Source organism: Oncorhynchus tshawytscha, linkage group LG02, assembly GCF_018296145.1.
Source record: "Oncorhynchus tshawytscha isolate Ot180627B linkage group LG02, Otsh_v2.0, whole genome shotgun sequence".
In the NCBI taxonomy this organism is placed as follows: domain Eukaryota; kingdom Metazoa; phylum Chordata; class Actinopteri; order Salmoniformes; family Salmonidae; genus Oncorhynchus; species Oncorhynchus tshawytscha.
Window position 1 is genome coordinate 31,374,288 of NC_056430.1, and position 129,280 is coordinate 31,503,567.

Genomic DNA, 129,280 nt, shown 5'->3' on the forward strand with positions numbered 1-129,280 from the left:
CTCATCTCACTTCCCCAAAGACCTTATCATGACCTGATACAGCTCAACTATTTAAAACTAAGAAAGTGGTCATAGGGTGGAGCAGCATTTTGATATAAACAGGATCCTAAGAGAGGAGATACTGTAGCTAACTAACCAGAGATCAACAACAGACATGTTGGCCAGGGGCCATCTCAATAGTCTGAACAGGCTTTCATACAACTTATGTTGGTCTCCTGGGAGTTCAAATTACCTGCACAAAGCCATAACAGAATCATAGCTATGATTTAAGGAGTTACCGGACCCTAAGGATGAAGTTAAACCCTGAGGGTCCATACATACAACATATTCAGTAGAAAGAAAAATGTGTGTTGGCTGATGTACATGAGATGGCATGGTAGTTCCTCTCTGCCACCTAGTGTTCTCTTGAGTTATTACATGAAAACGCAACACCAATGTATACTGGACAAAAATATAAACGCAACATGCAACAATTTCAAGTTCATAGAAGGAAATCAGTCAATGTAAACAAATTCATTAAGCGCTAATCTATGGATTTCACGACTGGGCAGGGGCATAGCCATGGGCACCCATTTGGGAGCAAGATCCACTCACTGGGAAGCCAGACCCAGCCAATCAGAATGAGTTTTACAGCACAAAAGGACTTTATTACAGACAGAAATACTCTTCAGCACCCCTCCCCCTCCTCAGACGATCCCGCAGGTGAAGAAGCAGGATGTGGAGTTCCTGGGCTGGCGTGGTTACACGTGGTCTGCAGTTGTGAGGCCAGTTGGATGTACTGTCAAATTCTCTAAAATTACGTTGGAGGTGGCTTATAGTAGAAAAATGAACAAATAGACATTCCTTCAGTCAGCATGCCAATTGCATGCTCCCTCAAAACTGTGGCATTGTTGTGTTGTGTGACAAAACTGCACATTTTAGAGTGGCCTTTTATTTCCCCCAGCACAAGTTGCACCTGTGTAATTAATGATCATGATGTTTCATCAGCTTCTTGATATGCCACTCCTGTTATCTTGGCAAAGTAAAAATGCTCACTAACAGGGATGTAAACAAATTTGTGCACAAAATGTGAGCGAAATAAGCTTTTTGTGCATATGGAACATTTCTGGGATCTTTTATTTCAGCTCATGAAACATGGGACCAACACTTTACATGTAAGCGTTCATATTTTTGTTCAGTATGAAAACATGACTTTTTTAATGTATCCACATGAATCCAAGTTTCAGTCTTTCCTGTTTGTTTTTATCTCTTTTTGTTGGGAGATTATATCTTTCCATTCCTGAGGCAAAGAACAGTTTATTTAAAATCAGTACAAAACAGCACAGAGAATTCCAAATCATACACAAAAGTAACACTATAAAAACAACACAGTATGTTCACATGAGTCTGGGATATGAATTTAAAGGTGGTTACTATTTAGCACTTTGTGACAAATGCATGTGAAATGCACTATACAAATCCAATTTGATTGGTTGATTCATTGATTTGATTGATTGGTTAGTTGATATCAGCCATCAGAGTGAGTTTGCAGTCCCTTGGTATTATGGTATGGCTTACATTACAACACCTTATCCTGGTTCATTTTTCACTGCCACTGGGCAGACAAACAACATCCAAAACAATATCCATCAACAACTACATATCTTTATCCAGCACACCCACAGAGAAAACCTTAGCAAATATATTCAAACGGTAGAAAAATAGAGACACCACAGAGTAAGAGTCACAGGTGCTGTTGGTCTCATAGCTCAACCTTGTCTGTCTGTGAGTCCGAGGCTGATTTGGGGTCAGTTTTAGAGTCCTTGGAAACCTTTTTGACAGGGGCTTTCTCTGCTTTCATTGTAGCTGGCTTCTGCTCTTTTTTGTCTGTCGCTTTAGGTTTCATTTTGCTTGCTGCATGTTTGACGTTTGTTTTTGCTGCTGGTTTAGCCTTGGCTTTGTCCCCTGCTTTAGCCGCTGTTTTAGTCGTCGCTTTGGCCTTTGATGCGTCGGCTGCTTTGGCTTTCGTTTTGACCGCCTCTTTCAACATAGGTTTTTCACCCTCTTTAGCAATTTGTTTTTCTGCCCGATTCTCTGTCGGCTTCTCATCCTTTTTATCTTCTGGGTTTTCAATGACTGTTTCTCCTGGTTCCTCAGGCTTCTTCTCTGCTGGTTCCTCAGGCTTCTTCTCTGCTGGTTCCTCAGGCTTCTTCTCTGCTGGTTTGTCATCTGGTTTGTCTACCTGCATCTGTACTGGGGGTGCAGCTTGACCAAGAAGCACAGCCTGGTCAGGAAGTGTGAGCTGTGGCTCTGAGCTCTCTGTCTTTGTCTCTGTGAACTCTGCGTCCGTAGGAGTGGAGAACATCTTCAGCATCTCTTGAGCTTGGATCCGCTCCTGGAGACACACACACACACACACAAATTAGCTAAGACTGAAGCAAGAGAAACTGATGAAATGTAGATGAATCAATAAGTGGAAAGCATTGCTCTCTCCCTCTCTCAGATTACAAAACAATATATAGCATGATAGAAACAAAGACTATACTTAACTCCAGATGGATTGACTAATAGATATGTTACCTTCTCCTCGTGTTTGGGGTCAAGGGTGAACCACAGGGCCACAGCACACCTCTGTCCCTTAGTGACCGCTCTCACGCCGTGAGGATTCTCCTCCCCAGCCCCAAAACCAACCACACGACCACACTGAGGACGCACCTCCGCCTGGGCAACACAGGGCAGTGACATCAGTCATCATACGGTCAATTAACTTACACCTTAGAGTAAATCAACTGTTTTTACTCTGCATCCCTCAATCCTTCATCATTGATTGAAACTTACTGTGACAGTTTTGGCATCCAGTTCAGTGAAAATGAAATCTCCTCCTTCAAAGTCATCATTTAAATAGAGGATGGCACTAAAACACAACCAGAACAAGAGAAGGGTCTTAAAGACAGTGGTGCATGATGAGACTTGCTGCTGATACCTATGTTATAAGCATATGCAGTGTGTGTGTGTGTGTGTGTGTGTGTGTGTGTGTGTGTGTGTGTGTGTGTGTGTGTGTGTGTGTGTGTGTGTGTGTGTGTGTGTGTGTGTGTGTGTGTGTGTACCTGTAGTCTCTGTGTGTGTATGCGGGTGGTTCTTTGATGCACTTGTTGAGCTCAGAGACCAGAAGGCAGTTGTCTGCATGAACCGGGTGACTCAGGTCGTCACGGTCATCCTGCTTCTCTGTACAGACAGAGGAATGGAAACATATGTTACTGTATGTATATATACTCATACAGACAGGTGGTTAATGTGGGGTTAAATGCCCCATCTTGGATTCGATATACACAACAATACTGTCCCCTGGGGGCCGTCGTAGTGGAGTTTCTCACCGTCGATGGCGGAGCGGCAGACCAGGTGGGAGTAGGAGAAGTAGAGAGGAGAGTCCAGACGGAAGTACGACTCCAGGACCCTACGTACCTTCTCACTCATGTCGAAAAACAGACGGGCACTCTTCAGGGGCACAGTTCCCTCCTGTCCAAACTGTAGAACAGGACAATATCATCAGAAATAGGTGCTTTCTTATAGACAACTCACTGGTAACTGTACATGGATGCCATTAGGCTGAGGCTTTAGAAAGGTTGGAGATAAAGCTGAGGCTAAGAGATGAAACTAGTTGGGGGTTGGGTTTGGGTGAAGTTGGCCATGCTGGTTTAGAGTCAATGTTGGCAGTGCTGGGCTGGTGGTGTTTTGGTTATGGTTGGGTTATCAGGGCTTTAGTGTGTAGGGTCAGTGATGTACCTTAATAGCCTTGAGGACTGTGATTCCTTGGAAGCTCTCGCTGGGGGAGTGTGGGGAGGGAAGGCCTCGGTACCCATCACCTTTCAGCGCAGCCGCCTGACAGACAAACACACACACAGCATCAGCACACACAATGACAGAAGCATGCACACAGTTTTAACACACAGACCATCAGAAGCTCACGCTCCAACACACAGTCAACATACACACACACAATAACACACAGACAGATAGTCCTGACCTGGACTCCCACTCACATTAGAGAGGCGGGTGAGCTCTCTGCACTCGCCCTCCGAGATAAATCCATCCAGTAGAACCCTCTGAGACCCATTCAGCTGCTTAGACGACATGGTAAACTTGATGTCATCAAACAACAGAGGACCACCTGGAAGGGAGACAGGGGGAATGAATATAGAGTGTACAGTCAGAGTGTGCTAGACAGTCCACTGACATTCCCAAACTTCATACTGTGAACCTCCAAAAAACTATGGACAAAGAATGCTATCAGGAAATCTTACCTTCTCGTACGATCTTGGCAATATCAGTCGACTCCTTATTCTTCTCCTCCACCATAGTTTCAATCTCCTTCATCAGATTCCCAATCTCCTCAGTGATCCTTGCTGCAGTCTCCCTGTCTGCCCTGCAGAGGGCGCCAAAGAAGAGGTTACAAGATAAAACATTTTTTTATTTTTTTTATTTAACATTTAACTAGGCAAGTCAGTTAAGAACAAATTCTTATTTTACAATGACGTCCTAACCCGGCCAAACCCTCCCCTAACCCGGACGATGCTGGGTCAGTTGTGCGCCGCCCTATGGGATTCCCGATCACGGCCGGTTGTGATACAGCCCGGGACCAAACCAGGGTCTGTAGTGACGCCTCTAGCACTGAGATGCAGTGCCTTAGACCGCTGCGCCACTCGGGAGCCCAAACATAATGGGGAGCAGATCCTAGTCTGATATTGAGAGCATGCATGTACTAGTGGAGGCTAGTGCACAGGATAATTGTAATGACTTGAATGGAATGAATGGAACAGCATGTTTGATACATTTCCATTCATTACATTCCAGCCATTAAAATGAGCCATTCTTCCAATTTCTCCCTCCAGCAGCCTCTTCTAGTCTGTAAGTGTGTGTTTCTCTTACTTCTGCTTCTCTCTCAGTTTGAGGGGCATAATGTCTGCAGGGGTCCAGGAATCCTGCAAAGGAAGGGGAAGGATGTGAGATCACACATGCTAAAACCCACCTGACAGCAGTCCCCTATCAGGGTGATGTCTTGCTGGTAGAAACAGTGAGACACAAGAGAAGATAAGAGACATGGTAACCTACTGGATCAACAAAGGTGATTCCAAACACTTCAAAAGCAAAGTAAAGCAGCTCCTTCTCCAACAGGGACTGCTGAATGTGCTGTTTTACCACCTGGGAGGGAGAAGAGATGGAGAGAAGTGGGTTGGAGGCATGAGGGATAGGTAGGAAGGTGCAGGTTTTGTTTGTGTGTGTGTGTGTGTGTGTGTGTGTGTGTGTGTGTGTGTGTGTGTGTGTGTGTGTGTGTGTGTGTGTGTGTGTGTGTGTGTGTGTGTGTGTGTGTGTGTGTGTGTGTGTGTGTGTGTGTGTGTGTGTGTGTGTGTGTGTGTGTGTGTGTGTCTAGCAGGTATGGCTGCAGCCTTGTCCTCTCCCAGCACAGCGGAGTAGTAGGCCAGGTTCTGATTCATTACCTCCTCTTCTGGGTGGAACAGCAGGTAGGTCTTAGCACACTCTATGGCCTGCTCATACTTTTCACCTGATGGGGGGATGAGAGAAAGAGAGACATCAATCAGACAGACGAGCAGACTGCCAGGCAGAGGACACATTGATTTGTGAAAGCAAATCACCCTGATTCTAAAAAGGCATGTAGGTGCAGAGTGAATAGGGACTGAGACTCACTGTTGTAGTAGGAGAACTGTAGGTAGTTGAAGTGGGAAGGGAGGAAATCCTCAAATGGCTTGTCCTTTCCTGCGGTGGAGGCTAGCTCCACAGAACAGCTCTGCTTACAGTTCAGAATCTGCATGTAGTGGTCTGACAGTGACATGGGCAGACACAAGAGTACAAGGTTGAAGCTTTTATCCAAAATGTTAGCATGGGGTTCTTTTGGGATTTAGTCTGTCTTAACACCTGTCATGGACTGGAAGAGGTCAGCACTGTACTCCATGTAGTTGTATCCGTCGTAGTCGTAAGCTCCTTCGCAGAGCGCCCGGCACTCCTGGTCCGCGCTGAAGTAGTCTTCCACCGCTGCCTCAAAGTGGTCGATGGCCAGACCGAACGAGTCTGAGCTGTAGTACCGCTTCCCTGCAAGGAACTCTGCCTGGGAGATAGAGTAAAGAGCAAAGTAGGGAGTCAGCAGCCCAGCCACATTCTAATTCAACCCGTTGACCCTACCCAACCTGGTGCCAATAAGGTCCCTTGCCCCTTCCCCTGTCCCATTTGCTTGGCAGTTCCAAGTAGGCAAATTGTTAAGTGGTTACAGTCTGACTATGTGAAGTTCCAAATGTTGTAAATGGTATATAGCTGGTCCATTGTTCCTGGGATAACTGATACATTGTCACTAGAATAACTGGTGCATAGTTACCGTTATAACAGGTGCATTGTCACTGGGATAATGGGTGCATTACTGGGGATTAGTGGTGTCAGTCTCACCATGTGAGGCCAGGCCTCCAGGTCTTTAAAGTCTTCCTCCTGTACTCCAGACATCATCCTGTAGTAGTCCAGGTTCTGCCTCATCTCCATGTGGTCTGGGTTGGCCAGGAAAAATGTGTTGGCCGCTGCCACAGCCTTATCCAGCTTATTGATCTACATAGGGAAGAGAGATATTTAGTGAACAAATCATTAATACAGCATACTGTATCTGTATAAACCTTATACACATTGTGACTCCAAAGGCTTCCCTAAATGCTCCACGTCTCAGAAGTATTTTACAAGACCCCCTGGAATGGTGTAAGAAATGTGTGAGCTGCAATCACCAACATGCTGTTTTCGGAAACTAGTCAATCTCCTATTTAATATAGTAAGTAGTCTTCAATCAGGGGCCATATGTCTCTTTTATAGTTGTTGGTTTAACTTAAAGGCCCAGTTCAGTCAAAAAATAATAATAATTCTGGGAGTTTCCATAGAATGCCAGCAAAAAAAGCCTCCATTTACATGTTGCTTATGAGTGCATTTCACACTACTTTTGGATTCTAATTGTAATTTAAGGCTTATATGAATGTCCTGCTTAACATAATGTTTGTGTCATCACAAATTAACTGCATTATACATACAAACATAATCAACTTTGTCTTCAACCAGTAAAATGGCTCTTCGATTGCTTTTGCTACAGCCAATGACATTAGCAGTCTAGCTAACAATTGCTGCGTCCAAAATAGGTCATTTTAGCGACTGCAAATATAATCAAATATAATCTTAGCGACTGCAATAATACCAACATGTAAGCATATAAGAATGCAAAAGGTGTTTTTGTTTAGAAGTAATAATTATGTTAACGTACGCTATATTAAATGGTGGCAGATGGGATGGCAGTCTTTCTGCATCCTTGATTTGCACACACCCATACCTGACAAAGTCAGTAAGTGGTGTACAGAAACAAACTACTATAACAGCGAGACCCCACTCAGAACACTCACAGTCATAATTATTCCTTGAGAAATTGCTCTTTGCTAAGAAGCTATTTTTTTTTCTTTTTTACCATTTTAATGGATAACATTCACAGTAAGGTATTTAATTGTTATCCAGAAATTATTTAATATGGAGTTAAAAAACGACTGCATTGGAGCCAATATGTAAGCCATAAGGCCTACATATTTTTTCCCATATCTATTGAAATTTGTAAACAGGCTATGAATATGACCTTTGACATTCAGGAACATCTTATAGGCTACATGTATTTACTTAATTTATAGGGCCAACTACTCTTATTACAACGTAATAACAATTTTATAAACAGACAACACAAATAAATATATACATGTGTCACGTTCGTCATAATGATCGGACCAAGGTGCAGCGTGGTAAGCGTACATTCTTCTTTATTATAAGAACGAACACTGAACAAACGAACAAAATAACTAAACGAACTGTGAAGCTAATATGAGTAGTGCAGACAGGCAACTAAACATAGAACAAGAACCCACAAACACAAAAGGGAAAATGGCCACCTAAATATAATCCCCAATCAGAGACAACGATTTACAGCTGCCTCTGATTGGGAACCATATCAGGCCACCATAGACATAAATACCTAGACCTACAAAACCCTAGACAATTCCAAAACTAGCATACCCACCCTCATCACACCCTGACCTAACCAAAATATAAAGAAAAAAGAGATATTAAAGGTCAGAGCGTGACAACATGACTATTCTGTCAAAAATGGAATAAATTCTTGAATGGCACAGTAGCATGCATGAGATCTACGGCGCATGTTGATGACAAGCCCCAAAATCGAGAAGAATCCAGTGTAGGACGTAAATTGTCTACACAGCTAGACTCCACCTAGAGACGTGGCACCGGCTTGGCTTGGGGGGGGACAGAGCACTTATTGTGAAGGACTTGCTTCTTAGTGTTAGTTTAAATGAAATTGGACAAAATAAAAAGTGACATTGCTCTTATATTGACATGCAAGTGTGGTTGATAAATGTGCATGGTAGACCACTTCAAAAAGTGCAATAAGATGACGCAGGCGAATCTTATCCACAACATTGAATAGGCTACTACTGGCTGTATTTGTTTCAAGCCTATGCAATGTCTGAACATTTATTATGCAAAGAACCTATATTGTCGACTCTTTTCACGATGAAAGATATGAACATTTATTATGCATAGGACCCATTTGATCGACAATTTTTACCTTGAAGTATGCGACTTGCAGATAATTGTAAGGGGTTCTCTTCTTAAACTCGAGGTCCACATCTTCAGTGATTTTATGGATAGTTGGTGGTCCAATTTTATCACTTTCACATGTATTTACACAATCAGCCCTTTTCATAATTTTTTGAAAAAAACCAAGATCTTCCACAGAGCCAGCGCCTGGTATTGTCACAACTATGCTGGATAAAGGCTCTCCGAAAGCGCTCTGGTTTGCACAAATTATCCTGCAATGCGCCTTCACCCTGCGTATCGCAGCCTTGTTCCGAAGCGCCCGCTCCATGTTCAGGATGACCGTCATCCAGTCACCCTTATAGTATGCTTCTACCGCTGTGTCGAACAGCAGATCATACGGCTCGAGAATAACATTACTACTGAGCTGCACATCTGAAAGGCCATAAGAGATGAGGCAAACGACTAAAATCGCTAAACCCAACCGGCACTCCATTCTGGAAAATGGGGCCTCTACGTGGGATGGTAAGCTGGAAAAGAGCACTCGTCGGTAGAGAGGGGAACTGGAAGTTTATCCGGGGCTGCAAACTTCTGTCGGGGGTGGAGTTAACGCAGAGCCGCTGAGCTGAACAGCCCAGGGCGCACAGCGCCCCTGTCCATTCTGCCGCAGCAGCTGCAAGACAACATCCAGGTCCAGTAGAAAAATAATAAATTGCTCATATCCAATTGCTTGACTTCACTATTACAGTGTGATAACAACGCAGAAGAAAAATAGGCACAAAGTCTCACAACAATTTTGGTGTAGGTCACGGTTTCCCAAATGGCAGCCAATTATTATATCTATTTTTTATTTAACCTTTATTTAACTAGGCAAGCCAGTTAAGAACACATTCTTATTTACAATGACGGCCCACACCGGCCAAACCTGGACGACGCTGGGCCAATTGTGCGCCGCCCTGTGGGACTCCCAATCACTGCCGGTTGTGATACAGCCTGTATTTGGCCCAAAACATTTTCATTGTTGGATATACAACACTGTAAAAACACCAGGAATTCAGCTTCAAGTGATTTTAATTTTGGAAATCTGTTCCCACACATAGTTCTAATAGAGAGACATGTGATCATATACAAATGTAAGCAGGGTTTGAAATTATTATGTTTTATTCAAATATTATATCTGTTGGCTTTAAATGGCAGAATATCTCATGTCAAAATGAATATTCTGCCATGGCTGAATTTCTGTAATTCAATGCTTCCCATGTCTCCCCCTTCTGGCTTTTGGGATAAAATTCATAGTGCAGTTACAAAATTCATATGGCAAGGTAAGCAATCCCAGATAAAATTAACAAAAAGGTAGGAAAGGGGAAGATAAAGAAGCTGAGGAAGTTCTTCACCCTACTCTGCTGATGATAATTTTTCTCTGCTCATACAAGAGTAATACAAGAGTAAATTATTTAAATTCTGATTTATCAGGGGGTGCTGCAGCAACCTCAGCACCCCTACTTCCCACAGCTATTACTATCCGTCCCAAACCTTAAATACGTAGTATTTCGAGGCACTATAGCATTTCACCTCATTCTAAATTGGTTTAAACACAATTATTCCGCCCCCTGGTTGACTAAAGAGATAAATATGGTGTCTCCTATTGCCATGGAAGAGGTTGTCTTCACGGATATATTTTAGAAAGGCTGTAACGTAACAAAATGTGGAAAAAGTCAAGGCGTCTGAATACTTTCCGCATGCACTGTACGCATGTATGAGCCATATACCCACTTTTTGTCAGTGGGCATTGCATATACTCACTTCTTAATCCCTATTGATGCATATCAAAGTAGTGTAGTGTCGGTATAAGACTTATCAATTCTGTAGTACAATAGAGAAATCATACACAAAGTAGCCTACACAATCGCAAAGCACGTGAAATATATTGTGTTGTTATCTACCCTTACCAACTGGGGTGGCCCATCAGGAAGTCCAGGATCCAGTTGCAGAGGGAGGTGTTTAGTCCCAGGTTCCTTAGCTTATTGATGAGCTTTGAGGGCACTATGGTGTTGAATGTTGAGCTGTAGTCAGTGAATAGCATTCTCACATAGGTGTTCCTTTTGTCCAGGTGGGAAGGGCAGTGTGGAGTGCAATAGACATTGCATCATCTGTGGATCTGCTGGGGTGGTATGCAAATTGGAGTGGGTCTAGGGTTTCTGGGATAATGATGTTGATCTGAGCCATGACCAGCCTTTTAAAGCACTTCATGGCTACAGACGTGAGTGCTACGGGTCGATAGTCATTTAGGCAGGTTACCTTAGTGTTCTTGGGCACAGGCACTATAGTGGTCTGCTTAAAACATGTTGGTATTACAGACTTGGACAGGAAGAGGTTGAAAATGTCAGTGAAGACACTTGCCAGTTTGTCAGCTCATGCTCGCAGTACACATCCTGGTGATCCGTCTGGCCCTGCGGCCTTGTGAATGTTGACCTGTTTAACTTCTTATGTCTGGGGGTCAGTATTGAGTAGCTTGGATGAATAAGGTGCCCAGAGTAAACTGACTGCTACTCAGGTCCAGATATGCATGTTATTAGTAGATTTGGATAGAACACACTCTGGAGTTTCTAAAACGGTTTGAATGATGTCTGCTAGTATAACAGAACTAGGTTTTCAAGTCTTTGCCTATCCAAGATACAGTGTTTAATTTGGTCCGATTGCACTTCCTAAGGCTTCCACTAGATGTCAACAGTCTTTAGAACCTTGTTTCAGGCTTCTACTGTGAAGAGGAAGCGAATAAGAGCTGTTTGACTAAGGGGTCTGGCAGAATGCCATGAGATAAATTGCGCGTGCGGCCGTGAGAGCGAGCTGCATTCCCTTTCATTACTAAAGACAAAGGAATTGTCCAGTTGGAACATTATTGAATATTTATGATAAAAACAGCCTAAAGATTGATTCTATACATCGTTTGACATGTTTCTATGAACTGTAATAGAACTTTTTGACTTTTTGTCTGGACCTAGTGCTCGCACCTTGTGAATTTGGATTTGTGAACTAAATGCGTAAACAAAAAGGAGGTATTTGGACATAAATTATGGACTTTATCAAACAAAATAAACATTTATTTTGGAACTGGGATTCCTGGGATTGCATTCCGATGAAGATCATCAAAGGTAAGTGAAGATTTATAATGCTATTTCTGACTTCTGTTGACTCCACAACATGGCTGGTATCTGTATAGCTTGTTTTGGTCTCTGAGCACTGTACTCAGATTATTCCATGGTGTGCTTTTGCTCTAAAGCTTTTTTGAAATCTGACACAGCGGTTGCATTAAGGAGAAGTATATCTTTAATTTCATGCATAACACTTGTATTTTCATGAACATTTATGATGAGAATTTCTGTAAATTGATGTGACTGCAAAATCACCGGATGTTTTGGAAGTGAAACATTACTGAACGTAACGAGCCAATGTAAACTGAGATTTTTGGATATAAATATGAACTTTATCGAACAAAACATACATGTATTGTGTAACATTGTTGTGTAACATGAAGTCCTATCTGATGAAGATCATCAAAGGTTAGTGATTCATTTTGTCTCTATTTCTGCTTTTTGTGACTCTTCTCTTTGGCTGGAAAAATGGCTGTGTTTTTATGTGACAAGGCACTGACCTAACATATTCACGTGGTATGCTTTCGTCGTAAATCCTTTTTGAATTCGAACACTGTGGTGGGATTAACAACAGGTTTATCTTTAAAATGGTGTATAATACTTGTATGTTTGAGGAATTAAAATTCTGTTGTTTGAATTTGGCGCCCTGCACTTTCACTGGCTGTTGTCAAATCGATCCCATTAACAGGATTTCAGCCGTAAGAAGTTTTAAAGGACTTACTCACATTGGCTGCGGAGAGTGTGATCACACAGTCTTCCAGGAACAGCTGGTGCTCTCATGCATGTTTCAGTGTTATTTGTTCTCGAAGTGAGCATAGAAGTAGTTTAGCTCGTCTGGTAGGCTTGTGCCACTGAGCAGCTCTCAGCTGTGCTTCCCTTTGTAGTCTAATGGTTTGCAAGCTGTGCGTCAGAGACGGTATTGTACGATTCGATCCTGTATTGATGCTTTGCCTGTTTGATGGTTCGTTGGAGGGCATAGCGGGATTTCTTATAAGCTTCTTGGTTAGAGTCCTGCTTCTTGAAACTGGCAACTCTAGCCTTTAGCTTAGTGCGGATGTTGCCTGTAATCCATGGATTCTGGTTGAGCTATGGTCACTGTGGGGACAACGTCATCGATGCACTTATTGATGAAGCCAATGATTGATGTGATGTACTCTTCAAAGCCATCGGAGGAATCCCGGAACATATTCCAGTCTGTGCTAGCAAAACAGTCCTGTAGCTTAGCATCTGCTTCATCTGACCACTTTTTTATGGATCTAGTCACTGGTGCTTCCTGCTTTAATTTTTGCTTTAATCAGGAATCAGGAGGATAGAATTATGGTCAGATTTGCCAAATGGAGGGCGAGGGAGAGCTTTGTATGAGTCTCTGTGTGTGGAGTAAAGGTGGTCCAGATTTTTTTTGCCTCTGGTTGCACATTTAACATGCTGATAGCTCACAGTAGAATGACATCGGTAGAACTATTACTTCCCATTGCAAAAAAAACATTTCACATTTAGCACACAAAGTAACCCGTGACAGGCAACTGCCTGTAAACACTCAGTCCAGTTCCAAGTGAATGATGGCAGGCCCGTGTGGTAAATTGCTTGTTTGTATAAAGAACTACTGTTGCTCTGATTGGCTATAGCACATCGGTCTGTGTAGATTCCAGTCTTGAACAAGACAGAGGTTTTTATTTGGTTTTATTTGCTGCAGTGTCTATTACATTATCCAAATGGACGGCCGCTTTCCCATTCTATAATGCTATAGAATTTTCACAAATGTCTTAGTATACGTAATTCCCTAACGTTCTAAGAATTTATGAAAAAGTTAAATTGGCCATATCTAAGTGGTCGCTTGTCAAATCTTTTTTTTCTTCTTCTAAGTGTCCTCCATTAAGGGCCCTACCATTAAGTCAAAATGTGATTGGTTGATTCCATTGTCACTCCAAAATGTTTGCCCTAATAAAGTTGAATGGCAGATGCCTTTATCTAGCTTTTGATGGTTGACTTAGTTAGATAGACCAGGAAAGATAAATCCTAATTGGAACTTTTTTTCTCTTCCGTGTTAACCCGTTCCTTTCCAACAAAAACTGAATAGATTAAATCGGAACATCTTGGGGGAAAAAATTACTTTTCGGAATGTCTAAAGAATCCATATGTTGTTCTGAAATATGAACACAGATATACTGGACATTTTGAACATTATTTTGGTGGTGATTTGACAAAATTACAATCATGGTCTTGAAATGGACTTGCATTTTTCTGGTCTTGGTCTTGACTCAGACTCAGACCCCTTGTCCGCCTCCCAGGTCTCGGTCTGTACTCGGTCTCATCCATCCCTCCGGTCTTGGTCTTGACTCAGACTCAGACCCCTTGTCCGCCTCACAGGTCTCGGTCTGTACTCGGTCTCATCCATCCCTCCGGTCTTGGTCTTGACTCAGTCTCAGACCCCTTGTCTGCCTCCCGGTCTCGGTCTGTACTCGGTCTCATCCATCCCTCCGGTCTTGGTCTTGACTCAGACTCAATTTGCTCCGGTCTTGGATCGGCCTCGTTTTAGTTGGTCTCGAACACAACACACAACAGGGAGATTTACAGTTGAAGTCGGAGGTTTACATACACCTTAGCCAAGTACATTTAAAGTCAGTTTTTCACCATTCCTGACATTTAATCCTAGTAAAAATGACCTCTCTTTGGTCAGTTAGGATCACCACTTTATTTTAAGAATGTCACTGTGCACAACTGTCACTGTGCACAATATTGTCATCCAAATAAGCAGCTGTGTACTCACTGTGCAGCCGTAAGATGCGGGCCATGAGTCGCTGAAAGGTCACTGGTGCCCCGTGGAGCCAGAAAGGAAGAACCCGGTAGCGGTATAGCCCCACCCTCGGGGTGGAAATGGCCGTCTTCTCCCGGGAGGCCGCTGCCAACGGCACCTGCCAGTACCCCTTCATCAGGTCCAACGTGCTGACGTATCTCGCCCTACCCAAGCGGTCGATCAGTTCGTCCACCCGGGGTATGGGATAGGCGTCGAACTTAATGACCTCGTTCAGGCCCCGGAAGTCATTGCAGAAGCGGACGGTTCCGTCCGGTTTCAGACCAGCACTATAGGGCTAGACCACTCACTGTGGGATTCCTCCAGTATCCCCATCTCTAGCATTGTCATCACTTCCCGCTGGACCGCCACCCTCCGGGCTTCTGGTATCCGGTATGACCATTTACGTACTTTTTCTCCCGGACGTGTGTGGATAGGATGTTCCACAAGATCCGTGCGCCTCGGCACCTCTGAGAACACGGCCGTATTCTGCAGGACCAACTCTCTGAGCTCTTGACGTTGGGTCGGGCTGAGGTCTTCCCCCATTGCAACTTCGACCGAGGGCAGGCTCTGCTGTGGCCGGGTCCACTTTACGCACAGCGCCTCTCGTGCATGCCATTTCTTCAACAAGTTCACATTGTAAAGCTGGAGGAGTTTTCTCCATCCCGTTTGGCGGACCTTGTAATTGACGTCGCCTACCCGCGCAACAATGTCGTATGGCCCATGCCACGTAGCCAGGAATTTACTCTCCATTGTAAGGATCAGCACCAAGACCTTCTCACCTGGGTGGAACTCTCACGGTTGGGCCCTCCAGTTGTGGACACACTCCTGGGCGCGTTGCGCCTGGGCCATGTGCTCCCTCACCATTGGCCAAATTGCCGTCATCCTCTCCCTCATCTCCTCCACATGTTCTACAACACTGCGAAGGGGGGGTTTGGCTGCTCTTCCCAGACCTCTTTGGCTAGGTCCAGCAGTCTGCGGGGCCGACGGCCATACAGGAGCTCAAAGGGGGAGAACCTAGTGGAGGCTTGGGGTACCTCGTGCACTGAGAACATCAGGTGGGGCAGCAGCTGGTCCCAGTTCCTCCCGTCTCTCTCGATGACCTTCTTCAGCATCTGCTTTAGGTTCTTATTCAAGCGTTCAACTAGCCCGTCCATTTGTGGATGGTACACACTTGTCCTCACCTGTTTTATTCGTAATAGATTGCAGACATCTTTCATCATACGAGACATGAATGCGGTGCCCTTGTCGGTCAGAATTTCCCGCGGAATACACATCCAGCTAAATAAATGGAAGAGCTCCTGTGCGATACCTTTTGCTGCCACCATGCATAACGGGATTACCTTAGGATACCGGGTGGCGTAATCCACGATTACCAGGATGTATTGGTGTCCCCTCGCAGTCTTCACCAATGGACCCACCAGATCCATTGCCACCCGCTCAAATGGCACTCCTATAATGGGCAAGGGAACCAAAGGGTTTCTATAATGTACCCTCAGAGCTGTGATCTGGCACTCCGGGCAACTACAGCAGTAGTCCTCCACTGCGCTCTTGACTCCGGGCCAGTGGAACCGGTTCCCGATCCGCTCCCTGGTTTTCTCCATCCCCAGGTGTGCCCCAAGCAGGTGGGTGTGGGCAAGGTGCAACACAGTCCTTACATACTGGCTGGGTATGAGTAACAAGTCTTTTGTCTCCCCATTGTGCTTTACTACCTGATAAAATAAATTATGTTTGATGGTGAAGTGGGGGTAGCGACACTCACTTACCTCAGGTAACAGCATTCCATCCACCACGATCACCTGGCCCCTAGCGTTCTGGAGATTGGGGTCTTCTAACTGGGTCATCCCGAACTGACCCGTGAGGATTACCGTTTCGGGAGGTCCGTCAGGGTCCTCCACCTCCATAAAGGGGAGCCTGAGGTCTTCCTCGCACAGTGGCTCGTTTGCCAGAGCAGGGTCGTCTCCCTCCTCCAGGTCAAACTCAGGCCCAGTGGACACCTCTCGAAGCGGGGTATGGGTTGTGCAGGCCACCATCCTTTTTCCTTTTCTTCCTAGCTCACGTGCGTACCTCCCCAGGTCCCTCCTCCACAGTGCCTGGAAGAGAGGGCAATCTCGACCGAGGAGAAGGGACACGTGCAGGTTAGGAACAGCCACCACGTGCATCTGGCACTCCCCATTGGGGTGGTTATCCTCACCGGCACAGTTGGGTACCTCTTCGTGTCCCCATGTACACAGGACACTCACCTCCTCGTCCCTCAGTTCATCCTTCCCCTCTTGTGTGAGCCACTGCGGGTGGGCCAGGGTCACCATATTGCCGGAGTCCAGCAGAGCGCTGGTGTCAATGCCATTGATTCGTACAGGAACCATCGGAGAGGCTGTCTCGGTGTGCGCCCAACAGGAGGTGACAACTTACCATCCGGGTTACCCCGGAGCTGGGGGATGCGGAGGGCATGACCCCCTTCCAGCCGGGACAATTCCGTGCAAGGTGTCCCGGCTCACTGCACTCATAGCAGCGTCTCTGATATAGGGCCAGCAGCGGTCGACATAGTCAGTTTGGGTCACCCTCCTGCTTCACGGCCTCAGCTGGTTCCATCTGGGCCCCCTTCAGCCCCTCGCCTCTCTTTGTGTTGTTCGTTCCCCTCGCCCCATCCCCTCTCTCCGCCCGGGCCCCTCTCAGCAGGTCCAGGGTGTTCTGGTGAGTTTCCACAGCAGTCAGCCATTCCTCAGGGCTCTGGGGGTTCTGCATGCTCAACGTCTTCTTCATCTCGTATGGCAGGGCCCGAAGGTATCGATGCAGGACGAGCTTGTCGATCATCGGGAGGGACGGTACTTCCGTCAGTAGCCAGCCCTTGGTCAGGCGCACCAGGTCGCTCATCTGAGCACGGGGGAAAAGGCCCCGTCGTGGACCAGTTGTGCACGGCATGCGAGGCTGAATCCATAATGGCTCAGGATCTCACATTTGAGTCCTTCACAATTCATGGCCTGATCAGCATTTAAGTCAAAGTAGGCCTTCTGGGACTTCCCGGAGAGGTAGGGTGCCAACAGGCTGGCCCACTTGGGCTTGGGCCATCCTTCCCTCTGAGGCGTCCTCTCGAAGGTGCACAAATACGTCTCCACGTCATCTTCCTCCCTTAGCCAGGAACTGATTCGGGTCAGACTCCTAAGCCATCCCAGCCTTCAACTGGGCAATCTCTGCTACCAGTCTGGTTTTGTTGGTGCTGCTCCTCCAGTGCTTGCTCCTGGAGAGCCTGTTGCTTCTGCTGGCTGAGGATAAACTGAGCCACCAGCTCCTCCTTGGTAATCTCCGTATTCTCGACCCCATGGCACCCAAAGCTGCTGAGTTGCCAGCATTCTCCACCACATGTGGTAAACCGTGGGATGTTGGGTTGAGCGTGCAGAGATTAACACAGAGACAGGGAGGTTTTAGTCCGCAAACACAACTTTAGTAGGCCGTAAAATAGACATAACAAAGAAAATCAGGTAGGTTTGGCTTAGTCCTTCTTCTCAGCTTTGGCTCTGTGTCAGTCTCTCCCGGGTTCTCTCTCACTGTGTGCCACAGTGTTCCTTTTATGTGGCCTCCCTGGCTGGTTGGCACTTTCCCCTAATTACCTCCACTTGGAGCTATCCGTGTAAGGGTGCCCAGCTCATGTACTCCCAGCAGAGGGAGCCAACGTCGCATCACATACCTCCCCTCTATTACCACCCCTGGGGTAGACCTCCTGGGATACCACAATATATATATATATATATATATATATATATATATATATATATATATATATATATATATATATATATATATATATGTGAACTAGGCCTTTATTATACTGGTCTAAGTAAAACTACTTTAAACTTCTACTTAAGTAGTTTTTGGGGTGTATCTGTTCTTTACTATTTATATTTCTGTCTAATTTTACTCCACTACATTCCTAAAGAAAATATGTACTTTTTACTCCCATACATTTTCCTTGACACCAAAAAGTACATGTTATATTTCATGCTCAAGCAGGACAGAATTATCGTCCAATTCATGCACCTATCAATATAACGCATTGTCATTCCTACTGCCTATGATCTGGCGGATTCACTAAACACAAATACTACATTTCTAAATTATTTTGGAGTGTTGGAGTGTGCCCCAGTCTGTCCATGAAAAAATAATGAACATTGTGCCATCTGGTTTTGCTTAATATAAGGAATTTGATGTAAAGCATTTACTTTTACTCAAGTATGATAGTTGAATACTTTTTTGTTTTAAAAAAAACGTTTGTTTTGTACTTAAGTACATTTAAAACAAAATACTTTTAGACTTTTACTCAAGTAGTATTTTACTGGGGGATTTTTTTACCTTTACTTGAGTCATTTTCTATTAATTTAAAAGTACAGTGTATTTACTTTTACTCAAGTATAAAAATTGAGTACATTTCACACCACTGCTCCAGTCGTTGTGTTTTTTTCCAACAGTATTAGTGAACTAGGCCTTTATTACTCCAGAAGACAGCACAGTCTGAGCGAAGAACCTTTCCTCAGAAGTTCCTTGAGTTTTCAAAAAGGCACTTGAAAGACAGAGCATAAGGCAAAGTATTCTGTGGTCTGATGAGACAAAAATGGAACTCTTTGGCCTGAATGCAAAGCGCTATGTCTGGAGAAACCAGGCACAGCTCATCACCGGTCTACCACCATCCCTACCGTGAAGCATGATGGTGGCATCATCATGCTATGTGGATGCTTTTTAGCAGCAGGGACTGGGAGACTGGTAAGGATAGAGGAACAATGAATGGAGCCAAATACAGGCAAATCCTTGATGAGAATCTGCTTCAGAGTGCAAACGACCTTATAGTGGGTTGAAGATTTTACTTCCAACAGGACAATGACTGCAAGCATACAGCCAAAGCAACACTGGAATGGCTTGGGAACAAGAATGTGAAAGTCCTTGAGTGGCCCAGCCAAAGTCCAGTCTTGAATCCCATTGAAAATCTGTGGAAAGATTTCACTGCCACTCCCCATCTAATTTAACAGAGCTTGAGAAAATCTGCAGGGAAGAATGGGAGAAAATCCCCAAATCAGTGCAAAGCTGATAGATATACCCAAGACGACTCAAAGCTGTAATTGCGGCCAAAGGTGTTTCTAAATAGTATTGACTCAGGGTGTGAAAATTAATTTGCAAACATTTCTAAAAACATGTTTTTCACTTTATCATTATGGGTAATGTACATTTTGAATTCAGTCTGTAACACAAAATGTGGAATAAGTCAAGGTGTATGAATGTTTTCTGAAGTCACAAGAGAGGAGGTAGGCCCACCTCTTTTTGTTTCACTTTTCTTGACATAACAATTGTATTATTACAAAGTCCTGTGTGATCAATATGATAAATTCTCTGGATTTTTATTTGTGTCAGTCTACAGATACATGTGGTATAAACTGTAAATTGACATGAATATTGTACCTGTAACCTTCCCTGTGAGGTTGACCATGCAGTTGGGTTGGAACAGTGAGGAGGCATAAGAAGATGTCTTTTTTTCTTGACAAAGTTGGGCTTCTTATTTGCAGGTGAATAATTAATTTAGCCGGTGACTGTACAGTCCTTTACATAAACAAACAAACAAACGACTGTCACGAACGTCGTCAGGGAAATGACCGGACCAAGGTGCAGCGCGGTGAGCGTACATTTCTCTTTATTTTAAATGTCGCCAACAAAACAAGAAACAACAAAAACGAACGTGAAGCTTACTAAGGCTATACAGGCCACTAACAAAGTCAACTACCCACAACTACAACTACCCACAACTACCCGCTGACAAGGTACAAATCTGTCGTTCTGCCCCTGAACAGGCAGTTAACCCACTGTTCCTAGGCCGTCATTGAAAATAAGATGCGGGACGCAGACCCTGCTCCACCCCTGGCCTCCCCCACTTTGGTGGCACCTCTGGTGAGAGGATCCTCGTCGCCGACCCCGGACTGGGGACCATCACCGGAGGCTTCGACCATCGCTGGAGGCTCCGGACTGGGGTACCTCGCCGCCGGGCTCGGACTGGGGACCCTCGCCACCGGAGGCCCCGGACTGGGGACCGTCGCCGGAGACTCCGGACTGGGGACCGTCGCCTGAGGCTCCGGACTGGAGACCGATACTCTCCAGCCTTTTCCCAGGGTCCCTTGCCTTCCAAGATCTCCTCCCATGTCCATTCCTCCAGAAAACGCTGTTCCTCCCGGCCATGCCGCTTGGTCCGTTTGTGGTGGGTAGTTCTGTCATGAACATCGTCAGGGAAATGACCGGACCAAGGTGCAGCTTAGTGAGCGTACATTTCTCTTTATTTTAAATGTCACCAACAAAACTACGAACAATAAAAACGACCGTGAAGCTTACTAGGGCTATACAGGCCACTAACAAAGACAATTACCCACAACTAAGGTGGAAAAACAGGCTGCCTAAGTATGATTCCCAATCAGAGACAACGATAGACAGCTGCCTCTGATTGGGAACCACACTCGGCCAAACACACAGAAATACAAAATATAGAATGCCCACCCCACATCACACCCTGACCTAACCAAATAGAGAAATAAAACGGCTCTCTAAGGTCAGGGCGTGACAACGACAATTAACAAAAGTAGGCCTAATAAACTCAAATGAAAACCCAGACTCAATAATTGCCTGTTCATCTGTCTCATCTCGTCTAACAAACAAAGCAATGACAAGATTCTTGTAGCAATACCCATAATGCATCACAAACCCTACCAATTACCAAATTGACAATACAACTTCAATAAAGGTATGAAAAGGTATACAAACACATTGAGGTAATATATTCCACATGAAAATAAATGTGATACTCAACCTGTAAATCATGTCTGGACATTCATAATTGCAAGTCCTTACAACAAGTGATGGAGGACATAAGGTCAATCCTCAACCCCCCAGAAATCTGTCATTCTGCCCCTATAAATAAGAATTTGTTCTTAACTGACTTGTCTAGTTAAATAAAATATTGTCTTTTCACAAAGCTGAAGCAACCAGAGGAGCATATACAACTGTGAATGTGTATATGGCAGGCCCCTCATATAATTATGTTCCGGCCAGACCATCTGCTCCAGAAAAAGTCATCCCACAGCTGGTTCGACAACAGCTCCCATCTATTTTTGTGCAGTGTGACTGACCTCACCTAGACTTTCGACACTTGTTATTACCCACAACCAAAATAAATGTTGGTGTCCATGACCTGGACCAGAATCTGTCACAATACACCTATGGGTTTAAATCATTTGGAATGTTTTGAATTTGTTGATAAGGTGACACCCATATTGTGCCATACTCGTCTGTATAGCCATATAAAACTTTTTTTTTAAGGAAAAATAACAAAAACTAGCACAACCTCGTCAAGAGCCAAAGCTCCCTTATAGCCTATAGACCTATTGTCCCAAATGACTAATAGGCCTATATGTTCAGTTAGGCTAGATGTGGCCTTCTTGCAATAGGCTGAGAAATTAGGCCTGTCAGAATGTACCATCCCTAATATTTGACATTTCCATTTTAAAGTAGATTTCTACTACATGTGCATTGAAACCTAGGAGAGAAGAGCATGCACTCTGCGGTTATAAACAGCAAATATTTTTTTCCTGTCTGGGAACAGTCCACACTCATGACCACACTCATGTCAGGTCCTCATTCTGTATTTTTATTGGTTGTTTACTTTGCAGGATTTCGGTCTCACATATTATATATTTCACAGCAATTGAATTGCATAAGATCTTTCTCCACGTTCCTTCCAAAATAGCGTATGTATGTAACAATTGTGTTACACAAGTTACACCTTCCCCTGTGTTCTAAGCCCTACAATAAAAGTCTCCCTTTCACTCAATAATGACAATAAACATCCGCCAGCATGGCAATTAATTATATCTAGCGTTTAATGTGATATTTAAATTATTGTTATTATTATAATTGTTCAACAATTATACTGAAATAACGTTTTGCAATCATATTCAGACTGGCAACTAAATGGCCTACTATTGTAGGTAGGTGGAGACGCAAGACCTTAAAACAACCCCCTGCTGGCCAGTCAAACTTTCACACAGCACAGCGGTTACAAAACCTATTACTGAGCTCCAGTTGCAACTGGTTATTTCTGAGAGCATTTTGCTACATTGTACACCAAATTAGCTACAGTAAAGAAAATGGACAGGACAGTTAGCCTCCCGAATCAACCAGACAAAACAACCACAGGTAAGACTTCCTGCTGTTTAGCATTGATAACTGTTTTTAATTGTTCTCAATCAATGTCCTGTATAGGGTGTGAATGGAATGTTAACTTAAGTATAATTTGATTCATTGTTGTAATTTAAAACTCTTGTAGGCTTTTAGCTCGACTATTCGTTCTAACGTTACTCTAGCTGGTCACATTCAAAGGGAATTTTTATTTAACACTAACTTTTTTTACATTACAGTTTCACATTTTACAATAGGATATTCCACCGTCATACACCTCATTCGGTGTCAGCAATTTTGCCTACGTTTTAGCAGCTGGCTTTTGCTAAACGTGAACAGAAAGTGTTTGCTTACAGGTCAGGAAGCAAGGCACAAGTCACTCAAATCATGAGATGTGGAGCCAGTTATGTATTATAGTCAGTCTGGCTGAGATTATTTGGGGAGGGGAGGCCAGACATTTAAGACTACAGGCCTACGTAAATGGGTGTTGCAATCAGTAAATCCATGTAGACTAGCAGAAAGCTTCACAAAAATGTCTAGCTTTGTCAACTTTCCTCAGTTTGTGTTATGCAAGTTTCAAGTGTCCCTGTGTGTTTGCAGTGCAGTTGGTGGAGAGCAGCAGCAACCCCAATGGGCTGGAACTAGTCAGCTCCTACCAGACCAACAGGGTGGGAGACCCCATGGATCTGGTTGCTCTGGCAACACAAGTACAGAGGGTAATTAAATGAATGGCATTGCAATGATCCTAATGGAATAAAGATAAGGATGATCATAGTAAGCAGACTCATGTACAGTAGCTTGCGACAGTATTCACTCCCCTTGGCATTTTTCCTATTTTGTTGCCTTAAAATATATATTTTTTTGCGGGGGGGGGGTTGTATCATTTGATTTACACAACACGCCTACCCCCCCAAAAGTCAATACTTTGTAGAGCCAACTTTTGCAGTATTTACAGCTGCAAGTCTCTTGGGGTATGTCTCTAAGCTTGGCACATCTAGCCACTGGTATTTTTGCCCATTCTTCGAGGCAAAACTGCTCCAACTCCAAGTTGGATGGGTTCCGCTGGTGTACAGCAATCTTTAAGTCATACCACAGATTCTCAATTGGATTGATGTCTGGGCTTTGACTAGGCCATTCCAAAACATTTAAATGTTTCCCCTTAAACCACTTAAGTGCTGCTTTAGCAGTATGCTTAGGGTCATTGTCCTGCTGGAAGGTGAACCACCATCCCAGTCTCAAATCTCTGGAAGACTGAAACAGGTGTTCCTCAAGAATTTCTCTGTATTTAGCGCCATTCATCATTCCTTCAATTCTGACCAGTTTCCCAGTCCGTGCTGATGGAAAACATCCCCGCAGCATGATGCTGCCACCACCATGCTTCACTGTTGGTATGATTTTCTCGTGTGATGAGGTGTTGGGTTTGCGCCAGACTGAGTTTTCCTTGATGGCCAAAAAGCTCAAATGTAGTCTCATCTGACCAGAGTACCTTCTTCCATATGTTTGGGGAGTCTCCCACATGCCCTTTGGCGAACAAACGTTTTGCTTATTGGGCTCCATATGTTTGCTTTATTTTTTTCTTTAAGCAATGGCTTTTTTTCTGGCCACTTAAGTAAAGCCCAGCTCTGTGGAGTGTACGACTTAATGGTCCTATGGAGAGATAGTCAAATCTCTGAGGTGGAGCTTTGCAGCTCCTTCAGGGTTGTCTTTGGTCTCTTTGTTTCCTCTGATTAATGCCCTCCTTGCCTGGACTGTGAGTTTTGGACGGCCCTATCTTGGCAGGTTTGTTGTGGTGCCATGTTCTTTCCCTTTTTTTAATAATGGATTTAAAGGTGCTCTGTGGTAGGTTCGAAGCTTCAGATTATTTTTTTTAGAACCCATCCCTGATCTGTACTTCTCCACAACTTTGTCCCTGACCTGTTTGGAGAGCTCCTTGGTCTTCATGGTACTGCTAGCTTGGTGGTGTTGCAGACTCTGGGGCCTTTCAGAACAGGTGTGTATGTGTATATATAGATCACTGAGATCATGTGACAGATCATATGACACTTAGATTGCACACAGGTGGACTTTATTTAACTAATTATGTGACTTCTGAAGGTAATTGGTTGCACCAGATCTTATTTAGGGGCTTCATAGCAAAGGGGGTGAATACCTATGACTTTTAAAAAAACATGTTCATTTTTTCACATCACCAATTTGGACTATTTTGTGTGTCCATTACATGAAATCCACATAAAAATCCATTTAAATTACAGGTTGTAATGCAACAAAATAGGAAAAACGCCAAGGTGGATGAATACTTTTGCAAGGCACTGTACAAACCCCTGGTGTTGCCAGTACCATTCCCCTGCCAACTGAGCTATTCTGAACCTTAACTTTGGTTTGACGTGGCCCCATAAAGAATGTATCATAATGATGAAGACATTCTGTTTGAGATTAACCTTGTTTGGTTCCTAGGGAGATGACTTTGTCAGAGCCAACGCCTGCAACAGACTGACAGTCATTGCTGATCAAATTAGATACCTGCAGGAACAAGCCAGAAAGGTGATGGCTTATATTTGAGTTTATGTAACCAATCTATGTCATTCATATAGGGAAAGAATTAAGTAGCATTAGTGATGCCAGTTGGTTTGATCTGAATGTTTTTGTTCTCTGGTGTAGGTTTTAGAGGATGCCAAGAAGGACGCTGAGCTGCACCACGCTGCATGTAATGTAGTCAAGAAGCCAGGGAACATGTATTACCTGTACGAGCGGCCCTCCGGACAGAAATACTTCTCTATCCTCTCGCCTCAGGTAAGTACATCACACCTGGGCGGCTTTCAGCAGGGCACAATACTTTGGAGCGTTCAGATATTACCCTACTCCTAAAGATCACGTCACATTTCCATCTGCAACACTTCTAAAATTTCAATCACCCGGGAAAGTCCCCAGCACATACAGCAGCTGAAAGACTGAGTAACTGTTACAGAACGTCTACCACCATGTGGTGCATAATGATATGAGTTGGGACATTTAGATGCTCAGTCTGCATGTGACCCTGAAGGGAGTTGATAATGTTCTCTTTAGCCGGTTAGAGGTGGTGCTGACTGACCACTTGGGTCTTTGTGTGCACACGCATTGGCCACAGCATGGTTGTGTAAGCACAGTAGCACACACAGAACATTTAATGGATATAGGAAGATTAACATAGTCCCACTTTAATTTGAATATAGGAACGAAACAGCCCATTGGGTGTCTGCCAAACCCATAACCCTTTTAGCAAAAGATGGTGCTAATATTTACTCTACTGGTTACTCAATAACTGGTGTAGGTCCACTAAAATTTCTACTATCTCTTCAGAAAAGCTGACCCACCACTACACTTTTTTGGCTTCTTTTATGAAATTGCGTAATGGCCTCTCACCCATCTCTCATTTGAAGGACTGGGGTGCCGGCTGCCCTCACAAGCCTTGTGGTGCGTTCAAGCTTCAATACGACATGTCCTGGACCCCTATAGATGACGTGGCGAAGAAGGACGCTGAAATCGCCATCATGGACAAAATCCTGAGCCAGCAGACAACCCTGCCTCCTTGCTTAGAGCCCAACTTTGAGAACATCTCAAAGTAGAGCTGCAACCTGGAACAGGACTGTCTTAAAGAGGCCGCATTGAGTGGCATTAAATGGTCTTAATGGACATACAGGGACAGATTTAATAACTTGAGAAACATAAGCTAACTTGGGGGAGGCAAATGTGTATTGTAAAACACAATTCATTTAGTTCTTATTCATCTGGCACAAACCTTTAGGCAAGCTCAGTAAATCTGGTCCCATTAGGGTTTTAATGTGAACCTTTAGTCATACAGAACTGTTTTGTGTCAAAGACAGTTGAGTATGGTCTTCAAACTGCCCAAATGGGAAATACCCCATGTACATTAGCATTAGGAACCAATTCAAGGTTCAAAATACTTTCCAGTTTTGCACCAAAGGTCTTTCAAGGAATGCATTTGATTTACTTCCTTAAATTAAAGCATATTCCTTTTCACACAATGGAAAATTCTTGTTCTGCTATATCACTCCAATGACCATCTCTAATAGATTTGTGTCCATGTCTTAATTCTATTTTCATGGGGGAACAGGCAACCTGTCCTGTAATTGGGAGAGAATGCATCTTCTGTTTTTGGGACCTGCAAAATGATTGTACAGCTGTAATCAAATATTTAAGTATGGAATGTTTGTGTTAAGCATGAGAGGTTAACAAGCAGAACTCAGTCACACATTGACTTTATTTACAAGTTAAATTAAAATGTTTTCAAAAATCCATGATTCAAATTATCAGTTTACTGAGTGCAGCTTCAAAACATGTCATAAGTAAATGTATCACGCAACATTTCAAAAACAGACAAAAGGAAGCACTGAAATCAGACAAGTGTTAAAAGGGCATTATTTCATAAAAACAAGCCATCTCTTTTATGGAGCCCACCACTTTCAGAATCAGACATCACCATTGACTTGCTGTGTGCTGTGAATCTCTTTGGTAATGTCCTCTAGATAAGAGTTAATATAAGGCAGAAGCTTCCAGTTGTCTGTAGCAATATGAACCTGGACGGCATCCTCCTCCGTGATAACCTTCAGCAGCACGTGAGACTGGGGTGGGAGGAAGAAGAGCACTTTACACCTGCCTTTATCCAAGTCTGAGACCAGATATCTCTGAAAGTACTTCCTCACCAGCTCACCCACAGCCGAATCCTCCAACTGATCACAGAACAGGCTAGTTGCAGTGTTGGTCAAATCCCCCTCAGACTGCCCTGAGCATATTTCACCCCAGATCCCCTCAAACACCCTCTGCTTCTTTTCCCTGGCCCACCCTAGGGGTGTGAGGAGGGGCAGAAACACCTCAGGGAAGGCCACATGTAGGTCTGCCAGCGGGGAGTGCCAGGAGAGGCCATCCTCCGTGGTGAAGATGGCGCTAGCTCTCAGGGTGGTGTGGTACGGCTGCTTGGGCTTCAGCCTCAGCCTCACTGTAGGGGGCTTCCTGGTCCTGAACAGGCAAGGCACGCTGATGTCACTCACTTCCTCATAGTGGCCGTCTGTGAGATCAAAGTGCAAGCGGATGCTGAAGAGCTTGTCGAAATGGGGGTCGTGAACTCCAGTGTGTGTGAGGTGGTATTGGAGGGTGATTTCAGAGGCGAAGCTGGAACTCTGGAACTGGGCTCTGTAGTCCTCTATCCCACCCTGTCCTGGGGAACTCTCAGTCTCACAGGCTGGTTCACTGTCTGGTTTATGCTCTGGTCTGCATTCATCTGGTTCATGTTTGTCCAGTTTGACCAGCCTCAGCAGCGGTCGCTCTGTCTGGTGCACGGTCAGACCGCTGGTCAGTTCCTCGTTCTCGCCCATGATGGCAGACAGCGAGCGCACTTTGGCCTGCCGCCCCCTTTCTGTTCCCCTCTGTGCCAACACCCCAGCCAGCTTCTCCTGGGAAAGAGTGGTGAGGAGGGTGTAGTACAAGCGGGCGTGGTCCTGGATGTCTGTTTCACCATAATGGCAGGTGAGGTGCTGTAGGAGATCAGCCAGCGGTGTGAGAAGGGAGTCTAAGCTGGGGTGCAGGAGCAGGCGTCGACACACCCCCAGCACGCTGTTCCCCAGACGCCAGTCCCCGCTCACACACAGCGCAGATGAAGAGGAAGTGATGACGCACAGCAGAAAGTTGAGAGTGGCCCTCTGGAGGACTTCCCCTTCCTCTGCCACGCGGGCCAGGATCCTGAGGTGCCAGCGGAGGTCTTGCAAGGTGAGCTGGGATAGCGGGGCCTCTGTGATGGTTCTTTGCAGGGCTCTAAGCAGTGCCACAGCCCAGCCTGACTCCTCCAGCCGGTCCTGGGTCCGGTCAGCCAGGTTGATGAGGTGAGGGGCCAGCCGAGTGCGTCTGAGGTACAGGTCACACAGCCTCTGAGACAGGTCCTCAGAGTAGCGCTCCACGTGGCAGAAGTGAAGGAGGAAGAGGAAGGAAGCCCTGAAGAAGGTCACCACCATCTCCCTACTGGCCTGGTTCTCCACGATACGGAGAAGGGAGCTTAGGTGATCATACAGGTAGGCCAGGCCTCTCCCCCCCTGTCCCTCCCTGTCTTCTTCTCCTTCCTCCAGGTAGACCAGAGAGAGTAGGTTCAGTCTAGCCAGCATGCTGACACTATCATTGAACACTGTGGGCACTAGGGCTGTGGCCAGCCGAGGGGTCAAGAGCACGGGCAGGCTCTCGTCGCCACTACTGATAGGTCGGTTCTCTGGGAAGTGCAGGATGCAGTCCATGTAGAAGAGCTTCTCAGGTGTGCTCAGTAGGGGGTGTTGGGACAGGCCGACGAGACGCTTTAGAAGGAAGGCTTCATCCTCTGCGCTGAACAGGCTGTCTGTGAAAGCAGCCTTCATCAGCAGAGTGGTATGAAGAAGACACACCTGCAACAACAAGAGAGATTAAACAATGCGGTCACAAATCTTAAGATTTTACAGCTAGGTTTGATAATGTTCTACCACAGCACAAGCATGGTTAGATCTGTGGATAATCTGCTATTTCTTCCATAACTCATCCTAGACAAGTAGACCGCTACTAACCTTGCATGTGCCCAATAGACGCAGCAGCTGTGCCCTGAATATCGTTGGGGAGACTGCGGGCACCATGGCAAGCACCTCCACCAGCCGTCGCAGCAGGGCAGCCTGGGATAGGGATGTGAGGAGGTAGGACTCCTCTAAGAGGGAGGAGAGTAGCGATCTCAGCTCTTTACAGTCTAGGCCCGTCTGCAGGGACGGAACTTTTCCCATGGTACCCAGAGTGAGGGGCGAGAAGAGGGCCAAGTCTGAGTGTGACTCAGAGTTCGGGTGTGCGGAGTCTGCACCCTCCCCCCACACAAACCCCTCGTTGCTCCCCAGTGCAGTCTTCAGGTCTCCAGCCCCGGCCCCTTTCTGCTGGGTGAGCAGATACACAGCATTCCTCAGAGCCAGGGCATGGAGCCCCGTGTAGGCCTGGTGAAGCCTGGAGTTTTCCTGCTGCCTCAGGCTGCTCAGGAGCTCCAAGCGTTGGGATAGTAGGCCCGGGAGGCAAGCCTCTAGCTCCCTAAGGCAGTCGCAGGCTGTTGTCCTCAATGGGTGTAATGCAGCCCCAGCCTGTGCGTCATTGGTGTCCTGGGCCATCTGTAAGAGAAGGTCCAGGAAGTCTTGGGAGGCGCTGGTGTGTGAACTAACACAGCAGGAGCAGAGGAGCACGGAGGTGAGGGCCAGGAGAAGGTGGCAGCGGAGCGGGAGGGATTTGGGGGAGCACTGGGCAAACACAGACATGAGCTCCAGGGCGGTCTCCTCGCCCACAAAGACAGAGGGGCACAGCAGAGTAGGGTGCTCAAGTAGTGGGGACAACAGCAGGACCTGAGGCAGGCGGAACAGAGGACATAATGCAGTTTAATATGGTTTAACTTTTAAAAACTTTAATAATGAAAGTGCCATCCTCCATAGCAAATGCTCTGGAACTTCCTGTGGATACATACATAGGAAGGGACTCGGGAGGCTTCAATACAATAATTGTGCCCTGAAAACGTAATGTACCTTGATGTGGTCACTGGCCCTGTCATCTCGCAGCTCGTGCAGGACCTCAGCGAGGAAGATGTCCGATGTCGTGCTGTACAAGAACTGGGACGGGCTGCTCAAGAATGCGGAGATCCTCTCGGGCCAGTTCGCTGACATGGTTGAACCGAATATAGCCTACAGGTAAAAAATGACTTACCTTTATTGCACAAGGTCTCTGTTTAGTTAAGGTTGGTAGCCTACGACCAGAGGTACGACTACAACTGTGATTACGGTCTGCGAAATCAGGCAAAGTTTTTCTCGACCTGCAAAACAATGTGTTGTGATGTCTTCAAAGCGATTGTCATCCGTATTTCACAGCATACCTTTTTTATGTGAAATCACACCACACCGTCGGTTGTTATTATCACATAGCTAGTTTCTTACGTACTCATCTGCTTATGTTCACCACACCCGCACTAACGATCATCACACTTTTAGAGATGTTTCACTTCCTTGTCTTAGTAGTCATGTGATCAGATATCACATGGCGCTAAGTGTGCTTCAAAATAAAGGTAGCCATTTGTATGGCAACGGCCCTTGAGCGAGGTAATTCGTTTTAGCGTGAATATTGAGGGCTTCATTATAAAGTTAACTGGGTGGGGATTCCTATGGGTTGTTATCGTTCCGCCAATGATAAGAGCATTGTCTTCTTCAAATTTGGTTTCCTACGGTTTGTAAATGGCATCAACCAGTGGGTCTTGTGACGGGTATACAGAGATTACTAGTTTACAGAGTGCAGTGATGTGTCCTATAAGGAGCATTGGTGGCCGAATGGTAAAGAACATTTAACCGCTCGAGAGCACCCTTACCTGCTGAACTATAAATTACGTCTGTGTAATCTAGCATGGGTAGGATGGTCATCTGAATCAGGGTTAATTTAGCAGCTGGGGTGAAAGAGGAGCAATTACGATATATTTATTTATCCAACCTTTATTTAACTAGGCAAGTCCGTTAAGAACAAATTCTTATTTACAATGACGGCCTGGCAAAAGGCCTCCAGTGGGGACAGGGCCTGGGATTTAATAAAAATTAATAAATACATTATAAATATAGGATGACACAACACTACATAAGACAACAACGCATGACAACACAGCATGGTAGCAACATGGCAGCAGCATAAAACATGATACAAACATTATTGGGCACAGCCAACAGCACAAAGGTCAAGAAGGTAGAGACAACAATACATCACACAAAGCAGCCACAACTGTCTGCAAGAGTGTTCATGATTGAGTCCTTGAATGAAGTGAGATAAAACTGTCCAGCTTGAGAATTTGTTGCAGCTCTCTCCAGTTGCAGTTGCAGCGAACTGAAAAGAGGAGCGACCCAGGGATTTGTGTGCTTTGGGGACCCCCAACAGAATGTGACTGGCAGAACGGGTGGAGGACGAGGGCTGCAGAAGACATCCCAGCCAGGGGGGAGTGAGGCCTAAAATAGAGGAAACCAAGTCTAGATTAAACCTTAGCCTGCAGCTTTGGTATGTGCTGAGAGAAGGACAGTGTACTGTCTAGCCATACTCCCAAGTACCTGTATGAGGTGACTACCTCAAGCTCTAAACCCTCAGGTAGTAATCACACCTGTGGGGAGAGGGGCATTCTTCTTACCAAACCACATTACCTTTGTTTTGGAGGTGTTCAGAACAAGGTTAAGGGCAGAGAAAGCTTGTTGGACACTAAGAAAGCTTTGTTGTAGAGCGTTTTAACACAAAATCCAGGGAGGGGCCAGCTGAGTATAAGACTATCATCTGCATATAAATGGATGAGACAGCTTCCTACTGCCTTAGCTATGTTGTTGATGTAAATTGAGAAGAGTGTGGGCCTAGGATCAAGTCTTGGCATAATGCCCTTGGTGACAGGCAGTGGCTGAGACAACAGATGTTCTGATTTGATACACTGCAATCTTTGGTAGAGGTAGTTAGCAAACCAGGCCAAAGACTCCTCAGAGACACCAAAACTCCTTAGCCGGCCCACAAGAATGGAATGGTCTACCGTATCAAAAGCTTTGCCAAGTCAATAAAAATAGCAGCACAAACATTGCTTAGAATCAATGGCAATGGTGATATCATTGAGGCCCTTTAAGGTTGCCGTGACACATCCATAACCTGAGCAGAAACCAGATTGCATACCAGAGAGAATACTATAGACATCAAGAAAGCCAGTCAGTTGATTATTGACAAGTTTTTCCAACACTTTTGATAAACAGGACAAAATAGAAATAGGCCTATAACAGTTAGGATCAGCTTGATTTCCCACTTAAATAAAGGATGCACCATGGCTGCCTTTCAAGCAATGGGAACCTCCCCAGACAGGAGAGACAGGTTAAAAAGGTCAGAGGCTTGGCGATGATAGGGGCAGCAACCTTAAAGAAGAAAGGTTCTAAACCAGCTGACCCAGATGTTTTTGGGGGGTTTAAGGTGTTCCTTTAGTACCTCGGACTCAGTGACTGCCTGCAGGGAAAAAGAAGGAAGAGCATCGGGACTAGTCGTTTTAGAAGGGGTGGGAGATGAGGAAATGATGGATGGGCAAGGAGGCATGGCTGAGTCAAATTGGAATCCTGACTTAATGAAGTGGTGATTAAACAGCTCAACCATGTGCTCCTTAGCAACCACATCATCAACATTAAGGGACATGGGCAGCTGTGAGAAGGAGGAGTTAATTCTCCACCTTTAACTGTTTTCCATAACCTTTGGGTTAGACCCACGTAGAGAGAACTGCTCCTTAAAGTAATTCACTTTGGCCTTCCGGATAGCCTGAGTGCACTTATATCTCATTTGCCTGAACGAGAGCCAGTCAGCAAGAGTGTGCGTGTGCAGAGCCTGTTGCCATATGGAATTCGACGTGGAGTAACTGCCAGATCCTTTTTTTTATTTTCATATTTGTTAACAATACCACTGAAATTATTTTAAAAATGAAGTTCCAAGCGTCTTCGACAGAGAGGATCAAGCTGATTCTATATCAATTTACAGAGTCCAGGTCATGAAGGAAGGCTTGCTCATTAAAATGTTTTAGCAAGAGTCTATGATAAATCAGGACAGGTCGTTTAACTGAGCAGCCATTACGAACACCGGCTGTAAAACAGTGATCACTAAGGTCATTACAGAAAACACCAAAATGATACCTATCAGGATTATTTGTGAGGATAACATCAAGAAGAGTAGCCTTTTCTGGATGTTTGGAGTCATACCTTGTGGGATTGGTAATAATTTATTACCATTATTTTATTTGACTAGGCATGTCAGTTAAGAACAAATTCTTATTTTCAATGACAGCCTAGGAACAGTGGGTTAACTGCCTTGTTCAGGGGCAGAACAACAGATGTTTACCTTGTCAGCTCAGGGACTCGATCGAGCAACCTTTCGGTTACTGGCCCAACACTCTAACCACTAGTCTACCCGCCGCCACAATAGTTAAAAGACACACATTTGGTTCAGGACATTACTATTTTTATTTTACTACTTTTTATTATTTCTAGTTTTACTATATAAATATATATTGCACTGTTGAGGAGAGATTGCAAGTAAGCATTGCACTGTACTGTTTACACCCTTTTGTAGGCCTCCCGAGTGGCACAGTGGTCTAAGGCGTCACTACAGACCCGGGTTCGATTCCAGACTGTAGCACAACTGGCTGTGACGGGGAGTCACAGTGCGGCGCACAATTGGCTCAGCGTCGTCTGAGTTAGGGGAGGGTTTGGCCTGGTAGGCAGTCATTGTAAATAAGAATTTGTTCTTAACTGACTTGTTTGGTTAAATAAATTGTCCTGTGCATGTGACCAATAAACTTTGATTTGAGGACTCCAGCACTGCAGATGGCAGTAAAACCACCAATATTAGCTTTTACGTATTAAAAAAAAAACGTATTTACCCGAAGGAGGAATAAAGCTAACTACTATAAAATGGCGATAGAGGGAAAGTGCAGGGTAACATCAGCTCTACTTACTTTCTGCATACATTTTTTGTTGTTGCTTATATCCCCATGTTTCTATTCCAGGTAATTTGCTCTAAAAGTAATACATACCTGAAGAGCATAGATCTGTGCTGGGAATGATCTTATTATGCCCAACAGGTAAAATAGTAAACCTTGAAAGAGAATAAAGAAAATTAAACTTGATTGCAAACAAAATATATATATTGCTTGTTTGTTTTTTGCTTAAGAAACTTTGAGATTTCTATTATGAAAAGTGCTATAGAAGTTAATTATTAGAATATTGTTTATTGTTATATATTTTTTACTGTGATACCTCAGCCACACCTGTTGAGTGTGGCTGGTGGCCCCACTGCCCTGAGAAAAGCCCTGACTACTGGAGATTAGGTTTTCGGGACTGTCATGGCAGCTGTCACTCTAAGTGTGTCAGCTTGTCACATGTAACTGCGTGACTGGACCCTCCTGCGTAAACTTCTGCTTTATCCAGAACTCTGAGTCATACCTTGACAGTAAGTTCCCTCTTCTTCATGGAGAACTTCTTGTGAACTGTTCTGCAGAAAAAGCCCAGATGGAGTTCATGGCTTTGCAGGCCCAGAACAAGCTTGCTCCTCATGTCACCATAGAGGACATGAAGCATTGCCTTACCTCACAGGTGAGAGGAGCCTTCATTGAGAGCTGAGTCTCTATAGCATTTCATAATCCCAATGTAAATTGTGTGAGTATCAGTTATCAGGTGTAGTTTATTGGAAGGTGGAGGCAGTAAGACAGCTGACTCGATGTAGAATCATGTAGATTTTTAGCATTTCTGCCATCCAGAAAGAGTGGGCGCTCCACACCACGCGACTGGGGTCAAGAACTGTGATTTGCTTTCCTCTCCGGAGCAGGGTGCTGTTGAAAGGAGTGAGGCATTAAGTGTTGAGAAGGACCAACTGAAGTTGAAGATTCCTGGTGTCTGTGACTCCCGCCATTTGGTGCAACGCAGACCCGGTGAAGAGTGTGGTGAAACAGGTGCTGTGAAACACAGAAAACACTGTGTCTGTACTTCTGAGTTTTGATGCAGTCTTTACCAGATAAAGTAAAGTTAGGATGTGTCAATTATCCCGTGAGAGCTTTTGTTCCGAATCCATGATGGTATTTTAGGTGTCAAGCTTATGCTCATGTGGCAGCAGTGTGTAGGAGGGAGATTCATAGATGTGAGAAGTGTGCAGGAGGACATGAGACAAAGTAATGTGTAGTATCGGTGGAAAAAGTTGTGTGTGTAAACTGTAGAGGTAACCATGGTGCTGGAGATCAGAGGTGGGTGAGATAAAGGCAGGTTGAGGTTGCCAGGACCAGAGTAGAACAGAAGGTGTCGTATGCTTAGGCAGTGAAGAGAGTAGTAGAGGAAGATGGGTCCAGGGAGTGGGATCCTAAGAGGATCCCTGTGAGTAGGCCAAGGCCAATAGAGAGTGATGGGAATAACATCTGCTTCAGTAAGGTTGTTTTTTGGCATTCATGGCCATGGTTGTCAATTGAGCTTCAGGAATGGAACGTAAATCACAGATGATATATGTGGTGGCAAATGCAGAGAAGCACTTGGGTGTATGAGATTTTGCTGCAGAAGTTACAAGATGTTTTGAACGAAAGTGTCCCGTCCTCCCAGGCTGCTGCCCTGTAGTAGGATCAGATAGGAACAAAGTAGTGGAATAGTGGTGAGGTTAATGGGTGCAGGGTTAGTAGGTAGAGCATTTTTATTTCATACAGTGTAATAACTGCATCCTGCGGAATAGTAGGCTGATATACAGCCAATGCAGTAGGGGGCGGCATGTACCTATAACATTTGTTTGCGGACCGCCATAATACCAAAGAAGATATGCGTGTGTTTTTATATATACATGCAATGACATTTGGAATGTCTATTCTTTTGTAAGTGTAATGTTTACAGTGCATTGTTTGTCTATTTCACTTGCTTTGGCAATGTAAACATGTGTTTCTCATGCCAATAAACCCCTTAAATTGAATTGAGAAGGTGACTGTAGTAGTCATCCTCTCCAAGAGAGGCGCTCTTGAGCTGTAAACGTTACAGTGCAGTGGGTTCATTCTCCCCCTATAGCAGTTAGAAGTTTGGAAGGTTTTTTACTTGCCAAAATGGCACTGGCAGACGACGGTAGTTACGAGTCAGTGATCTGTGTAAAGCCAGAGGTTCATGTGTACAAGATCCCACCCCGTGCCACTAACCGTGGATATCGGTGAGTTCTTTTATGGACCCCACTTTGTTGATGAACTTTCTTCTAACTACTCGTTATTAGCTAGCTTGCTAATGCGTTAGCAAATCAACATGAACAAGTGGAAACTGGATGATCCAGGAAGACAAGGTTGTTGCTAGCTAATGTTAATTTGAAAGTATTCAATTATTGAATGCATAAAATGGAGAGTAGATGAATATTGTTTCAGGGATAAAGTTTTGTATTAATTTAGTTTGCTACCTATGCAGCAAGTTAACTTTCAATATGCTGTGAGGTGGCACCTTTGTTTGGCTAGCTAACTTGCTAGCTTCTAAATAATGCTAGCCAGGTGAGTTAAGTTACCAATTAACTTTAACGAGTTAGTTAGCTATAAACCTGTAACGAGTAGTTAGACTGATATGGTTCGCTCATAGTTAACAAGTTCAAGTAGGCAAGTCTGCTTTATTTTGGAGTGTGTGCAATGCTAAATAAATCGGGACTCCCTAAAACATGCCACTTAGGTACAAGTGACTTTTCGTAAAAGGTTAGGAAAGAATTTTCGCTAACCCATATCCTTAATAGAGTACCACAATATGAGTCATAATACCCATGAAACCTAGCGGTCACACAGGGAAATGGTTCCAATATTTTTTCAACCATTAGTTTTTCCCATATGGGGATTTTAGGAACTTAAAATAAGGGCTGTGTTTTGTGTAGGCTTACCCTGGAGTGTAGTTTTGATAACTGTAAATATCTTTAGCGTGGCACCCCTTATTATCAGCATATTCAACAGTGTTTAAGAAATATTACCTTCTGTCTTGTGATCAAGCCATCAATGTTTTGTCATTATTGGTGTTGTAGAAATGTTAGCTAACGGGTTAGCAATTTGCATGTTTGACATTTCAGTGGAAATACTGAGCAAAAAAATGACCTCTTATCAGCATACGGTCCCCAGTTATTGGCCACCTTACTATTTTGCTCAATTACAAATAAATACCCACATAATTTAGTTTAAAAAACACCATCCTCGTATCCGAAGTGTTTACTAGATATTTGACTAGTTGGCTAGCCTTCCAGTAAAAAAAACAGACTTGCCTGTTAACTTTTCATTGCGTAGCCCGGTGTGCCCTCCTGTAGACACTTAAATGGTTCTTCACCAACATCTTCAGTGTCGTAACCAAATAATGTCTCTTTGTTTTACAGATTAATCTTATGTTTTGAGAAGGTAGATAACAGTTTATTACTAACATGAGTGAATCATTTAGGTAAAACATTGGATATAAAATGGTGTGGTCTGTCGCGCAGTCACATTTTACAATATACAGCATGTCCCACAAAATGTGTAATTTAATTGAGTTTTCAAAAAAGTAACTTAAACTGCAACAAATTGGTGGTCAGCTAGCTAGAAGGGTGTCTTTAGTTGCAAAACATACTGGTATTTTCCAAGCAGTTTTAAATGTTGAGCTACAAGTGATTTAATCCTCCAACCGCTAGTGTGTCTGAAGTTAGGGGGCGTCCAATGTTGGGGGAAAATTAGCTAGGACAAGGTGACTAAACAATATATTTGCCTGTATTTACCCCCCAAAAATAAATGATCATTAACTACGAATGCCAAATCAAGGCGAATATAATAATCTCTGGATTAACTAAATGTAGTAATTAATACATTGTTTAAATGTCTTTTGAATGGACAATTCTATGAACTGTCTTGTGCAAGTTTTAAATTGACAATACCTGTTAGCAAAGGTGTCAGGTAGAGATGACGTGTAGAAGCTTGCAGGGATTTGTAGTGTTGCATGATCTACTTTGATGTTAGTTACAAGGATGCCAACTAGTCACCTTTTGATGAAATTTGCCATTTTGAATCCAAAATAGGTGACCTACGTGATTTGTGTAGATCCGATGAGAAGTTTGGTGGTGGGGGGGGGGGCTTTGGATGACTACTGGCTGTATGCGAACGAGTGATGCGCGTTTGGACCAATACTGGCTGTATCCAAGGTTCACACAACAGAATACAGCACGAGACTGAAGAGAAGAGACAACCAATTTGATAGTTACATCATCAGTGCACGCTCTGGAAAGACAGCGGGGGAGTGGAAAGGAAGTTTGCCAGATAACTTACAGCAGCACGTCCCCTGAACGATAACGAAGAGGTAGGTGGACAAATGACTCAGTCTATTTTGCTAGCACAGACTGGAATGTGTTCTGGGATTCATCCAATGAAATTGAGTATACCACCTCAGTCACTGGCTTCATCAATAAGTGCATCGATGACTTCGTCCCCAAAGTGAACGTACGTGCATTTCCCAACCAGAAGCCATGGATTACAGGCAACATCCGCACCAAGCTAAAGGCTAGAGCTGCCGCTTTCAAGGAGCGGGACACTAATCCAGACGCTTATAAGAAATTCCGCTATGTCCTCAGACAAACAGGAAAATCGTCAATACAGGACTAAGCTTGAATCCTACTACACCGGCTCTGATGCTCATCTGATGTGGCAGGGCTTGAAAAATATTACGGACTACAAATGGAAAGCCAGCTGCGAGCTGCCCAGTGATGCGAGCCTACAGATGGAGGTAAATGCCTTTTTATGCTCGCTTCGAGGCAAGCAACACTGAAGCATGTATGAGATCACCAGCTCTTCTGGGCGACTGTGTGATCACGGTCTCCGTAGCTGATGTGAGTCAGACCTTTAAACAGGTCAACATTCACAAAGCTGCGGAGCCAGATGTATTACCAAGACATGTACTCTAAGCATGCTCGGACCAACTGGCAAGTGTCTTCACTGACATTTTCAACCTCTCCCTGACCGAGTCTAATACCTAATTCGCATACCGCCCCAACACATCCACAGATGACGCAGTCTCAATCGCACTACACACTGCCCTTTCCCACCTGGACAAAAGGAGCACTTGTGAGAATGCTGTTAATTGACTACAGCTCAGCGTTCAACACCATAGTGCCCACAAAGCTCATTACTAAGCTAAGGACCCAGGGACTTAACACCACACCCTACAACTGGATCCTGGAGTTACTGACCGGCCGCCCCCGGGTGGTAAAGGTAGGTAACAACACAGGAGGTCGGAGACCTGGCAGTGTGGTGCCAGGACATCTCCCTCAATGTGAGCAAGACGAAAAGGAGCTGATCATGGACTATAGGAAAAGGAGGGCCGAACAGGCCCCCCATTAACATTGAAAGGGCTGAAGTGGTGCTATCATGGTCTAAACAACAAGACAGTTGTGAAGAGGACACGACAACAGCTTTTCCCCCTCAGGAGACTGAAAAGATTTGGCACTGGTCCCTAGATCCTCAAGTTATACAGCTGCACCATCGAGAACATCCTAACCGGTTGCATCACCGCCTGGTATGGCAACTGCTCAGCTTCCAACCATAAGGCACTACAGAGGGTAGTGTGTACAGCCCAGTACATCAGTGGGGCCAAGCTTCCTGACATCCAGGACCTATATACAAGGCGGTGTCAAAGGAAGGCCCCAAAAGTTGTCAGACTCAAGTCAACCGTCATACTGTTCTCTCTGCTACCACACGGCAAGCGGTACTGGAGCGCCATGTCTAGGACCAAAAGGCTCCTTAACATCTATGGGATCAGTGTCGTCATCCCTGCGCGGGACGGTTGAGCTAACGTAGGCTAATGTGATTAGCGTGAGGTAACTAAACAAAACATCCCAGGACATAAACATATCTAAAGGCTAAGGCAGAAAGTTTAACAACAATTTAAGCTGGCTGCATTGTTCAGTAGCTATTACAGTGAAAGAATGCAATGCAATTGTTTGAGGAGAGTGCATAATTATGAACTTAAATGTATTTAAAAACCAATTAGGCACATTTGGGCAGTCTTGATACATTTTGAACAGATATGCAATGGTTCATTGGATCATTCTAAAACTTTGCACATATACTGCCGCAATCTAGTGGCCTAAATGTGTATCAATGTAAATAATCCGGGTGGCCATTTGAGTAATTGTTCAGCAGTTTTATGGACTGGGGGTAGAAGCTGTTAAGGGCTTGTAAGTATTTCACAGTGAGGTCTACACCTGTTGTATTTGGCGCATGTGACATAAGATTTGAAACATTTTGGGGGTTTACAGTTGGGACAATTAATGGACAGTTGGGTGAAACTCTCAACATTGAAATTAATAAAAGGTGACTGTACTCTAGAGAATATAGATCTAGCTATAATGGTATTACATACCTTACATAAGAACAAATTGCTTTTCACAAGAAACACTTTCCCACCTTCCTATAATGTTGCATGACTGTACCAACAGTAACAACCACTTACCAACCATGACTGACTGTCTGCATGTTTGAGCCTCTGTAGAATGTCCCGTGCTCCCAGCTAACATTTCCTGTCACATTATTTGAGAGCAGATTTGTTTGAGGTTCCTTAAGCATGCCACTTCGATACAGCTACGACTTTTTCATATCAGTTTAGTATACTTAATGTTGCAGGTAAAGTTAATTAGGTTAAGGAGTTGCCCTATTTCCCAGGGCAAATGACCTCAAGTTCAGCCTGCGTTGGTGGACTCCATTGGGCAGGTGATTTTAGATTTATTTTCTCCTGATATCAACTAATATACAAAGAATTCCAGAAGGTTAGTCATTTTGTCAGTTTTGGAAAAAGTACCTAATTGTCATACATGAGTAAAAGTAAAGATGCCTTAATAGAAAATGACTCAAGTAAAAGTCACACAGTAAAATACTACTTGAGTAAAGGTCTAAAAGTATTTGGTTGTAAATATACTAAGTATCTAAAAGTACAAGTATAAATCTTTCAATTTCCTTATGTTAAGCAAACCAGGCGGCCACATTTTAGTTTTGTTATTAATTTACGTATTGCCAGGGGCATGATCCAACTCTGACATTCATTTACAAATGCAGCATGCGTTTCGTAAGTCCGCCAGATCAGAGGCAGTAGGGATGACCAGGGATGTTGTCTTTAAGTGTGTGAATTATAGAATTTCTGTCCTGCTAAGCATTCAAAATGTAATGAGTACTTTTTGGTTTTGGTGTCAGGGATAATGTATGGCGTAAAAAGTACATTTTCTTTGGGAATGTAGTGAAGTAAAAGTTGTCAAAAATAGTAGTAGTAGTAAAGTACAGATACCCCCAAAAACGACTTAAGTAGTACTTTACACCACTGCTTTTTGGTTCCTCACCTGTGTGTAGGTGAAAAGGGTACTTAACATTTTCGTCCAAGTGATCATAATCGAGAAACCAAAAAATACTCCTGACTTCACCTTCATGTCAATCCCTGCATCCCATGCTCTTTAGAAAGAGCAAGCTACTGATGTTCTTTATGTAGCCTAAGACTCCCATTCTGTTGCATGGTTTGAGATTGCAATTATTGCATTACACAGTTTGATGGGTTTTAGTAAGCCCAAAAGCTCTGTAGCAAAGCAGTCATGACATGCAGGAAGGGTGCTTCACTTTGTTTTTGCAGAGCTGCTGACTGGAAGCTGGATGAGCCAGCATGGACTGGCAGGATGAAAATTATCTCCATAGGAAAGCTTGCCTATATCAAGCTAGAGGACAAAAACTCAGGTAACTACATCTGTCAGACTGTCATGGCTACAGCTGTTGCGCTCATGTCTGTCACGTTGTCTGCTTCATATATGCATGCACACAGTTGAAGTCGGAAGTTTACATGCACCTTGGCCAAATACATTTAAACTCAGTTTCACAATTTGACATTTATTCCTAGTAAAAATGTCCTGCCTTAGTAGGTCAGTTAGGATCACAACTTCATTTAAAGAATGTGAAATGTCAGAAAAATTGAGTAATTTATTTCAGCTTTTATTTATTTAATCACATTCTCAGTGGGTCAGAAGTTTACATACTCAATTAGTATTTGGTAGCATTGCCTTTAAATTGTTATACTTGGGGTCAAACGTTTCGGGTAGCCTTCCACAAGCTTCTCACAATAAGTTGGGTGAATTTTGGCCCATTCCTGCTGACAGAGCTGGTGTAACTTAGTCTGGTTTGTAGGCCTCCTTGCTCGCACACGCTTTTTCAGTTCTGCCCACAAATGTTCTATTGGATTGAGGTCAGGGCTTTGTGATGGCCACTCCAATACCTTGATTTTGTTATCCTTAAGCCATTTTGCCACAACTTTGAAAGTATACTGGAGTCATTGTCCATTTGGAAGACCCATTTGCGACCAAGCTTTAACTTCCTGACGGATGTTTTTTTATTTTTTATTATTTTATTTTTTTCACCTTTATTTAACCAGGTAGGCTAGTTGAGAACAAGTTCTCATTTGCAACTGCGACCTGGCCAAGATAAAGCATAGCAGTGTGAGCAGACAACAGAGTTACACATGGAATAAACAATTAACAAGTCAATAACACAGTAGAAAACAAAGGGGGAGTCTATATACAATGTGTGCAAAAGGCATGAGGAGGTAGGCGAATAATTACAATTTTGCAGATTAACACTGGAGTGATAAATGATCAGATGGTCATGTACAGGTAGAGATATTGGTGTGCAAAATAGCAGAAAAGTAAATAAATAAAAACAGTATGGGGATGAGGTAGGTGAAAATGGGTGGGCTATTTACCAATAGACTATGTGCAGCTGCAGCGATCGGTTAGCTGCTCAGATAGCTGATGTTTGAAGTTGGTGAGGGAGATAAGTCTCCAACTTCAGCGATTTTTGCAATTCATTCCAGTCACAGGCAGCAGAGTACTGGAACGAAAGGCGGCCAAATGAGGTGTTGGCTTTAGGGATGATCAGTGAGATACACCTGCTGGAGCGCGTGCTACGGATGGGTGTTGCCATCGTGACCAGTGAACTGAGATAAGGCGGAGCTTTACCTAGCATGGACTTGTAGATGACCTGGAGCCAGTGGGTCTGGCGACGAATATGTAGCGAGGGCCAGCCGACCAGAGCATACAAGTCGCAGTGGTGGGTGGTACAAGGTGCTTTAGTGACAAAACGGATGGCACTGTGATAAACTGCATCCAGTTTGCTGAGTAGAGTGTTGGAAGCCATTTTGTAGATGACATCGCCGAAGTCGAGGATCGGTAGGATAGTCAGTTTTACTAGGGTAAGCTTGGCGGCGTGAGTGAAGGAGGCTTTGTTGCGGAATAGAAAGCCGATTCTTGATTTGATTTTCGATTGGAGATGTTTGAATGAGTCTGGAAGGAGAGTTTGCAGTCTAGCCAGACACCTAGGTACTTATAGATGTCCACATATTCAAGGTCGGAACCATCCAGGGTGGTGATGCTAGTCGGGCATGCGGGTGCAGGCAGCGATCGGTTGAAAAGCATGCATTTGGTTTTACTAGCGTTTAAGAGCAGTTGGAGGCCACGGAAGGAGTGTTGTATGGCATTGAAGCTTGTTTGGAGGTTAGATAGCACAGTGTCCAATGACGGGCCGAAAGTATATAGAATGGTGTCGTCTGCGTAGAGGTGGATCAGGGAATCGCCCGCAGCAAGAGCAACATCATTGATATATACAGAGAAAAGAGTCGGCCCGAGAATTGAACCCTGTGGCACCCCCATAGAGACTGCCAGAGGACCGGACAGCATGCCCTCCGATTTGACACACTGAACTCTGTCTGCAAAGTAATTGGTGAACCAGGCAAGGCAGTCATCCGAAAAACCGAGGCTACTGAGTCTGCCGATAAGAATATGGTGATTGACAGAGTTGAAAGCCTTGGCAAGGTCGATGAAGACGGCTGCACAGTACTGTCTTTTATCGATGGCGGTTATGATATGATTTAGTACCTTGAGCGTGGCTGAGGTGCACCCGTGACCGGCTCGGAAACCAGATTGCACAGCGGAGAAGGTACGGTGTGATTCGAGATGGTCAGTGACCTGTTTGTTGACTTGGCTTTCGAAGACCTTAGATAGGCAGGGCAGGATGGATATAGGTCTGTAACAGTTTGGGTCCAGGGTGTCTCCCCCTTTGAAGAGGGGGATGACTGCGGCAGCTTTCCAATCCTTGGGGATCTCAGACGATATGAAAGAGAGGTTGAACAGGCTGGTAATAGGGGTTGCGACAATGGCGGCGGATAGTTTCAGAAATAGGGGGTCCAGATTGTCAAGCCCAGCTGATTTGTACGGGTCCAGGTTTTGCAGCTCTTTCAGAACATCTGCTATCTGGATTTGGGTAAAGGAGAACCTGGAGAGGCTTGGGCGAGGAGCTGCCGGGGGCGGAGCTGTTGGCCGAGGTTGGAGTAGCCAGGCGGAAGGCATGGCCAGCTGTTGAGAAATGCTTATTGAAGTTTTCGATAATCATGGATTTATCGGTGGTGACCGTGTTACCTAGCCTCAGTGCAGTGGGCAGCTGGGAGGAGGTGCTCTTGTTCTCCATGGACTTCAGTGTCCCAGAACTTTTTGGAGTTGGAGCTACAGGATGCAAACTTCTGCCTGAAGAAGCTGGCCTTAGCTTTCCTGACTGACTGCGTGTATTGGTTCCGGACTTCCCTGAACAGTTGCATATCACGGGGACTATTCGATGCTATTGCAGTCCGCCACAGGATGTTTTTGTGCTGGTCGAGGGCAGTCAGGTCTGGGGTGAACCAAGGACTGTATCTGTTCTTAGTTCTGCATTTTTTGAACAGAGCATGCTTATCTAAAATGGTGAGGAAGTTACTTTTAAAGAATGACCAGGCATCCCCAACTGATGGGATGAGGTCAATGTCCTTCCAGGATACCCGGGCCAGGTCGATTAGAAAGGCCTGCTCACAGAAGTGTTTTAGGGAGCGTTTGACAGTGATGAGGGGTGGTCGTTTGACTGCGGCTCCGTAGCGGATACAGGCAATGAGGCAGTGATCGCTGAGATCCTGGTTGAAGACAGCGGAGGTGTATTTGGAGGGCCAGTTGGTCGGGATGACGTCTATGAGGGTGCCCTTTTTTACAGAGTTAGGGTTGTACCTGGTGGGTTCCTTGATGATTTGTGTGAGATTGAGGGCATCTAGCTTAGATTGTAGGACTGGCGGGGTGTTAAGCATATCCCAGTTTAGGTCACCTAACAGAACAAACTCTGAGGCTAGATGGGGGGCGATCAATTCACAAATGGTGTCCAGGGCACAGCTGGGAGCTGAGGGGGGTCGGTAGCAGGCGGCAACAGTGAGAGACTTATTTCTGGAGAGAGTAATTTTCAAAATTAGTAGTTCGAACTGTTTGGGTATGGACCTGGAAAGTATGACATTACTTTGCAGGCTCTCTCTGCAGTAGACTGCAACTCCTCCCCCTTTGGCAGTTCTATCTTGACGGAAGATGTTATAGTTGGGTATGGAAATCTGAATTTTTGGTGGCCTTCCTGAGCCAGGATTCAGACACAGCAAGGACATCAGGGTTAGCAGAGTGTGCTAGAGCAGTGAGTAAAACAAACTTAGGGAGGAGGCTTCTGATGTTGCCATGCATGAAACCAAGGCTTTTCGATCACAGAAGTCAACAAATGAGGGTGCCTGGGGACATGCAGGGCCTGGGTTTACCTCCACATCACCCGCGGAACAGAGAAGGAGTAGTATGAGGGTGCGGCTAAAGGCTATCAAAACTGGTCGCCTAGAGTGTTGGGGACAGAGAATAAGAGGAGCAGGTTTCTGGGCATGGTAGAATATATTCAGGGCATAATGCGCAGACAGGGGTATGGTGGGGTGCGGGTACAGCGGAGGTAAGCCCAGGCACTGGGTGATGATGAGAGGGTTGTATCTCTGGACATGCTGGTTGTAATGGGTGAGGTCACCGCATGTGTGGGAGGTGGGACAAAGGAGTTATCAGGGGTATGAAGAGTAGAACTAGGGGCTCCATTGTGAACTAAAACAATGATAACTAACCTGAACAACAGTATACAAGGCATATTGACATTTGAGAGAGACATACAGCGAGGCATACAGTAATCACAGGTGTTGAATTGGGAAAGCTAGCTAAAACAGTAGGTGAGACAACAGCTAATCAGCTAGCACAACAACAGCAGGTAGAATGGCGTTGACTAGGCAATGGGGCCGACAGATAAAACATAAACAAGCAGAATGGAGTACCGCGATTAATGGACAGTCCAGCGTGCATCAGCTATGTAGCCAAGTGATCAGTGTCCAGGGGGCAGCGGTGGATGGGGCAGGGAAGCTGGACTGGCGAGTGTTATCCAGGTTGAAAAAAAAAATAACAATGACTAAATAGCTTGTAGCTAGTTAGCTGGTTAGCTTCTGGGGGTTCTTGAGTGTGTTTTAAAAATAATAGCGATTCCGTATCACATTGGGCGAGGCAGGTTTCCGGAAAGGTATAAACAAATTAAAAATCAAAAAGAGAGAAAGTAAATATGGGTCCAGTGAGTGTTTGGGACGCGGCGATTCAGACGGTTAGCAGGCCTGTGCTAACAAGCTAACAGTTCGTAGGCCCGGGCTAAACAAGGTAGCAGTTAGCGGACCGGAGCTAGACAAGCTAGCAGTTAGCAGGCCGAATTAGCAAGCAGGGAGATAGCGAGGGCTAGAGAGTTAGCCTTTGGGGGACGTCGCGATGGGGTGAGTCTGTTAATTCCTCTTCATGCGGTGACATCGATAGACCGGTCGTGGGCCCGGGTATAGTAGCCCAGGAGTATGCTACGGTGGTAGCACAGGTGCGCTGGCCGGGCTAGCTTCACGCTAAGTGTGTGGAAACGCTAGCCAGGAGTAATCATCCGGGGTTGCGGTTTAGCTAGATAGCTAGTTGTGAAGATCCAGCTGAAAAATGTTCCGTTTGCGGTGGGAATCCGGGGATGAATCCGGGGATGAAAAATAAATAGGTCCGTTATGCTCTGGTTAGAGTCGCGTTGTTCGAACTGGCGAGAGCTTTCCGGGCTAAAGGTTAGCTGATGACCGCTAGCATAGCTGGTGGTTAGCTGGCTAGCTTCAGTTGAGGGGTTCCGGTTCCGAAGTAAATATAAATACTTTAGGAAAAATAGCTACATTGGGTGAGGCGGGTTGCAGGAGAGTATTTGGAAGCTTAGGTTTAGCAAAATGTTTTTAAAGAGATATGCGAAGAAAAATATGTAAAAAAAGAAACGATATATACAAGGGACACGACGCGACAGGACGACTTACTGCTACGCCATCTTGGAGCCATCTTGGAGTTTTGAGATGTTGCTTCAAAATATCCACGTAATTTTCCCTCCTTATGATGCCATCTATTTTGTGAAGTGCAGCACAGCACCCCCACAACATGATGTTGCCACCCCCGTGCTTCACGGTTGGAATGGTGTTCTTCGGCTTGCAAGCATCCCCTTTTTCCTCCAAACATAGCGATGGTCATTAAGGCCAAACAGTTAGATTTCTGTTTTATCAGACCAGAGGACATTTCTCCAAAAAGTACGATATTTGTCCCCATGTGCAGTTGCCAACCATAGTCTGGCTTTTTTTAATGGTGGTTTTGGAGCAGTGGTTTCTTACTTGCTGAGCGTCCATTCAGGTTATGTCGATATAGGATTAATTTTACTGTGGATATAGATACTTTTGTACCAGTTTCCTCCGGTATCTTCACAAGGTCCTTTGCTGCTGCTCTGGAATTGATTTGCACTTTTCGCACCAAAGTACGTTCATCTCTTAGGAGACAGAACGCATCTCTTTCCTGAGCAGTATGACGGCTACGTGGTCCCATGGTGTTTATACTTGCGTACTATTGTTTGTACAGATGAACATGGTACCTTCAGGCGTTTGGAAATTGCTCCCAAGGATGAACCAGACTTGTGGAGGTCTAAAAAAAAAAAAAAAAAGAGTGAGTTTTTTGCTGATTTCTTTTGGTTTTCCCATGATGTCAAGCAAAGAGGCACAGAGTTTGAAGGTAGGCCTTGAAATGCATCCATAGGTACACCTCCAAATGACTCAAATTATGTCAATTAGCGTAACAGAAGCTTCTAAAGACATTACACCCTTTTCTGGAATTTTCCAAGTTGTTTAAAGGCAGTCAATTTAGTGTATATGAACTTCTGACCCACTGGAATTGTGATACAGTGAAATAATCTGTCTATAAACAATTGTTAGCAAAATGACTTGTCATGCACAAAGATGTCCTAACCGACTTGCCAAAACTATAGTTTGTTAACAAGAAGTTTGTGGAGTGGTTGAAAAACGAGTTTTAATGACTCCAACCTAAGTGTATGTAAACTTCCGACTTCAACTGTATATAGATATGTATCTCATGATTTCCAGCTTTTAGTCTAACTGAATTCTGTATTTCTTAGGAGAGTTGTTTGCCCAAGCCCCAGTGGAGCAGTATCCTGGATGTGTGGTGGAGGCAGTCACAGATTCCAGCAGATACTTTGTGGTTCGGATAGAGGACGGCAATGGTAAGATGCCATCACAATCAGAAAGACACCAGCAGAAATGCATCACCATGCAACCTGATATGCTGAAAAAATATATATATTTTGGGCAAAAAAATCCATTGTAGTTTGAAAGGTTAATTGCAATACAGTATTCTAGCTAGTACATCGGTCTTCTCATGCACTTTTTTTAAAGGACGACATGCATTTATCGGCCTGGGGTTTGCTGATCGTGGGGACTCCTTTGACTTCAATGTAGCTCTTCAAGATCACTTCAAGTGAGTCAACCTCTCATGTCGATCCTCTCTTTGGTTTTGGCATCAACATCCATTTTTACATTGGAACATTACGTACAATCTAACAAATCTGCCCCTTTTTCTACAGGTGGGTAAAACAGGAAGGTGAGCTGGCGAAAGAGGAAGCATCTCAGAGCACAGCACCCAAACTGGACCTTGGCTTTAAAGACGGACAGACTATCAAGATCAGCATTGGGGTGAGCATAAATGGTGGAATGAGGAAAAACAAAAATGGGATGAAGAAAAGGTGATACGGACATGCTAAGAAGAGAGGGATTTTCTTTGTCTTAGAACATAAAGAAGAAGGATCCAGGTGCCAAGTCTAGGCCCATGGGCAGTGGCCTTCTCCTTCCTCCACCAATGGCTAAGGGTGCAGTCCTTGTATCCCCTCCTGGAGGCCAGCAATCACCTCCACCTACGCAGTCTAACACAGGTAACCTCATTAGGCTATAGAGCTCAATGACCCAATGTTCCATTTACCACTGCTCAAGCACATGTTAACATGGATAATTCTAAATCTACTTTTTGTTTTTATCCCACCCCCTCCAGCCTCTCTTTTAGATTTTGGAGGCCCGGTCCCTGCCGCCCTACCCACTGCAGACCTGTGGGGAGACTTCACAGCAGCTGGTGCCAGGTCAGTCTTAGAGCTAATGGTTTAGACCAGAGATGGGCAACTTTGATGGGCGTGGAGGCCACACAAATCAGAACTCATGATGGGCCGCAGTTGTTCGCAATTCTGCGTACACAAACAGCTAATTTCCTGTAATTATACACATTTTGCCATAGGGTGGTGGGAAATGTTTGCAGTTTTTAGTATTATATCTGAGTGAGACAAACAAAATCAATGGGGTTTCCCCCCGATGGTAATTTGACTATGATAACAAGTTTAGATAGCTGGCTGCAAAATTCACTCAGCAATCGGACTTTGTTTTTAGCTGACATGGGCTAATTGACTGACTCATAACAAAAGAAACTGCTGATGCACAACCAAATTTCGAAATCGCACTTTGTGTATTCTACTATTCTGTTACCCTTTTTGTATTTATTTAACTAGGCAAGTACGTTAAGAACAAATTCTTATTTACAAATGACGGCCTACCCTGACCTCCCCTAACCCGGATGATGCTGGGCCAATTGTGCTCCCGAGTGACGCAGCGGTCTAAGGTACTGCATCTAAGCGCTAGAGGCGTAACTGTAGACCCTGGTTCGCAGCCCGGAATCTAACCAGGGTCTACAGTTACGCCTCTAGCGCTTAGATGCAGTACCTTAGACCGCTGCGTCACTCGGGAGCCATAAATTACTTGGGAGCCACCATTACTGTACTATTGTGTATTCTACTATTCTAACTGGCAACAGTAAGTTAAGACCCCGACTGAGGAAGTTGGCAGGCCTTATGCATGGTGTTGTGGCAAGGGAAACTGACTAGAGATCACAGGGTTACTAGCTCAAATCCCTGATGAGTTTAACTCTCTCATCCCATTGGGTGAAGCTTTTAAACAGTTTGATGGGGGGGGCCATATATCAACATTTTGTCATCCATTCATGTTGTTAACCTCCTCACATTCACACATCATCCTCTCCCTCACCACAGCTCCAGTCAAGACACTGCTAAAGGATGGGTGCAGTTTTAGCTGTGAGATGGACTACACACACAGGCTCCTAACATTCCCTGGACAGAATGATTGTGAGAAATTAAATGTGGGGAGCTCAGTCAACTGACAGGTTGCTTGGCACAAATGATGCTCTACGTTACATACTCATTGTTTGCCTACACAAATGTATAGATTCAAACTGTCACAAGTCAGTGATTGACCAGCACGTCCTTTTTAGATAAAGACAATATTACTATTTTTAGATACTTTAACTATGCAGTCAGAAGTGACCCTTCATGTTGTTGCTGATCAAGTATGTATTCTTTTTCTGTCACTCTGACCACCTGAAAATTATGCATTCCATGTTAATGACACCTTCAGGTGGTCTACTCATCTCTATGTCCCTCCCTCAATTTCTCTCCATTTTACACAAATCTGGATGTCAACCTTTCTCCTCATAACTGTCATCTGACCCTTCACCTTACACTACTCCTCGCTACAGCCCAGTACCATCATCTCGTTGAGTCATCCAACATGATTAGGTGTAAAGTTTAGTATTTCTATGCCTTATTTGTTGTTGAATAGGGTGAATATTTTGTTTTTATGTTCAAGTGTAACTTGTCACTCTTATGAAGGACAGGTGTATGTCTGTCATTTTACAAGGTTGGGAGTTGTCTACTTCAATGTTGCTTTCCAACCTCTTTCAAACTGTACTCTTGGCTTAAGAGAACGTATAGTATCTGTTCATATCAGTCTATCTTGGGCAGCCAGATCAAACCAATGTCTAGTTTGGATTTTGGTTAATATGTGGTGGTAGGTTGGAGAAAGGCAACATTGACAATTATTTTATTTGTTTACATAGCATATCATGTATCTTTAGCTACCTTTCCTGTTCCTTTTTGTTGAGTGGCCTTTGTCAACCCATACTTTACCCTAATAGTGCCTTTCAGCGATCGGACAGTTGGATGTTTGAGCAAATATTTGTCACAAATTAAAGCCAAAAGTGCCTTTTACGCAAATCAAAATCACCTGTATAAAATGTAAAGCAACACTATTGTAAATAAACCATTTGTTGTTCATTTTTTCCTTTTCTGTTTTCATTGTCAGGTTGACTTCCCACTATACAGGTAAGGAAACAGTGGTAAGCGTGTTTAACAGGTAGTTATTTTGACTTTAGGCTAGGTCTGTCTCCTTTGTTTCCTCTCCATGACTAGTGTTTGTTTGGTGAAGTATGACTGACACAAGCCTCTCCGCAAACGTTTTGCTTCAGTGTACAAGAGAAGGAAATATGCCAGTGAACGTCATCTGACACCAGAATTCAGGAATTCATTGTTTTATTAAGGTGTTAAGACTGCTTGGACTGAAACTGTCACTGGTAACTGGAGAAGGTGCCAGGGTGAGTAGTGGGTATTAAAATATATATATTAGATTAAATGTACCATATTCTAAGCATTTACTTTTTAGATAAAGTTGTTAGCCTAATAATGACGGCAACATGTGGCACATACAACAGTACTTTTCTACAAAACATTGGGCTATCGCTCTTAATATTTGCTTGGCCCTAGAAGACATTGCTCATGATTTACTGGACTTAATAGACTTTCATGCTTATGGTACAGTACAGTGCCGATCTCGGGTATCAAGTCCCTCCCCGGAAAGGGTTTGGGGGAGAGCTGGAAGCAAATCGACGTCAGCAGCATATTGCTGCAAGTTGGCTAACTAGTCTAGTAAAACATCTAAAATCCGAAACGGTAGTCCAAGTATCCTGCTCTCGAATACGAATGGAGTTGACAACTATGCACTCAACCCTTATTCATTCTAGGTAAGGTAATGGCACTCGTTTTAATGGGCTGTGATTTTGGAAAGGAAGTGGTGAATGTCCTTCGCAGAGTATCGGCTACTCTGTTTATTACGGGAAACGAAAGGAAATACTATCTATTTTCACTGGATGTCAGCGTTTAATTGGGACCATCTTCTATAAATACAGAGAAGCGCTAAGGCGGCATATGGCCTCCATGAAGGCAGGCAGATGCAACCGTATTGGTGATGCGATTTTAATGCACGACATGTTTACGTACCCGTCGTGCACGCAGGATCATCACATTTGTCACTGAAATTGTGTTTTGGAAATTCATGTATTCTGCAACAATGTTGCCGGTTAACAAGCAATAGGCGTGTTTTGCGAATGCGATGATTAACGCCAGCCTACTGATGTTACACTCTGGGTGACCTAACTTCTCGCTTTGCAACATTGTTTCCAAGTTTTTTTTAACGTTGACTGGGCGCGTCAGTGGGGTGGGGGCATTGTTGTGGTTGGTCACGGAAGTCTGGGTTTCATCAAATCAAAAGTTTATTGGTCGTGTACACAGATTTGCAGGTGCTGCGAAATGCTTGTGTTTTCTAGCTCCAACAGTGCAGTAATATCTACCAATACACACAATCCCATTAAGAAATATTAACGTCATAGTCAACATAGCTACAAGAACTAACGCAAAAATCATGCAGTACACTCAGCGTGACAATAACTTAATAAAACCAGAAGTTTACCTTGACTTGGAAGAGTTCCCGTGTTGGATGGCCATAGCCAGCTTGCTAACATAGCATCCCTCTGTGACAAAACTGCATATTTTAGTGGCCTTTTATCAACCCCAGCACAAGGTGCACCTGTTTAATGATCTATGCCACACCCGTCAGGTGGATGGATCATCTTGGCAAAATAGAAATTCTCACTAACAGGGATGTAAACAAATTTGTGCACGAAATTTGCTTATAGTGCGCATAGAAAATTTCTTCAATCTGTGACCAACACTTTACATGTTGCTTTTATATTTTTGTTCAGGGATATAATGCTGTGTATAGACAGTATATTAATATATAGGGGTGTACAGCAGTAGTTATAGGATGAGCCATCACTACAACATATACATATAAAGTGGGTAAAACAGTTTATATATTTTTTTTAATTGGGGTGGATCAGCTTAGTATAGCGGAAAGATTGTTGCTTCCATCAGTGTAATTGTCTTTTTTTTGGTAAATATATACGTACAAACATATGCATACGTAAACATTTATACATATACATACAGTGGGGAGAACAAGTAGTTGAGACACTGCTGATTTTGCAGGTTTTCCTACTTAAAAAGCATGTAGAGGTATTTTATCAGAGGTACACTTCAACTGTGAGAGACAGAATCTAAAACAAAAATCCAGAAAATCACATTCTATGATTTAAGTAATTAATTAGCATTTTATTGCATGACATAAGTATTTGTGTGTGGTACAGAAACCTTTGTTTGCAATTACAGAGATCATACGTTTCCTGTAGTTCTTGACCAGGTTTGAACACACTGCAGCAGGGATTTTGGCCCACTCCTCCATACAGACCTTCTCCAGATCCTTCAGGTTTCGGGGCTGTCGCTGGGCAATACGGACTTTCAGCTCCCTCCAAAGATTTTCTTTTGGGTTCAGGTCTGGAGACTGGCTAGGCCACTCCAGGACCTCCTTAAGTTGCCCTGGCTGTGTGTTTTGGGTCGTTGTCATGCTGGAAGACCCAGCCACGACCCATCTTCAATGCTCTTACTGAGGGAAGGAGGGTGTTGGCCAAGATCTTGCGATACATGGCCCCATCCATCCTCCCCTAAATACGGTGCAGTCGTCCTGTCCCCTTTGCAGAAATGTTCTTTGAGACTGTGGTCCCAGCTCTCTTCAGGTCATTGACCAGGTCCTGCCGTGTAGTCCTGGGCTGATCCCTCATCTTCCTCATGATCATTGATGCCCCACGAGGTGAGATCTTGCATGGAGCCCCAGACTGAGGGTGATTGACCGTCATCTTGAACTTCTTCCATTTTCTAATAATTGTGCCAACAGTTGTTGCCTTCTCACCAAGCTGCTTGCCTATTGTCCTGTAGCCCATCCCAGCCTTGTGCAGATCTACAATTTTATCCCTGATGTCCTTAAACAGCTCTTTGGTCTTGGCCATTGTGGAGAGGTTGGAGTCTGTTTGATTGAGTGTGTGGACAGGTGTCTTTTATACAGGTAACGAGTTCAAACAGGTGCTGTTAATACAGCTAATGAGTGGAGAACAGGAGGGCTTCTTAAAGAAAAACTAACAGGTCTGTGAGAGCTGGAATTCTTACTGGTTGGTAGGTGATCAAATACTTATGTCATGCAATAAAATGCTAATTAATTACTTAAAAATCATACAATGTGATTTTCTGGATTTTTGTTTTAGATCCCGTCTCTCACAGTTGAAGTGTACCTATGATAACAATGACAGACCTCTACATGCTTTGTAAGTAGGAAAACCTTCAAAATCGGCAGTGTATCAAATACTTGTTTTCCCCACTGTACATACATACCTATATACAGTGGGGCAAAAAGTATTTAGTATGTAATATTCCCCAAAAGACTATCTTAATTTATATATTCACAATAATAATAGTTAGTATTAGTCGTTTGTAATTCTGCCTGACCACAATTTATTTATCCTTTATAGCAGAACAGCTTACATTTGTAGAATGCAAAGACTACTCTTGCTCGCTCTAGTTTAGATATCACTGTACAGTATTACATAGACATTCCAGGGGTTACAGCAGAGAGTTTGGCTATAACTGACAAATGAATGAATCCTTATAGCCTACGGGTAGCCTAGACATGCTTTACCAGAGGACAGAAAACAGACCCACACCCAGATTCATTACACAGGTTAAACCTGTCTGAGCTATAATAGGCTAGGCCTAGTTTGCTAACTTGCTTATTATTACAGTACTGGTAATTGCATGGTAATAGGATCACTTAGGGCCTGGAGTTTTTACTCTCATGACCTGACCAGGAAAAATTGTGGGGCCTTTGTTGTAGACCTTAAGATATGCTTTATGATTAACCTAAGGTTATGTTTCCAAGTTAACTTATTCACAAAGATTCAAATGCTGATCTTGCATGCTCAAAAAAGTATCTATTACCCTTGCTTCTATGCAATGCAGCTCTGCCAGGACACCACAAGAGGGCCCTTAACCCAAAACAAACCCTAAAAACTGAATGTTGGGCTGTAATATTTAACATTGTCCGAATTTACAGTAGTTATGTGGAGAATAAAATGTCTCAATATTTTATGCACACCTTTCAAAATGACAACATGCTGAAGGTTGTGGAGGTGTGGTCAAGGCTGAGCTTTGTGAATAGAGGGGTCTGTTATTGACATTCTGAGTCCCTCTCTTTTGTAGTCATGTCTGTTACCATGGTAATTCAAGCATTGAAGTGGTGTGGCAGGCACAGTGATCAAGCTGGGCCCCCAGATACTGAAAAGGGGAACACATTTGTTCTGCTTTTCCTTCCTTGTTGTTCATGTGTTGTAACATTATAAACAGTGACCGACATGTAGTCACTGTCACCAAATATCCCATTTACAGAGGGGTGTAGGGATCATGGATGCCCCTTAACGTGGCCACCCTCATCATTATTCATACTGTGTAGCCTCACAACACTTCCTTGTCTAATTCTATATGACAGAAGAAAGTACTGTATGTCACTAATAGGCCTGATGAAAGGACACACAGACTTCTTAAAGGTCCAATACAGCTGTTTTTATCTCAATATCAAATAATTTCTGTTTAACAAGTATGTACCCTACTGTGATTGTGTCTTTTTGACCAATTTAATTTAAAACAAAAATAGCTTCTTTAAAAATCCCAGTAAGTTTCTGAGGAGTATTTATGTCTGGGAATAAAGCCCTTTTGTGGGGAAAGACTCATTCTGATTGGCCCAGTGGGGAGCCAGGCCCAGGCCCAGCCAATCAGAATTATTTTTCTTTTTTGTGAAGCTATTGTGTCTTTTTGACCATTTTAATTGGCTTCACCCCTGCACAGTCATGTGAAATCCATAGATTAGGGTCTAATGAATTTATTTCAGTTGACTGATTTCCTTATATGAACTGTAACTCAGTAAAATCTTTAATTGTTGCATTTATATTTTTGTACTGTATAGTTATTGGCAGAGAAGTCTCTTTCTTATTGATCTATTAACTAATTCACCCCCTGCTGATGTCACCAGGCAGGCCAGAACTCCATTCCACCAAAACTTCTCAAACAGCTTTTACACCAAGGGCATTATAATCAATTTCACAGTATTATTCCAACCTCATAGTTTTGAAATATATCACGTTTTTGTCTGCACTGGGCCTTGAAAAACCCGTACAAAGCACATCCTGCAGGCACTGTGAAATTTGTGCGGCCTACAAATTTCCTCAACATTTTGTTGATAACCACTAACATTTGCAGCAGATTTGTTTTATCCAATAACAATTTATTTAGTTAGCCCTACACTCAACTGCAAAAAAATATCTAATTAAACTGCATGGGTGGCCAGGCAAAGAATGCAAACGGAAGCGCTCCTCGGGAGGGAGGGAGGGTTTAAAGTCTGCTAATCCCCCTGTCCTCAATCTTTCCGACAGTTCTGGAGAGAAGGACCGAGCAGGGCAGTCACCTGTGGGATGTGTAAAAAATCCTGAGATTACAGCAAACTATCACAACGTTCTGGACTGTCTGTACAGCATACATATGCTTTTATTTTTATAGTTGCTAATGTGTCGTTAATTTAGATAAGCATTTACTCGCGTGCATCCGTTAATTGCGATCTACATCGAACGGTTAATCCTATTTGATAACGCTCCCAGCGCACGGGACTGGAGCGACAAACGTTTATTTTTCAGGCCTGAAGATATTGCTGTTATTGAGATATTCCTCAATGAGCGACACAGAGAATTCCAACACGGATTCCAAATTGGAATCTGTCATACAGGTGATGTCATGGCCAGTGCATGATTGCACTTTGATTTATCGTTCTTTTTTATAGTGAATTGGTATTCTCCTGTAAATAATTGATTTACAGAAATATCAATATGCCACCAATATGTTATAATTATGTAGGCTAGTTGTAATTACAGTAGACTTCTTCACTGGGGATGCTGATGGTTTAACACTTCGACAGAGATGCCATACATTCTGCTCTATGTTGTGTGCTGAAACTGTTTACGTGCACTCTGCAGAGTGTGAGGTCAGTGTTCTATTCTGAACACAGCTCTGTGGTAGACAGGAGTGACTGCTGAGACACCACCTGTCCTCATGGCACTGTGCACTGCAGGGCCCTGAGCTTTAGTCTGTCTCTGAGGACATGAACTCACAAATAAGATAAGGATTGCAGAAAGGGTAATCAAATGGAAATTGGAGATTTTATTTGTCAAAAGTGTCCACATCCAACAGGATAATCAAAGTAGCCTCACACAATACTAGTAGGTGGCTGCAACAGCTGTTATCCTATCTTCAATGTACATGCTCTCTCGCTTTCTCTCCCCCTAACTCTCCTTTCTCCAATATAAATGCTTCTGTGTCTGTTTTCTACCAGAGGCTGGAGGAGAGTGTGTTGTCTGAAGAGAAGAGGCTGACAGTCCGAGGCGCCTCCCCTGAAGACCCACCTACGTGTTTACCTGCACGAGTCAGAGAGATCGTTACCAAGAACCTCAACGAGAGCCGTGAGTGGGATAGAGATAAAAACTGCTGAACAGTTCATCAAATATCTACCCTGACTATTTGCATTGACCTGCTTTTTATTTGCACCGGCTCTATGCACACTTACTGTACTCTACCCACACACTTACTGTACTCTACCCACACACTTACTGTACTCTACCCACACACTCACTGTACTCTACCCACACACTTACTGTACTCTACCCACACACTCACTGTACTCTACCCACACACTTACTGTACTCTACCCACACACTTACTGTACTCTACCCACACACTCACTGTACTCTACCCACACACTTAATGTACTCTACCCACACACTTACTGTACTCTACCCACACACTCACTGGACTCTACCCACACACTCACTGTACTCTACCCACACACTCACTGGACTCTACCCACACACTCACTGGACTCTACCCACACACTCACTGTACTCTACCCACACACTCACTGGACTCTACCCACACACTCACTGTACTCTACCCACACACTCACTGGACTCTACCCACACACTCACTGTACTCTACCCACACACTCACTGTACTCTACCCACACACTTACTGTACTCTACCCACACACTTACTGTACTCTACCCACACACTCACTGGACTCTACCCACACACTCACTGTACTCTACCCACACACTCACTGGACTCTACCCACACACTAACTGTACTCTACCCACACACTCACTGGACTCTACCCACACACTCACTGTACTCTACCCACACACTCACTGGACTCTACCCACACACTCACTGTACTCTACCCACACACTCACTGGACTCTACCCACACACTCACTGTACTCTACCCACACACTCACTGTACTCTACCCACACACTCACTGGACTCTACCCACACACTCACTGTACTCTACCCACACACTCACTGTACTCTACCCACACACTCACTGGACTCTACCCACACACTCACTGTACTCTACCCACACACTCACTGGACTCTACCCACACACTCACTGTACTCTACCCACACACTCACTGTACTCTACCCACACACTCACTGGACTCTACCCACACACTCACTGGACTCTACCCACACACTCACTGGACTCTACCCACACACTCACTGTACTCTACCCACACACTTACTGTACTCTACCCACACACTTACTGTACTCTACCCACACACTTACTGTACTCTACCCACACACTCACTGTACTCTACCCACACACTTACTGTACTCTACCCACACACTCACTGTACTCTACCCACACACTCACTGGACTCTACCCACACACTCACTGCACTCTACCCACACACTCACTGGACTCTACCCACACACTCACTGGACTCTACCCACACACTCACTGGACTCTACCCACACACTCACTGGACTCTACCCACACACTCACACATACTATACAGTCACAATTCAACACACACACTACATACTCTCACACACACAAAACACACTCACATGTAGACACACTGTCACATATGCTGCTGCTACTCTGTTTATTATCTATACTGATCGCCTAGTCACTTTACCCCTACCTACATGTACATATTACCTCCACTACTTTGTCCCCCTGCACATTGACTCGGTACCGGTGCTCCTTGTATATGGTCTCGTTATTGTTATTGTTATTTTGTGTTACTATTTCCAAAACATTTTTTTTACATATTTCTCATCATTTTTAACTCTGCATTGTTGGGAAAGGGCTTGTAAGTCAGCATTTCATGCTAAAGTCTACACTTGATGTATTTGGCGCATGTGACAAATATGATTTGAATTGAGTGTCCAAAAAATCACAGATGTTTTCAAAGTAGTGTCCTGAATATTGAATGAAGTGCTGTGCTCTTCATTAACACAAGTGGTTGTCTGCGCCTCTCTCTTTCCCCTCCCCACCCCAGCACCAGGAGCCATGTCCTCCGTGATGTCTGTCCAAGAGGAGAACCGGGTGCTGCAGGTAGAGCTGGGAAGGCTGGAGGATCTGCTGGCCCATAGCAGGGCCGACCGAGATGAGCTGGCTATCAAATACAGCGCCATCAGCGAGAGGGTAAGAGACAGAGAAGAGAAGGCAGGAAAAAGAGATTGAGTGGAGGGGGAGGGAGGGAGGGAGGGAGGGAGGGAGGGAGGGAACAGTAAGTAAAAGATCAAATTTGATTATCCAGGAAAAGATAACAGGATTAGATGTGAAGTATATAAGTAAATGGAGGTTGAGAGAGGGAGAATGAATGCATTTGTTGTAGTACTACACTAACCTGGTTGCTAGAGAAAAATATGTGGTGGGTTTAAATTCTTGACCCACCAATGTAGTCTGAAATCTTTCCCATAGAGGACTAGTCAGAGGAGTTGCCATACACCAAACACTAAAGACAAAGTAGGCCACAGAGGGGAATTCCGTAGGGGCATTTGACAGACACATATAAGGAATACCAATGTACCCCTATCTCAATTCTCCTTTTACTATTTTCTTTGTCTGCTTGGAAGAGTTTTGTCTGTCTCCTTGGTTACGGGACTGGAATGAAGTGAAGTGGCATGTTGCTATGGCGTTCGTCACCCCTGGTGATTGTAAACAGAGGCTTCAGAGGGGAGGAGAGGGGGGGATCAGGCCAGAGTGGGCGGGCTCAGTAGTATGGAGTTAGAATTTAGCCTAACTAAATGTGGTTGTACATTCAAGATTGTCAGCTCTAAAACAAACTGGAAATATCTTTGATATTATGTTACCTATGTTACCTTTGATCTTCAGATGTTCTTCAAATGGTGATTCAGATAACCAGCAGTTAAAATGACTCTTCTGACAAATGAAACTGATGTAAATGTAATGCTAAAATCCAACATCCAGGCTACTATAACATGAATCCACATCAGTGCTTTATGGCTAAATTGTAGAATACAGAGAGGCTTATCTGTATAGACCCAGTTGTTGAGACCTACAGAGGTTCCTATGGAGACAGGTTTGTGTTTACTGTGGTGTTCTCCATGGAGAAGCCCTGAACATTCATTACAGTGCTGTTTACAACTCTCCTCAATCACAGAGCCCTCTGAGAAACCATTTTGGTCAGATACGGGTAGGTAGATGTAACTACCTTGCACCATGCAATAATTCTGAATTTATAACATAGAATTATGGTAAAACATTTCAGCATATTTTATTTTATTTATTTTCTATAGCATACCTGGCAAACCTGAAGAAAGACAGGGGTTACATATCAGTCTGAGTTCGTAAGGCCGCGACTCCCCCTGTGCATCATCCCCCCCATGTGTTCTCATCCACATAGCTAGAGCAGGCTCTCCGCCTGGAGACAGGTGACGGGGAGCGGGATTCACCAGAGTCTCGCAGCCAGGCTCAGCAGAACATGGACCTGCGCCGGCGTCTGGACGAGGAACAGGCAGCCTACAAGCGTAAACTCACAGCCTACCAGGAGGGCCAGCAAAGACAGGCTCAGCTGGTGCAGAAACTGCAGGCCAAGGTATCACACTATGATGCATCTGTTTCCATTCACCTCCCATATATTTGGAGGTTAAAGGGTGTTTTACTAGTTCATTTATAGGCCCGTGATTGTCTGTCAACCCTCATAGTTGTCAACAGAAGAACACACACATGAACATAAAGCAGGTGATGGCAGTGTTTTCTTTTCGTGGTTGTAATACGGGATGTAAGTTCATGAACCTCATAGATGTCTTCCTGTATGACATCACTGTCCTACAGACTCCCCTACTAAGAATGAAAACATTTGATGCTGACAAATGGGAACCTGATGCTGATTACCTAGTCTATATTATGTCACCAGTCAGAGAGCAGATCACCTCACTGTGTCCTCCCCTCCAGGTCCTGCAGTACAAGAAGAGGTGTGGAGACCTGGAGCAGACTCTAGTGGAGAAGTCCTCGGAGCTGGAGCAGCACAGACTGAGTGTTCGTACTGCTCTACACCACTATGGAGACATTCTGAAACAACTAACCATGCCATTTAGTAACAACATTGAGTTAATCTACAATTCACATCTGATGCATAACTGTCATTCTTATTTCCCTTTAGGGTCGTTGTGATATGTCCAGCAACAGCCACCATCGAGACGAGGAGGATCCATGCGGCGACCTGGAAAATGCTCTCATCCGGTTGGAGGAGGAGCAGCAAAGGTTAGTGATTGGAATCTGCCTGGGCCAATCAGCAATGAAACTAATGACGTACAGAATTCAATGCAATTGATGCAATGCCGTGTTATGTTCCACAGGAGCAGCAGTCTGTCTGCAGTGAACGCCATGCTGAGAGAGCAGTTGGAGCAGGCAGGACTGGCCAATGAGGCACTCAGCCAGGACATACGCCGACTCACTGCTGATTGGTCCAAATCCAGGGAGGAGCTGGAGCAGAGGGAGTCTGATTGGAGGAGGGAGGAGGAAGTGTGTATTATAGTTTTTGTGGATGGCTGTTTTCAATTTTCATATTAGAAGCACTTGTCTTATTTCTGTCACCTGACATTGACATTTCACAATTCCTCTCACTTAGTCTTTCCACAGTTATTTCAGCAGTGAGCACAGTCGTCTGCTATCCGTGTGGCGACAGGTGGTGGGCTTCCGTAGACAGGTCTGTGAGCTGAAGAGCGCCACAGAGAGGTCCGAACAATTAACTCACAACACACTGCATAAATGCACTACATTATATAGTTGCATGCTTGTGTCTTTGAATTCTTTCATATTTCCCCTTTGTCCCTGCCAGGGACCTGTCAGACATGCGTAACGAGCTGGCCCGGGCCTCCCACTCTGTCCAGTCGTCCTGCTCCGGCCTGTCCTCCACGCTGCGCAGCCGGGAGGGAGGGGCGGCTCTGGCCCTGGAGCGGGAGGTGGCGCTGCGGGGGCAGCTGGAGCTGCAGCTCAGAGAACGGGTGGCTGAAATGATGAGCCTGCAGACCAGGACTGACGCTGAAAGGGCTGAGCTCAACGCCAGGTCAGAGAGAGAGAACTGAACACCAGGTCAGAGAGAGAGAACTGAACACCAGGTCAGAGAGAGAGAACTGAACACCAGGTCAGAGAGAGAGAACTGAACACCAGGTCAGAGAGAGAGAGAACTGAACACCAGGTCAGAGAGAGAACTGAACACCAGGTCAAAGAGAGAACTGAACACCAGGTCAGAGAGAGAGAACTGAACACCAGGTCAGAGAGAGAGAACTGAACACCAGGTCAGAGAGAGAGAACTGAACGCCATCTCAGAGAGAGAACTGAACGCCAGGTCAGAGAGAGAGAACTGAACACCAGGTCAGAGAGAGAGAACTGAACACCAGGTCAGGGAGAGAACTGAACACCAGGGGCCTCATTTATAAATGTTGCGTAGGCACAAAAGAAGGTCTATGCTACTTTCGAAGCAAATTTGGGGATTTATAAAAACAAACTTGACCGGAGAATGTGCGGTCCTCCACGGACACTTACATACGTATGACCCATGCGTACGCACATAAACTGGAGGAATTAGAAACTACGACTCTGATGGCAGAAGGATGAAACTCGAGAAACGCTTTGAAATTGATACCATTGTGTAAAATAAATCAAAATATTACCTCTCACTTATTATATATGAAGAGTTCCCTGGAGTGCACACAAAAAACAGATAAAAAACATGATTTAGGATAATAAATACAAACGGAGATATCTGTTTTTGCAAAAGAACCCCTCAAATATGTTGTACAGTTTAATCGGGAATCATATTTAATTGGATCTGTAATTGTTAAGCAATACTTGCATGTTATGAAATGTATTCTCATGAATATTAAGGTGAACAGTTGGACAAATTACATTTAAACTGATGCTGTTTACGATGCCTCAGTCAGGCAGATACCAGTAAACAGTTTCATATATTATTATCACATGTTCGTTGCGCAGAACTGTCAGTGTGGTAATGGCCTTGTCATTGTCAGTTACAATCAGGGTAATTACCACACCTGAAGTTGTTACGCAACTGGTTGGCTTTGACAATCAAATGGTTGGATGCAAAGGCATGCAATTACAACGCGTAATGACGCACACCGGCTGCTTTGGCACTGATGGAAGATTTAGCCGTGCCTGTCCCACTTCAACTCCTTGGCAACCTCGTTAATAGCATCGATGGTGTCTCTTTGCGTTTGCAGGACTGCATCTGTGAGGACACGGCCGCTGGAGGGTTGTGACACACGAGGTGCAGTGGAGTCGCCGGGGCTGGGCGCACTCAGCTCCTGCTCAGCTGCAGCACCACTGGCCCGGTAGAACACGCAGTGACTAAAACAATAGAAAATGTCACAATTGTTTGTGTAAATACATTTTTAAACACAACTTGAATTCATCCGGTGCGTCTGTCCCCCTCCACTCCCCTATAATACCGGCAAGTCGTTCATCAAGGGGGTTGAGCTCCGGTGTCCCCTTTCCCCCGCCCTTGGCACAAACACTTTGTCTGTGTACGGCTGCGCATTTCGGCCTTTCTGTCGGGATTTTCCGTCATCGTCGGCAAATCCCGATGAAAATTAATTAGGGGCGTTTCGCTGACTATTTATAGGCAACTATAGGCGTTAAAAGGGTGGAACAAGACGCTCGCTCACGTGCGCCCAATTTCGAGTTGATTGTGATTCATAAAAGGAAACCGTCATGGGACATGTGTGCGCACTGTGTTATCAATCAGAATATTTTTGTGCTTAAGAAATGTTTGCGTTTCGTCCGTACGCCACCTTTTGACGTGAATCCTCCGCACAGTTTTATAAATCCGGAGGCTGCATTCATTGTAGCTGGGGATTTTAACAAGGCTAATCTGAAAACAAGACTCCCTAAATTTTATCAGCATATCGATTGCGCAACCAGGGGTGGAAAGACCCTGGATCATTGTTACTCTAACTTCCGCAACGCATATAAGGCCCTGCCCCTCCCCTAATTTCGGAAAAGCTGACCACGACTCCATTTTGTTGATCCCTGCCTACAGACAGAAACTAAAACAAGAGGCTCCCACGCTGAGGTCTTGCGTCAGACAACAACATTGACGAATACGCTGATTCGGTGTGCGAGTTCATTAGAACGTGCGTTGAAGATGTCGTTCCCATAGCAACGATTAAAACATTCCCTAACCAGAAACCGTGGATTGATGGCAGCATTCGTGTGAAACTGAAAGCGCGAACCACTGCTTTTAATCAGGGCAAGGTGTCTGGTAACATGACTGAATACAAACAGTGCAGCTATTCCCTCCGCAAGGCTATCAAACAAGCTAAGCGCCAGTACAGAGACAAAGTAGAATCTCAATTCAACGGCTCAGACACAAGAGGCATGTGGCAGGGTCTACAGTCAATCACGGACTACAGGAAGAAACCCAGCCCAGTCACGGACCAGGATGTCTTGCTCCCAGGCAGACTAAATAACTTTTTGCCCGCTTTGAGGACAATACAGTGCCACTGACACGGCCTGCAACGAAAACATGCGGTCTCTCCTTCACTGCAGCCGAGGTGAGTAAGACATTTAAACGTGTTAACCCTCGCAAGGCTGCAGGCCCAGACGGCATCCCCAGCCGCGCCCTCAGAGCATGCGCAGACCAGCTGGCCGGTGTGTTTACGGACATATTCAATCAATCCCTATACCAGTCTGCTGTTCCCACATGCTTCAAGAGGGCCACCATTGTTCCTGTTCCCAAGAAAGCTAAGGTAACTGAGCTAAACGACTACCGCCCCGTAGCACTCACATCCGTCATCATGAAGTGCTTTGAGAGACTAGTCAAGGACCATATCACCTCCACCCTACCTGACACCCTAGACCCACTCCAATTTGCTTACCGCCCAAATAGGTCCACAGACGATGCAATCTCAACCACACTGCACACTGCCCTAACCCATCTGGACAAGAGGAATACCTATGTGAGAATGCTGTTCATCGACTACAGCTCAGCATTCAACACCATAGTACCCTCCAAGCTCGTCATCAAGCTCGAGACCATGGGTCTCGACCCCGCCCTGTGCAACTGGGTACTGGACTTCCTGACAGGCCGCCCCCAGGTGGTGAGGGTAGGCAACAACATCTCCTCCCCGCTGATCCTCAACACTGGGGCCCCACAAGGGTGCGTTCTGAGCCCTCTCCTGTACTCCCTGTTCACCCACGACTGCGTGGCCACGCACGCCTCCAACTCAAACATCAAGTTTGCGGACGACACAACAGTGGTAGGCTTGATTACCAACAACGACGAGACGGCCTACAGGGAGGAGGTGAGGGCCCTCGGAGTGTGGTGTCAGGAAAATAACCTCACACTCAACGTCAACAAAACTAAGATGATTGTGGACTTCAGGAAACAGCAGAGGGAACACCCCCATCCACATCGATGGAACAGTAGTGGAGAGGGTAGCAAGTTTTAAGTTCCTCGGCATACACATCACAGACAAACTGAATTGGTCCACTCACACAGACAGCATCGTGAGGAAGGCGCAGCAGCGCCTCTTCAACCTCAGGAGGCTGAAGAAATTTGGCTTGTCACCAAAAGCACTCACAAACTTCTACAGATGCACAATCGAGAGCATCCTGGCAGGCTGTATCACCGCCTGGTATGGCAACTGCACCGCCCTCAACCGTAAGGCTCTCCAGAGGGTAGTGAGGTCTGCACAACGCATCACCGGGGGCAAACTACCTGCCCTCCAGGACACCTACACCACCCGATGCTACAGGAAGGCCATAAAGATCATCAAGGACATCAACCACCCGAGCCACTGCCTGTTCACCCCGCTGTCATCCAGAAGGCGAGGTCAGTACAGGTGCATCAAAGCTGGGACCGAGAGACTGAAAAAGAGCTTCTATCTCAAGGCCATCAGACTGTTAAACAGCCACCACTAACATTGAGTGGCTGCTGCCAACACACTGTCAATGACACTGACTCAACTCCAGCCACTTTAATAATGGGAATTGATGGGAAATGATGTAAATATATCACTAGCCACTTTAAACAATGCTACCTTATATAATGTTACTTACCCTACATTATTCATCTCATATGCTTACGTAGATACTGTACTCTATATCATCGACTGCATCCTTATGTAATACATGTATCACTAGCCACTTTAACTATGCCACTTGGTTTACATACTCATCTCATATGTATATACTGTACTCGATATCATCTACTGTATCTTGCCTATGCTGCTCTGTACCATCACTCATTCATATATCCTTATGTACATATTCTTTATCCCCTTACACTGTGTATAAGACAGTAGTTTTTTGGAATTGTTAGTTAGATTACTTGTTCGTTATTACTGCATTGTCGGAACTAGAAGCACAAGCATTTCGCTACACTCGCATTAACATCTGCTAACCATGTGTATGTGACAAATAAAATTTGATTTGATTTTAAATGAGGCCCCTGGTCAGAGAGAGAACTGAACACTGCTCATTCACTGTCTGCGTCCCAGATGGCACCCTACATAGTACAATAGTTTTGAGCAGAGCCCTATGGGATTCAGACACTGTCGATCTGTCTGTGTCTTTGTGTTTAGTAAGTGGCAGCCTGATCTGCCTGGTGGTGGTAGACAAATCAGGAGTGTAACGTGCATCGTAGAGATTCCATGATATGCTAAGTGATCTGTGTGTTTATTGTCAGGCTGTCAGATGCAGTGCGAGAGGTGGAGAGGCTGAAGAGCCAGAGTGAGGAGAAAGACAGGGACGTGGCCTCACTGACCAGGAGACTGGAGGTGAGAGACTGGCCTGTGTGAACCCAGCAGAGATACTTCCTGTAGCCATTTGCCATCATACCCCTCCCTTCTCACTATGGTTCTAACCTCCTGCAGGAGCAGAGTGGTAACGATGAGACAGACATGCAGGTGATGAGGGCTCATACTGAAACACTACTGGACACACTGAGAGACATTGCCCAGGTACAGCCATCACACACACACCACACCCCACACCCACACCCACACCACACCACACACACACACCCCACACCACACCCAGACCACACCACAAACAAACAAACAAAGGGAAACTTTGACCAAAACCCTTTATTGAATCCTCTTCCCAGACTGTCCTGTCCGATGGGGACTCGTCATCAGAAGCAGACCAGGAGAACACTGGGGCTCCTCTATTGGCTCTTCTCCGTGGCTCCTCCCCTCACCGCTCCTCATCACCATGGGGATCCACCTCTCCCAGGCGTTACTCCTCGTTGGCCACCGTCCCAGAGGCCAGCCTGTCAGCTCTGCGGTCTGCTGTCAACAGCAGACATCTCCAGCTGCAGGTACCCCCTCCACACTGTCCCTCTGTTGCAGCTGGACACATTAACACATCTACTACTATCTATATGGGTTTACTATATTTATTCTCTGGGATTGGAAATTGAGGTTGCTTTATTCCAATGTTACATTGTCAAACGTTCCTACACAAACTTTTTCTATAAAAGTTATCTTGAGTTTCTTCGTTCCTCTGTATCACTTTCAGTGTTCAGTGTCCCACTCTCTCATCTGCCTCTGTCTCTCTGGTCTACAGGAGGTCCGAGGGCGTCTCTCCTCTGCCCAGTCATCAGTACAATTGCTGCGCAGGCAGCTAGCAGAGGCGGAATCAGCCAAGCGGGAGGCGGAACAGCGCAGTCAGACCCTGCATGGAGAGAGGGATGGACTTCAGAGAGAGAAGGACACCACACAGAGAGAGAGAGACCGTCTGAAACAAGACAGGGACACACTGGCTAGGTACAACCAGGAGGGCTCAGGCAGACTTCTAACACAACTTGGGTGATGGAAAACCCTTTAGGACCAGGAAGTGTCTGCCCTCAGTGCCCTAGTTAAAGAACACTCACTCTATGTATATTAATGGTTACATTTCAGTCAATATTTCTAATGTATCCATTGTCCTGTTGTGTTCTGTGTCTTGGTCTCTATTCTGTCAGTGAGAAGGTGGCTGTGGAGAAGGCAGCCCAGGCAGCTCTGATCAAGGCCCAGATTCTGCAGATGGACTGTGAGAAGCTGCAGCAGGCCGTGACGTCGGCCCAGAGAGAGAGGGATCACGAGAGAGAGGAGAAGGTGGACGCGCTGCAGGAGAGAGACCGGGCCAAGGCAGAGACCGACAGAGTGTGAGTGAGAATGTGTGAAAATAAAGGTGGAAGGGAGAGAGTGATTGGGGGGGGGAGAAGTGAATGATGGAAATTATGAGAAAGGAAGAGACGAGGGAAGTAAATGATGAGAATTAGAAGGAGGATATTGCAAGTATACTGTATATAACTGTATTCCTATCCTTGTCCTCTGTCCCTGGTACCTGTCCCCACAGTCAGAAGCAGTGGGAGCAGAGTGAGAGCCGGGCGTCTGTCCAGAGAGGGGAGCTGTCTACAGTGAGAGAGACTCACCACCAGGCAGAGGTGGAGAGGCAGCTGCTGGAAGGAGAGAAGACCCAGCTCACTGAGGCGTTGGCCCGGGTATGACACACACAGATATGGATGTCACTATAACTATCTGGCTCCTCTTGTGTTTGCTTGTCATATTTTTGTTCCCTTTAACTTCCTCTCTGTTCTATGCTGAAAGGTTACCTATCCTCTGTGTTACATATCCTTGTATGTTTTGTCCCCGGTCCCCCAGGCTGAGAGCAGTAATGCAGAGCTCTCTCTGCTGGTCAACAAGCTTCACTCGGAGGAGGCTGCCCTCCGAGACTCTCTGGCCAAGATGGGCAGCATGAATGAGGGCCTGGCCCAGGACAAGTCTGACCTCAACTCCATCATCAGCCAGGTGGGACCAACACCGTGATCAACATTTGACTGACACTTGTGGTGGATGTCATATAGAACTGATGCAAGAGTGACCATGTCATCAAATCAAAGCATTGCCCTTGCTAATATGTTTTCTGTAAGCCATGGTATCATGGTATGCATATTGCCTATCAGGATTGCTTGTAGTTTTAAATGTAAGCCTTGCACACCCGTCCTGACTCTCATATGTGTCCATGTTTCTCTCTCAGCTTGAAGAGGAGAAGGCCTACCTGCAGGCCCAGAAACATGAAGCGGAGCAGGAGAAGATGACCATCAGAGATGAGCTCGTCCGATTGGAACAGGACAGGCTAGAGTTGGACTCCGCCCGCCTCGCCCTCCACCAGTCCTTGCAGGACTCTGAGCTGAGCAGGGTGGGGATGGAGGCGGAGCTTCAGAGCCTCAGGGCCGATAGAGTGAAGCTGCAGGACAAAGTTACTCAGGTAAATGATGTGTCCTCTCCACTCTGAATGGGAATGTGGCAAGAAAGAGCTTCTGTCACTCTGGACTAATCACTAATTAACAGTGCATGAAAATCACTGGGTTCTGAAACCTCATTGTTCCAGTGAACATTTGTCTGTAAATGTGTACAGTTTTACTGCATGTACCTGTGTATCTCTCTGCTGACAGCTGTGTGGCGAGGTGAGCTCTCTGGGGGCAGAATTGGGCATGGCCCGCGGTGAGGAACAGAGACAGGGCGTTGCTCTGGAGGAAGTAGGGCGGGGCCGGGCGGAGCTGGTCAGGGAGAGGGCGGGGCTGGTGGTCCAGCTGACTGCATCGGAGAGAGAGAACGCCACACTAACAGAGGAGTTGGCCGCATTCAGGTGAGAGATGTGTGTCTGACCGACGGTGTGTGTATTTCTGTGTGTGTGTGTTGATGAATTGGTCCCTAATTTTAGTGTCCATGCCCCTGCAGGTCAGAGCGGGAGGCCTTGGAGACCAGCCTGTTTGAGGTGCAGCAGCAGCTGGTTCAGATAGAGTTTCGCAGAGAGCAGCTAGAAGCAGAGAACCAGAGCCTGCGGCTACTCAGGGAGACCACCACCGGTGAGAAATGGAGAGAGACAGAGAGGAGGATGAGAAATAAATGACCATGTGGAGGGAAATGAAATAAATGAGTGAGAAGAGGAGAATAGGTAGGAGAGAGAGAAAGTCTGTGAGAGTAAGAAAGGAAGAGGGGAGGATGGATATGTTGGAATGGAAGAAAATGATTAAGGAACATTGAGGGAGAGAGCCATAGATCAGGAATTAGAAACCTGTGTTTAACCCCTTACACTCGTGGAAATTGGGCTATATGGAAATGGTTCTAACAGAACTATAAAAAGCATGACCAGGGTAGCAATTGAAAGAAAAGACTTTGGAGATTATGGGGAAAGGACACAACAGTTCACCTGACACAAGACTGAATCCAGACATTACACTGTTGATTTTATGTGCATTTTACATTTACTGGACATATTACAGCATTTGTTAATAACGAAATCTGAAAATACATTCAGTAACATAATAGGAATATGCCTTGACATTTTGGAATAGGTGCAAAATAAGAAAAAACGCAATCCCAAAATGTTCCATTATACTGTAAATCCCAATCTGGGTCAGTTGGGCATGATTTGAAAGCTTATTCTATTGCCAACATGGCTAACTAAGTTATAAAATACGATCTTACAGTTTTAGGCTTTCAGAAGGCACTTCAGACCAACAGATTGTAATTTTGGTGCACATAGAAATGGAGTCATGAGTGCTTTCAAGTGCTTGTTCTGTGGCAAATTTTCGACACAATACGACAAACAGGCTTATTCTGTTCAGGACAACCTGGGGTATAGCACATGTTCAGGACAACCCGGGGTATAGCACATGTTCAGGACAACCCGGGGTATAGCACATGTTCAGGACAACCCGGGGTATAGCACATGTTCAGGACAACCCGGGGTATAGCACATGTTCAGGACAACCCGGGGTATAGCACATGTTCAGGACAACCCGGGGTATAGCACATGCCATAGCGATCATACTGTAAATGACATGAGTTTTCTAATATGGAAATGTGAAGTAAACGTTTGGACTCACGGCTGTGTGGTTTGCTTGTATGACATCAAAGCGGTATTTATTATAATTCTCAACGTCTCATCTTTCAAAACACATCGACTCCTCTCGATTTACAGCATTTCCTTCGCTCAGACAACAACAAATGTGCAAAAGTAGCTGATTATTCGGAGGGATGGGTCTCTTCAAGTCAGTCACGGTGCTCAAGTTTATAAAGGCTGTCAGCCAAAACCCATACAGCTCTGTGAAGTGGAGAACCGGGGCTCTGGTGTCATATATAGCATGTTACAATGACAAAATCTGCCATTTTCAACCCATATATGAATGGGGCTGTGAGTGGAGACGGTTACAGCCCTTATTTAAAAACTGTTGCTGCGTTTGATGGTGTATCTGTTGTATGACTGAGTCTGTATGAACACAGGTGTGAAACAGGTCATCATGTCTGATATTGTCCTGTGTAGCGGAGCTGAGGCGTGTGCGCGCGGATGGGGAGAATGTGCTGGCGCAGAGTGAGAGGGAGAGAGAGGCTTTGAGCCAGGCCCTGACTACCACCCAGCAGGAGTCCCAGCAGGCCCTCCACACCGCCATCACTGACCACCAGGAGGAGGCAGAGAGACTGACCGCTGAAAAGGTGAGGAGGGCTCAGGCTGGATTGTGTCTGTCTGTCTAGGCCTGTTTGGAGAAGTGTTTGTGCTAGCAGTAAGAGTACTATTTGGATGGTTTTACTGTAAAGAAATGTGTTCTTGCTTTTTCTTGCTTTGCCCAAGGTGTCTCACTGTAGGTCTTGATTCTACTCAGTTGTTCATGTTCTTTATTTGGGCTGGTTTAACCCATGCAATGAACATGAACAACTGAGTGTGTTTGTTCTCCAGGAGGCCCTGCGTCGCAGTTTGGAGTTTGAACAGGAGGGGGCACTGCGACAGGTCAGACAGGAGGCAGAAGAGCAGCTCCTCAGAGCCGAGAGAGACCGGGAGGACCTGAAAGATGAAGTGAGGAGTCTGCAGCACGACAGAGACCAGAGTCTGCTACAGGCAGAGACAGAGAAACAACAGGTCAGGCACATCTGAGAGTCCATACAAACACAATGCGGGCTCTATTTTCAGCTGGCACTAAGGTCTGAGGGGCAAGTGTCATCTAAAACCTGTGCACTGGCATTTTCCAGCCCTAACGCCAGGTTTGTCTTAAATCAGCTCGCTTGCACTGAGGTGGGAGGGATGGCAATATTTGAGGTGTGTCCTTAAAAACAAGCGCAGAAGTAACCATTTTCTGCAGCGCTAATGGTAAGTTGTAAGACCCACAGCCTATCCATTCACGACGCACAGTGCCCATGGAAGAGACGTGCATTTTGTGCCAGTGAATCTTGTATTTATACGGAACAAAAATATTAATGCAACATGTAAGGTGTTGGTCCATGTTTCATGAGCTGAAATAAAAAATCCCAGAAGTGTTCCATACACACACAAAGCATATTTCTCCCAAATGTGGTGGCTAGATTTGTTTACATCCCTGTTAGTGAGCATTTCTCCTTTGCCAAGATAATCCATCCACCTGACAGCTGTGGTATATAAAGAAGCTGATTAAACAGCATGATCATTACACTGGACATACCTTGTGCTGGGAACAATAAATGGCCACTCTAAAATGTGCAGTTTTGTCACACAACACAATGCCACAGATGTCTCAAGTTTTGAGGGAGTGTGCAATTGGCATGCTGACGGCAGGAAGGTCCACCAGAGCTGTTACCACATAATTTTTATTTTTCTACCATAAGCCTCCAACATCGTTTTAGAGAATTTGGCAGTGCGTCCATCTGGACGTACAGCCACAGACCACATGTAACCACGCCAGCCCAGGACCTCCACATCCAGCTTCTTAACCTGTGGGATCATCTGAGACCAGCCACCTGGAAAGCTGATGAAACTGTTGGTTTGCACAATCATTTCTGCACAAACTGTCAGAAACCATCTCAAAAAGCTCATCTGCGTGCTTGTCATCCTCACCAGGGTCTTGACCCGAATGCAGTTAAGCGTCGTAACCGAGTTCAGTGGGCAAATGTTCACCTTCAATGGCCACTGGCATGCTGGGGAAGTGTGCTCTTCACAGATAAATCCCAGTTTAAACTGTACCGGGCAGATGGCAGACAGCGTGTATGGCATCGTGTGGGTGAGCTGCTGATGTCAACGTTGAGAACAGATTGTCCCATGCTGGCGATGGGGTTATGGTATCGGCCGGCATAAGCTATGGACAACAAACACAATTGCATTTTATCGATGGCAATTTGAATGCACAGAGATACTGTGAGAAGATCCTGAGGCCCATTGACGTGCCATTCATCCGCCGCCATCACCTCATGTTTCAGCATGGTAATGCACGACACCATGTAAACAAGGATCTGTACACAATTCCTGGAAGCTGAAAATGTCCCAGTTCTTCCATGGCCTGCACCAGACATGTCACCCATTGAGCACGTTTGGGATGCTCTGGATTGACCTGTACGACAGCGTGTTCCAGTTCCCGCCAATATCCAGCACCTTCGCACAGCCATTGAAGAGGGGAGGGACAACATTCCACAGGCCACAATCAACAGCCTGATCAACTGTATGTGAAGGAGAGGTGTCGCGCTGCATGAGGCAAATGGTGGTCACACCAGATACTGACTGGATTTCTGATTCACGTCCCTACCTTTTTTTAAAGGTATCTGTGACCAACCGATGCAAATGTATTATCGAGAGATTTTTTTAAATTTTTTTACAACATATCAACAATTCCCTCTGGGCAAGTCTCGAGAATATGTCTAAGTATTACCACACACAATTTGGTGAAAGCAGATGCTACTGAAGCTGAGCAAATGTAGTTGGCATGTGGGAAGAGTCTGACTTTCAGTAAATGGCAGTTAAAGGCAAGGACACTGAATTTAGACTGCCAAACACCTTTTTAGATCCAATCACCATCTCTTTAAACTAAGTTACTATATATATGTATTCCAATTTGTTACATTCTCTATGAAAAGGGCTTTTAACTTAAGTGTAATTAAAAATAGTGAGTTTTGAAATTATGGATGTATGACCATTATAAAGTGGATCAAATTCATGAAACTTTAATGGTAAGATAAATAAAAGAAAATATACATTTTCATCAAGATTTTGATCGTTTTATGTGTTTAAATACTAATATTAGTGAGCCAAAATACCAACAAATCTCAAAATGTATAGATATTTGCAAAAATGTAATTTCAGCCTGTAGTGCCGGCCTTAAATCATCTATTCGTCAGAGTGTCTTGATTTGAAAATATACAGTACTGCACATCCTTAAACATACACACATATGCCTACCTGCATACTTAATTTTGCTTGTTCAAGTATCCATCCCCATCTTCAAAGAGCGCCTCTCATCTGGTTACCAAAGCAGGGAAGGGGTGATGCGTAAAGACATGTAGGCTAGTCTAAGCTCGTTGATGCCAGACATAGGGCATTAAGCAAACACTGAATGGTTTTTTACTGTTGCTATTAGCCTACACGTGACTGTAGCGGATGCTTTTTAATGAACTCTAGTATATCAATACACAATGGACCAGGACGAAAATAATCCGAGCCCCCAGTCTAATTGAAGTTGGGGGCAAAGCAAATACCATCAGTAACCTACAGAACTTGAGACAAGCACATGCAGTATTAAGCCATGGAATGTGTTGATTAAAACCTCTAAAAGTCTAAGCCGTTGGGCAATGCTAAAATATGTAATTGTTTTAAGATGGTCATACCATGGATAATTTAGCTATTTGATTTGGAATTTTAGGACCCTTTAGGTATCAACAATTATATAAAAAAATGATTTAATAAAATATTGAATTTGGCCTTTACTACTATAGCCCATAGAAACACATTGAATAACACATTCATAAATGGCCCAAAGAGACAGTAAAAACATATCATTATGAATAAGGCTTTGAAGTGTCTGTCCTATATCTAGGAGATTTAAGAAAGCCCAGGAATATATATATTTTTTGGGACACATATTTAACCCCTTATTTTTGTTGGAACAAACTACCTCCATACATCCATTCATTTGCATGGGGTACCTTTGTGGGGGTTGTAGAGCAAAACGGAGAACACTATCGTGAGAGTCTCATTAGTTTGTATGCCAAATCGTTCTGACGCTTTCATGAGAAGACCGATTTTCGGATGGGTCTGACAAAGCCCTTCTCACACCTACAACTTGTGTATTAATCAAAACCTAGCCATTTCGAGCCACCTGCAGCTATTGCACTCTTAATTCCGTCTGTGAAAATAGCAAAAATATTTCTTACACCCCTGGACCTAGAGCACTACTGCCAGTGCTTAGATTTAACATTGCATTACATTCGTCTGTAATAAAGTGCAGAGCAAATGTGGATAAGAGATGACTACTCTCATGAGGTTGTGATCCATATTCCCACTTCTAGAGGCCCTTTCTATTTTCTCCCTCTCTCAGATGTTGTCCCAGAAGGAGGCAGAGAAGTCAGTGCTGTCTGAGAGAGTGTCCATCCTGCAGGCAGAGCTGGGTACTGCAACCCTGGAGCTGGACAGACTGGCCAGAGAGGCAGCACATTACAAAGAACAGGAGAGGGTAATTATAGACCGTTTTAGAACTCTGTTCCCATTCTGTACTACCGTGAACTTTTTTTAAAGACATTAAAGTTTCTCTGACTTTGTCGGCAGGCCACAGTGGGAGCTCTGACCAGTGAGTTACTGGAGCTTCGCTCTCAGCTGGAGGAGGCTGGCAGTGTTCATGAGCGGGAGCTGCACCGGTTGCAGGAGAACAGCTCTGACCTGCAGACACACACTGATGCTGCCCTCAAAGAGGTAAGAGGCGGTTAGAGTCAGGGATGGAGCCGGTGACCATTTCTGGTTCAACATTTCTTCACCACTCTCCCTAACTTCCTCTTCCAGCTGGAGGAGTGCAGAGCTTCTCTCTCAGCCAGTGAGGAGAGCCGAGACCAGGTGAGACGGGACATGCTGGAGATGGACAGGCGCCTCAACCAAACCCGTGACACCGGGGAAGGGTACAGAAGGGATGGGGTAGAGCTACGGCGCACCCTCACTGATGTCACCAAGGAGAGAGACACTCTCAGCCTATCAAATACCCAGCTGAGGGAGACTCTGAGAAGTGCAGAGACTGAGAGAATCAGGTAGTACTTAGCTGCATACCTCTGACCCTGATTGTCACCTTTCAAATGTTAATTTACTAGTATCACTCTCTGTTAGGTAGTAAAAATTAAACACAGAAGGCATCAACTGTATACTAAAGGACGAAATATGTGTGTCAGTGTGAAGCGTCAGTGTGAGGAGAAGGAGCAGCGGCTGGCTGTTCTGGAGGAGAGCCTGTCATCTGCACAGAGAGAGGTGACGGAGCTCCGCAGCTGTCTGAGAGAGGTGGAGAGGTCACGGCTGGAGGCCCGGAGAGAGCTGCAGGAGCTACGCAGACAGGTCAGTCACACATACCCTCACATCTCTGAAACACTTTGTTTATTCTTTTACACTTATTGGTTTACCTTACCTGCTGTAGAGAACTCAACATTTCACTAGGGCATTGAGTTCTTGCTATCCACTGGATCTTACCAGGCCTTGGCTTGGCTTATTTATTTTTTATTTTTTATTTATTTCACCTTTATTTAACCAGGTAGGCTAGTTGAGAACAAGTTCTCATTTGCAACTGCGACCTGGCCAAGATAAAGCATAGCAGTGTGAACAGACAACACAGAGTTACACATGGAGTAAACAATTAACAAGTCAATAACACAGTAGAAAAAAAGGGGAGTCTATAAACAGTGTGCAAAAGGCATGAGGAGGTAGGCGAATAATTACTTAGACATATTCTAGAAATTGTCCTCCGTTTGATCACTCCATCAGGTGAAGGTACTGGATGGAGAGAAGGAACAGAAAGGGAGGGAGGTGGCTGAGTTGCAGACGCGTCTCTCCCTGGAGGAGCAGAGAGAGGAGGAGAGAGGGCGGGAGATCTTCTCTCTCAAACAGAAGCTGGCCGAGGCTGACACAGCCAGGACTTCCATCAAGAAAGAGGTGAGGAGGGAGGGAGAGGTGTGGTTGGAGTAGAGTGAGAGGTTAGATTGTATTTATGCTTGTTTAAACATAAAACTTAATCAACTGCCATCTACACATCTCTCTCTACTGTACTTCTTTCCCATCTCTATCTTTCCCCCTCTTCCCTCCCTCCTCCCTCCAGCTGTCCATCCTCCAGAGGCGTCTGACAGAGTCAGAGTCAGGCTGGCGGGGATGTGAGAGGGAGCTGACGGCCCAGCTTCAGGATGCCCGGGGCTGTGAGAAGAAGCTCCAGGATGAGGCCAGGAACCTGTCCCTGCGGGCCCAGACATCCCAGGACTCCCTCACTCAATCCAGCCTGCAGCTCAGCGAGGCCCAGGGCCGCCTGGCTGCCACCGAGGTAGAGCTGGCCCGGGCCGAGGCCGGACGCAGGGAGCTAGAGTTCCGCCTGGGCAGCTTGCAGTCGGCACTGACCCGTACGCTGGGTATTGGGGCAGGGGGCCGGAGAAGTGCCAGTGGGGGCAGGGGCAGGAGCCCCAGAGGGAGCCCCCCAGCAGCATCCTACAGCAGCATTACACGTCCCCGCAGCCTCTCGCCTCTACGCTGCTCACTTTCACCCCCAAAAGGTGAGGATAAAATGCTCACATATCACAAAACATGTCAGTGTGAAAGTGGGACATAAATTGTGAGGAGTTATACTGTATATAATCTTTTCTTCCAGATTTTGGAGGCTCGACCCCTGACAACACGTTGGGCTGCTCAAGGTCTATCTCCCCAGAGCAGGGTGACACCCCCGTCCCCATGCCCCTGCCTGAGCTGGACCCTGAGACGCTGCGCTGCGGCCTCAGAGACTTCCTCCAGGAGCTCCGAGAAGCTCAGAGAGACCGGGTACTACAGCCACACTACATGGGCAGAGCAGTACACATATTTAGATTTTATACACATTCTCCTATTCTAACAGATTGAAGTCCCTTTTCACTCTTCACTTTTAGATGAATTATCTCAACATTGTGCTGTAAACATTTCTGCAGCACTGATATGTGACTGTAGGAAATGCTAAAAGTCTGTCAGATTGTCTGAAGGCATGTTGTTGAAATGTGTTCCTGGTGTTGGTTTTCAGGACGAGGCTCGCTGCCAGTTGGGGGCGCTACAGAGAGAGTTGGAGGAGGTGACAGGGGAGAGAGACTCCGCCCAGAACCGCCTCTCTCAGCTACACAACACACTGCAGGAGTGCCAGGAGGGTGAGACACACACACACGTTGCACGCAAACCATAAGAAGGCCAAGAGAATCATTTACACAGTGAAGTCATTGACAGACATACAAAGACACGGGGAGAGCACACGTTAGGAACATGTTAGCGTAAAGACCTTGTCTGTGAATGCTCCAGTGTTGTGACTGTCTGTGTTTCCGTCCAGGTAAGCGTGGTGTTGACGGGCGTCTGAGCTCCACCCAGGCCATCCTCCAGCAGCAGGAGGAGACGGCAAGGAGGGGAGAGAGGGAGAGGAGAACCCTCACTGACAGAGTCAAGGAGCTGGAGAGAGCCCTGCAGACTGTCGAGACAGAGAAAAAACACACACAGGTAGACATACACGCACACAAACACATACTTACTGTAGAATATCTTCCCTGACAAGGATTCTAGTGTCTGCTAACACACAGTGCTGACCACTGACCTGCCAACACTGCCATATGGTGACCCTGCAGGAAGCACTAGGTGGAAGCAGAAAACTGTCATAACAACAGATGCCACAGAATACTGAGTCATTAAACAAAACTCCATGTCATATTTCTGGGCAAAGCAACTGTCCATATGTCCAGTCCTCTAAGTCCAACCCTCACACCACCCTAGAAAACACTCCCCATAGCTGACAACAGAGGGAGCATGGGGAAAGAGGGAGAGAGAAAGGGACTGGCTGAGTGAGAAGGAAATAGAGAGATTGAGAGGGTTAGTGGGATAAAGTGCAATGGAAAAGACGAACCAAGGGAAAGGAGGGTAGGTATTTATGATTATAGAGATTATAGTTAGGAGCCACAGAATCAAATAGTAGATAATTTAATAGACTGTATTCCTGGGAAAAGACTCAAATGATTTATGTTGCTGGAAAGAGGAGAGGAAGTTCGGGAGCAAGGGGAGGGGGGTTCAGCATTATGGGGAGTTGAGAGAAGAAAGAAGGGATGTGGCCATCTGTGGATCAACTGTCTATCTGGCCTGGCCTCTCTGAGTGTGTTTGTGGAGTGTCTCTGTTTTCCCCTCGTGTCTAGTTCTATATCTCTCTACAGAGCAGCCATTCTGCTGCCAGACTGGGTCACCATGACATACTGTAACTGTATGGACTGGCTGGCTGGCTTTGACATGTGACCTTGATGTGACTGCCAGTCTGCCAGTTTCATCTCTTTTAGCTCTCTCCTTCTCTTTCAGTCACTCTCTCACTCTCTACCTCTGTCTCCCTTTCTCTCACCTCACTCTCCCCTCCCCCTCCCTCCCTGTAGGACCAGTTGAGTAAGCAGCGTGCGGGCGAGGTGCGTCTGGAGGCTGAGCGGAGGCGTCTGCGGGAGGCCCTGGAGGTTGCCGAGGCCCGGGGGACCAGGGTGGAGCTGGGGAGACGCAGCCTGGAAGGGGAGCTGCAGAGACTCAAACTGAGCCTGGGGGACAGGGAGGCCGAGAACCAGGCCACCCAGGAGCGCCATGATGCACTAGTCAAACAGGTAGCACACTGAATGAAAACTCAATCAATCTACTATAGAGGAACAAGTACACCCCCATTTACGTCATGCTGAGATTTAACCAGATTTAAACGGAAACACACTAAGACACACTGACTTAAACCACTCACACACTCCGTTGTGCATCTGTCCCAGGTGGCGGAGGGGGAGAGCTGTGTGGCGTCGCTCCAGAGAGAGGTGGACAGGCTGAGCCAGGCTTTGTCTAAAGCCCAGGAGGGAGAGGTCTGTCTCAGAGAGAAGAACCAGAGCCTTTCCCAGAGCCTCCAGGAGGCCACCGTTGCCCACACCGCCACCCAGGGGCGCCTTGTCGCACTGCAGAAGACCCTGGGGCTGGCTGAGCAGGACCGCAGGCATCTACAGGTAGGTGGAGGAGGAATCATTGATATGACAGTGGGCTGAAATTCAACTGTTTGTTTTTGTCAAGGTTCATCCCTGTAATTTAAATAGGATTAGAGCAAATTGTAATGAGTAGTCTAGATTGAACCCATGAAACTGAATGTAGTGTTGCTGTTTTCAGGAGCGAGTGGATGGAGCGCGGGCGTCCCTGACGGACGGGAAGAGAGGCATGACGGCCCTCACTGAGCGCGTCCAGAGCTTACAGACTGAGCTGACTCAGAGCGACCTGAGACGAGGAGAGCTGGAGGCAGAGCTGGCTCACACACAGGAGGTGAGAGGGAGGGAGAGAAGGAACGAGAATGAAAGAGAGACTTTTACTCATACATAATCATTTCCTCAACACTAACCTTATACACACACACAGGAGGAGAGTGGTAAGGACATAGCGGGGGCATGTGAAGAATTTACATTAAAAAACATGTAACGAAAAAGAGCGGGAGACATAGGCCTGTATCTCATCTGAATAGCTGTTCCCTCACCCTGTCTCTCCTTTAGGCCCTGCGTCAGCGGTCTGCCAGTCTGACAGAAGCCCAGCGCAGTGCCCAGTCTGCCCAGACAGAGAGGGTGTCTGCAGAGGAAAGGCTGCGCGGGCTGCAGAGGGCCGTGGCCGTGCTGGAGACAGAGAAGAAGGATGCAGAGAGACAGGCCGTCCGCCTGGAGAAGGACAAAAACGCACTGAGAAATACACTGGACAAGGTGAGACAGGAGTGAGAGAAATATGAACCACAAACAGAACATTAGGAATATCAAATCAATATTAAATCAAATTGTATTAGTCACATGCTCCAAATACAACAGGTGTAGTAGACCTTACAGTGAAATGCTTACTTTACAAGCCCATAAGATGAATATGATGACTGTCGAAAAAAGTTGGGAGTATTGATTTTCAATCAGTTCATTTCAGGAAGTGAATTTAAATGCAATTCATGAATGAAAAAATCCTCTGAAAATAATGGCCGGTTTTCAATTAACTTCCTCAATTAATTGGATTAAACATGGAAATCTAATCAAATTGTATTTTTCACAAGCGCCGAATAGAACAGGTGTAGACCTTACCGTGAAATGCTTACTTACAAGGCCGTAACAACAATGCAGTTCATGAAATAGAGTTAAGAAAATATTTACTAGATAAACTAAAGTAAAAAATACAATTTGGGCGACTGGAGTCTTTGACCATTTTTTGGGCCTTCCTCTGACACCGCCTAGTATATAGGGCCTGGATGGCAGGAAGCATGGCCCAAGTGATGTACTGGGCCATTCACACTACTCTCTGTAACGCCTTACGATCTGATGCCGAGCAGTTGCCATACCAGGCAGCGATGCAACCGGTCAGGATGCTGAGGGGGAAAAGGTGGTGTTGCGCCCTCTTCACGACTGTCTTGGTGTGTTTGGACCATGATAGTTTTTTGATGATGTAGACACCAAGGAACTTTAAATTCTTGGCCCGTTCCACTACAGCCCAATTGATGTTGTTGTCCACAATCAGCTCCTTTGTCTTGCTCACATTGAGGGAGAGGTTGTTGTCCTGGCACCACACTGCCAGGTTTCTGACCTCCTCCCTATAGGCTATCTCATCGTTGTCGTTGATCAACCCTACCACTGTTTCGTCACCAAACTTAGTGATGATGTTGGAGTCATGCTTGGCCACGCAGTTGTGGGTGAACAGGAAGTACAGTGGGTGAACAGGAAGTACAGGAGGGATGCATCCCTTAGGAGGTCCCATTGTTGAGGATCAGCGTAGCAGATGTGTTTGTGCCTACTCTTACCACCATCAGGAAGTACAGGAGGGATGCATCCCTTAGGAGGCCCCATTGTTGAGGATCAGCGTAGCAGATGTGTTTGTCTACCCTTACCACCATCAGGAAGTCCAGGATCCAGTTGCAGATGGAGGTGTTTAGTCCCAGAGTCCTTAGCTCAGTGATGAGCTTTGTGGGCACTATGGTGTTGAACGCTGAGCTGTAGTCAATGAACAGCATTCTCACATAGGTGTTCCTTTTGTCCAGGTGGGAAAGGGCAGTGTGGAGTGCAGTTGAGATTGCATCATCTGTGGATCTGTTTAGGCGGTAGGCGAATTGGAGTGGGTCAAGGGTTTCCAGGGTGATGGTGTTGATGTTTTTATTTCATTTTTTTAATCGAACCTTTATTTAACTAGGCAAGTCAGTTAAGAACAAATTCTTATTTACAATGACAGCCTAGGAACAGTGGGTTAACTGCCTTGTTCAGGGGCAGAATGACAGATTTTTTACCTTGTCAGCTCGGGGATTTTATCTTTCGGTTACTGGCCCAACGCTCTAACCACTAGGCTACCTGCTGTCGTGAGCCATGACCAGCCTTTCAAAGCACTTCATGGCTACCAACTTGAGTGCTACGGGGCGGTAGTCATTTTACCTTCACTTTCTTTGGCACATGGACTATGATGGTCTGCTTGACACGTAGGTATTACAGACTCGTGCAGGGAGAGGTTGAAAATGTCAGTGAAGACACTTGCCAGTTGGTCCGTGCATGCTCTGAGTACAGCTGGTGCTCTCATGCATGCTTCAGTGTTGCTTGCCTCAAAGCAAGCATAAAAGGAATTTAGCTCGTCTGGTAGACTCACGTCACTGGAGAGCTCACGGCTGGGTTTCCCTTTGTAGTCCTTAATGCCATTGGATGAATCCTGGAACATATTCCAGTCTGTGCTAGCAAAACAGTCCTGTAGCATCCGCATCATCTCACTGGTACTTCCTGCTTTAATTTTTGCTTGTAAGCAGGAATCAGGAGAATATAATTATGGACAGATTTGCCAAATGGAGGGCGAGGGAGAGCTTTGTATGCGCCTCTGTGTGTGGCGTAAAGCGCCTCTGTGTGTGGCGTAAAGCACCACTTCTGGATGAGAATTTTCTTGTTGACTGCGGTCCTAGTGCCAGCATCGGTTTGTGATGGTAACTATACCGCCACGAATAATATGGATGAGAACTCTCTCTGTAGTTAGTGTGGTCTACAGTTTATCATTGGGTACTCTACCTCAGGCGAGCAATACCTTGAGACTTCGTGCACCAGCTGTTATTGACAAATAGATACACACCCCCACCCCTTGTCTTACTAGACGTATATATGCTCTGTCCTGCCGATGCATGGAAAACCCAGCCAGCTCTATATTATCCGTGTCGTCGTTCAGCCACGACTCGGTGAAACATAAAATATTACCGTTTTTAATGTCCGGTTGGTAGGATAGTCTTGAACGTAGGTCATCCAGTTTTTTTCCAGTGATTTCACATTGGCCAATAGGACGGATGGTAGTGGGTAAACACCCACTCGCCGACGAATTCTCGCAAGGCACCACGACCTCTGCCCCCAGTATCTCCGTCTTTTCTTCATGTAAATTACATGGATTGGGGCCTGGTCTCGGGGAAGCAGTATATCCTTTGCGTCGGACTGCGTCTAGTTTGAGGTGAGTAATCTCTTCTGATGTACAGAGGCTATTTTCGTTCATAAGAGATGGTAGCAGCAACATTATGTGCAAAATAAGTTACAAACAATGCGAAAAAACTAACTAAATAGCACAGGTGGTTAGGAGCCCGTAAAACGATAGCCATCCCCACCGGCGCCAATGGGGATGGCTGCTGTTTTGACCCCAATATCTACTGTTGAATGATATTGAGGTGATTCTGACTATGAATGACTGTTTCTCCAGGTGGAGCGTCAGAAGCTAAAGACGGAGGAGGGCAGCATGCGTCTGTCTGCAGAGAAAGGCCGTCTGGATCGCTCCCTCACCACCGCAGAGCAGGAACTGCAGGACGCACAGAGACAGATAGCACTGTTACAGGTAGGCAGGAGACACAGAGACAGATAGCACTGCTACAGGTAGGCAGGAGACACAGAGACAGAATACACTGTTACAGGTAGGCAGGACGCCCAGAGACAGATAGCACTGCTACAGGTAGGCAGGAGACACAGAGACAGAAGGCACTGTTACAGGTAGGCAGGACGCACAGAGACAGATAGCACTGCTACAGGTAGGCAGGAGACACAGAGACAGAAGGCACTGTTACAGGTAGGCAGGACGCACAGAGACAGATAGCACTGTTACAGGTAGGCAGGAGACACAGAGACACATGGCCATGCTACAGGTAGGTAGGAGACACAGAGACAGATAGCACTGCTACAGGTAGGCAGGAGACACAGAGACAGCACTGCTACAGGTAGGTAGGAGACACAGAGACAGATAGCACTGCTACAGGTAGACAGAGGGATGCAGAGAGACATAGCACTGCTACAGGTAGGCAGAGAGATGCTTAGAGACATAGCACTGTTACAGGTAGACAGGACGCACAGAGACAGATAGCACTGTTACAGGTAGGCAGGAGACACAGAGACAGATAGCACTGCTACAGGTAGGCAGGAGACACAGAGACAGAAGGCACTGTTACAGGTAGGCAGGACGCACAGAGACAGATAGCACTGCTACAGGTAGGCAGGAGACACAGAGACAGAAGGCACTGTTACAGGTGAGCAGGACGCACAGAGACAGATAGCACTGTTACAGGTAGGCAGGAGACACAGAGACACATGGCCATGCTACAGGTAGGTAGGAGACACAGAGACAGATAGCACTGCTACAGGTAGGCAGGAGACACAGAGACAGCACTGCTACAGGTAGGTAGGAGACACAGAGACAGATAGCACTGCTACAGGTAGACAGAGGGATGCAGAGAGACATAGCACTGCTACAGGTAGGCAGAGAGATGCTTAGAGACATAGCACTGTTACAGGGTAGACAGAGAGACATAGCACTGTTACAGGTAGACAGAGAGATACAGAGAGACATAGCACTGCTACAGGTAGACAGAGATACAGAGAGACATAGCACTGCTACAGGGTAGACAGAGAGATGCTTAGAGACATAGCACTGTTACAGGGTAGACAGAGAGACATAGAACTGCTACAGGTAGACAGAGAGATACAGAGAGACATAGCACTGCTACAGGGTAGACAGAGAGACATAGAACTGCTACAGGTAGACAGAGAGATACAGAGAGACATAGCACTGCTACAGGTAGACAGAGAGATACAGAGAGACATAGCACTGCTACAGGTAGACAGAGACATAGCACTGCTACAGGTAGACAGAGAGATACAGAGAGACATAGCACTGCTACAGGTAGACAGAGACATAGCACTGCTACAGGTAGACAGAGACATAGCACTGCTACAGGTAGACAGAGAGATACAGAGAGACATAGCACTGCTACAGGTAGACAGAGAGATACAGAGAGACATAGCACTGCTACAGGTAGACAGAGAGATACAGAGAGACATAGCACTGCTACAGGTAGACAGAGAGATACAGAGAGACATAGCACTGCTACAGGTAGACAGAGAGATACAGAGAGACAAAGCACTGCTACAGGTAGACAGAGAGATACTTAGAGACATAGCACTGCTACAGGTAGACAGAGAGATACTTAGAGACATAGCACTGCTACAGGGAGACAGAGAGATACTTAGAGACATAGCACTGCTACAGGGAGACAGAGAGATACTTAGAGACATAGCACTGCTACAGGGAGACAGAGAGATACTTAGAGACATAGCACTGCTACAGGGAGACAGAGAGATACTTAGAGACATAGCACTGCTACAGGTAAACAGAGAGACATAGAACTGCTACAGGGAGACAGAGAGATACTTAGAGACATAGCACTGCTACAGGGAGACAGAGAGATACTTAGAGACATAGCACTGCTACAGGGAGACAGAGAGATACTTAGAGACATAGCACTGCTACAGGGAGACAGAGAGATACTTAGAGACATAGCACTGCTACAGGTAGACAGAGAGATACAGAGAGACATAGCACTGCTACAGGGAGACAGAGAGATACTTAGAGACATAGCACTGCTACAGGTAGACAGAGAGATACTTAGAGACATAGCACTGCTACAGGTAGACAGAGAGATACTTAGAGACATAGCACTGCTACAGGTAGACAGAGAGATACAGAGAGACATAGCACTGCTACAGGTAAACAGAGAGACATAGCACTGCTACAGGTAGACAGAGAGATACAGAGAGACATAGCACTGCTACAGGTAAACAGATAGATACATAGAGACATAGCACTGCTACAGGGAGACAGAGAGATACTTAGAGACATAGCACTGCTACAGGTACTTAGAGACAGAGCACTGCTACAGGTAGACAGAGAGACATAGCACTGCTACAGGTAAACAGAGAGACATAGCACTGCTACAGGTAGACAGAGAGATACAGAGAGACATAGCACTGCTACAGGTAAACAGATAGATACATAGAGACATAGCACTGCTACAGGGAGACAGAGAGATACTTAGAGACATAGCACTGCTACAGGGAGACAGAGAGATACTTAGAGACATAGCACTGCTACAGGGAGACAGAGAGATACTTAGAGACATAGCACTGCTACAGGGAGACAGAGAGATACAGAGAGACAGCACTGCTACAGGTAGACAGAGAGACATATCACTGTTACAGATAGACAGAGATACAGAGAGACATAGCACTGCTACAGGTAGACAGAGACATAGCACTGCTACAGGTAGACAGAGAGATACAGAGAGACATAGCACTGCTACAGGTAGACAGAGACATAGCACTGCTACAGGTAGACAGAGAGATACAGAGAGACATAGCACTGCTACAGGGTAGACAGAGACATAGCACTGCTACAGGGTAGACAGACATAGCACTGCTACAGGGTAGACAGAGACATAGCACTGCTACAGGTAGACAGAGACATAGCACTGCTACAGGTAGACAGAGACATAGCACTGCTACAGGTAGACAGAGAGATACAGAGAGACATAGCACTGCTACAGGTAGACAGAGAGATACAGAGAGACATAGCACTGCTACAGGTATACAGAGAGATAAAGAGAGACATAGCACTGCTACAGGTAGACATAGAGATAAAGAGAGACATAGCACTGCTACAGGTAGACAGAGAGATACAGAGAGACAGCACTGCTACAGGTAGACAGAGAGATACAGAGAGACAGCACTGCTACAGGGAGACAGAGAGATACAGAGAGACATAGCACTGCTACAGGGAGACAGAGAGATACAGAGACAGCACTGCTACAGGTAAACAGATAGATACAGAGAGACAGCACTGCTACAGGTAGACAGAGAGACATAGCACTGTTACAGGTAGACAGAGAGCTACAGAGAGACATAGCACTGCTACAGGTAGACAGAGAGACATAGCACTGCTACAGCTGGACAGAGAGATAAAGAGAGACAGCACTGCTACAGCTGGACAGAGAGATACAGAGAGACATAGCACTGCTACAGGTGGACAGAAAGATAAAGAGAGACAGCACTGCTACAGGTAGACAGAGAGATACAGAGAGACATAGCACTGATACATGTAGGCAGAGAGATAAAGAGAGACAGCAATGCTACAGCTGGACAGAGAGATGCTTAGAGACATAGCACTGATACATGTAGGCAGAGAGATAAAGAGAGACAGCAATGCTACAGCTGGACAGAGAGATGCTTAGAGACATAGCACTGATACATGTAGGCAGAGAGATAAAGAGAGACAGCAATGCTACAGCTGGACAGAGAGATGCTTAGAGACATAGCACTGATACATGTAGGCAGAGAGAAATCAAATCAAATCAAATTTATTTCATATAGCCCTTCGTACATCAGCTGATATCTCAAAGTGCTGTACAGAAACCCAGCCTAAAACCCCAAACAGCAAGCAATGCAGGTGTAGAAGCACGGTGGCTAGGAAAAACTCCCTAGAAAGGCCAAAACCTAGGAAGAAACCTAGAGAGGAACCAGGCTATGTGGGGTGGCCAGTCCTCTTCTGGCTGTGCCGGGTGGAGATTATAACAGAACATGGCCAAGATGTTCAAATGTTCATAAATGACCAGCATGGTCGAATAATGATACATGATACACTGATACATGTAGGCAGAGAGATAAATAGAGACAGCAGTGCTACAGGTAGACAGAGAGATAAATAGAGACAGCACTGATACAGGTAGACAGAGATATAAATAGAGACAGCACTGATACATGTAGGCAGAGAGATAAATAGAGACAGCAGTGCTACAGGTAGACAGAGAGATAAATAGAGACAGCACTGATACATGTAGGCAGAGAGATAAATAGAGACAGCACTGATACATGTAGGCAGAAAGATACAGGCATTGGAGAAACACTGAGACTCCCTAACCTACAGAAGGTGGGACAACCCCAACTGTTAAGACTTGGAAACTTTTATGTGAAGACCATTGGGTCAGGCAAAGGAAGGCTAACTTTAAGATAACAGTGAGGTGACATTGACCATGTTGAGCACTACCACTGAGTGCGTTTCCTCAGCTGCTGTTGATTTCACGCTTGTCTGAAAGGTGACAGAGAAAATGTGGATTCAGTTTAGAGCTAGGTGGTATATCGAATACTGAATACTGTTATTGATCCACATACCGGTATGGATTCTATAACAATATTTGTATACTTTGCTAAATTAAATGACAAGTTGCATTACTCATAAAACATATTTAGAACTTGTAAACTCAGCAAAAAAAGAAACAACCTCTCACTGTCAACTGTGTTTATTTTCAGCAAACGTAACATGTGTAAATATGTGTATGAACATAACAAGATTCAACAACTGAGACATAGACTGAACAAGTTCCACAGACATGTGACTAACATAAATTGAATAATGTGTCCCTGAACAAAGGGGGGTCAAAATCAAAAGTAACAGTCAGTATCTAGTGTGGCCACCAGCTGCATTAAGTCCTGCAGTGCATCTCCTTCTCATGGACTGCACCATATTTGCCAATTCTTGCTATGAGATGTTACCCTACTGTTCTACCAATGCACCTGCAAGTTCACTGACATTTCTGGGGGGAATGGCCCTAGCCCTCACCCTCCGATCCAAAAGGTCCCAGACGTGCTCAATGGGATTGAGAGCCAGGCTCTTTGCTGGCAATGGCAGAACACTGACATTCCTGTCTTGCAGGAAATCACGCACAGAACAAGCAGTATGGCTGGTGGCATTGTCATGCTGTAAGGCCATGTCAGGATGAGCCTGTAGGAAGGGTACCACATGAGGGAGGAGGATGTCTTCCCTGTAACGCACAGCATTGAGATTGCCTGCAAAGACAACGAACTGAGTCCGATGATGCTGTGACACACCGCCCCAGACCATGACGGACCCTCCACCTCCAAATTGATCCCGCTCCAGAGTACAGGCCTCGGTGTAACGCTCGTTCCTTCGACGATAAACGTGAATCTGAACATCACCCCTGGTGAGACAAAACCGTGACTCATCAGTGAAGAGCACTTTTTGCCAGTTCTGTCTGGTCCAGTGGGTTTGTGCCCATAGACGACATTGTTGTCGGTGATGTCTGGTGAGGACCTGCCTTACAACAGGCCTACAAGACCTCAGTCCAGCTTCTCTCAGCCTTTTGCAGAAAGTCTGAGCACTGATGGAGTGATTGTGCGTTCCTGGTGTAATTCAGGCAGTTGTTGTCTCCATTCTGTACCTGTCCCGCAGGTGTGATGTCCGGAGGTACTGATCCTGTGCAGGTGTTGTTACACATAATCTGCCAATGCGAGGATGATCAGCTGTCCGTCCTGTCTCACTGTAGCGCTGTCTTAGGCGTCTCACAGTACTGACATTGCAATTTATTGCCCTGGCCACATCTGCAGTCCTCATGCCTCTTTGCAGCATGCCTAAGGCACCTTCACGCAAATGAGCAGGAACCCTGGGCATCTTTCTTTTGGTGTTTTTCAGAGTCCGTAGAAATGCCTCTTTAGTGTCGTAAGTTTTCATAACTGACCTTAATTGCCTACCGTCTGTAAGCTGTTAGTGTCTTAACAACCGTTCCACAGGTGCATGTTCATGAATTGTTTGTGGTTCATTGAACAAACATGGGAAACAGTGTTTAAACCCTTTACAATGAAGATCTGTGAAGTTATTTGGCTTTTTACGAATTATCTTTGAAAGACAGGGTCCTGAAAAAGGGCTGTTTCTTTTTTTGCTTATTTTATTATTCAGAAACATCAAACACCTCCATACCATCACCCAGCCCTAGTTCAGTTTCAGCATTTGAGTTTGTCATTCTGCTTATTTCCCCTTTGGCAGAATTATCAAAGGAGTCAAGATTTAGTTATTCATTCAGCCTTTAGTTAATTGTGTCAGTCAGTTGGTTTTCTGTGTAGGTCAGTATCACAACAAATTCAGTTCGAGTCCAAAAAGGCCATGAACTGTATCTGGAATATGGTAATGAGATAGGAGATCATTATTTATATTACCATTTTCCCTAGTCACCCGCTAGTCTCTTTCTGGGGTCAAACTCATTTGATAATGCCCAGCATTCATCAACGTAAGGTCCAATAGACTTAACCTCTCCCCCACTTATCTTCTAGTCAAACCACAATAACAAACCTCATTTATTGACGTGATTGGCTGATGTTGGAGGTGTTTATTCTTTATTTGGCTGCTTTGTGGAAGGAGGAGTTGGTGGATGTAAGAAAGAAGATCACTTTTTCTATGGTGAGTGTCTTTTTCTTAAGTGATTGTTATACAGTCAGTGCAGTGCACTCCTCTTTGAGTGATCAAATCCATGCAGAACCATTTTAACACTATAAGCAGTTGATCACCATAACCTCTATCACTATAAGCAGTAGATCACATAACCTCTATCACTATAAGCAGAATGTCCTGTAAGAGAAGACGAGGCTAGTGTGTTCTTCTTGGTAGTTTTTACTCTGAAATTCTCAGTTCAGGTGAGGGGTTAGTCAGGCAAGACAGTGCTTTTGTTGCAGATTATTGTACATTCTTTTTCATTAGTTTAACCCTCCCACAGCGCCTTTCTGTTGTTCCCTGAGCTCCCTTTAAAGGCAGCCAAATGAAACCTCATGCAGGCTTAAGTGAGTTGGGATCCGTACAAAATGGCTGTAGCCCCGGGCTCTGGCTCTGAATGCATCTGCTGCTAGTTAGACCCCTAATGTTGAGCAGAATTGTTTGGCTTGTTTGTTCTTGATCTGGACCCCTATGGTTTCTGTTACAGATGAAGTTAAGAAAGTTTTACGAGAACGTGCACAACTTGTTGAAAATCAATTTAGTATGAAAACTACATGATATGGCCTAGCTAGGAGGGCACTGTTGAATAGTGTTCTGCCGGTTTTCATTTCCTTTTGATTTCCTTTTTAAGAGGCTACTATTCAGCATACGGTGCCTTTGGAAAGTATTCAGACCCATTGACTTTTTCCACATTTTGGTGGGTTACAGCCTTATTCTAAAATGGATTCAATTGTTTTTTCCCTCATCGGTTTACACACAATACCCCATAATGACAAACCAAAAACAGGATGAGAAAGGTTTGCTCATTTATTCCAAATAAAAAACTGATACATACATTTACATAAGTATTCAGACCCTTTACTCAGTACTTTGTTGAAGCACCTTTGACAGTGATTAGAGCCTTGAGTCTTCTTGGGTATGATGCTACAAGTTTGGCACACCTGTATTTGGGGAGTTTCTCCCATTCTTCTCTGCAGATCCTCTCAATGTATGTCAGGTTGGATGGGGAGCGTTGCTGCACAGCTATTTTCAGGTCTCTCCAGAGATGTTTTATCGGGTTCAAGTCCGGGCTCTGGTTGGGCCACTCAAGGACATTCAGAGACTTGTCCCAAAGCCACTCCTGTGTTATCAGGGTCGTTGTCCTGTTAGGTGAACCTTCACCCCGGTCTTAGGTCCTGAGTGCTCTGGAGCAGGCTTTATCCGTACATCTTTGCCTCGATCCTGACTAGTCTCCCAGTCCCTTCCACTTAAAAACATCCCCATAGCAGGATGCTGTCACCACCATGCTTCACCGTAGGGATGGTGCCAGGTTTCCTCCAGAAGTGATGCTTGGCATTCAGGCCAAAGAGTTCCATCCTGGTTTCATCAGACCAGAGAATCTTGTTTCTCATGGTCCGAAAGTCTTCAGGTGCCTTTCGGGAAACTCCAAGCGGTCTGTCATGTGCCTTTTACTGAGGAGTGGCTTCCGTCTGGCCACTCTACCATAAAGGCCTGATTGGTGGAGTGCTGCAGAGATGGTTGTCCTTCTGGAAGGTCCTCCCATCTCCACAGAGGAACTCTAGAGCTCTGTCAGAGTGACCATCGGGTTCTTGGTCACCTCCCTGACCAAGGCCCTTCTCCCCCGATTGCTCAGTTTGGCTGGGCGGCCAGCTCTAGGAAGAGTCTTGGTGGTTCCAAACATCTTGCATTTAAGAATGATGGAGGCCACTGTGTTCTTGGGGACCTTCAATGCTGTAGACATTTTTTGGTACCCTTCCCCAGATCTGTACCTGGATGATCAATGGAAACAGGATGCACCTGAGCTCAATTTTGAGTCTCATAGCAAAGGGTCTGAATACTTATGTAAATAAGGTATATTAGTTTTTTATTTTAAAATACTTTTGCAAAAATGTCTAAAAACCTGTTTTTGCTTTGTCATTATGGGGTATTGTGTGTCGATTGCTGTGGATTTTTTAAAATCCATTTTAGAATAAGGCTGTAATGTAACAAAATGTGGAAAAGGTTGAGGGGTTTGAATACTTTCCGAATGCACCTTATATTACTGATTAGTCCATTTTAGATTATTTTTCAATCCTTCGTCAACAGATTCATTTATCAAGGTCATGCATGTGAACAATGAGAATAGCTTTTCCTTTCATTGTGTCAGCCAATCAAGAAGCAGACGTGACCACCACAGACGGGCTATTATCCATTTGTCGTCAGACCTCTCCCAGCCCCACCAGCTGTGTGTTTATGGTATCCCATGTAGTGTTGACATACCTCTTGTTAGCATCTAGAAAACGACCCTAACCCTGTGTTGTTAACACTGAGACATATCTCTGTCTGGGATTTGAGTTTGTCAGTATGACACCATATCACTAACACTGTGATCTGGTGTTGCTGTGGCCCAGTGACTAACACACTTTTATCTGTGTATATATATTTCTCTGTGTATCCAGGCCCAGCTGGCTGAGATGGAGCAGTCCCACAATGTGAGTGAGAGCTCTGTGAGGCAGCGTGACGAGGTGATGCGGGAGGCGGAGAGGCTGAGGGTCGCCCAGAGGGAGGCAGAGAGGACCCTGGCCGCCAGGGAGAGAGCCCACCGCCACCGGGTCAAAGGGCTGGAGGAGCAGGTAGATACAGCCGTGAGGTCAAAGGGAAAGAAGACATACCCTTAATGTCTGTCCCTGACCTCATCTGTCTGTTTGTCCGTCCCACAGGTGTCCACTCTGAAGGAGCAGCTGCAGCAGGAAATGAGGCGGAGGCAGCCATCTCTACCCACCTCCCTGATGTCTGGGGGGAACTGAGCACTGAGCAGTTCACCTGTGTCCCTCCATGGGTACTAAAGACCACTAACAGCTCCAAGAACCAATATCCAATCATCATCTCCTATGATTTGACACACGCCTCTCCTACTCAGGGAGAAAGTCAGTGACACCACGGGAGGAGACTGTGGATGATAGAAGTGTCATCCAGTACAACAGAGGAGGAATGAGATCCTCAGCTGCCAGTATACAGTTGGCCTGGATTCCCTCCCACACACACCAGCAGAACAGAATACAAAGGGAGAACCGAGTCTGAGTCACTGTTTGAGCACTAGGCAACAAATTGATCGGCCATATGAAGGAACTACTGTACTGTCCATCTTGCTAGTATCTGGTTGAGATTGAACCAACTATTTTGTCTGGACCAATAGACACTATTATATGTAGAGCACATGAAGCGACCACATGAGATGAAGTATGTATGTGCTGTATGTATAGCCGTTTGTGATATACAAACACACAGGCTCTATCATGGTCCACACACACCAAGTTGTGGAGAGGGCACGACAACACGTCTTCCCCTCAGGAGGCTGAAAAAATGTGGCTTGGGCCCTCGGATCCTCAGAAAGTTGTACAGCTGAGCCATTGAGAGCATCTTGACTGGCTGCATCACCACTTGGTATGGACACTGCTTGGCATCTGACCACAAGGCGCTACAGAGAGCAGTGTGGATCGCCCAGTAAATCACTGGGGCCGAGCTCCCTGCTATCCAGGACCTCTATACTAGGCAGTTTCAGAGGAAGGCCCCAAAAAATGGTCAAACAATTCAGCCACCCAAGTCATAGACTGTTCTCTCTGCTACCACATGGCAAGCAGTACCGATGCACAAAGTCTGGAACCAACAGGACCCTGAACAGATTCTACCCCCAAGCCATAACACTGTTAAATATATATGTGCTGTATGTATATCAGTTTGTGAATTTAGATTGATATACTTGTAACTAACTAGGAATAGCACATATCGAGGTACATTTATGATAACTATCAGGATGATGTTTAGGGGATGGATACACATGCATCAATCATGTTTGTAAGGGAATTGAAATGAGAGAACAGTGGTGTTCTGTAAGAAATTAATGTTGATAAAGAATCTTTGACAACACTGCTTGTTTGTTTGATCCACATAAAGCACAAACAATCAAACTCATCAGAATTAGTCACACCAAGGTAAAGTTGTAGTAAAAAACCTGTATTTTTTTCTCCAGTATAGTGAAAGGGTTTTACAAAGCAGTAGTACAGTAACAATTTGTGAGCCGCATTTCAAAGCACTTCTTGCCACTGATATGTGAACCTATGCACTCACTGCAAGGTCACCAGCCACTGTAGCTCTAGTCACCTTGACCATGTTACACAATAACACTCGAGAGGTCAGGGGTCAGCACCCGTCTCTTCAAGTCTGATTTTCGCTGCTTGCCACCCAGTCAGTGCCAAGGCAGTGGGATGGTTATGGATGATTGAGTTTTGCTAATGCCTCTGTTGTTGAGGTCAGTAAGCAGTAGCTGTCACTCTGGCTGTCCCCTCATTACTATGACTGCTTTTCAACACAGGTATAGTAAACAACAACAAACATCACACAATGATTTAGAATATAGGATAAGATTAGGCATAAAAAACAAGATAAAAATGTTGCTTTTTTATGTGCCTCTGATTGCTGATTTCCATTCCTTAGCACCAGTGTGGTAGTGATTTTATAGCACCAGTGACATTATACAGTCATCAATGTTCTGTTGAGTATAAAAGAATATATATTTATCCATACACACGTTCTACTGATCCCACTTCTCATTATGTATGGAATTCTGAAAGGGAGGAGAGATGAAAAGAGAAGAAACATGGGAGTTCTTTTGTACCAAAGTGGATACAGTCAAAGATTAAACAGAAAATGGGATGGGAAGGAGGTGGGATGTGGACCCTAGAGATGTGGCAGTATTTGGGCTGGTGTTCTCTGATGTGTCCCATGTTCTCAACAGCCTCCACAGCTCTTCCCACAGCTGCTCCCCAGTGACCCACACTGGCCACTCACCGCCGCTACACCACAACGAGAGAACTGGTCACGGCACATGTCAGCTACAGAGAGAGAGAAGTGTTACAGCCTTTGTCCTTCACAGAGGTGAATACAAAACTGAACGGGTGTGTGTGTTTCTTTAGTGGGGACAGCTGGTTGTGCATTGTATACAAGAACACCTCACCTCTTAGCAGCTCTTCATGTGCACACACGGTCCTGACACACACCTCCTTGTTGACCACATACACCCTTCGCAAGCTGAGGAGAGAGGAACAGTGTTAGTGGGATGTTGAACACTTTATAATCCACGTTCAATGCTATCATGATAAGTTAAGGGTTAGGTGTGCAATATCAGACCTGTAGAAGCAGAGGCTATTCAGACACTGTTTGCATGGTTTGTGAACAGAGTAGAGTCTGGTGCAGGGGTACTGCTCCTCTCGACAATCTACACAACAGAAAACATATGAGCCATCCAACACAATCATCTACACACAGCATAATAGTCCAGGTCAGTCATCCATCAAAAACTATTCACACGGACACTCCCTCTCTGTTTTTTACCTAGGGGGCCAGGTTCTGTGGGCTCTGTCTCTTGCTCTGAAACAAAACAGAAACTCACATTTTAACGGAATAACCCTACTAATAAGACAGAAGAACAGGACAGTGGATATAGATGTTGAACATACCAGTTGATAATACATGTTGAATAGTAGATAATGAAAGGTGTGAGTACCAGACAGACCAGGACGTTCGGGACCAGGGAACGTTTGGGGAACCTGTGACAGAATCTGCTGCTGGACATCCGTGTCAGGATTATCTGATGGGGGGGGGTGAAGAGAGAGATGGTGAGCAACAAGGGAATTGCTGAATTCTCTCAAGGAAAATGGAGGTACTGAGCAGAACTTTCAGTACATCACCAAAGGGCAGAGAAGCTCTCTACATCAGTCTATCAAAACTAATGACACTACAGGAGTAGAATAGGTAACAAGATCACACAAGTATCTTACCTGGGAAATAATCAGGGCCATAGTCCTCTGTGAAGCAAAATTAACAAAGGTACAGTATGAGATATTCCTTTGTTACATTGATAACATATTGTGATAAATGTACAGCAGGCAGACTGACAGACAGGCAAGCAACTCTTTATGTGACAGATGAATAGCAGAGATCTTCTCAAGTGGGGATTTCTCATCTTCTCACAGTGGGGATTTCACATAAAACGTTGCAAGTCATGCAAGAATCTAACATCGACCACCTGCTTTTAAAATTGGGAGGAAATGTACGGTAGATTGTCTTTGTGCATGACTTCATAATCAAGATGTTAACAAGTGCTGAGATAGTAAGTGGTCATTGAAGTATTTACAATAAACAAATTACAATACACAGGACATTCAATGTTTCCATCTACCTGGTAAAATGGTATACTCTCAGGGTGGGTAGACAAAAGACATTGAAATAATGACCACATGTGAAGAGACACAGTACTGAGTCACGGTGTGTTTGTACACGTGGACAGACAGTGTAATAATGACATGGATGAACTCACCCAGGAAAGGAAATGGTTCTTGGTAGAGGGGGGGCTGAGCTAGCAGGAGGACTGTTGAGGCAAAGTTGCCTAAATGTTTAGGCAAAGGTGCTGGACAAGTGTTTTGTTGTATAGAATGTTTATTGGGTTAGTCTACTGTTGTGTGTACATTAGAGTGTTGTGTATATTATGCAGTGTTCAGTGTGACTGTGCTGGACTCACCTGGCATGGAGAGCAGTAGGAGGACTCTCATGATCGCTGTCTCTGTGGAGGAGAGAGAAGACTGTATACATTTTCAAAGGGTTACTGATTCCGAGTGATACAGAAACACACATCTGTTACATAGTGTTCGCTGTGTCATAGATGTATTTCTGTGTTGTTTTTCAGACTCCCAACTGTGACAGTCTTTTACCCATGGGCCTCATCACAGTCTTTTACCCATGGGCCTCATCACAGTCTTTTACCCATGGGCCTCATCACAGTCTTTTACCCATGGGCCTCATCACAGTCTTTTACCCATGGGCCTCATCACAGTCTTTTACCCATGGGCCTCATCACAGTCTTTTACCCATGGGCCTCATCACAGTCTTTTACCCATGGGCCTCATCACAGTCTTTTACCCATGGGCCTCATCACAGTCTTTTACCCATGGGCCTCATCACAGTCTTTTACCCATGGGCCTCATCACAGTCTTTTACCCATGGGCCTCATCACAGTATTTTACCCATGGGCCTCATCAGTCTTTTACCCATGGGCCTCATCACAGTCTTTTATCCATGGGCCTCATCACAGTCTTTTATCCATGGGCCTCATCACAGTCTTTTATCCATGGGCCTCATCACAGTCTTTTACCCATGGGCCTAATCACAGTCTTTTACCCATGGGCCTCATCACAGTCTTTTACCCATGGGCCTCATCACAGTCTTTTACCCATGGGCCTCATCACAGTCTTTTACCCATGGGCCTCATCACAGTATTTTACCCATGGGCCTCATCACAGTCTTTTACCCATGGGCCTAATCACAGTCTTTTACCCATGGGCCTCATCACAGTCTTTTACCCATGGGCCTCTAGTCTTTTCCCTTCCATCTCTCTCCTATCCTGCATTCTGACCTCACCTCTTCCCTCTCTCTTTTACCCTCCACTCTGCCCTCCCCTGGCCCCAAACAGTCAGGGGGAAAAAGGAAAACTTTGACAGCAAGAATGTGGCACGTCTGTCTTTCTTAACAATCCCTCTGTTTTTCTCCTTTTCTCCATTCCACTACGAAACACTCTAAAGCAGACAGACCAGGGGCTAAATTCCAGGAAAAGAACCACTGAGCCCCTCCACCCCACCCCTCCTTCTCTCCCCATCTTCCATATTCCTCCCTCCACGTCTCTCATTTCCTCTATGTCGCCCTCTCTTGTCATTTCCCTGAACCCCTCCCCCTCTCTACTCCTCTCTCTCTCTAACAAGCAGAGAGCTGGCCAGGTTGAGTTCGTACAGTATGACCACTGTATGCCATGCCAAAAAGACAGAGTGAGAGAGAGAGAGAGAGAGAGAGAGAGAGAGTGAGGAAGGGGGAGTTAGTGAAGAGAGAGAGAAGACTGTATTCTCAGAGGATAGCAGTACACTGCTGCAATAAGACCCCCCTCCAATGCTTATTACAGTTTTCAAGTACATGACAATGGCACGGTAAAGTTCATAAACCACTTGTAAACTGCAACAACTCACATTCAGTTGGGAACAATTGGCACAGAGAACAGTTTTTCTAACTAGACTGCTTATAAGTAACTGTGCAGACCACAATATTAGGCTACTTTCCTTGTGGAATGAACAAATACTTCTCACGTTCTGTACTGCACACAATCAGACAGTCTAGCTTGTGTGTGTTTTTTTGTGCACTGAGTGTGCTATCATGTGATCATCAGTGTGTATATGTGTGAGTATCTTCACATGTAATGTTTCATACTATGAGGTCTGGCGGTAGTGTTTCAGAGTGTACATGTATGTATGAAGGTACATGTCACCAAAGTGTGTGTGTTCAGATATTCCTCTTGTGCATCACAGTGGCTATCGAAAACCATATGTTTTCACAGCACACATCTGGGAGCTATTACACCCTCCTCCTCAACCCCATTTTGCCCCCCTCCCCTTCCCAGCCCTAACTGACCCCCTCCCCCAAAGCATGGGGACTTCGGAACAATGCAAACATGAAGAGGGAGAGCTCCCACTCTTCATGCCTCCTCCTACTAAACACAGTGTGTTTTCAAGCACTATGTAAAAACATATATATATGATTTCTCTCTCCCCCTGCCTCCAATCTCCTCCCCTCTTAACAACCCCCCATTAGTCTGCATTCTTTTCTCCCTTGTCCTCTCATTTTATTTGTTGGCCAGCCCCTCTCCATTGTATTGTCATTGCCCCCAGCTATAACCCCACCCCCTGGATTGCCACATTCTCCACAACAGTGTAAACAGACAACAAATAGACAACCTCATGTCAACCTATAACAATCTGAATAAATGAAAGATTTAAGTACCTGTTGAATAATTACATGAGGCCCAATCATGTCGTGAATTGTAAAGAAAAGACACAGAATCAGCTTAGTTGACAGGTCACCACTGCTTGCATGCTATTATTGAACTTGTACTTTGTATTTTATAGTTTTTTTTTCTTCAGGTAGGCCTATAACTCGGTACTGATGATGGATACAAATATGTATATTTCAAATAACTGATAAGTGATCAAAAACCCACACCACCCTGACACATGGTAAAAGTTAAGAAATGTAGCCCAACTCCTTGGTCATTGATTAATGGTCAATATTCAAAGTAATCCAAATAAGCGGACATGCTTACAAATACTGCAATTATTTCATATCGAAATATATGAATTTAAACAACTTTCAGTTCTTACCTCTATTTCAATTTAGCTCTGGCGATCCGCAAGTCTAATGCGTCCGTCTTCAGCAACTTCTGACCGAACGGCACATTGTAGCGCCCCGCCTTCAAGCCCCCTCTCCCGCCTCTGTCGGACACATCGCCGACCCCCACCAACCACAGACTGGAAACCACGGCACTGACTGCACATAAACCCCCTAGCCCTCAAGGATGGATAAATAGGGATGTTTGAAAGCAGTACACACACATAATTGATCTCAAGGCATATCATTTTTCGTGTATGATTTTGGATTGTCCACGTCATTGTTCATGATAGGGGACAGTCAATTAGCAGGGCAGTACCGTGTGACAGAACTTGAACCATTTAAAAATGGTAGATACATTCATGGTTCTATTTTATTGATTAATTTTCCATGGTGCATTAATGACATGCCCAACAATAGGCTTCGGGAGACTCGCCAAATTGCGTACACTGAAGGGGCTTTTTTTGGACAGGGTCCTTATTTGTTCTCCCTTTTCACTCAACTCCAGTTAAGTATGTGAAAGACTGACACCTAGAGGATATAGATTGAAATTACGGCACTACCCACTGTAGCACACATACAGTAATTTTTATTTTTTGTATTTAGCTGATCCTAAAAACCCATCACCATTCAAATGCTGCACAAAGAATCACACCACTCAATGAAGGTGCTGATAAAGCCAAGGGGTGATAACTATTACTAAAGGAATAAAGTGAGAGACATCTGGTCTGAAGCAAGTGTAATAACAAGGGAAACAACAGCAGGCATTAAATCATTGGATTTATTACAAGCAGACTCCTGATAGATATAGGTATGACAGAAGAGCTGCAGATCATATACATATTTAATATCTGTGAATACATCACACTCTGAACTCAAACCCACCCACACACACCTACGAGACCAAACAATGGGTATATGAACTAAGGAATGCACCATTTAAGTCAGTGGGTCAAGTCTCACATACAGTATGCACCCATGCATTCTCTTACACACAAACACACGCTCTCGCACTACAGTACACAACACCAATCCGGCGTGGACCATGCACCCATTGCCCTTGGAGTCCAGTGTCAGTAGTGCTAGAGTGTGGAGGTGTTGAACAGGTGTGTAGGCCCAGCAGAACCCACTGGTAGGGAATCTTAATTATAGTATAATTTATGGGGGGGGGGTTCAAGCAGAAGCTGATTTCTTCTCCTTGTAAGTGGCCATCATCTTCTTAATCTCTGCAATCGCCTTCCCTGGGTTAAGGCCCTGTAAGAGTAGGAGAGAGGTGATGCATTTGAGTACAATGAGGAAGAAGAAGTGTGCTAGTAAGCAGTGAGGTTTACTGTTAGCCCTTGGAAGGGAGTAGTGCTGTTTACTAGACTGAGGTTACCTTGGGGCAGGTCTTAGTGCAGTTCATGATAGTGTGACAGCGGTAGAGAGAGAAAGGATCCTGCAGTTTGGAAAGACGCTCCTCTGTGAACTCGTCTCGCGAGTCGATCATCCAACGATAGGCCTGGAGGGAGGACGGACATGTGAGCTCACAAACAGTCCAAGGTGCATACACACCTTCACCCATCAGTGTCCCGTTGATCAAAATACAACAACTCTAAACAAAAAAGTTCTCAGACTAGTCTAAACTCAAATAAACAGACCTGCATGAGGACAGCAGGTCCCAAGTACTTGTCTCCATTCCACCAGTAGCTGGGACAGCTGGTGCTGCAGCACGCACACAGGATACATTCATACAGCCCGTCCTGGGAGGGAGAGAATTATCAAGTCATGAGGAGGAAAGGGAGAAGAGTGCAGAATGGACACAATAGCAGCCCTAAGTTCATACGTCTAAATTATGCTCATTGCAAATTGAACAAAGGTAATTTGGGTGTACCAGTTTTTGTCTGTCCTCCACAGTCTGATGGTATTGTTCCTTTCCCTCATTTGTCTCATCTTTCTTCTTCAGGTAGGGCTCGATCGACTTGTACTGAGCATAGAAATTACTCATATCCTGCAACCAAAACAGAACCCAATCACAAAACTCATTCCAATTTCTACCATTGAAAGCCATAATGGTGGATAAAGGAATCTAGCCAGTTTGTGAAGAGCTTGTATTGAATGTCATGACACTCACAGGCACCAGGTCCTTGACCACGTACATGTGTGGCAGAGGGTAGATCTTGGTAGCCTTGCTGGTGTTGGTGTCAATCTTGTTGAGGCAGGCCAGTGTGTTGCCTCCATTGATGTTCATTGCACAGGATCCACAGATACCTGATCCATAGCAAACCCACATACACACTGTATTAGACACCTTGGACATTATATGAAGTTGTAGAAGGAACTGACACGTGTTAGGTTTCCTTGGCTAGAGCATATCCATCTGAGGATAGTCAGTCACTAGAACTAAGCTGCCCTGGTATCATCCCTGGACATCCTGTTCTTAGATAATTCCATCCTGGACACACTTTCCAACCTTAGTAGCCTTGGCGTGTGTGAGCCGTAACGGCTCATAGGAGCAGGAGCCCATCTCCTGTTTCTGTAGCATGAGGCAACTTGATGTACAAGTTAGACCCTCTGGACAGGACGCTAGTCTACCGCAGGGCCTTACCCCCAATCTATCTCCTTAAAATGGGACCCATTTTTAGTCTTTGATCACTGGGCGAGTCATACCAAACTCCCAACCTCTTCTCCAATCTTTTTCCAACCTTGATGCTACCTAAATCCCCTCACGTAACAAAAATACAGTAAGTCAACCTTTAAGAACACTAATCCCAGCTCTTCTCTCACTCCCCACAGAACATTTAGTGATTCATTACTAGAATCATTCCAAAAATTGTATCTATTCATCATTGTCCCAAACTAACCCCACTTCCCTTCCCACACTGACCCTCTCTGCAGGAGCGACGGAAAGTCAGAGTGCCGTCCATCTCGTTCTTGATCTTGATGAGGGCGTCTAATACCATGGGGCCACAGCTGTGGAAAGGAGGGAAGCACAGTCAACTTATTGTTTCCTAAGACACACAGGATCTATCATGGTCCACACACACATAGGATCTATCATGATCCACACACACCAACAGTCGTGAAGATATGCACGACAACGCCTCTTCCAGTCAGGAGGCTGAAAAAAATCCTCAAAAAGTTGTACAGCTGAGCCATTGAGAGCATCTTGACTGGCTGCATCACCGCTTGGTATGGACACTGCTTGGCATCTGCCCGCAAGGCGCTTTGAATGCGGATCGCCCAGTAAATCACTGGGGCTGAGCTCCCTGCCATCCAGGACCTCTATACCAGGCAGTTTCAGAGGAAGGCCCCCAAAAAATAGTCAAACAATCCAGCCACCCAAGTCATAGACTGTTCTCTCTGCTACCGCACAGCAAGCAGTACCGATGCAAGTCTGGAACCAACAGGACCCTGAACAGCTTCTACCCCCAAGCCGTAAGACTGCTAAATAGTCAGTCTGGGTAACTATTGGTTATCTGCATTGACCCTATTTTACTCATCCCATACACTGCGGCTACGGCGTTTTCTATCCTGTTGCCTAGTGATAGGACACACACCGTACATCGACTCAGTACCCCATGTATATAGCCAAGTTATCGTTACTCATTGTATATTATTACTTTTCTATTTTCTTTCTCTCTGCATGTTGGCATGGGTCTGTAAGTAAGCATTTCACTGTTAGTCTACATCAGTTTACAAAGCATGTGACAAATGAAATTAGATTTGACAGCTGTACACTGAAGAAATATGACAACAGGATTGACACATACTATACATATCCATGCTGTGAACTTGTGATAAAAATACCGTGGTGTACTGTCACGATGACTCATTGCCAGAGGTGAGCCAATAGGACTGAACAGATAGAGAAAGAACATAAGTAGGACTGGGAACCTGTCCAGAGTATCAGGTTTATCCTCCTTAATTCCATATGAAGGGTGCTCATGATTCGCTCTCAAACAGTGTCATCATTTGAGCTAATATTTAATGCCCTGTACACCACTGCAACATGATCTTCTGTTTCTGAGAACTGTATCGAGAGATATAGTTGGCCACCATGAGACATGTGAAGTCATTCTGTAACTCCCAAGTCGCAAACTCCTAAATGAAAGAAGATGAACATCAACAGAACATGCCAATGCCCAGGACCAGTCAAGAACAGCCAGTCTGATCTAGAGGGGTAGTCTTCCATCACCACCATATACAAGGGGAGCTCGGTACTAAAAAGATACAGCACAGTAGCTAGGTTTCCATTCAATTTACGACAGATTCTCATGCAAAAAAATTAACTGCATATTTTATCATACTTGCAATTCCACACCAGAGGTGTGTCAGACTGACTTTGTAAGGGATAAAAGGCTGTGCATGATGAAGTCATGCACATAAAATACAAAACAAAAAAAACACTTTTGCACTTAAGTTGTCATGTACCGAATAAATAAAATAGGAATTAAATGAGTTTCCATTGTATTTTTTGCTATACCGATAGAGTTGCCAGACAAACTGTTGCGACAAACTTAACCAATCTGGTTTTCGTGCATACTCTCGAGATAACAGTTTACTGATAAAGTGGGCACTGGACTGGTTAGGTTAAATGATGACATGGATAAGAGCAAGATCATTTTTGTTTGTTAATTGGCAGCTTAAGCACCAATCATCATGTCACTAGCATACAAATTAAGACCCACAATTTTATTGGAAAGGAGCATCGAGTTCATAACCGTGCACTTTCACCACCCAGTAGCCTAAACTGTGCAATTTCTTGGAAAAGTATGCACAAGAAATCATTTCCACCTCAATTCGTTGCATAATTAATTTTACCGACAGAAATATCCCACCATGTCGAATTAACAAATTGTCTGTCGACATTTATTAAAAATCTACCAACACTTCCTGTTTCCATCATACATTTATACGGCTTGACTTTACTCACATAAACTGTAGATGGAAACGTGGTTTGTGATAACGTTCAATAAATGACAAAGTCCTTGGTCCAACAACCTAATGGAAGTGTGCAGCTGATAACGTGGGCTGTACTTACGTGTTGAGGTCAATGTCAAAGGTCTGCATGCGGGGCTTGTCACCAACTGTGTCTGGGTCCCAGCGGTACACCTGGAACTTCTTGATTCTAGGCTGTGGGGCTGTGGCCGCTGCTGTCTGGGCATACCGAACCGCCTAACAGTGAGAGAGGCGAGTGAGGAGGACTGCTTCTTCCATGCGTGTCATAACAAAACACATGAATGACGACAATGTTCCTGGCATGAGGATTGTATAAACAGTGTTGAGTGAATTGTTTAACATTAGTCCATCACAGAGAGTAGGTTTATAGAAGGGATTTGGGGGAATTGGGTGAAGTTGCCCCACCTAGACAATGATCTAAGGTCAGGATATGGGGAAGGGTAAGCTGATGCTACAGCAACGTTATACCCGGTGGAGCAAGGTCAGACATATTTTGTGCCATTCCCATACCGTCCCCCTACAGATCACATAACTACATTACAGGATCATCTAACCTTACACCACTAACCCAACTCATTCCGCACATAATGCATTTACTTAATTTTAAACATGTGAACAATAGCACTATCTCCAATGGACACAATATGAAGTACTGACAAGAACAGATGAAGCAAGATCAAACAATAGAGCAAAAGTGCCTTTAAAAAGGACTAAGCAAAGTCGGCCATCCTGTTAACATTACCGTGCTATTTTGGCAGCCGTTGCTAAAACATCCACAAGTCTTTGCTTACTGTCAGCTCTGACTCGAGTTGATTAAACTCAACGATTTATGATGGAGTTGACCGGTGTGTACCGGTGACTGGTGTGGGAGGACTTGCGATTCTTTAGATGCAAAAAAACGTCTGAGCGCCAGCAATTACAGCTTTGCACACTTGGCATTCTCTCAACTAACTTCACCTGGAATGCTTTCCAACAGTCTTGAAGGAGTTCCCACATATGCAGAGCACTTGTTGGCTGCTTTTCCTTCACGCTGCGGTCCAACTCATCCCAAACCATCTCAATTGGGTTGAGGTCAGTGGATTGTGGAGGCCATTGTCCTGTTGAAAAACAAATGATAGTGGGACTAAACGCAAACCAGATGGGATGGTGTGTCGCTGCTTCCTGGTTAAGGGTGCCACGAATTCAAAATAAATCACTGACAGTGTCACCAGCAAAGCACCCCCACACCACCTCCTCCACGCTTCACATTGGGAACCACACATGTGGACATCATCCGTTCACCTTGGAACCAAAAATTTGGAATCAGACCAAAGGACAGATTTCCATTGGTCTAATGTCCATTGCTCATGTTTCTTGGCCCAAGCAAGTATCTTCTTCTTACTGTTGTCCTTTATTAATGGTTTGTTTGCAGCAATTCGACCATGAAGGCCTGATTCATGTAGTCTCCTCTGAACAGTTGATGTTGAGATGTGTCTATTACTTGAACTCTGAAGCATTTATTTGGGATGCAATTTCTGAGGCTGGTAACGCGAATGAACCTATCCTCTGCAGCATAGGTAACTCTGGGTCTTCCTTTCCTGTGGCGGTCCTCATGAGAACCAGTTTAATCATAGCGCTAGATGTTTTTGCGACTGTACTTGAAGAAACTTCAAAAGTTCTTGAAATGTTCCATATTGACTGACCTTCATGTCTTAAAGTAATGATGGAATGTTGTTTCTCTTTGCTTATTTGAGCTGTTCTTGCCATAATATGGACTTAGCCCTATTTGGTAATAGACCATTTTCTGTATACCACCCCTACCTTGTCACAATGCAACTGATTGGCTCAAACGCATTAAGGAAAGAAATTCCACAAATTTACTTTGAAGAAGGCACACCTGTTAATTGAAATGCATTTCAGGTGACTACCTCATGAAACTGGTTGAGAGAATGCCAAGAGTGTGCAAAGCTGTCATTACAGCAAAGGGTGGTTACTTTGAATAATCTCAAATATAAAATACATTTTGATCTGTTTAACACTTTTTTGGTTACTACATGATTCCATGTGAGTTATTTCAGAGTTGACGTCTTCACTATTATTCTACAATGTAGAAAATAGTAAAATAATAAAGAAAAACCCTGGAATGAGTAGGTGTGTCAACGTTTGACTGGTACCGTATATATGCTGCATACCATTTTGTGCTATGATGCTGTAGGTGTGAGCAATCCTTGATTAACTAAATCTAAACTATTCGGTTTCCCTAAAATATAGTTTCCAGTCAGAGGCATACTCAGCAGGAACAACACTTACGATTCAATTTGTCCTTCGCTATCAAATAAGCGTTTAAAAAAACGTTATCGCGGGTCTCCCATTTTCCGGCTGTAGGAGTGGAAGATGTTGTAGTTTACTCTCGCGTGATTACGTGGTCTAAAATGGACTACAATGACAGCCCACCCACCACGGGCGTCAAATGGGAGACCGGATAAAAGCTGATTTGATAGCGAAGGCCACATTCCACACAATCTTACATTTTGTTCCTGGAGATACTGAATATGCCTCTGTTGACTGGAAACGTTATTCTGGTGAAACCGAATAGTTTAGATTTGGTTGATCAAGTATGTCAGGCTACGGAAGCTTCCACAATGAGCGGTCTGTAAACAGTAGTTCGTTGAGGGACGAAGCAAGCAGCTAGATAACTAGCCGACAAACGCATATCGTTTGAAACGGTCAACAAAGCACATTCCGTTTAGGTAATCGTTAAAATGGACACAGACGTATTTAACACAGCCTTACCACCATTCCGGCGGAAGATCGGAATGCCACGGCGCTACAGCGACCCAAGGACGAGAGACAAACGACCGACATCTTGAGCAACGTTACTCTGACCTCTCGCTGCATATGCTATACCAGAATGCACTGCGGTATTTCCTTTACGCCTAGATCACACTGGCAGTGTAGTTGCATTTTGGTACACCAGAAGGCCAAATAGGTTGGTAAATTGACACCGATGTAAAGACAGTTTGAGGTTGGACTTTCGAAGGATATTCGTTCATTCAAACCACTTGAACCACAGACTCCAAATAAGTGCCACGATGTTGGAAAAGTTAAGCACAACATTACACAGGTCTTATTTTCACGATTTGGACAATAATTCGCTTTGCAAAGCTAATAAACGTGGAAATATATGGCTGACGTTTTACATTCTCCCAACCAATTGTGCTATTTAGTTATTTTTTTTTGCTTTTTGTGTAACTTGTTTTTAAACGTATTGTGTACATAATGTTGCTGCTACTGTCTCTTATGACCGAAAATAACTTCTGGACATCAGAGCTGCGATTACTCACCGTGGACTGGAAGAAACCTTTTCCTTTAACGAGTCGACAAGAAGGACATCCTGCTTTCACTGGAACAGGCCCATTACCACGTATTTGGCTTGACGGAAGATGCAGGAAAAGGGGCCGCAGATCGGGCAGCCTTATGAGAATCTTGGATAATCAAGGATTAAGATTATCCTACCAACAGGATATCAAAAACTGTAACATCTTATGTTTCATCGAGACGTGGCTGAATGACGATATGGACTATATATAGTGAGGGAAAAAAGTATTTGATCCCCTGCTGATTTTGTACTTTTGCCCACTGACAAAGAAATGATCAGTCTATAATTTTAATGGTAGGTTTATTTGAACAGTGAGAGACAGAATAACAACAAAAGAATCCAGAAAAACGCATGTCAAAAATATCATAAATTGATTTACATTTTAAGGAGGGAAATAAATATTTAACAACCTCTCAATCAGAAAAATGTCTGGCTCCCAGGTGTTGTATATACAGGTAACGAGCTGAGATTAGGAGCACACTCTTAAAGGGAGTGCTCCTAATCTCAGTTTGTTACCTGTATAAAACAAACCTGTCCACAGAAGCAATCAATCAGATTCCAAACTCTCCACCATGGCCAAGACCAAAGAGCTCTCCAAGGATGTCAGGGACAAGATTGTAGACCTACACAAGGCTGGAATGGGCTACAAGACCATCGCCAAGCAGCTTGGTGAGAAGGTGACAACAGTTGGTGCGATTATTCACAAATGGAAGAAACACAAAAGAACTGTCAGTCTCCCTCAGCCTGGGGCTCCATGCAAGAACTCACCTTGTGGAGTTGCAATGATCATGAGGAGGATCTTGTCAATGATCTCAAGGCAGCTAGGACCATAGTCACCAAGAAAACAAAGGGAGACTGACAGTTCTTCACCAAGATGGCATAGCAGTTCAGACGTCTTTTTGTCCTCGTCTTGTCCTGTATGTATAATATATATATATATATATATATATATATATATATATATATATATATATATTTACAACTTTTTTATATTTACAACAAATGTTATTTTTATTTTCCATCAACTCATCTTCAAAACACTCTCCTGCAACCCGCCTCAACAATTTATATTTATAAAAAAGTATTATTTTACCTCAAATCTGTATTCCTCCAAGAAGCTAGCCAGAAACTCCAATAAGCTAGCCAGAAGCTAATCCAGAAGCTAATCAGAAACTAGTTCAGAAGCTAGTTAGCTTCTTTACTGGCAAATCGTTAGTATTCAGCTAACCACGGTTTGTGGTCATCAGCTATCCTTTAGCTCGAAAATCTATCGCCAGTTTTGTACGGCGCAGCGCGGCTCGGAACGGAACATACCGGACCAATTTTTCTCTCCGTGTCCCTGGATTTCAACTGCTCTCTGGACATTCATACCCGGATCTCACAGCTAGCTAGCTGCTATCCGTGTGACTATCGGCCTTCGTCTATTCCGGAGCAAACATCAATTATTCCGGAGCTAGCCAGCTCCATCAATCACTCCTGGGCTACAGTCACCTATCCGGACCCGTTTTACTGCCTACGCGGAGCCCCACCGGGCCTTCACAACTGGACTGCCGACGTTATCTACCCGAAGGAGATCCGGCTGGCTCCGTCGCAACGTTACCTGAACGCCCATCTGCGGCCTGCTAACCGTTAGCTGTCTTACCGGCTGCTATCTGATTAGACAATCGGACAATTTATTTATTTTTATTATTATTATGTTTTCTTCTTGGGCCTCTATAACTTTATCTATTGTTTTTATTTTTGTTGTTGTGTGATTTGGATTAATCCCCTCTACCACACGGAACCACACTAATCTACTGACGGAATGCAAGAGGTGGCTAACAACAGACCTTTCATCCTATGCTAGCTTGCTACCGATGGCCTGGCTAGCTGTCTAAATCGCCGTGACCCCCAACCAACATCTCCACTCACTGGACCCTTTTGATCACTCGACTAAGCATGCCTCTCCTTAATGTCAATATGTCTTGTCCATTGCTGTTCTGGTTAGTGTTCATTGGCTTATTTCACTGTAGAGCCTCTAGTCCTGCTCACTATACCTTATCCAACCTATTAGTTCCACCACCCACACATGCAATGACATCTCCTGGTTTCAATGATGTTTCTAGAGACAATATCTCTCTCTTCATCACTCAATACCTAGGTTTACCTCCACTGTATTCACATCCTACCATAACTTTGTCTGTACATTATACCTTGATGCTATTTTATCGCCCCCAGAAACCTCATTTTACTCTGTTCCAGACGTTCTAGACGACCAATTCTTATTGCTTTTAGCCGCACCCTTATTCTACTCCTCCTATGTTCCTCTGGCGATGTAGAGGTGAATCCAGGCCCTGCAGTGCCTAGCTCCACTCCTATTCCCCAGGCTCTCTCTTTTTTTACGACTTCTGTAACCGTAATAGCCTTGGTTTCATGCATGTTAACATTAGAAGCCTCCTCCCTAAGTTTGTTCTATTCACTGCTTTAGCACACTCTGCCAACCCGGATGTTCTAGCTGTGTCTGAATCCTGGCTTAGGAAGACCACCAAAAATTCAGACATTTTAATTCCAAACTACAACATTTTCAGACAAGATAGAACTGCCAAAGGGGGCGGTGTTGCAATCTCCCGCAAAGATAGTCTGCAGAGTTCTGTCCTACTATCCAGGTCTGTACCCAAACAATCTGAACTTCTACTTTTAAAAATACACCTCTCTAAAAACAAGTCTCTCACTGTTGCCGCCTGCTATAGACCACCCTCTGCCCCCAGCTGTGCTCTGGACACCATATGTGAACTGATTGCCCCCCATCTATCTTCAGAGCTCGTGCTGCTAGGCGACCTAAACTGGAACATGCCTTAAACACGGGCACCCTCATAGATATCATCCTAACCAACTTCCCCTCTAAATACACCTCTGCTGTCTTCAACCAAGATCTCAGCGATCACTGCCTCATTGCCTGCATCCGTAATGGGTCAGCGGTCAAACGACCTCCACTCATCACTGTAAAACGCTCCCTGAAACACTTCAGCGAGCAGGCCTTTCTAATCGACCTGGCCGGGGTATCCTGGAAGGATATTGATCTCATCCCGTCAGTAGAGGATGCCTGGATATTTTTTTAAATGCCTTCCTAACCATCTTAAATAAACATGCCCCATTCAAGAAATTTAGAACCAGGAACAGATATAGCCCTTGGTTCTCCCCAGACCTGACTGCCCTTAACCAACACAAAAACATCCTATGGTATTCTGCATTAGCATCGAACAGCCCCGTGATATGCAGCTGTTCAGGGAAGCCAGAAACCATTATACACAGGCAGTTAGAAAAGCCAAGGCTAGCTTTTTCAAGCAGAAAAAGTTCTGGGACACTGCAACACTAACTCAAAAAAAGTTCTGGGACACTGTAAAGTCCATGGAGAATAAGAACACCTCCTCCCAGCTGCCCACTGCACTGAAGATAGGAAACACTGTCACCACTGATAAATCCACCATAATTGAGAATTTCAATAAGCATTTTTCTACGGCTGGCCATGCTTTCCACCTGGCTACTCCTACCCCGGTCAACAGCACTGCACCCCCAACAGCAACTCGCCCAAGCCTTCCCCATTTCTCCTTCTCCCAAATCCATTCAGCTGATGTTCTGAAAGAGCTGCAAAATCTGGACCCCTACAAATCAGCCGGGCTAGACAATCTGGACCCTTTCTTTCTAAAATTATCTGCCAAAATTGTTGCCACCCCTATTACTAGCCTGTTCAACCTCTCTTTCGTGTCGTCTGAGATTCCTAAGATTGGAAAGCAGCTGCGGTCATCCCCCTCTTCAAAGGGGGGGACACTCTTGACCCAAACTGCTACAGACCTATATCTATCCTACCGTGCCTTTCTAAGGTCTTCGAAAGCCAAGTCAACAAACAGATTACCGACCATTTCGAATCTCACCATACCTTCTCTGCTATGCAATCTGGTTTCAGAGCTGGTCATGGGTGCACCTCAGCCATGCTCAAGGTCCTAAACGATATCTTAACCGCCATCGATAAGAAACATTACTGTGCAGCTGTATTTATTGATCTGGCCAAGGCTTTCGACTCTGTCAATCACCACCACGGCAGACTCGACAGCCTTGGTTTCTCAAATAATTGCCTCGCCTGGTTCACCAACTACTTCTCTGATAGAGTTCAGTGTGTCAAATCGGAGGGTCTGCTGTCCGGACCTCTGGCAGTCTCTATGGGGGTGCCACAGGGTTCAATTCTTGGACCGACTCTCTTCTCTGTATACATCAATGAGGTCGCTCTTGCTGCTGGTGAGTCTCTGATCCACCTCTACGCAGACGACACCATTCTGTATACTTCCGGCCCTTCTTTGGACACTGTGTTAACAACCCTCCAGGCAAGCTTCAATGCCATACAACTCTCCTTCCGTGGCCTCCAATTGCTCTTAAATACAAGTAAAACTAAATGCATGCTCTTCAACCGATCGCTACCTGCACCTACCCGCCTGTCCAACGTCACTACTCTGGACGGCTCTGACAACTACAAATACTTAGGTGTCTGGTTAGACTGTAAACTCTCCTTCTCATTCTCGTCGCCAAACCCACTGGCTCCATGTCATCTACAAGACCCTGCTAGGTAAAGTCCCCCCTTATCTCAGCTCGCTGGTCACCATAGCATCTCCCACCTGTAGCACACGCTCCAGCAGGTATATCTCTCTAGTCACCCCCAAAACCAATTCTTTCTTTGGCCGCCTCTCCTTCCAGTTCTCTGCTGCCAATGACTGGAACGAACTACAAAAATCTCTGAAACTGGAAACACTTATCTCCCTCACTAGCTTTAAACACCAACTGTCAGAGCAGCTCACAGATTACTGCACCTGTACATAGCCCACCTATAATTTAGCCCAAACAACTACCTCTTTCCCAACTTTTATTTATTTATTTTATTTTGCTCCTTTGCACCCCATTATTTTTATTTCTACTTTGCACATTCTTCCATTGCAAAACTATCATTCCAGTGTTTTACTTGCTATATTGTATTTACTTTGCCACCATGGCCTTTTTTACCTTTACCTCCCTTCTCACCTCATTTGCTCACATTGTATATAGACTTGTTTAAACTGTATTATTGACTGTATGTTTGTTTTACTCCATGTGTAACTCTGTGTCGTTGTATCTGTCGAACTGCTTTGCTTTATCTTGGCCAGGTCGCAATTGTAAATGAGAACTTGTTCTCAACTTGCCTACCTGGTTAAATAAAGGTAAAATAAATAAAAAAAATAAAAAAATGAGGGGTGTGTGTGTCTATTTGTCAATAACAGCTAGTGTGCGAAGTCTAAAATTAAAGATGTCTCTAGGTATTGCTCACCTTTGGTAGAGTACCTTATGATAAGCTGTAGATCACACTATCTACCAAGATATCATCCCAACCAGAAGCTATGGATTACAGGCAACATCCACATCGAGCTAAAGGCTAAAGCTGTCGTTTTTCAAGGAGCGGGAGACTTATCCGGGCACATATAAGAAATCCCGCTATGCCCCCCAAACCATCAAACAATCAAAGCGTGAATACAGGATTAAGATTCAATCCTACTACATGGCTCTGACGCTATTCGGATGTGGCAGTGCTTGAAAACTATTACGGACTACAAAGGGAAACCCGGACGCGAGCTGCCCAGTGACGCGAACCTACCAGATGAGCTAAATGCTTTTTACGCTCGCTTCAAGGCAAGCAACACTGAAGCATGCACGAGAGCACCAGTTGTTCTGGATGACTGTGTGATAACGCTCTCGGTAGCCTACGTGAACAAAACCTTTAAACAGGTCAACATTCACAAAGCTGCTGGGCCAGACAGATTACCAGGACGTGTACTCAAAGCATGTGCAGACCAACTGTCAAGTGTCTTCACTGACATTTTCAACCTCTCCCTGACCGAGTCTGTAATACTTACATGTTTAAAGCAGACCACCATAGTTTCTGTGCCCAAGGAAGCGAAAGTAAGCTGCCTAAATGATTACCGCCCCGTGGCACTCACGTTGGTAGCCATGAAGTGCTTTGAAAGGCTAGTCATGGCATCAACAGCATCCTCCCGGACATCCTAGACCCACTCCAATTTGCATACCGCCCCAACAGATCCACAGAGGACGCAATCTCAATCGCACTCCACACAGCCCTTTCTCACCTGGACAAAAGGAACACCTATGTGAGAATGCTGTTCATTGACTACAGCTCAGTGTTCAACACCATAGTTCCGACGAAGCTCATCACTAAGCTAAGGACTCTGGGACTAAACACCTCCCTCTGCAACTGGATCCTGGACTTCCTGACGGGCCGCCCCCACGTGGTAAGAGTAGGCAACAACACGTCTGCCACGCTGATCCTTAAAACTGTGGCCCCTCAGGGGTGTGTACTTAGTCCCCTCCTGTATTCCCTGTTCACCCACTACTGCATGGCCAAACACGACTCCAACACCATCATTAAGTTTGCTAACGACACAACAGCGGTAGGCCTGATCACCGACAACGATGAGACGGCCTATAGGGAGGAGGTCAGAGAACTGGCAGGACAACAACCTCTCCCTCAATGTGAGCAAGACAAAGGAGCTGATCGTGGACTACAGGAACAGCCCCCCATTAACATCCATGTGGCTCTGTGGAGCTGGTCGAGAGTTTCTAGTTCCTTGTGTCCACATCAACAAACTATTATGGTCCAAACATACCAAGACAGTCGTGAAGAGAGCACGACAAAACCTTTTCCCCCTCAGGAGACTGAAAAGATTTGGCATGGATCCCCAGATCCTCAAAAGATTCTACAGCTGCACCATCGAGAGCATCCTGACCGGTTGCATCACCGCCTGGTGTGGCAACTGCTCGGCATCTGCCCGTAAGGCGCTACAGAGGGTAGGGCGAACGGTTGGGTCCGGTGGTTGGCGGCGGAAACTCTGGACGAGCACCGGGCCCTTCTCAGGTGGGGAGGTCTCCTCTACGCTCACTAGACTTGAGGCAGCGACTTAACCTATTGGCCCCGCAGTGATAGGGCATTGCATGGATCTGGCTCATGCCCTATGAAGTGGGGAGAGGTACCTCCAGCTTGTCTGGGGAGGGAGGCCTACATCTGATGTGGGTAGTACCATCCACGCCCATTGATTTGCTGCAGAACCACAAAACGGACGGAAGAAGACTAGGTTCCTACTGGGCACGGATCACTGAATGTCAACTTGATGAAATTCAAAGGAGCGTACCCACTTGTCGCCATCGCACTCAAATCACCCGTGGGATGACTGTGACCCCCTCATTTCAAAGTGAGGAATATCAATGAAGCACTGGTAAAAGTGGTTCCTATGGCTCTGTCCCAGAGGGCTGTCTGGGCAAGCAAATGATTGAAAGACAATGATTATTTTCTGTTGCTGTTGCTTCTTCCGACACCCGGTTGAAGGTGCCGCTAGATACTGGGATGGGTATTTGGTTCTCAAGCCTATAAGTACTGCGCTGACACTTGATGTCGATTGGGTGTAAAAACCCAGTTAAAGTCCGCTGAAGGTTAGTCGCGGCACCTGATGTTCAGTTTGTAAGACAGAAAAGCCTCTGACAATGCTGTTACGGATACAGGTATCCTGTGTGTGTGTATTTCTTTTCTCTCCTTCTCCCCCCCTCACAGGTGGCAATCATCATTCCCCAATCAGTCACCATGCAGTCATCAATCAGAAGGCACACCTCTTGTTTCCATTACCTAATCACATCCCCATCACATGGTTTAAAAACACATTCAGTTGTTTCCTCTGGAGCTCGATCTCTCTGTGTTTCAATCTCTCTGTGTCTCTCCCTCTCTCTCTCTCTCTCTCTCTCTCTCTCTGTGTCTCTCTCTCTGTGTGTCTCTCTCTCTCTCTCTCTCTCTGTGTCTCTCTCTCTCAATCTCTCGCTCTCTATATCTCTCTTTGGATTGAGCTGTCTTTTGTTTTTTGCAACTACATGTCACTTTGTCCCCACCTGTGAGTATTGTTTTGGTTATGGTGTTTGACTATTTGTTTGATGGTGGGAAAAGTGGGTACCAAGACAAGTTGCCCATGGGCATACATTACCCGTAGGAATACTTTGTATAAATACCCTAGTTAGAATTGGGAAAAGGAGCTGATCGTGGACTACAGGAACAGCCCCCCATTAACATCCATGTGGCTCTGTGGAGCTGGTCGAGAGTTTCTAGTTCCTTGTGTCCACATCAACAAACTATCATGGTCCAAACATACCAAGACAGTTGTGAAGAGAGCACGACAAAACCTTTTCCCCTCAGGAGACTGAAAAGATATGCTGTATTTTTGGTTAGTTAGTTAGCTGTATTGAAGTAGGCTAGTCTGGTTTAGGGGTGTTTTTGGATATTTGTTTCTGTCCTTGGGTCCAGCTCAGCCCCTTTTCCTGCCCCCCTTTACCGTGTGTTTACAAAATAAACCATGAGTGTTTGACGGTAATTTAGTTGTCTGTGTTTTTTTTCGTTCTCACTATTACTTTTTCACTGTTATAATTTGCATGAGTTATGTTAAGGGTCTCGTTGCCATCCCCCCTAGACTGTAGAGCCAGTGGGATTCGTAACAGATGCCATCGGGCGTGACTCGAATGGATGTCAAATTGATGATATCTGACCGTAGCATGCTACCCTTAGCGGTCGCACTCAAACCAACTTCGGGGTGGCTGTTACCCCCTCATGTCAAAGTAAGGAAATTCGATACAGCGGAACTTAATTAAGAGTCTCTTGAAGTAGCCAAATGCCTCGTCATCTAAGTAATGACGAGCATGAATGAATGAAAGTGATTCCCAGTGTCCCTACCTACTATCTAGCGAAACCACAGCCCAGGGAACAGGCTTGACGGAATCAGCGGGGAAAGAAGACCCTGTTGAGCTTGACTCTAGTCTGGCACTGTGAAGAGACATGAGAGTAGTAGAAGTAGTGGGAGGCCTCGGCCGCCGATGAAATACCACTATGCTTATTGTTTTTTCACTTACCCGGTGAGGCAGGGAGGTGAGCCCCAAGTGCTCGCTCCAGTTGTGACCCGCTCCGGGGACAGTGGCAGGTGGGGAATTTGACTGGGGCGGTCCACCTGTCAAATCGTCAGAAACTTCCCGTGGAGCAGAAGGGCAAAAGCTCGCTTGATCTTGATTTTCGGTATGAATACAGACCGTGAAGCGGGGCCTCACAATCCTTCTGAGTTTTGGGCTTTTAAGCAGGGGGTGTCAAAAGTTACTACAACGATAACTGGCTTGTGGCGGCCAATCGTTCATATTGACGTCGCTTTTTGATCCTTCGCTGTCCCCTCTTCCTATCACTGTGAAGCAGAATGCACCAAGCGTTGGTTTGTTCACCCACTAATAGGGAACATGAGCTGGGTTTAGACCGTCGTGAGACCGGCTAGTTTTACCCTACTGATGATGTGTTGTTGCAATAGTAATTCCGATCAGTACGAAAGGAACCGCAGGTTCAGACATTTGGTGTATTTGCTTGGCTGGTGCAAAGCTACCCTTGTGGGATTATGACTGAACACCTCTAAATCAGAATCCCCCCCTAAACATAACGATACCGTAGTGCTGCGAATCTTCAGTTGGCCCAAGATAGCCTGCCTCTTTTGGCGGTTGAGTAGAGCTGTTCGTGACAGGGTTGGGGTGCGGCCGGATGGGTTGCCGCCCCTCTCCTGATGCGCACCGCATGTTTGTGGGGAACCTTGTGCTAAATCACTTGTAGACGACGACCACATTCTGGGTCATGGTTTCGTACGAATCTGAGCTTCTCACTCGCTGCGATCTATTGAAAGTCAGCCCTCGATACAAGCTTTTGTTGGGGAAGGAAGGCGTCTTCCTCCACCATCCTGCTCCTTTAATTACGGGTTACCAGGTGCACGGAGAAGGACCAGGGGCCAGAGGCCACACACAGAATGTGAGGGAGCCCAGGCAGGCGAGTAGAAGGCGTAAGACATTGACACTGGGCTCTGGATAGGTATGAGGCTATGTGGTGGTTGTCCATCTGCCTGGGCTCGTCCAGGTGCACGTGGTTCATGACAGTGGGACTATAGACATTTTAGCAATTCCAGGGAGTAAGCTAAACTCTTAGGCCAAGGAAGAGGGGTGTTGAGGGGGTAGAGAGAATAGGTGTGGAGGTCTGTAGTTCCAGGGAGTAAGCTATACACTCTCAGGCCCAGGGAGAGGGCGGGCAGGGAGTGTAGGCCTTGAGGCAATGTTCAATGTGTAGGCCCACTGAGTGTACATTCTGAACATTGTTTGAAGTCAGTAGGTCTCATGACCAAGGAGCTATTGAAATTCTAAAGTTTACACAATTCTGTAGAATTGTATGAGACGAAAATGGACAAACTAAATGGTGTGCAATATACAAGGGTAGTCAGTGGACATTCTGAACCTTGTTTGAAGTCAGTAGGTCACATGACCAAGGAGCTATTGAATTTCAAACATTTAAATAAACAATTTCAAATGGAGTGAGATGTAAATCGACCAAAGAAAGTGTGTGCATTGTGTCTCTATGCCGTCGGGGTAGCTAGAACTAGTTTTGAAAGTTTTAGGAGTAATGGTTAAAGAGCTATTGAAATTTTTAAAATATGATTTGTCACTATGTTGACGGTCCCTAACTGCTGTTGGTGGACGTAAGGAAAACTACAGGCAAATATCCGTGGAAAATCCAACCTGAAACTGTCTTTACCTCTGTTAAATTGACCTACTGTTGGTAAGCTAGCACACACTTTTCTGTCATGAAACATTTGATTTCTGCACCATTTGTATTAGTTAGTCAGTCAAATGTGTCTCTGCACAATCTCTTTGACAAATGCAGTTAAAAAATGTTAGCTGTGAATTCTCATGACCAGAGTTTTGTTAGGCTGTAATGCACTTCACTTTATTGCTGAGTGACAACTGTAATAGCTAGCTAGTTATATTATTGTCATACCTGTGGCTTAACTGTAAACTGTTATAGTTTTTTACAATATATGTTGCCATGCCAAGGCTCATTTTTGCTTCTTTTTTCCCCACAGACCAGCATGGTGTTGGTGGGCTTTTACAGAAGGTATGTCATGTAACAGTTGGGTCTTTGCATAGCTGATGTTAAAACATAAAATACATTTGAATAATTTTCATTCCAAAATACTATATATCCACTGGGGGGGTTTTTAACTTTCAGGATGATCCGATACATATATAGATAGATACATGTTTATACATGGGGGGAAAACAATTGAATTTGGTTCTTTCACTGACAAGCTCTAAACTTTGCCATTATTCTTGTTTGATTATGGGAGGACTAAGCATTTAATTGGCTTTTATAAACAGCCTTAGACTGCTCTGGAGAGAATCTGTCAGGCTCAGAGGTTTGTTTGTCCATGCAGAAGATAGTAATTATTTCATGCTGTATAGTGCATTCTGATTAAGGGCCCATTTATGTCTGTTTTAACTTTTAACTGTCTACATCGATGTATGTTATTGTGGGTCACGCACTATCAATACACTGTGTTGTTACCAGATGGAAAAAGACTGCTCCCTGACTTTTGAGGCCCATGCACTGGGGAAGGTTTGTGTTCAGGGACACCGTGGAAAGCAAGGCTGCATTCAACATGTGTTCCTCCTGCATTGATGATTGTCAACTGCAACACTTTTCCATTCATCAGAAGAGTTACATAATTGTGTGTCGCTTTCTGCAGGGTTAGTGTTTGAGGTGCTGGCCACACGCTTCCTCCTGCATTCACATCAATGTAGTCAAGTTCAAATTTGGGGTACAGTATGGAGCTGACCCAGACTCAAAGCTGGAGAGGTAAGAGATAGCATTATCATAATCAAATGCATAACACTCTGTAATACCTCTTGTTATACACTATTAACATGTCTGTGAGACTGAAGTTTTAGATTTAATTCAAGTCACTAAAATTTAATTAATTAATTCCCACGGACAGTTACGAAGGCATGGTATAGAGCCCGCCAGCTTGTATTCCTAAAAGGCAGAAAGACCTTATTTTCTGGTAACGCATGTGGTTAACACAGGCTTAGGAGATCTTATACGTTTTGTTCTATGTATTAATATCAGTCCGTTAACATGACCTTTATGAATTATGATGCCTTTATGTTATTTGTATGATTTACATAAATGCTTCAAAATGTACAAAAAAGTGACATTGGCTGATGATGATGATGATCTCATAGATCAAAACATACAAGATCTCCTAAGCCTGTGTTAACCTCAGACCATATTTTATGCATTTACAGTTGAAGTCGGAAGTTTACACATTATACACCTTAGCCAAATACATTTAAACTCAGTTTTTCACAATTCCTGACATTTAATCCTAGTAAAAATTCAGAATTCCTGACATTTAATCCTAATAAAAATTCAGTTAGGATCACCACTTTATTTTAAGAATGTGAAATGTCAGAATAATAGTAGAGAGAATGATTTATTTCAGCTTTTATTTCTTTCATCACATTCCCAGTGGGTCAGAGGTTTACATACAGTCAATTAGCATTTGGTAGCATTGCCTTTGCATTGTTTAACTTGGGTCAAACGTTTCGGGTATCCTTACACAAGCTTCCCACAGTAAGTTGGGTGAATTTTGGCCCATTCCTCCTGACAGAGCTGGTGGAACTGAGTCAGGTTTGTAGGCCTCCTTGCTCGCACACGCTTTTTAAGTTCTGCCCACACATTTTCTATAGGATTGAGGTCAGGGCTTTGTGATGGCCACTCCAATACCTTGACTTTGTTGTCCTTAAGCCATTTTGCCACAACTTTGGAAGTATGCTTGGGGTCATTGTCCATTTGGAATACCCATTTGTGACCAAGCTTTAACTTCCTGACTGATGTCTAGAGATGTTGCTTCAATATATCCACCTAATTTTCCTCCCTCATGATGCCATCTATTTTGTGAAGTGCACCAGTCCCTCCTGCAGCAAATCACCCCCACAACATGATGCTGCCACCCCCGTGCCACACGGTTGAGATAGTGTTCTTTGGCTTGCAAGCCTCCCCCTTTTTCCTCCAAACATAACGATGGTCATTATGGCCAAACAGTCCTATTTTTGTTTTATCAGACCAGAGGACATTTCTCCCAAAAATATGATCTTTGTCCCCATATGCAGTTGCAAACCATAGTCTGTCTTTTGTTTATGGGGCGGCAGGGTAGCCTAGTGGTTAGAGCGTTGGACTAGTAACCGAAAGGTTGCAAGTTCAAACCCCCGAACTGACAAGGTACAAATCTGTCGTTCTGCCCCTGAACAGGCAGTTAACCCACTGTTCCTAGGCTGTCATTGAAAATAAGAATTTGTTCTTAACTGACTTGCCTAGTTAAATAAAGGTAAAAATTAAAAAATAAAATATGGCGGGTTTGGAGTAGTGTCTTCTTCCTTGCTGAACGGCCTTTCAGGTTATGTCGATATAGGACTCGTTTTACTGTGGATATAGATACTTTTGTACCTGTTTCCTCCAGCATCTTCACAAGGTCCTTTGCTGTTGTTCTGGGATTGATTTGCACTTTTCTCACCATACTTTCTCACCAAAGTACGTCATCTCTAGGAGACAGAATGCGTCTCCTTCCTGAGCGGTATGACGGCTGTATGGTCCCATGGTGTTTATACTTGCGTACTATTGTTTGTACAGATGAACGTGGTACCTTCAGGCGTTTGGAAATTGCTCCCAAGGATGAACCAGACTTGTGGAGGTCTACAATATTTTTTTTTTGAGGTCTTGGCTTATTTATTTTGATTTTCCCATGATGTCAAGCAAAGAGGCACTGTGTTTGAAGGTAGGACTTGAAATACATCCACAGGTACACCTCCAATTGACTCAATTTATGTCAATTAACCTATCAAAAGTTTCTAACACCATGACATAATTTTTTGAATTTTACTGGTTAAAGGCTTAGTCAACTTATTGTATGTAAACTTCTGACTCACGGGAATTATGATGCAGTGAGTTATAAGTGAAATAAATAGTCTGTGCACAGTTGTTGTAAAATGACTTGTGTCATGCATAGAGTAGATGTCCCAACCGACTTGCCAAAACTATAGTTTGTTAACAAGAAATGTGTGGAGTGGTTGAAAAATGATTTTTAATGACTCCAACCTAACTGTATGTAAACTTCAGACTTCAACTGTATCTAAAAACCCTACTTGTATGCTTTGTCCAACGAACCATGGCGGAGTCAGTGTCTACAAAAAGACGGCATTTCTATTTCTCTCTATAGTAGTGTTGTATTAACTAAGGTTTATGTCACTGTCCTGTGTGTGTATGAACCAGTGATGATTTGCTCACCCCCTACTGACCAGGAGATGAGCCAAGACATCCTGCCTTGCTACCTCCAAGACTGGAGGGTAAGCTACAGTATATAGGTCTCTCTATGGGTGGGAGATGGACTTTTAAGCTTATCAATCAATGCTTAAATCCCTTGACGTATTGTTGATTCTCCACATTTTTTTTCTATAAAAATGCACTGAATTGGTTTAAAAGTGATACTAAACGTACACTGAGTGTACAAAACATTAACAACACCTTCCTAATATTGGGTTGCCTCCCCCTTTTGCCCTCAGAATAGCCTCAATTCATCACAGCATGGACTCTACAAGGTGAATGAGTGGCTAAGCACGTCTCCAACTCAATCAAGTTTGCTGAGGACAACAGTGGTAGGCCTGACTTTAGAGACAGCACACCCCCATCCACATCGAAGATGAGGCTGCAGTGGAGAGGGTCAAAAGCTTCAAGTTCCTTGGCGTGGACATCACCGACAACCTGAAATGGTCTCTTCATACAGACAGCGTGGTGAAGAAGGTGCAACAGCACCTCTTCAACCTCAGGAGGCTGAAGAAATTTGGCTTGGCCCCTAAGATCCTCACAAACTTCTACAGATGCACCATTGAGAGCATCCTGTCGGGCTGTATCCCCGCCTGGTAAGGCAATTACCGGGTAACTATACCTCACTGTGATTTGATTGAGACCTCTATAGTCAATGCACGGGCGTAGACCTCCATCCTTCTTCTTCACAAAAAATAAACTCAAGGAGGCGGGTAAAGTGGAGGACCACTTTTCTGACAATTTTCTTAACCAAAATGCAACACACTTTGAATGGTAGTGATCAACGTCTTGACAAAGGTTATCTGCGGGAACGCTCCCATTGCTACAGATAAAACGATGTTTCACCTGATGTATGAATCTGATACATCTGTTTGGCGTTTCCAATCACCACCAATATGGTGATGAGAGGAAGCCCAGTGGCCGGCAGTGGGAGAAGATGGTGCGAGATGGATTTTGGCTGATATTCTTTTAATTTTGTAATAGATTAAACATTTGAACTCAATACTGTGTTCTATTCCCAACACTTAAATCTGTTATGAACAGACTGGACTAAGATCTGTAGACTTTACTCTTTGCCAAAGTTTTAAATATGTAGAAGGAGTGCAAGGGCGAAAGGAGTTATTGCACCCGTGCACTTCAAAAAGTAGTATTTCCCTAACGGAAATATGCAAATACATGCCAATAGGATCTGGCTAACTCGTGCATGGCTCTGACCACCTCCTTGCTTATTCTGCCCGCTATGAGTAGTTTGGTCCCGTTGGAAAAGACAGGCTGTGGTCTATCTTGGATTAGTTATAAAAAATCTTTGACACTACCGCTCTCCTAGCAGCAGGATATTATGCTGGCAGCACGATCTCGGATTTCTTTCTTCAAAACAAGAGTCCACCTGCAAAGACATGCTAATTAAACATCAGGAACATCTAAGTGTTTTGCACTCTAGTGCATTACAACTGTTTTTCACAGCACTGCTACCCCTATTTTGGGGGGGCGGGTCTAATATATATATATATATATATATATACAAAAATGATATGATGAAACATTGAATTTGGCCTTACTGCTATTAGCCCACAGAAACGCATTGAATAACAGCCTCATACATGGATAAACAGATAGTAAAAAAAATATCTAAAGGAAGTTTGTTCTGAATTGTCTGTCCTATATCTGAGAGATATAAGATAGAAACTATATATATATATACAGTACCAGTCAAAAGTGTGGACACACCTACTCATTCAAGGGTTTTTCTTTTTTCTTTATTATTACTATTTTCTGCTTTGTAGAATAATAGTGAAGACATCAAAACTATGAAATAACACATATGGAATCATGTAGTAACCAAAAAAAGTGTTTAAAAAAAATCTAAATATCTATTTTAGATTTTAGATTCTTCAAAGTAGAATAGTGACAAAATTATAAATTCTGTTTTACACATCATTTGTATAAGCCTTAAACCTGTACATTTCCACTCTTTGTTTCTCTCATGTAAGAAGAAGACAGTGTTTTTCCTCTCTTGTTTTTGAGTAACTTAGTCATCCTGTTATTTTCATATCTTTCAATGGCACCGCTGTGTGGAGATAAGAAGAGAACAGAGGCTAGCTTGAGCAGCAGTGACAATTCTGTCAGCAGAAAGGAGTACTAAAACTGGTGTTATCACTTGTTTGTACGCAATGCTCCCACCATGATCTCACACACCTGCTAAACTGTCACATAGACAAAAGAGGTTGTATTTTCCTATAAAGGCTGAGACCCAACTCTTGTTTTTTGGCCTCTTGACTATTGCACCTGTTGTGCAATTGTTAACCAGCTCCATTTTTGCAAATCTTATAAGAAAATAAGTTGTTTTGAGGAATCTACAGTCTCTCTTCTTTTCTGGTTAGCATTTCCATGACAATAGCCACCCTTCAGCTTGATAAAAGCTTTGCACACTCTTGGCATGTTCATAACCAGCTTCATGTGGTAGTCACCTGGAATGCATTTCTATTAACAGGTGTGCCTTATTAAAAGTTAATTTGTGGAATTTCTTTCCTTCTTAATGCGTTTGAGTCAATCAGTTGCATTGTGACAAGGTAGGGGCGGTATGCAGAAGATAGCCCTATTTGGTAAAAGACCAAGTCCATATTATGGCAAGAACAGCTCAAATAAGCAAAGAAAAATGACAGTCCATCATTACTTTAAGTCATGAAGGTCAGTCAATCCGGAAAATGTCAAGAACTTTGAAAGTTTCAAAGTGCAGTTGCAAAAAACATCTAGCGCTATGATGAAACTGGCTCTCATGAGGACCGCCACAGGAAAGGAAGACCCAGAGTTACCTCTGCTGCAGAGGATAAGTTCATTAGAGTTACCAGCCCAAATAAATGCTTCACAGAGTTCAAGTATCAGGCACATCTCAACATTAACTTTTCAGAGGAGACTGCGTGAATCAGGCCTTCAAGGTCGAATTGCTGCAAACAAACTACGACTAAAGGATACCAATAAGAAGAAGAGACTTGGTTGGGCCAAGAAACACGAGCAATGGACATTAGACCGGTGGAAAATAATCCTTTGTTCTGATGAGTCCAAATTTGAGATATTTCGTTCCAACCGCTGTGTCTTCGTGAGAAGCAGAGTAGGTGAACGGATGATCTCCACATGTGTGGTTCCCACCGTGAAGCATTGAGGAGGAGTTGTAGAAAGGCCCATGGAGTTGGTGGAATCGTCCTTTAATTCATGGCTACTTGCTCAGCTGGGCCAGCTTCCCTGAGGAGCTAAAAGCTCTGAAAGCCGGTAGGGAAGTTGCTAAGGACAGACGTCTTCTCTCTCTTGCCCCAGAGTACAACCAAATACTCGGATTGATCAGAGTCGGAGGGAGGCTGCGCCAAGCAGAAGTCTTGGATCCCGATGCTATCCACCCAATTATCCTTGACTCCAGACACCTTCTCACCAGCCTCCTCATCTCAAGAGTTATGATGAGAGGCTTCTCCACCCAGGGCCAGAGAGAGCCTATGGGAAGATGAGGTGGAGGTACAGGATACTTAGAGGACGAGGAGCCATTTGTAAGCACCAATACGACTGCATGGAATGTCGGAGATGGCGGGCCGGAGCAACTGTGCCCAAAATGGCGGATTTGCCCCCTGCTCGCTTGTGCGTTCTCAAACTCCACTTCTGGTCAACAGGAGTAGATTGCTTAGTCCCCTTTACGATCAAGCTAGGTCGTCAAGTGGAGAAGCGCTGGGGCATTCTGTTTAAGTGTTTGACAACTAGATGTGTCCACCTGGACCTACAAGAGAGTTTGGATACTGAAACCTTCCTCATGGCCCTACGGCGGTTTATCTCCCGACGGGGGAAACCCTAAGAGATTCTGGCTGACGGGCACAAACTTCAAGGCAGGAGAAGCCAGGTTGAAGGAAGACTTCCAAGCAATGGAACCAAGCCTCCAGGATCAACTGATGGACCAACAAATTTCCTTCAAATTTAACTCTCCAGGAGCTCCTCATTTAGTAGGAATATGGGAGCGAGAGATCAAATCTCTGAAGTCGGCCTTATGAGTTGTCCTGGGGGACCAAACTGTCACTGAAACTGTCTTGCGGACCATCCTGATAGAGGTGAAAGGGATACTGAACTCCAAACCATTGGGATATCGCTCTGCAGACATCGCTGACCCAGATCCTGTTACACCAAATATGCTCCTGATGATGCGCCGAGGTGCGTCACTTCCTCAAGCCATGTATGCTGATACTAACCTCGTTGGCAGACACCGGTGGCGACACAGTCAGATCTTGGTTGACCATTTCTGGGGCCGATTTATTCGGGATTACCTACCAAGCCTACAGCAGAGGGAAATGGCGGAAAGAAATGGCCAGCCTGGACACTGGCCAAGTAGTAATGATAGTGGACCCTCAAGTGCCTCAAGCCTCCTGGCTGGTGGGCCATATCACCAAGACCATACCTAGGACCGACGGTTGTGTTCGATCAGTGGAAATCCAGGTAAAGAACCGGACATATATCCGACCAGTTGCCCAACTAATTCCTGTCCCTGAGATGACAGAGGACGTGGATCGATGATCCTTTTGAGGAGTGTGGAATTTAACAAATTCCCGGGATGGCTGTAAGAAAGGCCCATGGAGTTGGTGGAATCATCCTTTAATTCATGGCCACTTGTTCAGCTGGGCCAGGGGCGCTTTAATTAGGGCAGGTGGAAATGTCCGACAGATCTCAACTCATTAAAAGGAGGAAAAGGCCTCCTGCGGGAACAGGGCTGGTATTAAAAATAAAAATAAATTTAATAAAAATATAGGACAAAACACACATCACGACAAGAGAGACAACAGAACACTACATGAAGAGAGACCTAAGACAACAACATAGCATGGCAGCAACACATGACAACACAGCATGGTAGCAACACAACATAGCAGCAGCACTACATGGTAGCAGCACAAAACACGGTACAAACATTCTAGGGCACAGACAAGAGCACAAAGGGCAAGAAGGTAGAGACAGCAATACATCACTCAAAGCAGCCATAACTGTCAGTAAGTGTCCATGATTGAGTCTGTGAATGAAGAGATTGAGATAAAACAGTCCAGTTTGAGTGTTTGTTGCAGCTCATTCCAGTCGTTAGCTGCAGTGAACTGAAAAGTGGAGCGACCCAGGGATGTGTGTGCCTTTAATAGAATGTGACTGGCAGAACGGGTGTTGTATGTGGAGGATGAGGGCTGCAGTAGATATCTTAGATAGGGAGGAGTGAGGCCTAAGAGGGTTTTATAAATAAGGATCAACCAGTGGGTTTTGAGACGGGTATACAGAGATGACCAGTTTACAGAAGAGTATATATAGAGTGCAGTGATGTGTCCTTTTAGGAGCATTGGTGGCAAATCTGATGGCTGAATGGTAAAGAACATTTAGCCGCTTGAGAGCACCCTTACCTGCCGATCTATAAATTATGTCTCTGTAATCTAGCATGGGTAGGATGGTCATCGGAATCAAGGTTAGTTTAGCAGCTGGGGTGAAAGAGGAATGATTACAATAGAGGAAACCAAGTCTAGATTTAACTTTAGCCTGCAGCTTTGATATGTGCTGAAAGAAGGACAGTGTACCGTCTAGCCATACTCCCAAGTACTTGTATGAGGTGATTACCTCAAGCTCTAAACCCTCAAGAGGTAGTAATCACACCTGTGGGGAGAGGGGCATTATTCTTACCAAACCACATGACCTTTGTTTTGGAGGTGTTCAGAACGAGGTTAAGGGCAGAGAAAGCTTGTTGGACACTAAGAAAGCTTTGTTGTAAAGTGTTTAACACTAAATCCGGGGAGGGGCCAGCTGAGTATAAGACAGTATCATCTGCATATAAATGGATGAGAGAGCTTCCTACTGCCTGAGCTATGTTGCTGATG

General features: G+C 44.8%; 7 protein-coding genes across 13 annotated transcripts; 3 read left to right on the plus strand and 4 right to left on the minus strand.

The window, feature by feature from the left end:
- Positions 1 to 1,160: 1,160 nt before the first annotated feature.
- On the minus strand, positions 1,161 to 9,207 carry p3h1 (prolyl 3-hydroxylase 1). Its single transcript, XM_042296524.1, has 15 exons — positions 8,639 to 9,207; positions 6,433 to 6,585; positions 5,911 to 6,100; positions 5,683 to 5,814; positions 5,403 to 5,539; positions 5,089 to 5,181; positions 4,906 to 4,958; positions 4,281 to 4,402; positions 4,020 to 4,147; positions 3,763 to 3,858; positions 3,354 to 3,504; positions 3,087 to 3,204; positions 2,818 to 2,893; positions 2,560 to 2,700; positions 1,161 to 2,374 (listed from the first exon to the last, which is right to left on the minus strand). The coding sequence occupies exons 1-15, from the start codon at positions 9,101 to 9,103 to the stop codon at positions 1,742 to 1,744; spliced, it is 2,688 nt and encodes an 895-aa protein (XP_042152458.1). The 5' UTR covers positions 9,104 to 9,207; the 3' UTR covers positions 1,161 to 1,741.
- Positions 9,208 to 22,595: 13,388 nt separating this feature from the next.
- Positions 22,596 to 27,045, plus strand: lg02h1orf50 (linkage group 02 C1orf50 homolog). Its single transcript, XM_024378720.2, has 5 exons — positions 22,596 to 22,770; positions 23,353 to 23,468; positions 25,207 to 25,293; positions 25,411 to 25,542; positions 26,169 to 27,045. The coding sequence occupies exons 1-5, from the start codon at positions 22,722 to 22,724 to the stop codon at positions 26,352 to 26,354; spliced, it is 570 nt and encodes a 189-aa protein (XP_024234488.1). The 5' UTR covers positions 22,596 to 22,721; the 3' UTR covers positions 26,355 to 27,045.
- On the minus strand, positions 26,993 to 30,820 carry ap5b1 (adaptor related protein complex 5 subunit beta 1). 3 transcript variants are annotated; one of them, XM_024378704.2, is made up of 4 exons: positions 30,718 to 30,820; positions 30,309 to 30,592; positions 29,328 to 30,131; positions 26,993 to 29,171 (listed from the first exon to the last, which is right to left on the minus strand). In XM_024378704.2, exons 2-4 carry the CDS (start codon positions 30,444 to 30,446, stop codon positions 27,219 to 27,221), a joined length of 2,895 nt encoding a protein of 964 aa, XP_024234472.1. In that variant the 5' UTR covers positions 30,447 to 30,592; positions 30,718 to 30,820; the 3' UTR covers positions 26,993 to 27,218. The 3 variants fall into 3 exon arrangements, with proteins under 3 accessions (XP_024234472.1, XP_024234479.1, XP_042152467.1); XM_024378711.2 differs by having other exon boundaries at positions 30,309 to 30,464; positions 30,653 to 30,805; XM_042296533.1 differs by having other exon boundaries at positions 30,309 to 30,805.
- Positions 30,821 to 36,313: 5,493 nt separating this feature from the next.
- Positions 36,314 to 51,691, plus strand: necap2 (NECAP endocytosis associated 2). The gene is made up of 8 exons (XM_024378696.2): positions 36,314 to 36,483; positions 41,922 to 42,022; positions 48,644 to 48,748; positions 48,921 to 49,002; positions 49,109 to 49,217; positions 49,312 to 49,453; positions 49,570 to 49,654; positions 50,612 to 51,691. Exons 1-8 carry the CDS (start codon positions 36,383 to 36,385, stop codon positions 50,649 to 50,651), a joined length of 765 nt encoding a protein of 254 aa, XP_024234464.1. The 5' UTR covers positions 36,314 to 36,382; the 3' UTR covers positions 50,652 to 51,691.
- A 568-nt stretch (positions 51,692 to 52,259) lies between these two features.
- Positions 52,260 to 95,083, plus strand: LOC112218064 (rootletin). 4 transcript variants are annotated; one of them, XM_024378677.2, is made up of 38 exons: positions 52,260 to 52,434; positions 58,011 to 58,137; positions 60,020 to 60,165; positions 61,391 to 61,582; positions 61,942 to 62,025; positions 62,150 to 62,250; positions 62,346 to 62,511; positions 62,618 to 62,724; positions 62,828 to 63,055; positions 67,697 to 67,787; positions 67,884 to 67,970; positions 68,117 to 68,329; positions 68,578 to 68,777; positions 68,975 to 69,157; positions 69,352 to 69,496; positions 69,657 to 69,803; positions 70,033 to 70,263; positions 70,451 to 70,644; positions 70,737 to 70,864; positions 72,325 to 72,494; positions 72,736 to 72,915; positions 76,331 to 76,465; positions 76,558 to 76,701; positions 76,789 to 77,027; positions 77,166 to 77,325; positions 77,749 to 77,916; positions 78,080 to 78,521; positions 78,617 to 78,783; positions 79,016 to 79,136; positions 79,313 to 79,476; positions 80,388 to 80,603; positions 80,757 to 80,981; positions 81,139 to 81,288; positions 81,513 to 81,713; positions 84,691 to 84,822; positions 91,516 to 91,557; positions 94,026 to 94,199; positions 94,287 to 95,082. In XM_024378677.2, exons 3-38 carry the CDS (start codon positions 60,031 to 60,033, stop codon positions 94,371 to 94,373), a joined length of 5,949 nt encoding a protein of 1,982 aa, XP_024234445.1. In that variant the 5' UTR covers positions 52,260 to 52,434; positions 58,011 to 58,137; positions 60,020 to 60,030; the 3' UTR covers positions 94,374 to 95,082. The 4 variants fall into 4 exon arrangements, with proteins under 4 accessions (XP_024234445.1, XP_024234451.1, XP_024234432.1 ...); XM_024378683.2 differs by lacking the exon at positions 52,260 to 52,434 and adding an exon at positions 54,882 to 54,903; XM_024378664.2 differs by lacking the exon at positions 52,260 to 52,434 and adding an exon at positions 57,055 to 57,407 and having other exon boundaries at positions 94,287 to 95,083.
- A 476-nt stretch (positions 95,084 to 95,559) lies between these two features.
- Positions 95,560 to 100,968, minus strand: LOC112218045 (microfibrillar-associated protein 2). Of its 2 annotated transcripts, none has more exons than XM_024378655.2 (9): positions 100,821 to 100,968; positions 98,144 to 98,204; positions 97,943 to 97,993; positions 97,404 to 97,430; positions 97,130 to 97,213; positions 96,958 to 96,993; positions 96,754 to 96,841; positions 96,581 to 96,654; positions 95,560 to 96,458 (listed from the first exon to the last, which is right to left on the minus strand). In XM_024378655.2, exons 2-9 carry the CDS (start codon positions 98,172 to 98,174, stop codon positions 96,355 to 96,357), a joined length of 495 nt encoding a protein of 164 aa, XP_024234423.1. In that variant the 5' UTR covers positions 98,175 to 98,204; positions 100,821 to 100,968; the 3' UTR covers positions 95,560 to 96,354. The 2 variants fall into 2 exon arrangements, with proteins under 2 accessions (XP_024234423.1, XP_024234417.1); XM_024378649.2 differs by having other exon boundaries at positions 98,144 to 98,185; positions 100,821 to 100,932.
- Positions 100,969 to 101,594: 626 nt separating this feature from the next.
- On the minus strand, positions 101,595 to 108,686 carry LOC112218034 (succinate dehydrogenase [ubiquinone] iron-sulfur subunit, mitochondrial). The gene is made up of 8 exons (XM_024378641.2): positions 108,541 to 108,686; positions 105,851 to 105,984; positions 103,694 to 103,779; positions 102,941 to 103,077; positions 102,701 to 102,817; positions 102,468 to 102,569; positions 102,206 to 102,328; positions 101,595 to 102,081 (listed from the first exon to the last, which is right to left on the minus strand). Exons 1-8 carry the CDS (start codon positions 108,643 to 108,645, stop codon positions 102,001 to 102,003), a joined length of 885 nt encoding a protein of 294 aa, XP_024234409.1. The 5' UTR covers positions 108,646 to 108,686; the 3' UTR covers positions 101,595 to 102,000.
- Between the last annotated feature and the right edge of the window lie 20,594 nt (positions 108,687 to 129,280).

Bases quoted from the DNA above. Each gene is read 5' to 3' on its own strand.
- p3h1 (XM_042296524.1), bottom strand. From the start codon at position 9,103: ATGGAGTGCCGGTTGGGTTTAGCGATTTTAGTCGTTTGCCTCATCTCT. The intron at 4,403-4,905 runs GTAAGAGAAACA...CGCCCTCTGCAG, and splicing joins AAACTGAGAGAGAAGCAGAA to GGCAGACAGGGAGACTGCAG. The intron at 2,701-2,817 runs GTAAGTTTCAAT...TGTGTTGCCCAG, and splicing joins TGGATGCCAAAACTGTCACA to GCGGAGGTGCGTCCTCAGTG.
- lg02h1orf50 (XM_024378720.2), top strand. From the start codon at position 22,722: ATGGACAGGACAGTTAGCCTCCCGAATCAACCAGACAAAACAACCACA. The intron at 22,771-23,352 runs GTAAGACTTCCT...GTGTGTTTGCAG, and splicing joins ACCAGACAAAACAACCACAG to TGCAGTTGGTGGAGAGCAGC. The intron at 23,469-25,206 runs GTAATTAAATGA...TTTGGTTCCTAG, and splicing joins TGGCAACACAAGTACAGAGG to GGAGATGACTTTGTCAGAGC.
- ap5b1 (XM_024378704.2), bottom strand. From the start codon at position 30,446: ATGTCAGCGAACTGGCCCGAGAGGATCTCCGCATTCTTGAGCAGCCCG. The intron at 30,132-30,308 runs GTACATTACGTT...CGCCTGCCTCAG, and splicing joins GGGCCAGTGACCACATCAAG to GTCCTGCTGTTGTCCCCACT. The intron at 29,172-29,327 runs GTTAGTAGCGGT...TTGTTGTTGCAG, and splicing joins GTCTATTGGGCACATGCAAG to GTGTGTCTTCTTCATACCAC.
- necap2 (XM_024378696.2), top strand. From the start codon at position 36,383: ATGGCACTGGCAGACGACGGTAGTTACGAGTCAGTGATCTGTGTAAAG. The intron at 48,749-48,920 runs GTAAGATGCCAT...CTTTTTTTAAAG, and splicing joins TCGGATAGAGGACGGCAATG to GACGACATGCATTTATCGGC. The intron at 49,454-49,569 runs GTAACCTCATTA...CACCCCCTCCAG, and splicing joins ACCTACGCAGTCTAACACAG to CCTCTCTTTTAGATTTTGGA.
- LOC112218064 (XM_024378664.2), top strand. From the start codon at position 57,354: ATGAGCGACACAGAGAATTCCAACACGGATTCCAAATTGGAATCTGTC. The intron at 62,251-62,345 runs GTTAGTGATTGG...TATGTTCCACAG, and splicing joins TTGGAGGAGGAGCAGCAAAG to GAGCAGCAGTCTGTCTGCAG. The intron at 70,264-70,450 runs GTAAATGATGTG...CTCTGCTGACAG, and splicing joins TGCAGGACAAAGTTACTCAG to CTGTGTGGCGAGGTGAGCTC.
- LOC112218045 (XM_024378655.2), bottom strand. From the start codon at position 98,174: ATGAGAGTCCTCCTACTGCTCTCCATGCCAG. The intron at 97,214-97,403 runs GTAAGATACTTG...CCCCCCCATCAG, and splicing joins TGGCCCTGATTATTTCCCAG to ATAATCCTGACACGGATGTC. The intron at 96,994-97,129 runs GTACTCACACCT...GTTTTGTTTCAG, and splicing joins CGAACGTCCTGGTCTGTCTG to AGCAAGAGACAGAGCCCACA.
- LOC112218034 (XM_024378641.2), bottom strand. From the start codon at position 108,645: ATGCAGCGAGAGGTCAGAGTAACGTTGCTCAAGATGTCGGTCGTTTGT. The intron at 105,985-108,540 runs GTAAGGCTGTGT...TCTCACTGTTAG, and splicing joins GATCTTCCGCCGGAATGGTG to GCGGTTCGGTATGCCCAGAC. The intron at 102,570-102,700 runs GTACACCCAAAT...TCTCCCTCCCAG, and splicing joins TGGAGGACAGACAAAAACTG to GACGGGCTGTATGAATGTAT.